General features: G+C 44.3%; 1 protein-coding gene across 1 annotated transcript; it reads left to right on the top strand.

Annotated features, from left to right (window-relative positions):
* Window positions 1-6,583: 6,583 nt before the first annotated feature.
* LOC141056098 (uncharacterized) lies at window positions 6,584-67,698 on the top strand. Its single transcript, XM_073552753.1, has 15 exons — window positions 6,584-7,588; window positions 8,530-8,709; window positions 8,794-8,914; window positions 8,998-9,053; window positions 11,307-11,403; window positions 23,334-24,171; window positions 24,604-24,622; window positions 24,938-24,977; window positions 40,816-40,850; window positions 62,505-62,627; window positions 64,650-64,829; window positions 64,907-65,030; window positions 65,114-65,178; window positions 65,263-65,383; window positions 66,613-67,698. The coding sequence occupies exons 1-15, from the start codon at window positions 7,511-7,513 to the stop codon at window positions 67,614-67,616; spliced, it is 3,081 nt and encodes a 1,026-aa protein (XP_073408854.1). The 5' UTR covers window positions 6,584-7,510; the 3' UTR covers window positions 67,617-67,698.
* The last annotated feature ends 54,198 nt before the right edge of the window (window positions 67,699-121,896 follow it).

The raw sequence follows: 121,896 nt of genomic DNA, 5'->3' as shown, positions 1-121,896 counted from the left end.
TATATGTAGTATGCATGTTGCATTCATGTAGTATATATGTAGTATGCATGTTGCATGTAGTATATATGTAGTATGTATGTTGCATGCATGTAGTATATATGTCGTATGCATGTTGCATGTAGTATACATGTTGTATGTATGTTGCATGTAGTATATATGTTGTATATATGTATGTTGCATGCATGTGGTATATATGTAGTATGGATGTTGCATGCATGTAGTATATATGTGGTATATATGTTGTATGTATGTTGCATGTAGTATATATGTTGCATATATGTATGTTGCATGCATGTGGTATATATGTAGTATGTATGTAGTATGTATGTAGCATGCATGTAGTATAAATGTAGTATGTATGTTGCATGAATGTGGTATATATGTAGTATATATGTATGTTGCATGCATGTAGTATATATGTAGTATGTATGTAGTATGTAGTATATATGTTGTATATATGTATGTTGCATGCATGTGGTATATATGTAGTATGCATGTAGTATATATGTATGTTGCATGCATGTAGTATATATGTAGTATGTATGTAGCATGCATGTAGTATATATGTAGTATGCATGTTGCATGTAGTATATATGTTGTATATATGTTGCATGCATGTAGTATATATGTTGTATATATGTTGCATGCATGTGGTATATATGTAGTATGCATGTAGTATATATGTATGTTGCATGCATGTAGTATATATGTAGTATATATGTAGTATGCATGTTGCATGTAGTATATATTTAGTATGCATGTTGCATGTAGTATATATGTATGTTGCATGCATGTAGTATACATGTTGTATGTATGTATGTTGCATGCATGTAGTATATATGTTGTATATATGTAGTATGTATGTTGCATGTAGTATATATGTAGTATATATGTTGCATGCATGTAGTATATATGTCGTATATATGTAGTATGTATGTTGCATGTAGTATATATGTAGTATGCATGTTGCATGTAGTATATATGTATGTTGCATGCATGTAGTATATATGTGGTATATATGTAGTATGCATGTTGCATGCATGTGGTATATATGTAGTATGTATATATGTTGCATGCATGTAGTATATATGTAGTATGTATGTTGCATGTAGTATATATGTTGTATATATGTATGTTGTATGCATGTAGTATATATGTTGTATACATGTAGTATGTATGTTGCATGTAATATATATGTATGTTGCATGCATGTAGTATATATGTAGTATGTATGTTGCATATATGTATGTTGCATGCATGTAGTAAATATGTTGTATACATGTAGTATGTATGTTGCATGTAGTATATATGTATGTTGCATGCATGTAGTATATATGTTGTATATATGTAGTATGCATGTTGCATTCATGTAGTATACATGTTGTATGTATGTATGTTGCATGCATGTAGTATATATGTAGTATGCATGTTGCATGTAGTATATATGTTGTATATATGTATGTTGCATGCATGTGGTATATATGTAGTATGGATGTTGCATGTAGTATATATGTAGTATATATGTAGTATGGATGTTGCATGCATGTAGTATATATGTGGTATATATGTAGTATGCATGTTGCATGCATGTAGTATATATGTATGTTGCATGCATGTAGTATATATGTTGTATATATGTAGTATGTATGTTGCATGTAGTATATATGTAGTATATATGTATGTTGCATGCATGTAGTATATATGTTGCATATATGTAGTATGTATGTTGCATGCATGTAGTATATATGTAGTATGCATGTTGCATGTAGTATATATGTATGTTGCATGCATGTAGTATATATGTGGTATATGTAGTATGCATGTTGCATGTAGTATATATGTAGTATATATGTAGTATGGATGTTGCATGCATGTAGTATATATGTGGTATATATGTAGTATGCATGTTGCATGTATGTAGTATATATGTATGTTGCATGCATGTAGTATATATGTTGTATATATGTAGTATGTATGTTGCATGTAGTATATATGTAGTATATATGTATGTTGCATGCATGTAGTATATATGTTGCATATATGTAGTATGTATGTTGCATGCATGTAGTATATATGTAGTATGCATGTTGCATGTAGTATATATGTATGTTGCATGCATGTAGTATATATGTGGTATATGTAGTATGCATGTTGCATGTAGTATATATGTTGTATATATGTATAATAACTAATAATATTAGAGTGCGCTTGGAACACTCAAAGAAGAGGGAAATCTAAATTGGGTGGTTATAGAAAAAAAAACCTCTTATAAGTGCTCTTTATGTAGCTGGATAATAGAGAGAAAATAGCAATTAGTAATAGTCAATTGTAAGACCTCAGAAGAAGTGCTTAAGGGAAAAAGAATATATATAGATGCTGGTGGCAATCTTAGTTCCAACCTGAACAATCACAAACTAAAAAGGCATGAGTGAGGGTAAAAACCTGAAATCACTGAGCAGGTTATATACTGCAGGGTAATTCTCCCTGATAGTAGCTTAAAAAAAAAAAAAAAAAAAAGTCAAAGTCAAATTGCAGCCTGTGAACGGCTGTGCAGAGTAGCCGCAATAGTAAATGCACAAGTCAGAGAGCGGTACCTGTAAAGATAATGCGATGCGAAGTCCTCACTCCAGTAAGCGGTGCAGGTTAAAATAGCGCTTTTTGCTCCAGCGCTTGGAAAAAGAGTGCTGACTCACATCACGAAGGTCCTGTATACCTGGAGCAGCTCACAGACGCCGGGAGCACGAGAGGCCGCTCACGTCTGCTCCACAGCTGGAGGTACACTGACAGGAGGCTGCCACCGGCCGGAGCAGGCCCTGTAACTCGTCTATACCCCAATGTACAAACCCCCCCCCCTCTTTTTCCAAGCGCTGGAGCAAAAAGCGCTATTTTAACCTGCACCGCTTACTGGAGTGAGGACTTCGCATCGCATTATCTTTACAGGTACCGCTCTCTGACTCGTGCATTTACTATTGCGGCTACTCTGCACAGCCGTTCACAGGCTGCAATTTGACTTTGACTTTTTCTTTTTTTTAAGCTACTATCGGGGAGAATTACCCTGCAGTATATAACCTGCTCAGTGATTTCAGGTTTTTACCCTCACTCATGCCTTTTTAGTTTGTGATTGTTCAGGTTGGAACTAAGATTGCCACCAGCATCTATATATATTCTTTTTCCCTTAAGCACTTCTTCTGAGGTCTTACAATTGACTATTACTAATTGCTATTTTCTCGCTATTATCCAGCTACATAAAGAGCACTTATAAGAGGTTTTTTTTTTTTTCTATAAGCACCCAATTTAGATTTCCCTCCTCTTTGAGTGTTCCAAGCGCACACTAATATTATTAGTTATTTTACCTTATTTCTTTGACACCCTTGTGACAGGTGTCTTAGTGTTTGCTGCTGGAATTACACTCATACACAAGCGCCACTGAATCTCCATTTGTATATATGTATGTTGCATGCATGTAGTATATATGTAGTATATATGTAGTATGCATGTAGTATATATGTAGTATATATGTTGCATGCATGTAGTATATATGTTGTATATATGTTGTATACATGTAGTATGTATGTTGCATGTAGTATATATGTTGTATATATGTAGTATACATGTATGTTGCATGCATGTAGTATATATGTTGTATATATGTAGTATATATGTAGTATATATGTATGTTGCATGCATGTAGTATATATGTTGTATATATGTTGTATACATGTAGTATGTATGTTGCATGTAGTATATATGTAGTATATATGTATGTTACATGCATGTAGTATATATGTTGTATATATGTAGTATGCATGTTGCATGCATGTAGTATACATGTTGTATGTATGTATGTTGCATGCATGTAGTATATATGTAATATGTATGTTGCATGTAGTATATATGTTGTATATATGTATGTTGCATGCATGTGGTATATATGTAGTATGTATGTTGCATGTAGTATATATGTATGTTGCATGCACGTAGTATATATGTAGTATGTATGTTGCATGTAGTATATATGTAGTATATATGTATGTTGCATGTATGTAGTATATATGTAGTATGTATGTTGCATGCATGTAGTATATATGTAGTATGCATGTTGCATGCATGTAGTATATATGTAGTATGTATGTTGCATGTAGTATATATGTAGTATATATGTATGTTGCATGTATGTAGTATATATGTAGTATGTATGTTGCATGTAGTATATATGTTGTATATATGTAGTATGTATGTTGCATGCATGTAGTATACATGTTGTATGTATGTATGTTGCATGCATGTAGTATATATGTTGTATATATGTAGTATGTATGTTGCATGCATGTAGTATATATGTAGTATGCATGTTGCATGTAGTATATATGTAGTATATATGTATGTTGCATGCATGTAGTATATATGTCGTATATATGTAGTATGTATGTTGCATGTAGTATATATGTAGTATGCATGTTGCATGTAGTATATATGTATGTTGCATGCATGTAGTATATATGTGGTATATATGTAGTATGCATGTTGCATGCATGTGGTATATATGTAGTATGCATGTAGTATATATGTAGTATGTATGTTGCATGTAGTATATATGTTGTATATATGTATGTTGCATGCATGTAGTATATATGTTGTATACATGTAGTATGTATGTTGCATGTAGTATATATGTATGTAGCATGCATGTAGTATATATGTAGTATATATGCATGTTGCATGCATGTAGTATATATGTTGTATATATGTTGTATACATGTAGTATGTATGTTGCATGTAGTATATATGTAGTATGTATGTATGTTGCATGCATGTAGTATATATGTTGTATATATGTAGTATGCATGTAGTATATATGTATGTTGCATGCATGTAGTATATATGTTGTATATATGTAGTATACATGTATGTTGCATGCATGTAGTATATATGTTGTATATATGTAGTATATATGTATGTTGCATGCATGTAGTATATATGTTGTATATATGTAGTATATATGTAGTATATATGTATGTTGCATGCATGTAGTATATATGTTGTATATATGTTGTATACATGTAGTATGTATGTTGCATGTAGTATATATGTAGTATATATGTATGTTGCATGCATGTAGTATATATGTTGTATATATGTAGTATGCATGTTGCATGCATGTAGTATACATGTTGTATGTATGTATGTTGCATGCATGTAGTATATATGTAATATGTATGTTGCATGTAGTATATATTGTATATATGTATGTTGCATGCATGTGGTATATATGTAGTATGCATGAATGTAGTATATATGTAGTATGCATGTTGCATGCATGTAGTATATATGTAGTATGTATGTTGCATGTAGTATATATGTAAGTTGCATGCACGTAGTATATATGTAGTATGTATGTTGCATGTAGTATATATGTAGTATATATGTATGTTGCATGTATGTAGTATGTATGTTGCATGTAGTATATATGTTGTATATATGTAGTATGTATGTTGCATGCATGTAGTATACATGTTGTATGTATGTATGTTGCATGCATGTAGTATATATGTTGTATATATGTAGTATGTATGTTGCATGCATGTAGTATATATGTAGTATGCATGTTGCATGTAGTATATATGTAGTATATATGTATGTTGCATGCATGTAGTATATATGTCGTATATATGTAGTATGTATGTTGCATGTAGTATATATGTAGTATGCATGTTGCATGTAGTATATATGTATGTTGCATGCATGTAGTATATATGTGGTATATATGTAGTATGCATGTTGCATGCATGTGGTATATATGTAGTATGTATGTATGTTGCATGCATGTAGTATATATGTAGTATGTATGTTGCATGTAGTATATATGTTGTATATATGTATGTTGCATGCATGTAGTATATATGTTGTATACATGTAGTATGTATGTTGCATGTAGTATATATGTATGTTGCATGCATGTAGTATATATGTAGTATGTATGTTGCATATATGTATGTTGCATGCATGTAGTAAATATGTTGTATACATGTAGTATGTATGTTGCATGTAGTATATATGTATGTTGCATGCATGTAGTATATATGTTGTATATATGTAGTATGCATGTTGCATTCATGTAGTATACATGTTGTATGTATGTTGCATGCATGTAGTATATATGTAGTATGCATGTTGCATGTAGTATATATGTATGTTGCATGCATGTAGTATACATGTTGTATGTATGTTGCATGTAGTATATATGTTGTATATATGTATGTTGCATGCATGTGGTATATATGTAGTATGGATGTTGCATGTAGTATATATGTAGTATGGATGTTGCATGCATGTAGTATATATGTGGTATATATGTAGTATGCATGTTGCATGCATGTAGTATGCATGTTGCATGTAGTATATATGTAGTATATATGTATGTTGCATGCATGTAGTATATATGTTGTATGTATGTTGCATGTAGTATATATGTTGCATATATGTATGTTGCATGCATGTGGTATATATGTAGTATGTATGTTGCATGCATGTGGTATATATGTAGTATATATGTATGTTGCATGCATGTAGTATATATGTAGTATGTATGTAGCATGCATGTAGTATATATGTAGTATGTAGTATATATGTATGTAGTATGTATGTAGCATGTAGTATGTTTTTTTTTTTTTTGTACATTCAACACATAGGCTGGATGATGGGACTACTACTGTCCCATCATTGGCTAATGTGTCAATCACCGTCATGGTAGCAGGCATCGCCCGATGGGACTTGTAGTCCCATCGGACGATCCTGCACAGACCCCCGCAGCCTGCACAGACCCCCGGACAGCCGGTACAGACCACCGGCAGGCCGGCACAGCTCCCCGGGCAGTCGGCACAGACCCCCGGACAGTCGGCACAGACCCCCGCAGCCTGCACAGACCCCCGGACAGTCGGCACAGACCCCCGGACAGTCGGCACAGACCCCCGCAGCCTGCACAGATCCCCGCACAGTCGGTACAGACCACCGGCAGGCCGGCACAGACCATCGGCAGGCCGGCACAGCCCCCGGCAGGCCGGTACAGACCCCCGGCAGTCCACACAGACCCCCGGGCAGTCGGCACAGACCCCCGGGCTGTCGGCACAGACCCCCGGAAGGTCCGTACACACCCCTGAGAGGCTGTACAAGGACAGAAAAGGGTTTTTCTTATTCCGATACCGGAAGTCCCATAGACTTGAATGGGACTTCCGGTATCGGAATCGGCTTTACCCGATACTTTTTTCATATCAGGCCGATACCATCCGATCTGATATTTTAGGGTATCGGATGGTATCGCTCAACACTACTCTTAAATAATTATTACTGGCAAAAGTTACTCATTTATTTGCACCATCTCCAGTATTTTTCCCCCCATGGGATTTTGATCCGTTTTGCACATTTTCATTTTCTATCCTTTCAGGCTCCTACAGATTAGTAACGTCTCCGCTGATTTCTACATACGAGAATATTTCTCGTTGACCCATCGAGGATGAATAAGAAACGGGACGATACGGCGGAGACGATATTAAACCTCACCCTAGAGATCCTCTTCTATCTTACTGGAGAGGTGAGAGATTCTGGTGACGTCACGTTACTAGAGATGAGGAAATTGGACAAAATTTGAATTCAGGCAACAAATTCAAATTTATTGTAGGTGAATCAAATGAGGCCTCTAGATTCTAAAGAATAAAAGGATGGATTGGGAACAAGTTAAAAAAAACAATAAGAAAATCATAGTCCCTCATCCCTGCTGCTTCCCGGTGTTCTTTCTCAAATGTCCTCACCCCAACTCCGCTCTGGTCTCTTCTTCACCATCGGCTAGGCCTTGATGCCCGCTTCTTCATCATGATGCGTGCTGCTCAAAGCTCCCGTGAAACAAAGCATGGTCTGACATCATGATGTAAGCCAAGGCCTAAAAGGAGAATGCAGACCAGAAGAGGAATTTTGGGATTCTACAGAAACAGGAGGGGAGAGGGATCATTTGTTTTTGTTTAACCTTTTCCAGAAAAAATGGCTGGTAGATGCAAATCAAATTCCCAATCTGGAAATGTCTGTAGGGATATTTATTACGGTTATCTCAATGAGAGAGTAAGCGGACGGCACTGCTGTTACCGTGTGTAGGCTGGCTGTGTATGGCAGGCAGAAGGAATTCACCGTGGTTCCCAGGTGCTTGACCTCGTAGTGCTCAAATCTTGAATTGCTTGAAGAAGAAAAAGGTCGCACTCATCGGGATAAATTATTTCTGCTTTATTGACACATGAATACCATGTCAAGTCGGGTAGTGACAACAAAGAGTGCGAATAGGCTGACAACGGCCGTTTCGCGCTGTTAGAAGCGCTCTAACAGCGCGAAACGGCCGTTGTCAGCCTATTCGCACTCTTTGTTGTCACTACCCGACTTGACATGGTATTCATGTGTCAATAAAGCAGAAATAATTTATCCCGACGAGTGCGACCTTTTTCTTCTTCAAGCAATTCAATATTTATTACTGTGCCGTCCCATAATCAGGCTTACACGGTGGTGAAGAAGACCTCTAGTGATCGCTGTCAGTTCACTTTGTCTGAAGGATGGGGAGGAACCTCGAGCCCAATCATAGAGTCTCCCCCGCACCCCGGAATAGACGAGGACATCAATGACCATAAGATCCTAGAACTCATCTACAAGATGATTGAGCTGCTGACTGGAGAGGTGACACTGCTGGAAATGCTGGGACATTATACAGTGACACTATGAAGGTGTCGGGGGGGATGACGGTATCATTGTATGTGTCAGGTTCCTATAAGGTGTCAGGACATCACCGTCTACTTCTCCATGGAGGAGTGGGAGTATCTAGAAGGACACAAGGATCGATACAAGGACTTAATGATGGAGGTTCCCCAGCCCCGCACACCAGGTAATAGACACGACTAAATCCACACGGCCTATAATTATCTGTATGTAAAGAATGAATTCTGTCACTGTATGTGTTTCCTCCAGATCTATCCAGTAAGAGGACAACACCGGAGAGATGGCTTCTCCCACAGAATGATCAGGTAGATGGAGATAGAGTTCATGAAATCTTCCTTTTGATGTATGATGTTTTCAGTCTTGTTCTATCTCAGTACTATGCATTTTTCCACAAACCAAACTCTAAAAATCCTGATGAATCTTCATTTCTAGGATTATAAATATGAGCTGAGCGTGTACTCGCTATACACCGTGTACAATTTCCACTGGTTCAGCCCATACTCGGTGAAAATCTCCTTCTGGTTAGTGGGCGCATAGAGGAAGCAATCGAGTACCGTAGTCTTGCCTAGTTCCGGAGTTCTGCTCTCAATCGTTGTACATGATTTCATGCGTAACTTCTTTAATTGCGCATGCGCAGAAATGTCCAACTGTTGCAGATTGGGGTGGGTACACTGCTCATTCACAACCATAGACAGAACGACGTTTCATGGTCCCATCCAAGGGCAACAATTGAACTACAAACAGGGGGCACATATTCTGAGAACTGAAAAAATGCAGCAATATTTCTAACGGCTTCTGAACCAGCCATATTTTAGTTTTTGTGGCTTAGTCTTAATTTTTGATGCCAAGATTAAGAATGCTCTGATGTTTGAAAAGCATGATAGAATCATAGAATCGTAGAGTTGAAAGGGACCTCCTGGGCCATCTGGTCCAACCCCCTGCTCAAAGCAGGATTTGCTAAATCATCCCAGTCAGATGTCTGTCCAGCCTCTGTCTGAAGACTTCCATTGAAGGAGAACTCACCACTTCTCGTGGCAGCCTGTTCCACTCATTGATCACTCTGTCAAAAAGTTTTTTCTAATATCTAATCTGTGTCTCCTCCCATTCAGCTTCATCCCATTGCTTCTAGTCTTTCCTTGTGCAAATGAGAATAAAGTTGATCCTTCTACAATGTGACAGCCCTTTAGATATTTGTAGACAGCTATTAAGTCTCCTCTCAGTCTTTTGCAAACTAAACATTCCCAAATCCTGCAACCTTTCCTCATAAGACAGGGTTTGTAGATTGTAGACCGGTCACCATTCTGGTCGCTCTTTTCTGAACTTGCTCCAGTTTGTTGATGTCTTTTTTAAAATGTGGTGCCCAAAACTGGACACAATATTCCAGATGAGGTCTGACCAAAGAGGAGTAGAGGGAAATAATGACTTCACGTGATCTAGACTGTATGCTTCTGTTAATACATCCTAGAATTGCATTTGCCTTTTTTGCTGCTGCATCACACTGTTGACTCATATTCAGTCTGTGATCTATTAGTATACCCAAGTCTTTTTCACATGATTTATTATATTATGCATTGTTTTTATCTTACCCATAAACTATGTATTTGAACTTTATTAATCTGAAATAGATCATTTGGCAACATTTTCCCCATAAGTTTTGATTGACACTGTTTATGTTGCCGTACAATCCACTGTAAAATGGGGAAAAAAAAATAGCAATTCTAGCAATGTTTCAGGTTTTGTTTTTAAGATATTCATTGTCCACTAAACCTGATTCTCCAGGTCCATACAATTATGGCAGTACCAGACTTGTACAGTTTTATTATATACTTTATTGGTAAAAAAATATTCCAGAACTTTGTAAAAAAAAAAATTGTCTTGTGTTACCATTTGCTAAAGTCTGTACCATTTACCGTATATTTTTCCCACGGTCGAGCTGTGTGAGGACTCATTTTTTGCTCAGCAACCTGACTTGTACCATAAATCTTACATTTTTTGGGCATTCAGTGCTCAGTTTAAATATTTTTTTATTTTGATAGATCTGACTTTTTCGGATATGCTATTATTATGTTTTATTATATATATAATCTTTTATTTTAAAAATGGAAATGAGGGCCTGATTTAAAATAACTTTTTAACATTTGTTTTTTTGGACTTTTTTTTACTTCTCTGAAAGGACTTGATTGCGTTAGTAAATGCTGTTCTCAGAGATTGCCAGCAGTATTTAAATAGTTAATCAGCCACAAAGAAGGCTTAGCTTGAATGGCTCTTGTGATATAATCAGATGCCGGCTGTTTGACACAGCTCCCATCTGCCAGGTATGGTGTAGGCCCAACACCTGAGCCTGCTCCACAGATGCGCGCCCTGTGACATACAGCTGCGTCAGGGTGCACGAAGGGGTAAGTTACTTATAATTGACAAAATATTTACCTTTGCTTGACTATACAATTCAATGGAGTGTGGCTCAAAGGAAAACCAATGTGTTTAAACTTTCCACAAGGCGCCTGCAATTGCCGTATCTCGTGACTTTTACAATATTTATTTCATACTTTTTCAATCAGGATGAAGATCTGAACCATGATAATTTCCTATCCGTAATAAAAATCGAAGAGGTGGATGTCTGCGGAGAGGAGCGATATACGGAGGAGATTCCTACAGGTGAGCAAAGAAGAGTCGCTTAGGCTACATATATATATTTTTTTGTTAGAGAACCCGTCGCTGGAGATTGTAAACCCCAAAATGTCAGAAAATTAGTATTTTAAAACACTTTAGTTTTCTGATTTAGCGAGAGAACAAAGAGCTACTGAGATAATAACCTTTATTTTTATATAGCGCTAACATATTCCGCAGCGCTTTACAGTTTGCACACATTATCATCACTATCCCCCATGGAGCTCACAATCTAAATTCCCTATCAGTATGTCTTTGGAATTTGGGAGGAAACCCACACAAACACGGGGAGAACGTCCTTGCATCCTTGCAGATGTTGTCATGGGTGGGATTTGAACCCAGGACCCCAGCGCTGCAAGGCTAACCACTGAGCCACCGTGCTGGGGTATAGGCTATACCCCTGACGAAGGAGACTTATTCCGAAACGCGTCGGGGCGCGTTACTGAGGCATTCCGCATTATTTACATACAGACGGCTTACAGGTAAATATGTCCCCTCTTCACACTTTTTTGCATTTTTTAACCATTTTACATTGATTTCACATGTTTATTTGTGGATATAATTTATGTTGCACAATTGCACTTTAAGGCTATGTGCCCACGTAGCGTGTTAAAACGCACACCAAAAACCGGACTCCTTCCCAGAAATCGCGCGTTTTTTCCCCGCGCGATTTCACCGCGATTATGTCCGCGATTTTGCAGCGATTTTCGCGTGCGATATTCAAGCACTTTCCAAGCGATTTGAAGCATCGCTTGGAAAGTGATTGACAGGTTGGTCACACTCGTCAAACATAGTGTTTGACAAGTGTGACCAGGTTTTTACTATTGAGGCCGCATATGCAGCATCAATAGTAAAAGATAGGATGTTAAAAATGATAAAAAAAAATAAAAAATCGGGGTATATTTACCTTCCGGCGTCCCGCGCTGCATTCCCGGGCCTCAGCGTTCCCAGTAATGCGTTGCGAGACCTGTGATGAGGTAGTCTCGCGTTGCTATAGCGATCTCGCGAGACCGCTAGAGTCACGCGAGACTACGTCATTACAGGACCTTGTCGCAAGGCATTACTGGGAACGCTTAGGCCAGGAATGCAGCGCGGGACGCCGGAAGGTAAATATACCCCGATTTTTTATTTTTTATTCTTTTTTTACAGGGGTATGGTACCCAGGGCCTGGAGGACAGTCTCCTCTCCTCCACACCGTGGGTACCAACCGCACATGAGACGCTTAACCTCGCGCATGGTGGGCATAGCCATATGCGGGAAGTCAGCGATTCTCATGCATTCCTATGGGTGCGGAATTGCGGCAATTCTTTGCGATTCCACTGCGGAAAAAAGCGCAGCATTAGCACAGCATGTGCGGAATGCCATAGGAATGCATGGGGGGCGTTCTGTGCACGATTTTTAAACGTTTTCGCGCCGAAAATCGCGGCAAAAACGCTTAAAAATCGCTACGTGGGCACACAGCCTAATTCATACTTTTCATGCAAAAAGGTTTTTTATGTTTTATTTTATTTAATATTCTTGTTTATTTCTGGCCATTTACCTGGTTATATTTAATTAAGCCTATATCTTATGGGCATCTAAGATTCATGTATTTTAATATTAAGCTAATTTTCTGCAAACATGATCCCATGTATATTCAACTGCGGTCGCATGCCTTTTTAAATAATGCACGTTTATTATGTATGTTTTTGTGCCACTTTTTAATAAAGGCTATTTTTCAAATTAGCATTATTATTATTATCCATTTTTTTATAATTGAATCCTGCTAGTTTCTGTCTCCACCAATCTCAGTAGTTCTTTGTTCTCACGGTCATACCGGATGGTTTGCCATCTATTTTTTCAGAGGGAGTAAATATCTAGTATATATTTATATATATACGTGTTTTATTATTTTGTTATAATGTTATTGATATTACGCCCTCTTGCTTAATTCTGATTTAACGAGTTGATTACCGGCGACATGATTTTTCAGATCTGTACAATCACAGCCTTTGATGCGGGATCACACACTGAGGCCGCATCTTTCCTTGCACTTGATGGTTAATTTAACAGCCCCGAGTGGATCTGACAGCAGCATTTTACACACACAGACAGGTGGCGCGTCATTGATCCTGCCCATCGGCACACCCGTCACTTTGATCATAGGGCATCGATGGAATGTCACGACAGCTGGAGTTCAGCTAAAGACCCCCCCGTGCCTATCATCACGATCTTCCTGTGAACGTCAGCTCATAGCCGGCATTCATAGGAGATTGTGATTTTTGCTATACATAACGGTGCTGAAGCCCTGCTTTGTATAGCGCAGGCGCAGCTTCAAGTCTTCTAAGGAGACTATTAAATAAGGTAAAAAGTAAAAACACAAATTTTAAAAAATATATAAAAAACACAAGTTCAAATCAAACCCTTTTACCCCATTAAAAATAAAATAATATATAAAAAAATACATATATTTGGTATTGCGGCGTTCAGAAATGTTTGATCTATCAAAATATTCAATAAGTTAATCTGATCCATAAACGGGGTAACGCAGGAAAAAAAAATAAAAAAAACAGAATGACCTTTTTTTGGTCACTGCAACATTGCAAAAAAAATAAAAATAAATAAAAGATCAAAACATTGCATCTACCCCAAAATGGTATCAGTAATAATATCAGCTCAAGGCACAAAAAATAGATCTGTACCCAACCCCAGATCTTGAAACATGGAGGCGCTATGAGTCGTAGAAAATGGCGACAAAAGCTACATTCTTTTGGACAAAATTCTGATTTTTTTTTTTTCACTACTTAAATAAAAAAAAAATAAACATGTTTGGTATCTGCGTACTCGTACTGACCTGGGGAATCATATTGCAGGTCAGTTTTACTATAAATTGAGCATGGTACCGTATTTTTCGGACTATAAGCGTGGTGGCAGCAGGAGTCAGGCGATTCTTCCCGTGGTCCTGGTCCGACGCTGCAGGGCGATGATGGTGGGGCTTGTGCGACGGTGCTCGGTGGTGCCGGGGGCTCCGGTGACATTTTCAGAAAGCCCGCACTTCAATTGCCTCGATGCCGTGGCCTTCGGTAAAATCGCTGCTGGAGGCTGCGCATGCACAGATTGAGTTTAGACTCCGAGATCTCGTCTCCCAAGATCTCGTTGCCGAGATCTCAATCTGCGCCTGGGGAGTCAATTTGGTCTCTGGGAAAATGGCCGCCAGAGGTGGCACATGCGCAGATTGAGATCGCTGCTCCGAGATCTCGTCTCCTGATAGAGGCGTGCCCTGCACAGACAGCATTGTCCCAAATGCTGATGCCCTCCGTTCTGGCTTATCTTAGTATGCGGGCCTAGCCTCTGCAGGTACACAGGCTGATCAGGGAGCAGGCAATGTCAGTGAGGAGCGCAGGCACTGGTAAGATGGCCTCTGCTCCTCCTTCCACCGCCCCCTGCACTCATCCACAGTTCGTCCGGTTTCTGGAAGAGGCACCTCTCTGCTTATCTTGGCGGCCGCCCCTTCTCCTTACATGGGCACCCAGAATGTGTGCTGATGCGGGCCCTCCAAAGTTCAGCACCTGAGCTGCTCTATGAGCCTGCAGGGCCATGGTCTGCAGGGGTGCTTCCAGGCCTCTCACCGGTGGTAAGCTCCACACCATCAGGACCGACTTCAGGGGCTTCCACGTCGGTCAGAGGGTTTACTGTTATGAATGAGTCACCGTAGGAGGCAAAAGCAGAAATACAAGCTAAGTCCAGAAAACCAGAGAAGTTGGCAACTATCAGATTGCAGAACCCTGAACCTATCAACACAACTAGCAGTAGCCGTGGGGGGTTCCTACGATGCCCTAGACCCCTCGATCACAGCCGGAGAAATACATAGGCCTAAAGAAAGAAAGGGGAAATCTAAACTGCCCCAGAGCAGACCCCAAAGCAATAGGCAGCCCCCAACGTATAATGACGGTGAAGCAAGATGAAAATACTAACACAGACAGAAAGATAGACTGAGCAAAGACGGGGCCCAAAACTACCTAGATAGGAAAGGACAGGAAGGCTGCTGTCTGCAATCTGCCAAAACCCTATCAAAGACATAAGCCAACCAGCTGATATGAAAAAGGCCCTGAAGCAGCTAGGCTTCAAAAACTGAATCAGCACTCAGGTATTTTCAGAAGACAGAGCTAAATGAATTCAGCACACCCCAGCAGGGAATGGCAGAAATCCAGAAAAACAAAGCAAAAACAAAGTCAAAGCACAAAAGCAAAAGGCCGAGCAGCAAACTTAGCTTTGGAGGAGCAGGAATTCAGACTGGTCTCCAAGGATCCCACAGAGAAATCACCCGCAGTGCAGAAGGGCGTCGGCAGCATTACATCCAGTCCGTAACTCCACTCAGCCTGTCACAATCATCAGCCTCAGGTGTTTGACAATCAGGCTCACTACCTTTCTTTACCAGAAGAGGGAGTTCCTCGGGCCTCAGTAATGAAGGGGAAAATGAACTCACAACAGTACCTCCCCCTTGAGGAGGGGTCACCGAACCCTCAACTATGCCACCAGGGCGATCAGGGTGAGCCCGATGAAAGGCACGCACCAATCGTTTGGCATGAATATCAGAGGCGGAGACCCAGGAATTATCCTCCTGACCATAACCCTTCCACTTAACCAAATACTGGAGTCTCCGTCTAGCCAGACGGGAATCCAGTACTTTCTCTACCTCATACTCCATGTTACCTTCAACCAATACAGGGTCTGGAGGTGCCACCCCCGGAACAACATGTTCAACAAACCTCTTCAACAAAGATTTATGGAACACATTATGAATTTTAAATGTGACAGGAAGAGCCAAACGAAAAGAGACCGGATTAATAATCTCCACAATCTTGTAAGGTCCAATAAATCTAGGCTTAAACTTAGGAGAAGCCACCTTCATAGCAATATTTTTTGATGATAACCACACCATATCACCAACCTTAAACTGGGGACCAATGGTCCTATGTCGGTTGGAAAACCGCTGGGCCTTCTCCTGGGAGAGAGATAACTTATCCACCACTTGGTCCCAGATCTGGTGCATTCTCTCCACCACAGTGTCAACACCTGGGCAGGCAGAGGGCTCCACCTGCCCTGAAGAAAATCGAGGATGAAACCCAAAGTTACAAAAAAAAGGTGACATCAAAGTGGCAGAACTAGCTCTATTATTCAAAGCAAATTCGGCCAAGGGCAAAAATGAAACCCAATCATCCTGATCAGCAGAAATAAAACATCTCAAATATGACTCCAAGGTCTGGTTTGTTCTCTCTGTCTGCCCATTGGTCTGAGGGTGAAAAGCAGAGGAGAAGGACAACTGAATTCCCAGCCTGGAAGAGAAAGTTCTCCAAAATCTAGACACAAACTGCACTCCTCTGTCAGATACAATGTTCTCAGGAATCCCGTGCAAACGAACCACCTGTTGTAAAAACAGGGGCACCAACTCAGAGGAAGACGGCAACTTAGGGAGTGGTACAAGATGAACCATCTTAGAGAACCTATCACAAATCACCCAAATAACAGTCATCCTCTGAGAGACAGGCATATCAGAGATGAAATCCATTGAAATATGGGTCCATGGCCTCTTGGGGACAGGCAAAGGCATCAACAACCCACTAGAGCGAGAACACGATTTAGACCGGGAGCACGTCCCTCAGGACTGCACAAAATTCCTGACATCACGAGACAAGGAGGGCCACCAAAAAAAACGACTCACCAGATCTCTAGTACCAAAAATACCTGGATGACCAGCCAAAGCAGAGCAATGAACTTCAGACATCACTCTCTTCTTCCACTGGTCAGGAACATACAACTTTCCACTGGGACAACGCTCAGGTTTGTCCTCCTGGAACTCTTCCAGAGCACGTCTCAAATCGGGCGAGATGGCAGAAAGAACTACCCCTTCGCCTAAGATGGTAGCAGGCTTGGTCACCACAGGAGAATCAGCAAGGAAGCTCCTAGAGAGGGCGTCTGCCTTGACATTCTTTGTTCCAGGAAGAAAAGAAACCACAAAATCAAAATGTGTAAAAAACAAGGCCCACCTAGCCTGTCTAGGGTTCAAGCGCTTAGCCGACTCTAGGTAAATCAAATTCTTGTGGTCAGTGAGGACCACGACTTGATGCTTAGCTCCCTCCAACCAATGTCTCCACTCCTCAAATGCCCATTTCATGGCCAACAGTTCCCTATTCCCCACATCATAGTTACGTTCAGGGATTCATTTTAGATGTTACAGGATCCTTTTGGGACAAAACAGCTCCTGCACCAATCTCAGAAGCATCCACCTCTACCTGGAATGGAAGTGAGACATCAGGTTGCCGCAAAACAGGGGCGGAGGTGAATCTTCGCTTCAACTCCTGAAAGGAAGAAACAGCCTCCGGAGACCAATTTAACACATCAGCACCCTTTTTAGTCAAATCAGTCAATGGCTTGGCAATACTAGAAAATTTTGCTATAAATTTCCGATAAAAATTAGCAAAACCCAAAAACTTCTGGAGGGCCTTCAAAGAAGTGGGCTGAACCCAATCGTGAATGGCCTGTACCTTGGCCGGGTCCATTTCAATAGTTGATGGGGACAAAATAAATCCCAAAAAAGAAATCCTCTGTACTCCAAAAAGGCATTTAGATCCCTTGACATACAGGGAATTCTCCCTCAAGATCCGGAACACAGTCCGAATATGTTCCACATGAGAATCCCAATCCTTGGAGAAGATCAAAATATCATCCAGATAGATAATCAAAAATTTATCGACAAAATCTCGGAAAATATCGTTCATGAAGCACTGGAAGACAGAAGGGGCAATAGTGAGCCCAAAAGGCATCAGCAGGTACTCAAAATGTCCCTCCGGAGTATTAAACGCCGTCTTCCATTCATCCCCATGCTTAATGCGAATAAGATTATACGCCCCCCTGAGGTCAAGCTTGGTAAACCAGCAAGCACCTTTAACTCTGGAGAATAGATCAGAAATCAGGGGTAACGGATACTGATATTTAACAGTAATTTTGGTGAGGGCACGATAATCAATACAAGGTCTTAATGATCCATCCTTTTTGGCTACAAAAAAAAAAACCGGCACCCAAGGGTGACGAGGATGGTCTAATATGACCCTTCTCCAACGCCTCCTTAATATAGGATCGCATAGCCTCGTGCTCGGGTACAGATAAATTGAAGAGCCGACCCTTGGGAAATTTACACCCCGGGCTCAGTTCAATTGCACAGTCATAACTCCTATGAGGAGGCAGAGACGCAGACTCATTCTCACTAAATACATCATAAAAGTCCGCCAAATAATCAGGAACATCATGCGACTGAGGAGAGGTGGAAAACACCGGAGCCTCACTAAAGGCACACCGACAACCCCAACTCACCACAGACACAGATTTCCAATCCAAAACTGGATTATGAATCTGTAACCAGGGAAACCCCAGAACAACAGTGTCATGCAGATTATGCAACACCAGAAATCTGCAATTTTCTTGATGGTCTGGGGAGACCCGCATTACCACCTGGGTCCAAAACTGGGGTTTATTTTTAGCCAAAGGAGTAGCATCAATTCCCCTCAAAGGGATAGGCGTCTGCAGAGGTGTCATCGGAAATCCACAACGTTTAGCAAAATCCAAGTCCATTAGGTTTAGGGCTGCTCCCGAATCCACAAACGCCTTGGCGGAAAATGTGGACAGGGAGCAGATCAGAGTAATAGCCAGAAGAAACTTAGGTTGAACACCCCCAACAGAAAACGTGTGTGCAAAGCGTTTCTCTCGTTTGGGACAGACAGAAATAATATGCGAGGCATCTCCACAGAAAAAACACAACTTATTACGCCTTCTGAACTCCTGACGCTGCTCTCTGGAAAAAACTCTATCACATTGCATAGGTTCAGACATTTGTTTAACAGGTGGCAACACCTCTCATGCAGCTTTGCGTTCGCGCAAACGCCGATCAACCTGAATGGCTAATGACATAGAATCGTCAAGACCAGAGGGAACAGGAAATCCCACCATAGTATCTTTTACGGCTTCTGACAACCCCTTCCGAAAGAGAGCAGCCAAGGCATTATCATTCCAGGTAGTAAGTACTGCCCACTTTCGGAATTTTTGACAGTACAATTCTGCAGAATCACGACCCTGGCTCAGTGCCAGCAGGGTCTTTTCAGCCTGATCAATGGCACTAGGTTCGTCATACAACAACCCCAAAGCTTGAAAGAATGCGTTCACATTAGTCAGAATAGGATCATCTGGTTTCAAAGAAAACGCCCAATCCTGGGGATCGCCACGCAGCAAAGAGATGACAATTTCAACCTGCTGCGCGGAGCTCCCCGACGAGTCAGGATTCAAGGCAAAAAAAAATTTACAATTATTTTTGAAATTCAAAAATTTAGACAGATCCCCAAAAAATACTTCAGGTGTAGGAATCTTTGGTTCAGCAGCATGTGAATGAGCAAGGTAGGCGGAAATTCCCCGCACTTCCGCAGCGAGCTGCTTCACACGATCAGACAATTGCTTTATCTCCATTGAGAGAAAAAAAAATTTCCCCCTACGGCCTCAGAGATATAGAGGAAAAAATATACACTTTTTTTTTTTTTTTTTTACAATTCTTTCCTGCTATTGAGTACCCTAGGATCTGCGGTATGGCTGGTGATTCTGTTATGAAAAAGTCACCGTAGGAGGCAAAAGCAGAAATACAAGCTAAGTCCAGAAAACCAGAGAAGTTGGCAACTATCAGATTGCAGAACCCTGAACCTATCAACCCAACTAGCAGTAGCCGTGGGGGGTTCCAACGATGCCCTAGACCCCTCGATCACAGCCGGAGAAATACATAGGCCTAAAGAAAGAAAGGGGAAATCTAAACTGCCCCAGAGCAGACCCCAAAGCAATAGGCAGCCCCCAACGTATAATGACGGTGAAGCAAGATGAAAATACTAACACAGACAGAAAGATAGACTGAGCAAAGACGGGGCCCCAAAACTACCTAGATAGGAAAGGACAGGAAGGCTGCTGTCTGCAATCTGCCAAAACCCTATCAAAGACATAAGCCAACCAGCTGATATGAAAAAGGCCCTGAAGCAGCTAGGCTTCAAAAACTGAAACAGCACTCAGGTATTTTCAGAAGACAGAGCTAAATGAATTCAGCACACCCCAGCAGGGAATGGCAGAAATCCAGAAAAACAAAGCAAAAACAAAGTCAAAGCACAAAAGCAAAAGGCCGAGCAGCAAACTTAGCTTTGGAGGAGCAGGAATTCAGACTGGTCTCCAAGGATCCCACAGAGAAATCACCCGCAGGGCAGAAGGGCGTCGGCAGCATTATATCCAGTCCGTAACTCCACTCAGCCAGTCACAATCATCAGCCTCAGGTGTTTGACAATCAGGCTCACTACCTTTCTTTACCAGAAATGGGAGTTCCTCGGGCCTCAGTAATGAAGGGGAAAATGAACTCACAACAGTTTACTGTAGCTAACAGATGTCCGCAGGTCTTCTTAGAGGGCTGGATGGAGCAGATATTCGGTGGATTGTAGGGGAGCTCTCCTCCGCGTGTCTGCTCCTGTCAGCTTCCATACACGCCCCGTTAAAGGGTCAATATTGGCTTTTAATCTATGTGCACACGTCCAGAATTCCTGTGTATTTTATGCGTTTTTGCCGCATTTTTTCGGCGCGCAAACATGGTGAAAATGCATAATATAAGCAACCCATTGTATTCAATGACATTCCGCACATGCTGTGCTAATGCTGCGTATTTTTCCACGGCAAAATCGCGTTGCGGAAAAATACGCAGCATGCTCATTCTTTGTGCGGAATCGCGGGAATTCCGCACACATAGGAATGCATTGTTCTGCTTACTTTCCGCATGTGGCTGTGCCCACCATGCGCAAAGTAAGTGGAAAATGTGCAGATAGTATCCACGGTGTGGAGGAGAGGAGATTCTCCTCTGGGCTCTGGGTACCATATCCCTGTAAAAAAAATGAATTAAAATAAATAAAAATTGTGTTATTCTCACCTTCCGGCGTCCCCCGCAGCGTTCCCAGGCCTCAGCGATGCTCCCGGCAACTCCCGTTCCCAGTGATGCCTTGCGACAATGACCTTAGATTACGTAGCGGTCTCGAGAGACCGCTACAGTTTCGCGAGACTGCTACGTCATCAAAGGTCATTGTTGCAAGGCATTACTGGGAACGGGACTTGGCGGGAGAATCGCTGAGGCCTGGGAACGCTGCGGGGGACGCCGGAAGGTGAGAATAACACGATTTTTAAATTTTTAAAATTTTTTTGACTTTATATCTTTTAACTACTGATGCTGCATAGGCGGCCTCAATAGTAACAAGTTGGTCACACTCGTCATACACTATGTTTGACGAGTGTGACCAACCTGGCAATCAGTTTTCCAAGCGTTGCTACAGATCACTTGGAAAACGCTAAAATTCTGCAAGATAATTACGCTTGCAAATCGCTAGTTAAAACACGGGAAATACGCGGGAATTACGCATGCGGATTTCTCGCGGCATAGAATTGCGGAATTCCCGTGGGAATTCTGGACGTGTGCACATAGCCTTAAGATTGCTGAATGAAAATGCTCACTATGAATGACTTAGGCTAGTTTCACATTAGCGTTTACGGGCGCAGCGTCGGGCTGCGCACGGCCGCGGCTAAGCCCCGCCCCTGCCACACCTCCGCCGATAGCTCCGCCTACGGACGCATGATGCTGCATGCGTCCTGCGTCCCCTATCTTTAGCACTGGGGACGCAGGCCGAGCACAGGTATGCGTTTGGCGGCGCATGCGTCCTTTTGATGCTGCGCCGACCAGTGCCTAATGCAGCATGTGCACTGCGGATTTTGTTTTACATAGCCTATAATGCTACTGTACATCACCTGCAGTTCTGCTGCGAATCTGCAGCAGAATCCGCACCGTGTGCACATAGCCTGACACCTGCAGTGTGAGGCTTCCTTCCCACAATGAGTGTTAGGTGAGTTTTTGATGTTGCAGCATTTCTGCATCAATTTTTTTCATTGTTTTATTACATTTTTGATCCCGCAGTTTTTGTCTCTTTTTTTGGTATGTCATGTTTTATATATAAAGCTGCTTTGTTTTTGATACTTCCTGCTATTTGGCTCTGACAAAACTTTGATTAAGTTTTCTCTACCTGCGGATTTTCCGAATCCAATGCGAGACTGTGGGGAAAATCTGCATATAAAACTCAATGTACTCACAAGAGAAATGATGTTGTGGATTACAAACACGCACCGAAGTTCAGCTTTTACAGCGGGAAAAAAAGGCACGGTGAGCATGAGAGATCCTGTCCACTTTGCTGCAAGTATAAAACATTGCCATATTTTGCTAAGCGAAACTACGCCTAGTCCAAAACACATCAAAACTCACCCTGAGAACTTAATCTTACAGGAAAAAAATCGACTTATTAAGGCGGGCTAGTTAAATGAGGTCGGTCCGGTCCGATGGGCAGTGTTTTGGATCTTTGCTGCCTCCCCATCCTTGGCCGCCTTCCGCAGTTTTTCATGAATAGGAGTAGGTGTCCGCCATCTTTCGCGTGTGCGCTAAGCATTCTTGGCTATGCTTTGCCCAAACCTTACTGTGCACGCGCCGGTTAACTAGGCCCCGGAACACAGCAAAATACTTCCAAGGCTTAGTTAACCGGCGCATGCGCAGTAAGGCTTTGCCCGCAGTAGGGCAAAGCATACTGCGCGAGCCAAGAATGCTTAGCGCACGCGCGAAAGATGGCGGACACCTACTCCTATTGATGAAAAAACTGCGGACGGCGGCCAAGGATGGTGAGGCGGCAAAGATCCGAAACACCGCCCATCGGACCGGACCGACCTCATTTAACTAGCCCGCCAAAACCAGGTGACAGATTCCCTTTAAGTCCAAAAAAAACACTTAAAATTATATAGTAATTTTATTTAAAAATGATAAAAATATTTTTTATTCTGTGCAGATGACATCACCAGGAGCTCAAAAGAACATCGAATATCTTCAAATTTTAAAGATGATGATTCTGGTATCACACGAGATGCACAAGAAGGATGTTCCATCAGTCCAGATAAAGCCTCAGCCCTTCACAGCCAATATCAATCATCTGATCCTTTCAAACAGTTTGTTTCCTCTCATCTACCGCAGATTATTGGGGAAAAAGAAATTTACAGAAGTGGTGTTGAACTTCAAATATGTCACAAAGAAGAAAAGCCGTTTATGTGCTTGGAATGTGGGAAATGTTATAGCTATAAATCAAGTCTTATTAAGCATAAGAGAGTTCACACAGGGGAGAAGCCATATTCATGTTCAAATTGTGGGAAATCTTTCCACCAGAAATCAAATTTTGAAATGCATCAGAGAATTCACACAGGGGCAAAGCCATATTCCTGTTCAGAATGCGAAAAATGTTTTTCAAATCAATCCAATCTTAGAAAACATCAAAGAAGTCACTTAGGGGAGAAGCCTTTTTCATGTTCAGAATGTGGGAAATGTTTCAGCCAGACATCAAATCTAGTTGTACATCAAAGGACTCACACAGGAGTGAAGCCATACTCTTGCTCAGAATGTAAGAAATCTTTTGCGTATCAGTCAAGTCTTGTGAAGCATAAAAGAATTCACACAGGGGAGAAGCCGTATTCATGCTTAGAATGTGGGAAATATTTTTCAAGGAAATCAAATCTTACTAAACATGAGAGAGGTCACACAGGAGTGAAGCCACACTTATGTTCAGAATGTGGGAAATGTTTTACAGATCAATCAAATCTTGTTAAACACGAAAAAAGTCACAAAGAGGAGAAGCTGTAATGATGAAAATTATGTTTTAACCAGAAATTTCATTTTTTATACATGAGAAAAGTCACCCAGAGTAAAAGACACTTTTTTTGTTTTCACAATGTGGGAAATGTTTTTCATTGTAAGCATCAAAAATTCCTAAAGGGATGTTGCCATTTTCTCTTTATTTTTGCATACAAGAAAAAGAGATTTAGAGAACAAAAGGATGATTGAAAAAAATGTAATTATCAATGAACCTCTATCTAAAAAGGAAATAGAATCCAGATAATACCGCTGTGTATAACATGGACATAAAACATCTGGCATTAATACATGGTATATAACTGTCTCATACCTTGTTACCAATCGATAGCAAAAGTCTTATTAAAACCTTTACTAGTATCAAAACGTATATTAATAAAACATGTCTTGTTTGGCTCTGTCTCCCTTTAATTTTTTAGGTGTCAGGTGATTGTCAAGGTGAGGGAGAGCTGGTAGAAATTTGTAGCCCATTTCCTTACTGCTTTCTTTTGGTCAAGTTTTTGGTGCCCATAGCAGTTTTTGATTTGCACCAAATTCTTCTTTTAATTTGTGTTTTTATTGAAGTCTATTTTATGTCTTCCCCTTTTTTTTATATGTTGTGGATGTGGTTTTGGATCCCCGAGACTTTTGTGGCCGATTCTTCAATTGCTACTTTTTAAAAAGTCACAACACTTTTGCCCAAACGCAGTCTAGGCCACCACTGGAGCAATTGGTGTACGCCTGAAATTATCACACGGCTTTGTGACATTTTAGCAGAAGATACGACTGTGTGCTCGTAAAAGATGCAAACAAGGTAAAACACAAAAATAAAGAGCATACTGTATTTTTTGGACTATAAGACGCAACCTAAATTTTCAGGATGAGAATAGGGATAAAAAATTGAATGGGTCAAATAGGGGTCCATCTTACAGTCTGAATTCAGCTCACCTTATGTAGGGGGGGCGCACCAGTGGTTAAGCGGGGTCCTAGGAGGTGTTCGTAGGTGCGACACTGCAGGGTGTTTGGTGCTGCTGGGGCTCCGCTGACATTTTGTGAAAGCCTGCACTTTCATGGTTTCAATGAGGTGAGGTTCGGGAAAATTGGCTGCCAGAGGCAGCGCATGCGCAGACTTCAATCTTGGAAGCAAAGATCTTAATCTGCTCATGCGCCGTCTCCAGCAGCCATTTTCTATGAGCCCACAGCATTGAAACCATGGAAGTGAAGGGGCTTTTACAGAATGTTGGCAAAGCCCTTGCACCGCCGTGCACACAGCCCACCCCCTCCTTCCAGCTCAGGGCCTGCAGCATCGTCCGCAGTATCGCCCGACTCCTGCCACTGCTGCCCCCCCGGTAAGGCCTCTTTCACACTTCAGTTTTTTGCCATCAGTCAAAATCCGCCAAAATTTGAAAATGGCGGATCCGCAAAAAATGGAAACAAAACGGATGCAAACTGATGGAACGGATCTGTTTTGTTGAGGATCCGCCATACCGATTTTACTGCGGATCCTCAACAAAACGGATCCGTTCCATCAGTTTGCATCCGTTGGATCCGTTTTCTTGCGGATCCGTTTTTCCACTCCTCCAAAATGGGATGCTCCCAAATATGATTGGCTCTTGGAAAATGCTCTCAAATGTGATTGGATGCTGGAAACTAGGGAGAAATATATCTAGGGTGTTGTGATACAATTTCTTTGAAAGGTTTTAGAGCTAGTGGCAGCGATAGAAGGAGTTAGTGCGAGTCTGGAAGGAGTTATTGCGAGTATTGACAGCTTCTGTGTGGAATTGGATCTTCACTTGAATCGGTTGGCAATTATTGCTATCGAGAGAGAAAAGAAGACTGCGAATCCTGCGTATGAGGAGACGGCGCCAGTGGATTCATCCCATTAATGCGCAGAGGTTCACCCGTGGCGTTTTTTCCACACTGTACCTGGAATTGAGGGAGAATCCGGACAAGTTCTTCAACTACGTGCGCATGCGGATGGAATTCTTTGAGATATTGGTGGATCGTGTTGGAGAACAAATCCGGAGAAGGGACACCTACATGCGGTTTTCTATATCACCGGCGGAGCGTTTGATGGTGACCCTTCGGTAAGTTATCTACCTTTTAAAATGTTTCAGATTCTGCAGGCTTTTATTGTTATGTTATGGCTTGTAGTTTGTATTAATTTTACTTTTTTTCCCTTTTTTTAAGATTCCTGGCAACTGGAGAATCCTTCACCTCCCTCCATTTCCAGTTCCGGATTGGGATTTCCACTATTGCTGGAATTGTACAACAGACCTGCCGGGCATTATGGGATTCTCTACAGGAGGAATACATCCCAGAGCCAACACAGGAGAGTTGGCTGGAGATTGCAGAGAAGTTTCAAGAAATCTGCCAGTTTCCAAACTGCATCGGTGCCGTGGATGGCAAGCATATCAGGATTGTGAAACCTATGGGATCTGGTTCACAGTTTTACAACTATAAAAAAAACTTTTCTATTGTGCTTATGGCCATTTCGGATGCAAACTGCAAATTCATTGCCGTGGACATTGGTGCATACGGTCGTTCTAATGACTCTCAGGTGTTCAAGATTTCCACCATGGGCCGTCGCTTGTATGGAGACAATTTTAACTTCCCACCTCCAAGACCACTCCCTGGAACAACAGGCCCACCAATGCCTTTTGGGTGCGTTGGCGACGATGCTTTTCAACTTTCAAAACACCTACTGAAGCCATATGGTAGTCGTGGATTAACACACCAGAAAAGAATCTATAACTATCGGTTAACCAGAGCGCGCAGAGTGGTGGAGTGCGCGTTTGGAATTTTAACTGCCAAATGGAGAGTCCTGTTAACGGCCATGAAAATGAAAACAGAGACTGTGGATGAGGTGGTAAAGGCCTGTGTAATCCTGCACAATTTTGTCCTTTCAAAGGAACCAGTTTCCATCGATAAAAATGTGTATGAAACCACCTTGTGGGATTATGAGCAGCAAACTTTTCGGAGTACTGGTTCAGTGGCAAGAATTAGGGATACCTTTGCAGATTATTTTGTTACACCAGAGGGACAAGTGGACTGGCAAGATGACATGATATAATTTTCTTCATACCAATTGTGAGTAATTTTTTTTTTTTTTTTATCTGAAATTTTACCAAGTGTTTGCTTTGCACAAGCATTGTGTTTTACCATGTGATTTGGTTAGTTTTACACTTTGCAGTGTTACCAATTGTTGGGTACCAAGCGTAAAGTTACCAAGTGTTGTGTACCAAGCGTTTTACACTTTGAAATGTTCACAAGTGTTGGTTATCAAATGTTGTGCTACCAAGTGTTTTTTGGTACCTTGTACACCACCGGTGTACTGTGAAATATTACCGTGTGTTGTGTTAACAAGTGTTGTGTTACCAAGTGTTGTGTTTACCTTTTACACCACTGGTGTAATTTGAATAAAGAAGCAAAAAATAAACATCACAATAAAGTTTTTTGAAAAAAAAACAGTTTATTTCTGACAATTTGTATTAACTGTATTTTTTTCTTAACTTTTTTTGTAACTTTTTTTGGTATATTACCTTTTTGGTAACTTTTTTTTGGTATAATACACTTTTTTTTAATTTTTTTTGGTATATTACCTTTTTTTAATTTTTTTTTTGGTATATTACAACAGAAAAATTACAAACTATGATAATGTTGGGTGGAGATAGTATTGGAGGGGGGGTTAACAGGGTTGACCACATCGAGGGGGGGGGGTAGGGGACTGGGGAGGGAGTTGGTGAGGACCAGAAGTGGAAGGGGGGTTTAACACATGTGGTTGGGACGGGAGTGGATGGACAGACGAGGTTTGTGGGTACATTGAAGGTGTATGTGGGGGTGGGTATGGCGAGGGCATTGGGGTATAATGCAATGGGGAAGGTAGGTACTGGGAAGAATGGAATGGGGAACTAGAGAAAGGAGAGGGAGTGGTAGGAGGAGGGACGGCTGTGTGATGGATGGTGGTGGAAGGATGGACGGGGGAAGGATGGACTGTGGAAGGATAGACGGGGAGGATGGACTGTGGAAGGATGGACAGGGGGAGGATGGACAGGGGGAGGAAGAGATGCTTCAGCAAGCACTTCCACTAGAGCATTCTGACAGGCTTGCGTCACACGCATCTGCTGGTGAGTACTTAAACCTTCCATTTGCCGGACAACAGATTGAAAAAGGTATGTCTCGGTGTCTGGTTTGATTCTAAACTCATCTGTTCCATGTATCTTCTGAGTTCCATGATACTTTGATTGATCATGGTCAACCCAGAAGATAACCGTTCTCCATAAGTTTGGAAACCGTGTTGAACAGTTGAGTTTAGACTCAAACAGTCAGACAAGGTCAGCCTTTCCTGACTCCTCAGACGCTGCCGGCCAGAACCAAAAGTTGGTCGAGATGTTGCGGCAGTGTCTGAGGGGTGGGGAACAGGGAACAAGTCGTCACCAGCAGCTTCATGTGATGAAGTCTGCCCTGCTGCTCCAGTGCTGGTGGAGGGGATAGAGGGATCAGACAAGAGGGTAGGTACAGAGGGGTCGGATACCTCGATGTGGTCACCGGGGGCGGTCTCACTAGGGATCACTCCAGAGGGACGCAACTCTGATGCAGACTCCTGAGTGCTGCAGATGGTGCTTAAAAAAAAAGAAGAAAAAAATGTATATTAAAAATATTGATATTTAATTTAAGTCTGCTGAAAAAAAAATTGGTTAAACATTTCTACTACAGGAATTGTTTGGGGAATATTTACCTTCTGCACGCCATTGTAGATCGCAGGAACGCCAGGGCTTTGTAGTTTTTGTACTGGGGTCCCCGGCGTCCTCCCGACGATCCACTCGGGGTCTGAATCTCTTTGTTGTAGTCCCTCTTGAAGCGATCCCGGAGTGACCGCCACCGTGTGATAACCCTGTCACCTGTAAAGCAAAAAAAAAAAAAGGTTTAGTATTCAACACACTTCACATGCTGGAAATATAAGTTACTGAAGTTGTAATACTTACGCACAAAATCCCTGGCCCTTGCATTGAGTTCCTCCCAGTTGTCAATAACTGAAGAACAGACTTCATCCCAGAGCCGTCGGGTGGTTGGTTGGTCGGCATGAAGACGGTTTGCCATGTTCCACAGCGGCTCCCGGATTTCCACCTCATGGATGAGGTCATCAGTATCAATAATGACACCCTCCTCCTGATGTCTGCGGGGAGCACGCTGTGAAACCTGTGAAGATAAAAAACAAGACAAAAAGCAAAAAATTACATTATATTCAAACACATGATGTTCATTTAAACAATTATCAAAATAGGGTTACTTACCGTTTGCCGACCACCAGAGGCATCACCTTGATGACCCTGGGATGTCCTGGGAGTCACTCTAGTGCGGGCACTGGATTCTGAAGACTGTGGGAGAAAAAAAAAAAATGTTTGGATGGATGCGTAGTTATGGTGTGTGCACTGTGATGAATGTTTGTGTTGGGTGTAGCATTATGTATCTGTGTATGTGCTAAACTTACAATCTGCGCACCCCCTCCGTGTGTCTCTCCACCCTGCACGTCTCCTCCTGGAAGCTCCTCTGAATCAGCTTCCTGTTAAAACATAATAGGATAGTGTTTTTAACCACAAAAAAATTATTTTAAATAAAAAAACACAGCTCGCTGATGATGTGAGGGGGAGCTTTCAGGAGAAGACATTACGGCTTGGGGCAGCTGCGTTGCTTCCTGAACTGATCTGCAAGTATAAACACACTTGTTAAGCTACTATACAAAGTATCATAATAAGCTTTCAGGCTTTTATACTTACAGGGAAAACAGTTTTTGGCTGGCAGTCTCTGCTTCGGCCTGGCTGGCAGTCTCTGTTGCGGTCTGGCTGGCCGTCTCTGCTGCAGCCTGGCTGGCCCTCTCTGCTGCTGCTCTCTCTGCTGCGACCCTTTCTGCTGCGGCATTGCCGTTAGTGCTTGAAGTGATCTGCAAGTATAAAGACACTTGTTAAGCTACTATACAAAGGATCATAATAATGTTTTCAGGTCTTTATACTTACAGGGAAACTAATGGTTGCCTGTACGCTGCGGTGTGGCTGTTCCTCTCTGCTGCGGTCAGGGTTGTTTCTGCTGCGGTCTGACCGGTCATGTTCGCTGCGTTGTTGATCCCTGCTGCGGTCTGAATCTCTGCTGCGGTTGGCCTGGCCGTGTCTACTTGTATGGTGGTGCTTCATTGTGTGAACTGAAAGAAAATGATATGAAAGTTTAAAAAAAAACAAAAAAAAAACATTTTGTATGTGAAATTCCCTGAAACTAATTATACGCAATTTTAAGTGTTTGCATGTCTACATTCCCTTATCTCAGAGTGTAACCAGTGATTGAAGGTGTGTAAAATTTTGTGTAAACCCACTTTCTTTGTGTTTTGTAACTGAGTGTAACCAGTAATTGAAGGTGTGTAATTGCTGTGTATACCAGTTTGCATTCCCTGAAACTCTCACCGAGAGTGTAACCAGTGATTGAAGGCGTGTAGTGTGTAATTGCTGTGTATACCAGTGTTTGCATTCCCTGAAACTCTCAACAGAGTATGTAACCAGTGATTGAAGGCGTGTAGTGTGTAATTGCTGTGTATACCAGTGTTTGCATTCCCTGAAACTCTCAACAGAGTATGTAACCAGTGATTGAAGGTGTTTAATTTCTGTGTATACCCACTGTGTTTGCATGGTTTTGAATTCCCTGAAACTCAGCTGTGTATACCCATTTTTTTCATGGTATGTTGCAATCTCACCTTTAACCACACTTGTATACCAAAAAATTTTAATTACCTTTATGGTAACTTAATTTTACCTTTTTTAAAATGATACAAAGGAGATTTTTTCAAAACAATTTATTTTTTTTTTTTATTTTTTTTTACAAAAAATAGGAGCTACTCTGCTCTTTATTTTAAATACCACAATACATGAAAAATAAAAAAACGCAAATTTACAACAGATACATTACAAAATTAAAATATTTAAAAAAAAAAAAAAACAGAAACACGCATAACACACAGCCAGGCTACACACTCCAGGTGTCTTGCAGGTGGAAGATTTGCAGCGGAGTTTGAAATTCTATCAGTCAGGCTGGTGTTTGATGTCTGGTTCGGTGTCTTCAGTGTGGCTGTTGCCAGATGTCTGGGCCCAAACCACATACAATACCATTTAGGCCGGTTTCACATTTGCACTTTATAGCGCAGCTATTTCCTGCACACATCCGCCACTAATCCCCACCTACTAGCGCACATGAACGCTTGCAATCTGCGCACCCCATACTAAAGATAGGGTGTGCAGATCGCAAGCGTCCATGTGTGCTAGTAGGCGGTGATGACCAGATGGGACGGGGATTAGTGGCGGACGTGTGCAGGTTATCACTGCGCTATAAAGTGCAAATATGAAACCGGCCTTACACCACACAATCACAGCAAGAAATACAATATTAAAGTTGTATGAAAATAACATGCAGTACACATGCAACAGAAAAAAAAGATGGAAAAAAAAAAAAAAATGCAACACACACACACGCACACACGCTCCAGGGGTCTTGCAGGTGGTAGACTTGCAGCTGTGCAGACAGGTTTTATAGCTCTAGTTCAATCTTCTATCAGGCTGCAGTCTGATATCTTGCTTGGCGTCTTCAGTGTTGCTGGTGCCGGATTGTCTGGGCCCAATTAAACCACATACCATACACCACTCAATCGCAGCAATCACAGCATAAAAAATACAATATAATTACAGTTGTATGAAAATAAAATGCAGTACACAAGCAACAGAAAAAAAAAATATAAAAAAAAACAGACATGCAACACTCGCAGACCACACACACACACACACACACACAGGCTACACACTAGCAGGCCATACACAGAAATGTCATAGGTATACTCACACTTGGTAAAGCTGGTACTGGCAGGCCTCTTGATAGCTGTGTGGCTGCAGGCTTGGTGGGTGGTCTGGCAGGCTGGGTGGGTGGTCTGGCAGGCTGGGTGGGTGGATGGCTTGCTTGGTGTCTGGCTGGCTTGCTGTCTGGCTGCTACTGCATGTCTGGGCCCAATTAGCCCATCTTATATAGTTTTGGGACTGTCTGGAAAAGTATCTTTTTTTCTGGGCATGCGCAGTCCGATTTTGCGGATCCTGCCGGCGGATTCCGCAAAATCACGGATCCCTGCGGATCCGCCGCCCATAGGAGCCCATTCTACCGCATGGCGGATGACGGCGGATCCGCCGTCATCCGCCATTTTGACGACGAAAAAAAACGTTACATGCTCCGTCCCCCTCAGACAGAATCCGCAAAGAATTTTGCGGATCCGCCGAATATCGGACGCAACGGACGACCATCCGTCAAAATCCGCCACTAATGTATCCCAATGGGGAAAATGGCGGATCCGCAACAAGAAAAAGCGGATCCGCCAATTTCAAATTTTGGCGGATTTTGACTGATGGCAAAAAACTGAAGTGTGAAAGAGGCCTAAGGCCTCTTTCACACTTCAGTTTTTTACCATCAGTCACAATCCGCCAGGTTTTGAAAAAAACGGATCCGCATTTTTTTTGAGGATCCGCTTTTTCTCCCATTGACTTCCATTATTGGCGGATTGTGACGGATTGCCGTCCGTTGCATCCGTTTTTTTTGCGGATCCGCCAAAAGTTGCTGTCCGTCACCATCCTCAAAGATTTCAAAACGGAGCTTGCAACGTTTTTTTCTCTGGCGGATCCTCCAGACACTGTTTTAACTCGAAATTCTTTCTAGGTGCCGGACAAAAAAAAATTCTCTCTCTCTCTCTCTCCTTTTCCAGGCTGCGATTCCTTTAAAAATCTTCATTTGTCGGATCCGTCAAAAAAAACGGACGGGTGGCATCCGTTGTCATCAGTTCTACAACGGATCCGCCATCCGTCCTTTTGGCGCATTATGACTGATGCAAAAAGCTGAAGTGTGAAAGAGGCCTAAGCTATATTCAGACTATAAGACACACCCCCATTTCCACCCCTAAATTTGGGTGAAAAAGTGTCTTACAGTCTGAAAAATATGGTAATTAATGAACCATGTGCAACGTTTTGAAGGTTGTTCAGCACAAAATGTTAATGAATACGGCAAGGCAAAAAAAAGGAAAACGCGAATGTCAATAGTGAAGGGAACATCACACCAAAGATTTGAGATATTCTGGAATTTCTGGTTTAGAAAAGGAAGTCTCCTGTCCATCCATTATAAGAAGAGCCTCATGTAGCAATATACAAGTATGGAAGATTCAACAGGAATCGGAGATCAACCACCCCACAATAAGGGCTGTGTATTTCAGTGGTGCAAACGTCAGGATAGGACGTTATTAGATGCAACGAATCGGGGGCCATATTCAGGAATCTACGACATTGGGAAGAAGGAAATCTACCCATTCTATAGAGCATTATGGATGTGCGGCTGAACACGTTAATCGTGAGTTGTAGAAGACACTGTTCACAGGATTCAACACAGTCTACTCTTCCATTGTAAGGGGTGATAGGAGGGTCGTCCCTCTATCTCCCAGCCAAATGAAAATCAGTGACTTAAGAGCAAAAAATGAGGCTATGAAAGCAAAATGTGGGCAGGTAATAGAATTGAAAAAAACAAATAAAACAAAATAAATTGAAAAAACAACAACATATGTGTCACGGTCATGTGTTTCTGGACGCAGCGAGTACCGCAAGGCGAACCCATATGACACATGTGACCCTGGATACACCGCCTCCAGTTGGGCGAATTTAAATAGGACGTGCAGCTGGATACACCGCCTCCAACTAGCGAATTTAGGTATTACACGTATATATAAAATAGTCTGGAAACCCCGCCTCCAGTAAGGCGACTTTAAATAATAAAGGGGAACCTGGGTAACATTAACAATGGTGGGCCCTGCAATAGGGAAGTGGAGACCTCCTGCACTCCCCTGAGCCAGTGACCCTGCACTCCTAACGTTCCCTATGCCGGTTCCGCACCAGGTGACGCACAGGACCCTAAACCCTCACTAGGGAATTGGCGGTGCGGAAACTAATCCCACCACTGCACTAAACACACGAGGGAAAATGACAATACAGGGGGAACACCACTTAGCTTTGCTCTGTTGCGTACGCTCCTAGCAACAGAGCCCACCACCTGCGTGCATCTTCTCCACCCAGATCCATCACCATAACTGGATCCTTCACCATAGTGCAGCCTTGGAGCAGAGTCCACCACCAAATGCAGAAGTCCAGTAACAGAGTCCCAAAGATGAGTTCAGCTCCCGCCCAAAAAGTCAAGCATGCTTGAGTCCAGCTCTCAGCAACCAAGTCCCGCATGCTGAGTGCAACTCTCTCCATAGTCGCCACTCCACCAAGCCATGCAAGCACTTCCTGCCGGCACCATAAACTGCAACTCCTCCACGCCATGCCAGCCCTTCCTGCAGACCACATAGCTGCCACTCGTCCCCTCTGGCTGGGCTGCACAGGACTCATATTCAGCTCCTTCATCACCCAGGCTTGCTTCCCAAATGACGAACACACAATATCACCAACAGTGATTGAACAAACCTGAACTCTTTTAAAGAGCCTCACACCTGATTTATAATTACGTGCACTAAACCAAAGAAACTAAAGTGCACTACCACTCACCACCACAACTTAGAATGAACGACACCACGTGTAATAATTCTAATGGCCACCGGGGGCAATCACATCACTTTGGCACCTAGCCAAAGGAAAAAAAAGTTCACTTATCCATTTAATCTGTCAGATCTACGCTGGATCATGACAATATGAATGATAGCACCGGAGTTCTTTTATTCGTTTGCGTAAACTTGCTTTACAATTGAAACAGAGGTGAGACTTTCTATGGTCAGAGCGTGCTTCTCATCAAGGTCTTTCTTCATACTCAAGATGTCTATATTTGTTAAAGGTGGCCTGTCACTTGCTTAAAAAATGAGTTAAATACCTTGTAAAAATCCCTGATTTTGCTTCTCTTTTCTGTTTTGCCCTGCTTCACTCCACTGCAATGATATTCACATATGTTGCTTTTTGAACGCAGTATGTGAAATCTCTGCTTGTAGACCAACTCAGTGTTTCTTAAGTGTCCTCTGGAATTGTGATCCTTAACCCCTCTCTCCAAGATGTTGCTCATCACAGCTCGGTAGTCGATCAATAGTTCTTATGGTGGAGGAACCTTGTCTTTGTGACGACGGTGGGCCGGGCTTACCCTGGGGAGCCATGACTAAGCTACTACCTGGTAATCACTAAAGCCTCTGGTGGTGAGGATAGGTTTGGCCACAGGTAGTCGCCAGGTGTCCCTCCAGGGTAGTCCATGGACCTGCAGCAGCTGAAACATGGGTCAGAGAAGGTATGCAAAGAACAGACAGGCGAGACAAAGGCATAGTCAGATCGTCCGAGGTCAGACAGAATGGGTAAATGAGCCGGGTCAGTAACAGGAAGGACCAGACTAGAAAACACACTGAACGCTGCAGTAGGACCGAACAAGCAGGGAACAGGAGGAGGAGTAGCCTAATATATCCCCTTGTGTTATTTATTCTTTGGATGTTATTTTATTGCATTTCACCTGTCCAGACGCAGAGGTTACAGCCTTGTGACTGGTAAAAGGAAATTACTACCATTCTCCTAAATTTGTACAGCCAATAATTTCCCTACTATATTTATTGAGGGCAGCGGAATTTATTGAGATAGCTATCTGAGAGTAAGGAGAAAAGTGTACCAGGAGAGGGAAAACTTGAGGGTCTTAAAGAGGATCTGTAACCAGGTCAGAAGTTTCCAGCTTTTGCTCTCATTTTATACCCGTTACTCCATTGAGTATTCCGTTTTTTCTTAACCCCTTAGTGACAGAGCCAATTTGGTATTTAATGACCGGGCCAATTTTTACGATTCTGACCACTGTCCCTTTATGAAGTAATAGGTCTAGAACGCTTCAACAAATCCCACTGATTCTGAGACTGTTTTTTCGTGACATATTGTACTTCATGTTAGTGGTAAACTTTCTTCGATATAACGTGCGTTTATTTATGAAGAAAACGGAAATTTGGCAAAAATTTTGGAAATGTTGCCATTTTCAAACTTGTAATTTTTGTGCCCTTAAATCAGAAAAACATGTCACACAAAATAGTTAGTAAATAACATTTCCCACACGTCAAATTTACATCAACACAATTTTGGAACATAATGTTTTTTTTGTTAGGAAGTTATAAGGGTTAAAAGTTGACCAGCGATTTCTCATTTTTACAACACCATCTTTTTAGGGACCACCTCACATTTGAAGTGAGTTTGGGGGGGTCAGTATAACAGAAAATACCCCAAAGTGACACCATTCGAAAAACTGTACCCCTCAAGGTGCGCAAAACCACATTCAAGAAGTTTATTAACCCTTCAGGTGCTTCACGAGAACTAAAGCTATGTGGAGGGAAAAAATGAACATTTTACTTTTTTCACAAAAAAATTTACTTCAGACCCAACTTTTTTATTTTGACAAGGGTATCAGGAGAAAATGGACCACAATATTTGTTGGGCAATTTCTCCTGAGTACAGCGATACCCCGTATGTGGGGGAAAACCACTGTGTGGGCGCATGGCAGGGCTCAGAAGGGAGGGAGCACCGTTTGACTTTTTGAACTCAAAATTGACTGGAATCAATGATGGCACCATGTCGCGTTTGGAGACCACCTGATGTACATAAATGGTGGAACTCCCCAATTCTAACTCCAACATACCCCTAACCCTAATCCCAACCCTAACCATAACCCTATCCACAATCCTAACCCCAACACACCCCTACCCCTAATCCCAACCTTAACCACAACCCTAACACTAATCCCAACCCTAACACACCCCTAACCCTAATCCCAACCCTAACCATAACCACAACCCTAACCCCAACACACCCCTACCACTAATCCCAACCTTAACCATAACCCTAACCACAACCCTAACACTAATCCCAACCCTAACTATAACACACCCCTAACCCTAATCCCAACCCTAACCATAACCACAACCCTAACCCCAACACACCCCTACCCCTAATCCCAACCTTAACCATAACCCTAACCACAACCCTAACACTAATCCCAACCCTAACCATAACACACCCCTAACCCCAACCATAACCCTAACCACAACCCTAACACTAATCCCAACCCTAACCATAGCACACCCCTAACCCTAATCCCAACCCTAACCCCAACACACCCCTACCCCTAATCCCAACCTTAACCATAACCCTAACCACAACCCTAACACTAATCCCAACCCTAACTATAACACACCCCTAACCCTAATCCCAACCCTAACCATAACCACAACCCTAACCCCAACACACCCCTACCCCTAATCCCAACCTTAACCATAACCCTAACCACAACCCTAACACTAATCCCAACCCTAACCATAACACACCCCTAACCCCAACCATAACCCTAACCACAACCCTAACACTAATCCCAACCCTAACCATAGCACACCCCTAACCCTAATCCCAACCCTAACCACAACCCTAACCCCAACACACCCCTACCCCTAATCCCAACCTTAACCATAACCCTAACCACAACCCTAACACTAATCCCAACCCTAACCATAACACACCCCTAACACTAATCCCAACCCTAACCATAACACTAACCACAAACCTAACCCTCACTCCAACACCACTGTAACCCCAACACCACAACCGTAACACCAACACAACCCTAATGGAAATACCTTTTTAATTATATTATTTTTACATAAGGGGATGATACAGGGGGTTTGATTTACAATTTTTTTTTATTTTGATCACTGTGATAGGGTCTATCACCGTGATCAACATGAACCAATAGGAAAAGTCTCCTACTGATTTTCTTCTCGGAAGACGATGCCGAGGGCCGTAGGTATGGGGTCTCGGGGGACCCCATTTCTCTCTCCTCTGGTATGCTAGATCATATCAGAGGAGACAGAAATAAAAGGGAAATTGGACTTTTTTTTGTGGTCGCTGTCTTTTGGTGAATAACGGGGACAGTAACACTGGGGACGGTAAAAACCGACGAGATTTTCCAACACTGGGGGGCACTATACGCTTATTTCTCAGCACCGTTAAAAAGCAGCGCTGAGGAATAAGAACCCTTAACTGCCGCCGTTAGAAGGCGTATGGGCGGTCGTTAAGGGGTTAAAGGGATTTTCTCACGAACAAAGTACATTTTAATCACTACCTTCTGTGTCCTCCCCTGCCCAGGAGATGTGGAAAGATCAGGCCATGTTCCTGTACGGTCAGGGACGCCATTACACAGCAGGGGCACAGTTATAAAATTATCTCAGCACAGGAACGTGTTTTTTTTTTAACACCCAATTGTGGAAATTACTTTTATTCCAAAACTTTGTTTATGGGACAAGCCTTTTACATATCCACCATCTGGTTCCAGAGATACGGGCCTTTTTAGTGCTAATTTTTCTGGGTTTTACCAAGGGGACGTCACTCACACTGTCCTCTCGGGGGCTCTGCATAGACACCGTGCGAGCAGCGTCCTCTTGGCTCATTCCTATGGTCTTTAATACGTAACGAGCCACATGGACAGTGGCGTAACTACCGGGGTAGTAGCTGAAGCGGTTGCTTTGGGGCCTGGCCTATATAGGGGCCCGGGTCACCGACTCCGATCAGCGCTACAATTAAGTACATACCTCTCCTGCATGTCTCTTGCAGCCCCCCCCGCTTATTCCATCTTCTCAGCACTGTTCTTCCTGCTTTCAGCGGCCGCTCATTACATATGCGCATATGTAATGAGTGGCACCACGTGGACACTGAAAGCAGGAAGAGCAGCGCTGAGATGGAATAAGCACGGGGGGGCTGCAAGAGACATGCTAGGAGAGGTGAGTATAACGGAAGGAGCCATATTCACCTGTCCCCCGTTTCACCGCTGCGAATCGCTCTGCTGTCTTGCTTCCTCTGGCAGTGACGATCAGGTCAGAGGGCGCCATGACCTAGTTAGCAGGCGCCCTCTGCCTGAACAGTCACTGTGCAGGGCCGGCAACGCTGAGGAGCAGCTGCGGCTGAGACGAGGTGAGTATATAGGTTTTTTTTTTCTTTGAGGCAGCAGCAGCATTACAAGGGGCCACTAATGACCGTGCAGCATTACAAGGGGCCACCAATCACTGCAGCATTATAAGGGGCCACCAATCACTGCAGCATTATAAGGGGCCACCAATCACTGTGCAGCATTATAAGGGGCCACCAATCACTGTGCAGCATTATAAGGGGCCACCAATCACTGCAGCATTATAAGGGGCCACCAATCACTGCAGCATTATAAGGGGCCACCAATCACTGCAGCATTATATGGGGCATATGTTATTATGGAGCATGTTATAGGGCCACCATTATTCACTGTGCAGCATTATTAGGCATATTTTTGTATGGAGCTTCTTATGGGGCCCATTTTATTTTTGAAATTTACCAGTAGCTTCAGCATTTTCCACCCTAGACTTATACGCGAGTCAGTAAGTTTTCCCAGTTTTTTGTGACAAAATTAGGGGGGGTCGGCTTATACACGAGTATATACGGTACATTACTGCGGCGCTCCGGCGGGTGCTGTGGCCAACGCTGTCTTGGGGGCCCGCCGGCCCGATGCGTGTAGTATAGGGGATCTGGGGCCCCGGTGGAAAAAAACGTACACTATGATTTCGCAGCATTTCTGTGCCTGCTGTGCGGAGCGGAGCACATAGTGGGCCCGCCGCCCTGCCTGCAGCCAGTGTATTGCTTCAGACTAGTCCCGCCCCTTCCCTGAGCCCTCGCTGTCTATTAGCTGTCTGCCGCGCTGCCTGCTGCATGGACCTCTGGGAAATGTAGTTCCTGGAGGTCGGTCTGCGCGGAGGAAGGCAGGAGGCCCTCACTGTCTCAGCTTAGTTAATGCCACTCAGCCAGCTCTAGTCTGCATTATCGGTCAGAGGGCGCGTCTTTTGTTTAAAAGTCTGCTATGGGGCCCAATCAGTTCTAGTTCCGCCCCTGCACATGGGTGAGTGACTGCGGAGCGTCACTTCTATACTGCGCAGGTTCTTCTCCTTCATAGGAGCAAAAGAAAGACATTAATGTCAGAGCTGAGATCCCGCCACACCAGAACGTCCTGGGAATGAGGCGGAGACTGTGGAGTTCAGCGTCTCCCTGATAACAGAGAGGAGGAAGGCCGCGCGGGTGTCGGTGCACTTTATAATGTCACCCAAGGAAACAGCCGGCGCCACACAAGAGCGGCCAACGGGCAGCTACAGAAGACCTGCCGGAAACAACGACCCGTCAGACAGCAGCGCACACCGCTCTGCTCCAGCCACAGCACACACCGCTCTGCTCCACAGCACACACCGCTCTGCAGCAGCCACAGCACACACCGCTCTGCTCCACAGCACACACCGCTCTGCTCCACAGCACACACCGCTCTGCAGCAGCCACAGCACACACCGCTCTGCTCCACAGCACACACCGCTCTGCTCCACAGCACACACCGCTCTGCTCCACAGCACACACCGCTCTGCTCCACAGCACACACCGCTCTGCTCCACAGCACACACAGGATTAACACTTTCTGATCCCACTAATAATCTTCAGCTCGTCCAGGGCACACCGCCGCTTCTATACCCTGAGCGCCCGGTCATGTGATCTCCTGACTCCGCCCACCCATGGCGACGTCACTGCAGGTCCTGTAAGCCATCACCCCGAGCGCGGCTCTGCAGGAGAAAGAGGTATGTGGTGGAGGTGTGAGGAGGAGGTAGGTGATGGCGGTGTGAGGAGGAGGAGGTATGTGGTGGAGGTATGAGGAGGAGGTATGTGGTGGAGGTGTGAAGAGGAGGTAGGTGATGGTGTGAGGAGGAGGTATGTGGTGGAGGTGTGAAGAGGAGGGGGTATGTGGTGGAGGTGTGAAGAGGAGGAGTTATGTGGTGGAGGTATGAGGAGGAGGTAGGTGATGGCGGTGTGAGGAGGGGGTATGTGGTGGAGGTATGAGGAGGGGGTATGTGGTGGAGGTGTGAAGAGGAGGGGGTATGTGGTGGAGGTGTGAGGAGGAGGTAGGTGATGGCGGTGTGAGGAGGGGGTATGTGGTGGAGGTGTGAAGAGGAGGTAGGTGATGGCGGTGTGAGGAGGAGGTATGTGGTGGAGGTGTGAGGAGGAGGTAGGTGATGGCGGTGTGAAGAGGAGGGGGTATGTGGTGGAGGTATGAGGAGGAGGTATGTGGTGGAGGTGTGAAGAGGAGGTAGGTGATGGTGTGAAGAGGAGGTAGGTGATGGAGGTATGAGGAGGAGGTATGTGGTGGAGGTGTGAAGAGGAGGTAGGTGATGGTGTGAGGAGGAGGTATGTGGTGGAGGTGTGAAGAGGAGGGGGTATGTGGTGGAGGTGTGAAGAGGAGGGGGTATGTGGTGGAGGTGTGAAGGGGAGGTATGTGGTGGAGGTGTGAAGAGGAGGTAGGTGATGGTGTGAGGAGGGGGTATGTGGTGGAGGTATGAGGAGCAGGAGGTATGTGGTGGAGGTATGAGGAAGAGGTAGGTGGTGGAGGTGTGAGGAGGGGGTATGTGGTGGAGGTGTGTGGAGGAGGGGGCATGTGGTGGAGGTATGAGGAGGAGGGGGCATGTGGTGGAGGTGTGAAGAGGAGGTATGTGGTGGAGGTGTGAGGAGGAGGGGGTATGTGGTGGAGGTAGGAGGAGGTAGGTGATGGTGTGAAGAGGAGGTAGGTGATGGCGGTGTGAGGAGGGGGTATGTGGTGGAGGTATGAGGAGGAGGTATGTGGTGGAGGTGTGAAGAGGAGGTAGGTGATGGTGTGAGGAGGAGGTATGTGGTGGAGGTGTGAAGAGGAGGGGGTATGTGGTGGAGGTGTGAAGAGGAGGGGGTATGTGGTGGAGGTGTGAAGGGGAGGTATGTGGTGGAGGTGTGAAGAGGAGGTAGGTGATGGTGTGAGGAGGGGGTATGTGGTGGAGGTATGAGGAGCAGGAGGTATGTGGTGGAGGTATGAGGAAGAGGTAGGTGGTGGAGGTGTGAGGAGGGGGTATGTGGTGGAGGTGTGTGGAGGAGGGGGCATGTGGTGGAGGTGTGAGGAGGAGGGGGTATGTGGTGGAGGTGTGAGGAGGAGGGGGTATGTGGTGGAGGTGTGAGGAGGAGGGGGTATGTGGTGGAGGTGTGAGGAGGAAGTATGTGGTGGAGGTGTGAAGAGGAGGTGGTATGTGGTGGAGGTGTGAGGAGGTATGTGGTGGAGGTATGAGGAGGAGGGGGTATGTGGTGGAGGTGTGAGGAGGAGGAGGTAAGTGGTGGAGGTGTGAGGAGGAGGAGGTTTGTGGTGGAGGTGTGAGGAGGAGGGGGTTTGTGGTGGAGGTGTGAGGAGGGGGTATGTGGTGGAGGTGTGAGGAGGGGGTATGTGGTGGAGGTATGAGGAGGAGGGGGTATGTGGTGGAGGTATGAGGAGGAGGGGGTATGTGGTGGAGGTGGGGAGGAGGAGGTGTGAGGTGGTGGAGGTGTGAGGAGGGGGTATGTGGTGGAGGTGGGGAGGTGGAGGTGTGAGCAGAGGGTATGTGGTGGAGGAGGTGTGAGGTGGAGGTGTGTGGTGGAGGTATGAGGAGGGGGTATGTGGTGGAGGTGTGAGGACGAGGTATGTGGTGGAGATGTGAGGAGGAGGTATGTGGTGGAGGTATGAGGAGGAGGTATGTGGTGGAGGTAGGAGGAGGTGTGAGGAGGAGGTATGTGGTGGAGGTGTGAGGAGGAGGTATGTGGTGGAGGTGTGAGGAGAAGGTATGTGGTGGAGGTGTGTGGTGGAGGTGTGAGGAGGAGGTATGTGGAGGAGGTATGAAGAGGAGGAGGTGTGAGGTGGAGGTGTGAGGAGAAGGTGTGAGGAGCGGGTATGTGGTGGAGGTGTGAGGAGGAATGTGGTGGAGGTGTGTGGTGGGGGTGTGTGGTGGAGGTGTGTGGTGGAGGTGTGTGGTGGAGGTGTGTGGTGGAGGTGTGTGGTGGAGGTATGAGGAGGGGGTATGTGGTGGAGGTGTGAGGAGGAGGTATGTGGAGGAGGTATGTGGTGGAGGTGTGAGGAGGAGGTGTGTGTTGGAGGTGTGTGGTGGAGGTATCGGTGGAGGTGTCAGGAGGAATGTGGTGGAGGTATGTGGTGGAGGAGGTGTGAGGAGGGGGTATGTGGTGGAGGTGTGAGGAGGAATGTGGTGGAGGGTGTATGTGGTGGAGGTGTGTGGTGGAGGTGTGAGGAGAAGGTATGTGGTGGAGGTGTGAGGAGGAGGTATGTGGTGGCGTGAGGAGGTATGAGGTGTGTGGTGGAGGTGTGTGGTGGAGGTGTGAGGAGGAGGTATGTGGTGGAAGTGGGAGGAGGAGGTATCGGTGGAGGAATGTGGAGGTGTGTGGTGGAGGTGTGTGGTGGAGGTGTGTGGTGGAGGTATGAGGAGATGTTGTGAGGAGGGGGTATGTGGTGGAGGTGTGAGTAGGATGTATCGGAGGTGTGAGGAGGAATGTGGTTGAGGTGTATGGTGGAGGTATGAAGAGGAGGTGTGTGGTGGAGGAGGTGTGAGGAGGGGGTATGTGGTGGAGGAATGTGGTGGACGTATGTGGTGGAGGTGTGAGGAGGAGGTATGTGGTGGAGGTGTGAGGAGAGGGTGGTATGTGGTGGAGGGAGGAGGTGTGTGGTGGAGGAGGGTCCCTGTTCCCAGGTGCTGGGGCCATGAACCCCTTCACACGCTCCTTAGTGGACACATTTTCCCCCCTTTGTCCCATTCCAGGAGGCAGACCTTCCTTTTTTTCCCTCGGTGTCGCTTTCTTTGCCGGCCGTGTTGGATCTCTCTATGACGTCATTCTGGGTTTCTTATAATGCACACAGTCACTTTTTTTTAAAGAGACATTGTGGGAATAGAAATATATATATATATTTTTTAAATTACTGCTGTTTACCACGTGGCGTAAAATAATGTGACTTTTATTGTCTGGGTCTTTCGATTACAGTGATGTAAAATGCAAATAGAATTTTATTTCTTATTGGTTTTTTTTACACATTATTTGTTCATTTTATAAAATAAACACATTCCCCCGTTTGCCTTCCGTAGCCTGTGTGGATCGAGAATGAGTCAACTGAGAATCTATCAGTGAGCTCATTCTGACAGGAAGGTTTCAACTCTTTTATCTCTTTTTCTGAGCTCCTCTAAGCTGATGTACAGCTCTGGCAAAAATTAAGAGACCACCACATCAAATCCCTGTCATGACCAGCCCGATCTCCAGACCTGAACCCCACTGAGAACCTCTGGAATATAATCAAGAGGAAGAAGGATAGTCACAAGCCATCAGACAAAGAAGAACTGCTGACATTGTTGTACCAGGAGTGGCATAAGGTCACCCAAAAGCAGTGTGACAGACTGGTGGAAAGCTGCCAAGACACAGGAAAGCCGTGATTAACAATCATGGTTATTCCACAAAATATTGATTTCTGAACTCTTCCTGAGGTAAAACATTAGTATTGTTGGTTCTAAATGATTCTGAACTTGTTTCTTAGCATTATTTGAGGTCTGAAAGCACTGGGTTTTTTTTTTTTTTTTAATTTTGACCATTTTTCTTTGTCAGAAAAAAAACAAAGTTTTTTGCTTGGAAATTCGGAGACATGTTGTCAGAAGTTTATAGAATAAAAGAGCAATTTACACTTTACTCAAAAATATAAAGAGAAAAATCAGAGAAACTGAACATTTTGCAGTGGTCTCTTAATTTTTGCCAGAGCTGTATGCCCACAGCAAAGCTGAAAGTGCAGTCACACAAAAAAGTCCTGCAACAGCAAAATGGTGCAAAATATGTAATGAAACCAAATGGCAAAAATGATTTATTCCCCTATGTAGGCATTTAAAGGGAACCTGTCACCCCCCCCCCCCCAGGTTGTTTTTCACTAAAAGAGCCGCCTTCATCAGCACTAAGGCCGCATTCTGTGAAGGTGGCTCTTCTGTTTCTGACCCTCAGTAATGCCAAAATATAGACTTTTATAAATAGCTCCTCATACCTGCATTCTGTCACAGAGGTATGGCGTGTCCCTCTGTTAAGCTGCCTCCCAGCTGTCCATCAACCCCCCTCTACTGCGTCCCTGCACCGCCTCCTTTTGTATTTGCCGTTACATGCCGGCGGGCGCCTGCGATGTAACAACAATTCTTAGGCATGCGCAGTGCGCGCTGCCCGGGAGCTGCCATCAAGCTTTGGCGCCTGCGTGGTTCTGCGTCCCCAGATCCCGCCCCGCGGTGTGTTATGAAGTATTCGCTGTGGGGCTGGGGCCTACGCAACATGCAGACGCGATAACCTGATGGCAGTTCCCGGACAGCGCGCACTGCTCATGCCCGAGAACTGTTGTCATAGTGCAATCGCCCAACAACATTTAACGGCAAATACAAAACTAGATGGGCATTTCCTGAAGGAAATACATGGTGCCTGAACAGCGCTGCCAGCTTTACAGCAGTGTGTCAGGTGTCGACTGTAAGAAAGTAAAGTTAGAATAAGAATGTTGCGTATAGCCACTTTGGAACATTCGGCACCTCAGTAGCCTCTTGGTAGCTACTTTGGCCACTTGGTAGCCACTTTGGCACATTCGGTACCTCGGTAGCCACTTTGGCCACTTGGTAGCTACTTTGGCCACTTGGTAGCTACTTTGGCCACTTGGTAGCCACTTTGGCACATTCGACACCTCGGTAGCCACTTGGTAGCCACTTTGGCCACTTAATAGCTACTTTGGCCACTTGGTAGCCACTTTGGCACATTCTGCACCTTGTAGCTACTTTGGCCATTTGGTAGCCACTTTGGCACCTCGGTAGCCACTTGGTAGCCACTTTGGCACATTCGGCACCTTAGTAGCCACTTTGGCCACTTGGTAGCTACTTTGGCACATTCGGCACCTTGGTAGCCACTTTGGCCACTTGGTAGCCACTTTGGCACATTCGGCACCTTGGTAGCCACTTTGGCCACTTGGTAGCCACTTTGGCACATTCGGCACCTCGGTAGCCACTTTGGCTACTTGGTCGCCACTTTGGCACATTCGGCACCTCAGTAGCCACTTTGGCCACTTGGTAGCTACCTTGGCCACTTGGTAGCCACTTTGGCACATTCGGCACCTCTGTAGCCACTTGGTAGCCACTTTGGCACATTCGGCACCTCGGTAGCCACTTTGGCCACTTGGTAGCCACTTTGGCACATTCGGCACCTTGGTAGCCACTTTGGCCACTTGGTAGCCACTTTGGCACATTTGGCACCTTGGTAGCCACTTGGCAGCCACTTTGGCACGTTCGGCACCTCGGTAGCCACTTTGGCACATTCTGCACCTTGTAGCTACTTTGGCCATTTGGTAGCCACTTTGGCACCTCGGTAGCCACTTGGTAGCCACTTTGGCACATTCGGCACCTTAGTAGCCACTTTGGCCACTTGGTAGCTACTTTGGCCACTTGGTAGCCACTTTGGCACATTTGGCACATCGGTAGCCACTTTGGCCACTTGGTAGCCACTTTGGCACATTCAGCACCTCGGTAGCTACTGTGGCCACTTGGTAGCCACTTTGGCACATTCGGCACCTCGGTGGCCACTTGGTAGCCACTTTGGCATATTCGGCACCTCGGTGGCCACTTGGTAGCCACTTTGGCACATTCGGCACCTCCGTAGCCACTTTGGCCACTTGGTAGCCACTTTGCCACATTCGGCACCTCCGTGGCCACTTGGTAGCCACTTAGGCACATTCGGCACCTCAGTAGCCACTTTAGCCATGTTGACACATGCTGCCACTTTGCCTTGGGGGCCACTTTGGCGCTCCGGCCCCTCAGGGGCCACTTTGGCACACTGGGCTTCTAAAGCCACTTTGGCGTCCAGCAGCAGTGATGGCTAACCTTGGCACTCCAGCTGTTGGAGAACTACAACTCCTAGCATGCCTCAACTGCTGCAGGTTGCAAGGGCATGCTGGGATTTGTAGTTTTACAACAGCTGGAGTGCCAAGGTTAGCCATCACTGGGTGGGGCTTTTCAGAAGCCTTAAGACCTTGAATCAGCGATCTGTCAGCTTCTATTAGCTAATACAGGTCATGTGTAGAAGCTGCATTTGCATAGCTGCCATCTTAAGGTCACTGCACCAGCGCTGTGGCTTCAATCCATGTCAGTTGGGGGTCATGGAAAGGTCGCCATTAGTTCCTATGGGAAAATTTTTGCTTAAAATGCGATTTTTTTTTTTTTTTTTTTTTTTTTTTTTTTTTTTTTTTTTTTTTTTTTTTTTCCCCCCCCCCCCCCCCTCAATTTTTTTCATTTTTTTTTAACTACAAATCGGATCGACTCCAAAAATACATAGCACACCTGTCCCCACTGAGGGCTTCGAAACGCTGCCTCAACAGGGTTCTGTGGCGCATTAATTGCAGAAAACACGGAGAAGAAGAAATGGAACTAGATGTGTATTTCCTGAAGGAAGTACAGATAGTGCTTTGAAATGGTGCCCGGGCTGCCCCTTTAAGAGAGACTTGCCTGCTGCCCCTACAAGACTTTCAACTCCGGATCCATTTTAACTGTGGGGGCCAGTCGGGGGCCGATTTCGTGGGCGGGGCGTTTTGACTTTTTCTTGCTACGCCGTTTAGCGATCAGATTAATCTTTTTTTTCTTGATCGGGCGATTTTGAACGCGACGATACCAAATGTGTATGTGTGATTTTATTTTTATTTTATTTTGAATGGGACAGAAGGGGGGGGTGATTTGAACATCATATATTTTTTATTTTTCTAATATTTTTAAAAACATTTTTTTTTTTAACTGTTGGCATGCCTCCATAGCCTCCATATGAGACTAGAAGCTGCCATAACGCAATCGGCTCTGCTACATAGAGGCAATTATCAGATCGCCTATATGTAGCAGAATTACTGATTTGCTATTACCGCCGATCACTGGGTGGCACTCACAGCAAGCCGGCGCTGACAATCATAGAGGTCTCCAGGAGACCACCGGTTGTCATGCCAACCCACCAGTGACCTGCAATCACGTGACGGGGGGGTCACTGGTAGGCGGATTTCCGGTCCAATGGCCAGAAGCACGCGTTAAATGCCACTGTCAGTGTTTGACAATGGCATTTAACGGGTTAATAGCTGAGGGTGGATCACAATTCCACCCGTGGCTATTGCAGGCACATGTCAGCTGTTCAAATCAAATATTTGCAGGAGATTTTTCTGCATAAAAAAAAAAAGAGTAAAATCCGCACCTTTTTTACTCGTTATTTCCTGCTTTTTTTGATACGTTTTTAGTTTTTTATTTGAATGGGTGAAAAACCCTGAAAGAATTGACAAACTGCAGATATGAGGGGAATGGAGTTCTGCATTGCCTCATTGCAAATACCCAAGCACAGCATAAGCTACTCACCTAATACAAGTGCCCTCCACTGGCTGCAAGTCACTTACCACACTATGTCTAATTGAAGCACAAAGGGGGCAGATTACCATTCTATCTGATCATACATGTCATTCCCTGAAGAAGAAATGGTTTACATTTCGAAACGCGTTGGGAAATGGATTAATCTTTCTCATAAACCGGACTAGTGAATTTATCTGGCAGCGCACAAAAGTCCAAGAATTTATTCCGAAATTTGATGTTTCAAGCGGTCGCAGAGCTGACCTTTGGACGTGCAGCAAGCAGATTACTGATCCCACATGCCTGAACCTCTCCTAAAAAGGGTGAGTAAATTTTAATTTATTTCTTCTGAAATAACCCGGATAAGACCCTATTGCGCTTTCTTGTTCCTTTAGTTTGAGTTTGAATACATTGGTCAGCGGCGAGCAGATGCTCCTGGGACTAAGTCCTGCTTTTCTCCTACTGAGCATGCCCGTGGGCAACCTCTCATAGGAGGGCGGAGGTCACATGCACAGGTCCTATTGCAGCTCAGATTGGACCATCAGGAAGGTCCTGGAAGGCTGCGTCTATAAAAGGATCGCACAGCCATGCGCTAGTATAGACTGCATGATCAGTCTATGTGGAGTGAGAGTTGGTTGTATGCACGTATGTATGTCTCAGGTGAATGACTCATTATGAAACCCCTACCCTTGGTACGCATGGTTGTGTAGCCTAGCTTGTTAAGCGCCCAGGCTGAGGTGCAGGTAGGAGGCAGAGTCGGAGACTGGCATCAGCGCCAACTCATGTCTTTGTCTGTACGCCACGGTGCTTGTGCTTGGCACTCCACAGTAGCCAGCGTCTATTAGAGGCGTCCGCAGGTGCGACGCCGCATGCTTAGCAGGTCTAGAGGGACTCTGACCCCGTGTCCTTGGGGCTGAGTTCTGTGACCGTTTACTGAGTGCTCCCTTTGCCGAGCTCTCTGAGGTTAAACAGGCTCCGGCATTTATGTTCTGCGGTAGTGCAGCTCTGTGAGGTAACGAGTCCGCTCCTGTACACACCGGGTGACGTTAACCCGCATGTGTTCTTCCTTTATACCGCCATATAGCGTCCACCATTACCAGGCAGCAGGTTACCATCTCTGCACGGTGGACCCCGGGCTGCGAACGCACCTTATTACCATCTTTAAATTATTTGGCGCGTTCCACCAGCCCTAACATTATACTAGCGCCAGGGTCTGGCTAGTAATGGCGGATGAACAGGGGCTGCAGCGGTACATCCAGCAGTTGGTGGGCAGGTTGTCAGCTGCCACCCCTGTTCCGACCTTATCCTGCCTCCCGCTGCCAGATAAGTTTTCTGGTGATAGCAAGTCGTGTAAGGGATTTGTGAGCCAGTGCGCAATTCATCTCGAGCTCCTGGCTGCACGTTTCCCCTCAGGGCGGGCCAAGTTGGGGTTCATAGTATCCCTCCTGCTGGACAGGGTGTTGGAGTGGGCCACGCCATTGCGGGAGCGCGACGATCATGTGGTGCAGAGTGCTCCACGGTTCCTGAGCACTCTGAAACAGGTCTTTTTGGGGCCTCGTGTCACCCATGATACGGCGCTCCAACTGTTGACATCGACACAGGGATCGTCCATGGTCAGCCATTTTGCTGTCCATTTCCGGACTCTGGCTTCCGAGCTGGAGTGGCCAGGTAAAGGCCTCATTCCCGTGTTATGGAGTGGGCTGGCTGACCATGTAAAGGACGCCCTGGCCACTAGGGAGATTCCCACAGCACTGGAGGAGCTAATAGCGGTTTCTACTCGCATCGACCTTCGTTTTAATCAGCGGAGGTTGGAGTGAGCCCAGTGTAGGCAGAGGTTTCGGCTGGCTCCCACCTTTGCCAAACCTCTGGAATCCCCGGCCCAGACGTCCAAGCCACATGAAGCCATGGAGGTGTCTCAAGCGGGATCTAAGTCCCGGACCGCTCATACACGCATGGTCTGTCGTATCTGCTGGCAGTCAGGACATCTCGCCTCTAGATTTCCTTAGCAAGCGAGGGAACTTCTGCGCTTAGTGTCCTTAGGAGCTGGTGCACTAGACGCAGCGATGCCGTCTTCTAAGCTCACCTTTAGGGGGACAATCAGTATTGGTCCATCCACCCATGTGGTAGAGCTTTGCGTGGATTCCGGGGCAGAGGGCAATTTTATGTCTTCTGCCTTCACCCGACGGCATGCAATTCCACTGGTGATGCTCGTTAAGCCAGTGACCGTACGGGTGATAAATGGGTCGACTGTTATGATTGAGTCACCGTAGGAGGCAAAAACAGAAATGCTAGCTAAGTCCTGAAAACCAGAGAAGTTGGCAACTATCAGATTGCAGACCCCTGAACCTATCAACACAACTAGCAGTAGCTGTGGGGGGTTCCTACGATGACCTAGACCCCTCGATCACAGCCGGAGAGATACATAGGCCTAAAGAAGGAAAGGGGAAATCTAACTGCCCCAGAGCAGACCCCAAAGCAATAGGCAGCCCCCCACATATAATGACGGTGAAGCAAGATGAAAACACTTACACAGACAGACAGGCTGAGCAAAGACGGGGCCCAAAAACTACCTAGATAGGAACGGATAGGAAGGCTGCTGTCTGCAATCTGCCAAAACCCTATCAGAGGCAAAAGCCAACAAGCTGATATAAAAATGGCCCTGAAGCAACTAAGCTTCAAAAACTAAATCAGCACTCAGGTACTTTCAGAAGACAGAGCTCAAGGAACACTGCACACTCCAGCAGGGAGTGGCAGAAACCAAAAAGCAAGAAAAACAAAAACAAATCTTAGATGCAAAAAGGCAAAACAGAAAACTTAGCTTTAGGAGAGCAGGAATCAGACTGGTGTCCAAGAGTCCACAGAGAAATCACCCGCAGGGCAGAAAGGGCGTAGGCTGCCTTAAATCCAGTCAGTGACTCCACTCAGCCAATCGTCTTCATTAGTCCCAGGTGCCTGATAATCAGGCTCACTACCTTCCTTCACTAGAATAGGGAGTTCACCAGGCCTCAGTGACGGAGGGGAAAATGAACTCACAACAGTACCCCCCCCTTGAGGAGGGGTCACCGAACCCTCAACAACGCTACCAGGGCGATCAGGGTGAGCCCGATGAAAGGCATGCACCAATCTTTTGGCATGAATATCAGAGGCAGAGACCCAGGAATTATCCTCTTGACCATAACCCTTCCACTTAACCAAATACTGGAGTCTCCGTCTAGCCAGACGGGAATCCAGAATTTTCTCTACCTCATATTCCAAGTTACCTTCAACCAATACAGGGTCCGGAGGTGCCACCTCAGGCACAACTGGCTCAACAAACCTCTTCAACAAGGACTTATGGAACACATTATGGATCTTAAATGTGACAGGAAGAGCCAAACGAAAAGAGACCGGATTAATAATCTCAAAAATCTTGTAAGGTCCAATAAATCTAGGCTTAAACTTAGGAGAAGCCACCTTCATAGCAATATTTTTTGATGATAACCACACCATATCACCAGTCTTAAACTGGGGACCAATGGTCCTATGTCGATTGGAAAACCGCTGGGCCTTTTCCTGGGAGAGAGAGAACTTATCCACCACTTGGTCCCAGATCTGGTGCATTCTCTCCACCACAGTGTCAACACCTGGGCAGGCAGAGGGCTCCACCTGCCCTGTAGAAAATCGAGGATGAAACCCAAAGTTACAAAAAAAAGGTGACATCAAAGTGGCAGAACTAGCTCTATTATTTAAAGCAAATTCGGCCAAGGGCAAAAATAAAACCCAGTCATCCTGATCAGCGGAAATAAAACATCTCAAATACGACTCCAAGGTCTGGTTTGTTCTCTCTGTCTGCCCATTGGTCTGAGGGTGAAAAGCAGAGGAGAAGGACAACTGAATTCCCAACTTGGAACAGAACGTCCTCCAAAATTTAGACACAAATTGAACTCCTCTGTCAGATACAATGTTCTCAGGAATCCCGTGCAAGCGAACCACCTGTTGCAAAAACAGGGGAACCAACTCAGAGGAAGATGGCAACTTAGGGAGTGGTACAAGATGAACCATCTTAGAGAACCTATCACAAATCACCCAAATAACAGTCATTCTTTGAGAGACCGGCATATCAGAGATGAAATCCATTGAAATATGGGTCCATGGCCTCCTGGAGACCGGCAAAGGCATCAACAACCCACTAGAGCGAGAACAAGATTTAGACCGGGAGCAAGTCCCACAGGACTGCACAAAATTCCTGACATCATGAGACAAGGTGGGCCACCAAAAAGAGCGACTCACCAGATCTCTAGTACCAAAAATACCTGGATGACCAGCCAATGCAGAGCAATGAACTTCAGACATCACTCTCTTCTTCCACTGGTCAGGAACATACAACTTTCCACTGGGGCAACGCTCAGGTTTGTCCTCCTGGAACTCTTGCAGAGCAAGTCTCAAATCGGGCGAGATGGCAGAAAGAACTACCCCCTCACCTAAGATAGTGGCAGGCTTGGTCACCACAGGAGAATCCGCAAAGAAACTCCTAGAGAGGGCGTCTGCCTTGACATTCTTAGTTCCAGGAAGGAAAGAGACCACAAAATCAAAACGTGTAAAAAACAAGGCCCACCTAGCCTGTCTAGGGTTAAAGCGTTTAGCCGACTCTAGGTAAATCAAATTTTTGTGGTCAGTGAGGACCACAACTTGATGTTTGGCTCCCTCCAACCAATGTCTCCACTCCTCAAATGCCCATTTCATGGCCAACAGTTCCCGATTCCCCACATCATAGTTACGTTCAGATGAAGAGAACTTACGGGAAAAGAAAGCACAGGGATTCATTTTAGATGTTACCGGATCCTTTTGGGAGAACACCGCTCCTGCACCAATCTCAGAAGCATCCACCTCTACCTGGAACGGGAGTGAGACATCAGGTTGCCGCAGAACCGGGGCGGAGGTAAATCTACGCTTCAGCTCCTGAAAGGAAGCAACCGCCTCCGGAGACCAATTCAACACATCCGCACCCTTCCTGGTCAGGTCAGTCAATGGTTTGGCAATACTAGAAAATTTTGCTATAAATTTCCGATAAAAATTAGCAAAACCCAAAAACTTCTGGAGGGCCTTCAAAGAAGTGGGCTGAACCCAATCATAAATGGCCTGTACCTTGGCCGGGTCCATTTCAATAGTTGACGGAGACAAAATAAATCCCAAAAAAGAAATTCTCTGTACTCCAAAAAGGCATTTTGATCCTTTGACATACAGAGAATTCTCTCTCAAGATCCGGAACACAGTCCGAATATGTTCCACATGAGAATCCCAATCCTTGGAGAAGATCAAAATATCATCCAGATAGATAATCAAAAATTTATCGACAAAGTCTCGGAAAATATCGTTCATGAAGCACTGGAAGACAGAAGGGGCATTAGTGAGCCCAAAAGGCATCACCAGGTACTCAAAATGTCCCTCCGGAGTATTAAACGCCGTCTTCCATTCATCCCCCTGCTTAATGCGGATAAGATTATACGCCCCCCTGAGGTCAAGCTTGGTAAACCAGCAAGCACCTCTGACTCTAGAGAATAGATCCGAAATCAGGGGTAACGGATACTGATATTTAATAGTAATTTTATTGAGGGCACGATAATCAATACAAGGCCTTAAAGAACCATCCTTCTTGGCCACAAAAAAAAAACAGGCACCTAAGGGTGAAGAGGATGGTCTAATATGACCCTTCTCCAACGCCTCCTTAATATAGGACCGCATAGCCTCGTGCTCAGGTACAGATAAATTGAAGAGCCGACCCTTAGGAAATTTACACCCCGGGTTTAGTTCAATTGCACAGTCATAACTCCTATGAGGAGGCAAGGACGCAGACTCATTCTCACTAAATACATCATAGTAGTCCGCCAAATAGTCAGGAACCTCATGCGACTGAGGAGAGGTGGAAAAAACCGGAGCCTCACTAAAGGTACACCGGCAACCCCAACTCACCACAGACACAGACTTCCAATCCAAAACTGGATTATGAATCTGCAACCAGGGAAACCCCAGGACAACGGCATCATGCAGACCATGCAACACCAAAAATCTGCAATTTTCTTGGTGGTCTGGGGCGACCCGCATGACCAACTGGGTCCAAAACTGAGGTTTATTTTTAGCCAGAGGGGTAGCATCAATCCCCCTCAAAGGGATAGGCGTCTGCAGAGGTGTCAACGGAAATCCACAACGTTTAGCAAAATCCAAGTCCATTAGGTTTAGCTCTGCTCCCGAATCCACAAAAGCCTTGGCGGAAAATGTGGACAGGGAACAGATCAGAGTAATCGCCAAAAGAAACTTAGGCTGAACCCCACCAACAGAAAACGTGTGTGCAAAGCGTTTCTCACGTTTAGGACAAACAGAAATAACATGTGAGGCATCTCCACAGAAAAAACACAGCTTATTACGCCTTCTGAATTCCTGACGTTGCGCCTTAGACAAAACTCTATCACATTGCATAGGTTCAGACGTCTGTTCAACCGGTGGCAACACCTCTCGTGTAATCCTGCGTTCACGTAAACGCCGATCAACCTGAATGGCTAAAGACATAGAATCGTCCAGACCAGAGGGAACAGGAAATCCCACCATAGTATCTTTTACGGCTTCTGACAAACCCTTCCGAAAGAGCAGCCAAGGCACTATCATTCCAGGTAGTAAGGACCGCCCACTTTCGGAACTTTTGACAGTACAACTCTGCAGATTCTCGACCCTGGTTCAATGCTAACAGGGTCTTTTCAGCCTAATCAATAGCATTAGGTTCGTCGTACAGCAACCCCAAGGCTTGAAAAAATGCGTTCACATTAGTCAGAATAGGGTCATCTGGTTTCAAAGAAAACGCCCAATCCTGGGGATCGCCGCGCAGCAAAGAGATGACAATTTTAACCTGCTGCGTGGGGCTCCCTGACGAGTTAGGCTTCAAAGCAAAAAATAATTTACAATTATTTTTGAAACTCAAAAATTTAGATCGATCCCCAAAATATACATCAGGTGTGGGGATCTTTGGTTCAACAGCATGTGAACGAGCAAGATAGGCAGAAATTCCTCGCACTTCAGCAGCGAGCTGCTCCACACGATCAGACACTTGCTTTATCTCCATTGAGAGAAAAAAAAAAATTCCCCCTACGGCCTCAGAGATATAGAGGAAAGAATATACACACTCCTTTTTTTTTTTTTTTTAAAACACAATTCTTTCCTGCTATTGAGTACCCCAGGATCTGCGGTTTGGGCGGGTGATTCTGTTATGATTGAGTCACCGTAGGAGGCAAAAACAGAAATGCTTGCTAAGTCCTGAAAACCAGAGAAGTTGGCAACTATCAGATTGCAGACCCCTGAACCTATCAACACAACTAGCAGTAGCCGTGGGGGTTCCTACGATGACCTAGACCCCTCGATCACAGCCGGAGAGATACATAGGCCTAAAGAAGGAAAGGGGAAATCTAACTGCCCCAGAGCAGACCCCAAAGCAATAGGCAGCCCCCCACATATAATGATGGTGAAGCAAGATGAAAACACTTACACAGACAGAAAGACAGGCTGTGCAAAGACGGGGCCCAAAAACTACCTAGATAGGAACGGATAGGAAGGCTGCTGTCTGCAATCTGCCAAAACCCTATCAGAGACAAAACCCAACAAGCTGATATAAAAATGGCCCTGAAGCAACTAAGCTTCAAAAACTAAATCAGCACTCAGGTACTTTCAGAAGACAGAGCTCAAGGAACACTGCACACTCCAGCAGGGAGTGGCAGAATCCAAAAAGCAAGAAAAACAAAACAAATCTTAGATGCAAAAAGGCAAAACAGAAAACTTAGCTTTAGGAGAGCAGGAATCAGACTGGTGTCCAAGAGTCCACAGAAAAATCACCCGCAGGGCAGAAAGGGCGTAGGCTGCCTTAAATCCAGTCAGTGACTCCACTCAGCCAATCGTCTTCATTAGTCCCAGGTGCCTGATAATCAGGCTCACTACCTTCCTTCACTAGAATAGGGAGTTCACCAGGCCTCAGTGACGGAGGGGAAAATGAACTCACAACAGTCGACACTACCCTCACAGATAACACATCAGACCATCCCATTTTCTTTATCCATGTCTCCATCCCTTCAGGAGATCATCTCCCTGCTAATCATTCCCAGGGGAATTGATGAGGTTCTCTTAGGGATGCCATGGCTATGCTACCACTCCCCTCATATAGAGTGGTCTTCAGTGAGAATTCTGGGATGGAGTAAATCTTGTGAGGGTAGATGTCAGAGGGAGTGCCTTCAGGTTGCTACTACAGAGGTACCCGCAGATCTTTCCTCTCTCCCCAAGCACTATTGGCCCTATGTGGACGTGTTCTCCAAGAAGGATGCGGAGACCCTATGTCTGTCCTATTGACCTCTTGCCTGGTGCTGGGCCTCCCTGGGGTCGAGTTTATCCTCTCTCTCTCCCGGAGACGGAGGCAATGTCTCAGTACATCCAGGAGAATCTGGCAAGAGGATTCATTAGGAAGTCAGTGTCACCTGCAGGGGCAGGGTTTTTCTTCGTACAGAAGAACGGAGAGCTACGTCCATGCATAGACTACAGGGGTCTTAATGCCATCACCGTTAAGAACAAGTACCCTCTTCCCCTGATATTGGAGCTTTTCGCTAGGTTGCAAGGAGCGAGGGTTTTTACTAAGCTTGATCTGCGGGGTGCCTGCAACCTGATTCGCATCCGTGAGGGGGATGAATGGAAGATGACATTTAACACCAGGGATGGGCACTATGAATACCTGGTGATGCCCTTCGGGCTTTGTAATGCTCCGGCCGTCTTCCAAGACTTTGTGAACGACATCTTCCGGGATATGCTCACCACCTCAGTTGTAGTCTATCTGGATGATATTCTCATCTACTCTCCAGATATAGACTCCCACCGGAGAGATGTTTGCAAAGTCTTTGACCTCCTACGGGCAAACTCCCTCTACGCCAAGTTGGAGAAGTGTGTGTTTGAGCAGGAGTCCTTGCCTTTCCTGGGCTATGTTATCTCCGCCCAGGGATTGGCCATGGATCCTGCCAAGCTACAGGTGGTGATGGATTGGCAGGAGCCTCATTCCCTTAAAGCGGTGCAGCGCTTTATGGGATTTATTAACTACTACCGCCAATTCATTCCCCACTTCTCAACTTTGGTAGCTCCCTTGGTTGCCCTCACCAAGAAGGGAGCAAATCCTAAATTGTGGTCGGAGGAGGTCTCTATGGCCTTCCTCTCTATCAAGACCCACTTCACTAGCGCTCCCATTTTACATCGCCACGATGTGGATAAACCATTTATTTTGGAGGTGGATGCCTCATCCGTCGGTGCTGGAGCAGTGCTGTTCCAAAAGAATGCTCAAGGTCGGAAGCACCCTTGCTTCTTCTTTTCTAAGACCTTCTCACCGGCGGAGAGGAACTATTCCATCGGGGACAGGGAGTTGCTAGCCATGAAGTTGGCCTTTTCAGAATGGAGACACCTCCTGGAGGGGGCTCGCTATCCCTTCCAAGTCTACACCGACCACAAAAATCTGGTGTACCTACGAACCGTCCAGCAGTTAAATTCTCGCCAAGCTAGATTGTCCTTGTTCTTCTCCTGGTTCCACTTCACCCTTCACTTTCTTTCCGGGGAGAAGAACATTCGTGCCAACACTCTCTCCCACTCCGTAGTGTCATCAGAGGAGGAGCCTTGGTTAATCGTCCCTTCAGAGAGCCTGAGAACTCTGACCCCGGTTTCGCTAGACTCGGTGCCCCCGGGCAAGACTTTTGTTCCACCTAATTTACGACCGGAGGTTCTCTCTTGGACTCACTCGTCCAGGGTGGGTGAACATTTTGAGACCAAGAGGACATCGGAGCTCCTGGCGAGGACGTACTGGTGGCCACATATGGCCCGTGACGTCAGAGACTATATTCGGGCGTGTCTCCTGTGCCAAGATTCGGTCTCCTTGGCAACGGCCTGCTGGGTTACTTTACCCTCTGCCGGTGGCAGACAGGCCCTGGGAGATGGTCTGGATGGACTTTGTGGTGGGTTTACCCAAGTCTCATGGCTGCACCGTTATTTGGGTAGTCACCGACCATTTCTCCAAAATGGTGCCCTTGCTGCCTTTGTTCATCAGGCACGTTTTTCGCCTACACGGCATGCCTGACAAAATCATCAGTGATCGGGGTCCCCAGTATGCATCTCGGTTCTGGAGAGAGCTTTGTCGTCTGCTCAGCATTGAGCTGAATCTCTCTTCAGCTTACCATCCCGAGATGAATGGGTTGGTAGAGAGGGCCAACCAGACCCTAGTCACGTATCTGCAACACTTTGTTTCGGCCAGGCAGGAGGCCGTGGGCAGAGTTTGCGCTAAACAATGCCGTAGCCGATACCACTGGACAAACCCCGTTCCTCCTTAACTATGGCCAGCATCTGCGGGTTCCTGTGCCGATGCCTGTGTCTTCCAGCGACTCTAGGGTGGCAGACTGGGCGGTGGAGGCACGCGACATTTGGGACTGCACACAGGATGCTATCCGGGCCTCCAAGGAAAGAATGAGGGTTTCTGCCGATGCTCACCAGCGCCCTGCTCCGACCTTTGCTCCTGGCAACATAGTGTGGCTCTCTGCCCGTAATATCAGGCGTCGAGTCCACTAAGTTTGCGCCTCACTTTATAGGTCCCTTCAAGGTCAACCGTCTGGCTCTTCCACCATGCCTCGGTATCACCGACACCTTTGATATGCCCCTCCTAAAACCCGTTCACGTGTCCCGGTTTTCCGAGTCATGTGCCAGGGCATCGGGCTCGTCTACGGACGATTATGAGGTGAACGCCATTGTTGGGTACAAGCTGGTACGAGGTGTAAAGTTCTATCTGGTGGATTGGAAGGGTTATGGCCCAGAGGACAGGACCTGAGAACTTGTTGAACACATTCGTGCTCCTCAGCTCATTGCAGCTTTTGAGCAAAGCGAGGCCCAAGGAGGGGGGTAATGTTAGGCGCCGAGGTTCTCCCCCTGCACAAGGGGAATCTCAAGCCATGTCCTCTGCAGTCTCCCATTCTTCTGCAGCCGCAGAGGTTCCTGCTCAGCAGAGACGTCAGTCCCAGCGTCTTGCCCAGGCTAATGCTATGCGTCTGGTTGCTACTGCTGCTCCAGGCTCATCTATAGCATCAGACATTAGTCAGCGGCGAGCAGACGCTCCTGGGACTAAGTCCTGCTTTTCTCCTACTGAGCATGTCCGTGTGACGACCTCGTAGGAGGTCACATGCACAGGTCCTATTGCAGCTCGGATTGGGCCATCAGGAAGGTCCCGAAAGGCTGCGTCTATAAAAGGATCGCACGGCTGTGCGCTAGTATAGACTGCATTATCAGACTATGTGGAGTGAGTGTTGTGTGCACGTATGAATGTCTCTGGTGAATGACTCATTTTTAACCCCTACCCTTGGTATGCATGGTTGTGTAGCCTATCCTGTTAAACGCTGAGGTGCAGGTAGGAGGCAGAGTCGGAGACTGGCATCAGCGCCAACTGGTGGCTTTGTCTGTACGCCACGGTGCTCGTGCTTGGCACTCCACAGTAGCCAGTGTCTATTAGAGGCGTCCTCAGGTGCGACGCCGCACGCTTAGCAAGTCTAGAGGGACTCTGACCCCGTGTCCTTGGGGCCTGAGTTCTGTGACCATTTACTGAGAGCTCCCTTTTCCGAGCTCTCGGCTTAAACAGGCTCCGGCATTTATGTTCTGCGCTAGTGCGGCTCTGTGAGGTAACAGAGTCCGCTCCTGTACACACCGGGTGACGTTAACCTGCGTGTGTTCTTCCTTTATACCGCCATATAGCGTCCGCCATTACCGGGCAGCAGTTTACCATCTCTGCACGGTGGACCCCGGGCTGCGAACGCACCTTATTACCATCCTTTTATTATTTGGTGTGTTCCACCAGCCCTAACACGGTGTAGTAACAAGAAAAAAAAAACTACTGAAACTCCACAATTACTTTTTTTTCTGTCGCTGCAACATTGCTGTTACAGGCTGTCTACCCCAAAACATCAGCTCATGGCTCAAAAAGTAAGCCTTCACCCAGCCCCAGATCCCAAAAAGTGACAAAATTACAGGTCTCAGAAAATGGCAGCAAAACCCAAAAGTTTTTTTCATACAATTTTTTTTTCTTTTTTTTTTAACACTTAAACTGTTTCCGACATTGGACATAATAGTACGCCCATGTCGGACTCCTCTTGTTTGGTGCGGGCTTTGGTGCTGAGCCCGCACCTTTCCGGATACATGACAGTTGATCTATACAGCTGACATATGCCCGCAACAGCCGCGGGTGGAATCGCAATCCACCCACGGTTGTTAACTAATTAAATGCTGCTGTCAATCTCTGACATCGATATTTTAACTCCCGCTTACCGGAAGCGCGTCGCTAATCCCGCCCCTTGGTGACCCCGTCACATGATCACGAGTCACCGATGGGTTGGTATGACAACCAGCAACCTATGGTTGTCATTGCCGTGGATGGCGCTCATAGAAAGTGAGCATTTTTGCTACATATAGGCGATCTGATCATCAACTCTGAATAGCAGAAGCGATCGAAGTAGTGCAGCGTTTAGTCTCCCATGGAGAGTATTAAAGCATGCAAAAAGTTAAAAAAAAAAAAAATGTTAAAATCATCCCCCTTTCACCCCCATTCAAAATTAAACCATAAAAAAAATCAAACCTACACATATTCGGTATCGCCGCTTTCAGAATCGCCCGATCTATCAATAAAAAAAAAGGATTAACCCAATCGCTAAAAGGCGTAACGAGAAAAAAAAAAAAACTTCAGAATTGCGTTTTTTTTTGGGTGGCCGCTACATTGGAATAAAAATGCAATAACGGGCATCAAAAGAACGTATCTGCACCAAAATGGCAACATTAAAAATGTCAGCTCTGGGCACAAAAAATAAGCCCTCACCCAGCCCGAGATCACAAAACATGGAGACGCTACGGGTATCAGAAAACGGTGCAAATTTTTTTTTTTTTCAAACAAATTTTTTTAATTTTTTTTTCACTACGTAGATAACAAAGAACCTAGACATGTTTGGTGTCTATGAACTCGTAATGACCTGGAGAATCATAATGGCAGGGCGGTTTTAGCATTTGGTGAACATGGTGTAAATAAACTGAAATAATACCCTTGTTCGCTAAGGGGTTAAATAAGAACCTATACATGTTTGGAATCTGAACACTTGTACTGACCTGGGGATTAATATTTTCAGGTCAGTTTTACCATATAGTGAACATGGTAAAGTAGAACTTGTCCCGCAAAAAGCAATCCCTTATATAGCCATATTGGTGATAAAGTAAAACAGTTATGGCTCTTGGAAGAAGGGAAGGAAAAAATGAAAAGGGGAAAATCACATTTTTTTTTTTTGCTGTGTTGATTTGTTACAAAACCTAAATGTTGTCCTGATGCAGCAAAGTAAATGGGAATTCTGAAGTCTTGTGCACACGCTGCTTATTCTTTCCCTTGCAGATTTGGTGCAGAATTAAATGAGGATCATGTCAATTCTTTCAGCGTTTTGCTAAAGATTTCACCTTGCACTAATAAGTAGGGAAAATCTGCACCAAAAATTGGGCAAAAACGCTCGTTTTAGCCACTGTTTTTTTTTTCCTGCCAAGAGACACAGAAATGATGCAGGAATTTCGGCACCAAATACTTAACATGTGAACATAGCCCAAGCGCTTGGTAACTAGTAAAAGAAGTGACGTGCACATTCTTGAAAGTATGGAGCAAAGACAAAAAAACGACCGAAAACGACCACGGTGAAGGCGTTACAGGAAAATGACCGCCGTCTTTCCCCCACAGCGGTTTTACCTTGGAAAACTTGGTTCGGTTGGCAAAATAAACTTGTACACATACACGCTCCCATTTTTGCTGCTCTTCAGGTCTCTGTGATCGGAGGGTTTCATGTCGTCACAATACTATAATCTTCAAAAATCTGCCGTTCTGGCTGAATTTCATTTTTTTTTTTTTTTTTACACTTTGTTTTTCCAGTGCTTTTTTTCCCTTATATGGGATTTTGTACAAAGTCACATTTTCTCATCTTCTCCATCATTCAGGTTGCTACAAAATCCGATTCTTGGGTGATTGACACATCGAGGATGGATAGAAACAGAGACAGAAAGATGGCGGAGAAGATTGTGCACCTCACCCTAGAGATCCTCTTCCGGCTTACAGGAGAGGTGAGAGGTTCTGGTGACGTCACGATACATCATTATCTGTGATACAGATCAGTGAATCGTTTATAAAAGAATTGATTTTGCTCTGATTTTAATACAGGAAAGATGTATATCTTTGTACCGTGTTAGCCAGTAGATAGAAAAATATTCAGGATTGAGAGTCCTCAATAGTTGATACCTTTTAATGGCTAACTGAAAAGATGGTAATACATTGCAAGCTTTCGAGACTACTCAGGTCTCTTCATCAGGCTAGACTAATACAAAATCTGAAGTCACATATTTATGCACAATACAGCCTAGAAAAAATGCAATAGATAAGACAAGTGACGTGAAGCAGAACTATCAATATGGGAGAGGGAGAAACATATGTTTCTCCCTCTCCCATATTGATAGTTCTGCTTCACGTCACTTGTCTTATCTATTGCATTTTTTCTAGGCTGTATTGTGCATAAATATGTGACTTCAGATTTTGTATTAGTCTAGCCTGATGAAGAGACCTGAGTAGTCTCGAAAGCTTGCAATGTATTACCATCTTTTCAGTTAGCCATTAAAAGGTATCAACTACTGAGGACTCTCAATCCTGAATATTGCTCTGATTTTAAGAAATTTGCCAAGGTAAAGTGATTTTTGAACTCTTCATAATTTTTTTTTTTTTGGTTGAATCGCCTAAAATTACAGCTCTTGTATGCTAGATAAGAGAGAAAAGTTTGATAATCAACTTCACATGACCTCGGACAGGCTTCCCCATAATGCTTTGCAGTTATAGCACAGCAGCCAATCAGGTGGGACTATATGTAGCTGCCACTATAAAAGCCCAAGCAAGAGACAGCTAATTTGTGAATACGGAATGACGTCACTGAGCTCAAGACATATAGAGAGATAGTCACTGGCGGGACGGTCTATGGAGGGATAGGAGAGTCGCTGGCGGGACGGTCTATGGAGGGATGGGAGGGTCGCTGGCGGGACGGTCTATGGAGGGATGGGAGGGTCGCTGGCGGGACGGTCTATGGAGGGATGGGAGGGTCGCTGGCGGGACGGTCTATGGAGGGATGGGAGGGTCGCTGGCGGGACGGTCTATGGAGGGATGGGAGGGTCGCTGGCGGGACGGTCTATGGAGGGATGGGAGAGTCGCTGGCGGGACGGTCTATGGAGGGATGGGAGAGTCGCTGGCGGGACGGTCTATGGAGGGATGGGAGAGTCGCTGGCGGGACGGTCTATGGAGGGATGGGAGAGTCCCTGGCGGGACGGTCTATGGAGGGATGGGAGAGTCGCTGGCGGGACGGTCTATGGAGGGATGGGAGGGTCGCTGGCGGGACGGTCTATGGAGGGATGGGAGGGTCGCTGGCGGGACGGTCTATGGAGGGATGGGAGAGTCGCTGGCGGGACGGTCTATGGAGGGATGGGAGAGTCGCTGGCGGGACGGTCTATGGACGGATGGGAGAGTCGCTGGCGGGACGGTCTATGGACGGATGGGAGAGTCGCTGGCGGGACGGTCTATGGACGGATGGGAGAGTCGCTGGCGGGACGGGCTATGGAGGGATGGGAAAGTCACTGACTAGAGTGAGATTTTTGGCATTGCGCATGTCTTGTCAGACGCTCCAAATTCACAAAGAGGTGTGCCCCTTTCATTATTCAGGACCGTCTGATTCCAGCACATCCCCCTTATCAAGATTGGTGAGAACAATGCCAAATGATGAATTGGGCCAAAAAGTTTAATTGCAATTTACTTCCATTGTCACAATCCATTTACGCACAGCCTTAAATGTTCCGGTCACTTTGGCATTATTATGGCAGTCTCTTTCTTAAAGAGCTTGAAAGGGGTTAGATATTGTTTTAGGAGACCTCAGATTATCACAGATGTCTTTTCAGGGCAAGTAGAGGTTTTGGATCACTTTTCATTGATGGCAAACTCATTTGATTCTAAATAAATTTTGGGGCGAATCAAATGTCTGGAAATTCATACATCTCTATGGACTCTGGAAATGTCTGTAGTGATATCTATTACTGTGTCTCCCCCATACACAGGATTACACTGTGGTGAAGAAGACCTCTAGTGATCGCTGTCAGGCCCCTGTGTCTGAGGAATGGGAAGGAAACACAAGCCCAATCCCGGGCTCTCCACCGCACCCCCGAATACATGAGGACATCAATGACCCGAAGATCCTAGAACTCACCTACAAGATGATTGAGCTGCTGACTGGAGAGGTGACACTGCTGGGAATGCTGGGACATTATACATTCTAAAGGGATCGGGGGTATGACGGTATCATTGTATGTGGCAGGTTCCTATAAGGTGTCAGGACGTCACCGTCTACTTCTCCATGGAGGAGTGGGAGTATCTAGAAGGACACAAGGATCAGTACAAGGGCGTCATGATGGAGGACCACCAGCCCCGAGTATCACCAGGTAATAGACAGAACTAAACACACACGGCCTGTACTTATCTGCATGTGAATAATGAATTCAGTTACTGTATGGATTTCCTCCAGATCTATCCAGTAAGAGGACAACACCGGAGAGATGTCCCCGTCCTTTTCTTCCTCTGGATCATCAGGTAGATGGCGATACGGTTTCTCTCTTCCGATCATCCAACAGATTCCACGCCATGCCTCCAAATATTTGTCGACTTATTTCTCAGCTTTTCAATCAGGATGAAGATCTGGATCACAGCGATTTTCCAGATATAATAAAAATTGAAGAGCTGGATGTCTGGGAAGATGAGTGGTGTAAAGAGGAGATTCCTACAGATAACTGCTCCGGTGAGTAGTAAATGCAACTAAGAATAATAAATTCTAATAATTAATTCACAGTATAGATCTGTATTTTTTTTTTTTTTTTAATTTTTTAGAAGATTTTTGAATTCCTTTCCTTGTAGTAATGGAGTTTTTGACGAGTAATTTCAGGCATATACCATTTTTTTTCTGACGACTCAATTGATTAGTTTTTATTCGGCAAAATTTACATTTTTTGGTTTCAATTCCAATTTGCTCTAATTCCCGATAAACACTTAAAGGATTCACTAAAAAAAACAAACAAATGAATCATGGTGATTCTAGCATATAGCACACTTCAGAACTAAATTGGCCACTAAAGTATGTTTTTGAAAATTTTGTAAAATTGCTAATTTTAAAAACCTAAACCTAAAAATGCCTAAACAAAGATGACACAAGCAATTATTTATTTACTTATTGCTGTGTTAGGCTGGTTTCACATTAGCGCATTTTCAGCGCGCGTACGGCCGGGGGTAGCTCCGCCCCCGATCCGGCTCTCTGCCCGGCGTGCCCGCCCCTTCCTTGTAGCGCCGCCTCCTAGCGGACAGCGGCGCCTGCGATCGGCGCACCCTATCTTTAGCATAGGGTGCGCCGATCGTGCGCAGGCCGTGCGCTAGTTGCGCTTTGACCTGCGCTGCGCACTTTTGACGGTGCGCCGTGCGCGCCAAAATCAAACTTTTCGGATTTTGGCGCGCACGGCGCACCGTCAAAAGTGCGCAGCGCAGGTCAAAGCGCAACTAGCGCACGGCCTGCGCACGATCGGCGCACCCTATGCTAAAGATAGGGTGCGCCGATCGCAGGCGCCGCTGTCCGCTAGGAGGCGGCGCTACAAGGAAGGGGCGGGCACGCCGGGCAGAGAGCCGGCTCGGGGGCGGAGCTACCCCCGGCCGTGCGCGCGCTGAAAATGCGCTAATGTGAAACCAGCCTAATTATCCATTTTAAGACCAAATGATTTAATATTTTGAAACTGTAGATTTTTGCAAATTTCCTGTAAAATTATTATTTGGGGGCACAAAACAAATGGACCCAAACTTACCATCAAAATAAAATATGATGAGTTACAAAAGAACTGCCTTTGGAATCACTTGAATAAGCAAAAGCATTCCAAAGTTATTACCGCTTAAAATAAGGGCATAAATCTAAAAAAAAAGGCAAATCGATAAAGAGAATATTATAAAATTAAAAAAGAAAAAATGAATTTGTTTTGTTCTTGGCAGATGACCGTACCATGAACTTGGAGGAACAGTTTATAAATTCAGATTTTATAGCAGCTGATCCTGGTATTGCACAAAATAGATATGACGAACATGCTAATATCCCACATATATCCTCTCCACTTCTCAATGAAGAACTATCATCTGAGCCTTATGAACGGGTCCTTACTGCTCCTCCATCGCAGACTGTTAAAGAAAATGAAATTCACCATATTGGTGATGAATATCACAGATCTCACAATAGAGAGAAGTCATTTATATGTCGAGAATGTGGAAAATGTTTTAGCCATAAATCGGATCTCGCTAAGCATTTGAGAATTCATACAGGGGAGAAGCCGTTCTCATGCTCAGCATGTGGGAAAAGTTTTAGGCAGAGAGCACATCTTGTTAAACATCAGAGAAGTCACACGTTGGAGAGGTCGTACTTGTGTTCAAAATGTGGAAAATGTTTTAACCAGAAATCCGATCTTGTTGGACATCAGAGAATTCACACCGGGGAGAAGCCATTCTCATGTTCAGAATGTGGGAAATGTTTTACTATTAAATCCAATCTTATGAAACATGAGCGGTGTCACACCGGGGAGAAGCCATTCGCGTGTACAGTATGTGGGAAAGCTTTTACGGAGCACTCAAGTCTTGTGGAACATCTGAGAATTCACACAGGGGAGAAGCCGTATTTATGTTCAGAATGTGGGAAATATTTCAACCAGAGATCACATCTTCGTACACATCGGAGAATTCACACAGGGGAGAGGCCGTATTTATGTTCAGAATGTGGGAGATGTTTTAGACGGAAATCGCATCTTTATGATCATCAAAAGACTCACACAGGAGAGAAGCCATATTCCTGTTCTGAATGTGGGAAAGGTTTTTCCCGGAAATCGCATCTTCTCAAGCATCAAGTAATTCACTCAGTGGTGAAAGTGTATTCATGTTCTGAATGTGGGAAAAATTATACCCGCAAACCAAATTTTCTAAAACATCAAAAAACTCATGAAATGAATTAAAAAATATTCTTTATTTTCTTTTATTGCTTTGACGTATTGTACAAGACAGAATATTGTAGCATAAAAGTACAGTCAAATGTCATATGCTTTTTATTTTAGTCTTTTGCCCTTTTTAGAGCTATACATAGTCTATTCTGCTAACAAAATTTTAAATCTAATCTAGATGACAATGCATGGTGTCAATGATACCAGACACCTATGCCCTTTTATAGGGGATCAGAATTAAAGCGTTCAATGCATGGAAATATATCAACCATATAAAGAAAAAATGCACATGAAAGAATAAAAAATATCAATAAAAAGGTATTGCTTTATTAAAGAAAAACATAAAAAAGTAACGTATATGATATAATTAGTACAAAGGGGATGGTAGGATGAATGAAAAAATCAAAACTGATGGACCGCACATCAATTAAGGAATTTGCTCCTAAGACCCTGTGGGGGCATCACAACACATTAGGAGACCCCAATCAGAGGACAATAAAACATCTGGACTCCTTGAACTATGAATCTATGAACTTGTCCAATATTTATGTTTCTCCCTCTCCCATAATCATTTCTGCTTCACGTCACTTGTCTCATCTATTGCGTTATTTCTGTGCTGTATTGTGTATAAATATGTGACTCTTCAGATTTTGTATTGGTCTTTGCCTGATGAAGAGACCTGAGTAGTCTCGAAAGCTTGCAAAGTGTCACCATCTTTTCAGTTAGCCATTAAAAGGTATCAACCACTGAGGACTCTCAATCCTGAATATTTTTCTTTTGAAAGCTGAAACCCTCTGAAATGTGATTTAGCTTAAGAAAATAAATTGGCATCAATGCAGAAATATTGATCATTTAATGGACACAGAATGGTCAGATGTTGGCAAGACAAAAGTTTTTGTCGCCTGGTCATATAATGCACTCAGTCCTAGTTTACATCCTCACCTGTGCTCAATAAATGATCGGTTAATTAGACGGGTGTGTATAAAAAGAAATCCAGCACCCCAGACCTTCATTTGAGCTCTGACAACATGCCAAAAATCCACCCTGCGACCAAAGCCTGGATTATCAAGAGGCTGAAGACCAGATCCACTGCAGAGGTGGCTGGCACCTTTAATGTGTCTCAGCGTCAAGTACAAAGAATTAAAAAAAAGATTCGAAGAGACTGGAGATGTGTTTGACAAGCCCAGGTCCGGCAGACCCCGCAAGACAACTGCTCAGGAGGAACGTTTGTTGGTTAGAAAATCCAAAGCAAGCCCCTCTTCCATTGCAGCAGAGCTCCTACAGGCCTGGTCACCTCACGTCCCTGTGTCAACTAGAACAGTTAGAATCATAGAATCATAGAATGGTAGAGTTGGAAGGGACCTCCTGGGCCGTCTGGTCCAACCCCCTGCTCAAAGCAGGATTCGCTAAATCATCCCAGTTAGATGTCTGTCCAGCCTCTGTTTGAAGACTTCCATTGAAGGAGAACTCACCACTTCTCGTGGCAGCCTGTTCCACTCATTGATCACTCTAACTGTCAAAAAGTTTTTTCTAATATCTAATCTGTGTCTCCTCCCATTCAGCTTCATCCCATTGCTTCTAGTCTTTCCTTGTGCAAATGAGAATAAAGTTGATCCTTCTACAATGTGACAGCCCTTTAGATATTTGTAGACAGCTATTAAGTCTCCTCTCAGTCTTCTCTTTTGCAAACTAAACATTCCCAAATCCTGCAACCTTTCCTCATAAGACAGGGTTTGCAGACCGGTCACCATTCTGGTCGCTCTTTTCTGAACTTGCTCCAGTTTGTTGATGTCTTTTTTAAAATGTGGTGCCCAAAATTGGACACAATATTCCAGATGAGGTCTGACCAAAGAGGAGTAGAGGGAAATAATTACTTCACGTGATCTAGACTGTATGCTTCTGTTAATACATCCTAGAATTGCATTTGCCTTTTTTGCTGCTGCATCACACTGTTGACTCATATTCAGTCTGTGATCTATTAGTATACCCAAGTCTTTTTCACATGTGCTGTCACTTAGCCCTATTCCTCCCATTCTATATATGCTTTTTTCATTTTTATTGCCCAGATGTAGTACTTTGCATTTCTCCCTGTTAAAAACCATTCTGTTAGTTGCTGTCCACTTCTCCAGTTTATTTAAATCTTTTTGAATCCTCTCTCTCTCTTCTCTAGTATTAGCTATCCCTCCTAGCTTTGTGTCATCAGCAAATTTAATCAGTTTACCCTCAATTCCTTCATCTAAATCGTTGATAAAGATGTTGAACAATACAGGGCCCAGGACAGAGCCCTGTGGTACCCCACTTGAGACATTCTTCCAACTGGATGTGCAGCCATTTACGACCACTCTTTGGGTCCGATCACTAAGCCAGTTATGAATCCACCTAACAGTTGCCTTGTCCATTCCATACATAGTCATTTTTTCAATAAGGATTGTATGAGAGACTTTGCCAAATGCTTTGCTGAAGTCAAGATATACTATATCTACAGCATTTCCTTGATCCACCCAATCAGTAATACCGTCATAGAAGGAAATTAAATTAGTCTGACATGACTTATTAGTTACAAACCCATGCTGACTCTGTTTAATCACTTCATTCTTATCCAGGTATTGACATACATGTTGTTTAATAATTTGTTCAAAGATCTTTCCTGGTATAGAAGTCAGACTCACCGGCCTATAGTTGCCTGGGTCCACCTTCTTCCCCTTTTTGAAGATAGGAACAACATTTGCTCTTCTCCAGTCTTCTGGCACTTCTCCTGTTTGTAGGATTCTGTCTTGAAATGGCCTCCATGGTCGAATCAGTGCCCAGAAGCCAGCACTAAACAAAAGGCAAATAAAAAACCGTGTGGCATTTGCAAAGTCCCACAGCCTGCTAAACAGATGGACGCTGGAAAGGTGGCAGAAGGTGGATTTCTCTGATGAATCTTCAGTAGAATTACACCACAGCCGCCGCAAATACTGCAGGAGACCTACTGGAGCCCGTATGGATCCAAAATACACCCAGAAAACAGTTAAATTTGGTGGTGGAAAGATCATGGTCTGGGGTTACATTCAGTATGGGGGTGTGCAAAGCATTTGCAAGGTGGAAGGCAATATCCATAGCCTAAAATATGAAGAAGTATTAGCTTCCTCTTATATTCCAAATCATAAAAGGGGTCAAATTCTTCAGCAGGATGGTGCTCCATCTCATACATCCATCTTTACAGCAAAGTTCCTCCAGGCAAAAAAGATCAAGGTGCTCAAGGACTGGCCAGCCCGGTCACCAGGCATGAACATCATTGAGCATGTTTGGGGTAGGATGAAAGAGGAAGCTTGGAAGACAAAACCAAAGAATCTAGAGGAACTCTGGGAAGCATGTAAGACTGCAATCTGTGCTATTCCTGATGACTTCATTAATAAATTGTATGAATCATTGTTGAACCGTATGGATGCCGTCCTTCAAGCTCATGGAAGTCACACAAAATATTAAATATGACTCTAATAGCACCAGAACTTAATTCACCAATGTTATGCAACATATATTTGTATTTTAAGTTAATTATTTGTTTGAATATCACGTTACTTTGTGTGTCCGACAAAACTTTTTTCTTGCCAAAATCTGACCATTCTGTGTCCATTAAATGATCAATATTTCTGCATTGATGCCAATTTATTTTCTTAACCTAAACCACATTTTGGAGGCTTTCAGCTTTCAAAAGAATAATTTATACAAATAATGGATAAATTTAACGTCCGATTATAAGCTTTTATTTACATAACATGGATAAGCGACAAAACTTCTGTCAGGGAGTGTATAAAGACGTAATTATACTGGTTTGTACTAGGTAAAAACAGTAGTCAATCCATGAAAAGCTGTTACTCAAAGGTAAAGAGAAGGTACATAGGCATAGAGAACATATTGATGGTGTTTGTTTACCTCAGACCTGCGGTGCCACGGCCCCTACGCGCGTTTCGGCTTAAGTGCCGTCTTTGTTTTTTCATTCATCCTACCATCTTTTTGTACTAATTATATCATATATGTTACTTTTTTATGTTTTTATTTAACAAAGCAATACCTTTTTATTGATATTTTTTGTTCTTTCATGTGCATTTTTTCTTTATATTCTTTGCTAACAAAATTTGCAGAGGAGGGCGAGGTGGAAGTAATTTCAGGTAATTCCAGAGGAGGACTGAAGTACATTTGCACCAAATTTTGCAACTTTTTGGAAAGTTGCAATTGTTGACCAAAAATATCTAGCCATACTGTACATAGACATATATACTGTGAGGCAATGAGGGGGAATCATTTATATACGAGGTTCGTTATGTGTCCCCCAGAATGTGCATAGAAACATACTGAACCCGCTCCGCTGGAGAGCATTGTAATTACAGCCACGGCTGTGGTTACAAAGCAAAATAAAAGTGTGGATTTGGTCAAACTATTTGACCAAGTCAGATTTAGGAAAACCTGGCATGGGCTTTTAGTTTTGGAGAGATCTGTAAGAAGGTAGTGGGACAGATCTCCCTCCCACTCCGAGTCTTGGGAGTAGCTCATGTCCACGAAAGCCATTTAAATTTTCAGTTAAATTGTGAGATTGTCAGTAATAGTTTGCAAACATCAGAGCAGTAGGCCCTGTGTTTTAGAACAGGTCTGTGTGAGACTGAACACAGGCCAGAGAAAGCACTCATGAGTGATACGGTGGTGCAGTCGCCCACGGCAATTGATTGAGATGGACTGTTATGGACTATTCAGCTGCGAACCGGAGGATGTTTGTCTTATTTTTGTAAGCTGCCAAAATAAACACATTTAAGTTGAACTGTCCTGGGTCACTGTCTCATTACCTCACTGTCATGAAAGCTGCTGCCTTATGGTAGAGAATGCAGGCAGTGTGAACTAAGGCATACCCCAAAGAAAGCTGCATGTCTGTGATTAAGTCTGCAACGTTACAAACCAACCCCGTCGACAACATGGAGGAGCTGCTGAAGCAGTTGGTCCTCATCAATAAGCAGCTGCAGAAGTTTCAGCAGCAACAACAGCTGTAGCAGATTAACAACCTGATTTTGTGACAGATTGCGGCCCTGCGAGAGACGTCCCCACCACCGACCTCGATCAGTTCCGATACCCAGGACAAAGTCACGTCCGCATTAAGGAAGATGAGGACAACATGGAAGCTTTCGTCATAGTATTTGAACCCGCAGCGGAGCGGTAGAGATTTCCTTGAGCCAAGCCCAGATGTAGAGAAGGTAGTAATAATAATAATATTAATTTTTATTTATATAGCGCCAACATATTCCGCAGCACTTTACAATTAAGCGGGGACATGTGCAGACAATAAATTCAATACAAGTTAAGACAATTCAAACAGTGACATTAGGAGTGAGGTCCCTGCTCGCAAGCTTACAATCTACAAGGAAATGGGGGGGGGACACAGTAGGTGAGAAGTGCTTGTTAATTCAGGTCTGGCAATTATAATAAATAGGGATTTTCATATAAAGCTGCATGATCCGGTCATCAGCCCGTGTGTTTAAGTGCAATAGACAAGTATCAAGTGCAGTTATCGTGTGCATGGAGGATGTGGAGACAGATGAATAGTAGGGTGCAGATTTAGAATAATATTTGGAAGGAGGGAACAGGGCAAAGTTAGTTTGCTGAGTAGTTGATGTGGTAGGCTTGTATGAAGAGATGAGTTTTCAAAGTGCGCTTGAATAGGTCAGGGCTAGGTATCAGTCTGATCATCTGGGGAAGTGCATTCCAGAGAGCTGGAGCAGCACGAGAGAAGTCTTGGAGACGGAGGTGCGAGGTTCGGATTACGGGGGATGTTAGTCTTAGGTCATTTGTAGAACGGAGGGCACGTGTAGGGCGATAGACAGAGATGAGAGAGGAGATATAAGGCGGTGCAGAACAGTGGAGAGCTTTGTGGGTGAGAGAGATGAGTTTATACTGGACCCTGTAGCGAATAGGTAGCCAGTGTAATGACTGGCACAAGATGGAGGCATCGGTGAAGCTGCTGGACAGAAATATGACCCTGGCTGCCGCATTCAAGATGGATTGGAGAGGAGAAAGTTTGGTAAGAGGGAGACCGATCAGAAGAGAGTTGCAGTAGTCCAGACGAGAATGAATAAGAGCGACAGTAAGAGTCTTAGCAGTTTCAAAGGTGAGAAAAGGTCGGATTCTGGAGATGTTTTTAAGATGCAGGTGACAAGAGCGACTGAGTGATCGGATGTAGGGAGTAAAGGAAAGTTCAGTGTCGAATATGACCCCAAGACAGCGGGCATGCTGCTTGGGAGTTATGGTTGAACCCTCCAGGGTTATTTCGATGTTAGGTAGAGTGAGGTTAGTAGAGGGGAGAAACACAAGAAGTTCAGTTTTGGAGAGATTTAGTTTCAGATAGAGGGAGGACATGATGTTAGAGACAGCAGACAGACAATCCTTGGTATTTTGAATGAGGGTAGGGGTGATGTCAGGGGAAGAAGTGTATAATTGGGTGTCATCAGCATAGAGATGATACTGGAACCCAAATCTGCTGATTGTTTGTCCAATAGGGGCAGTGTATAAAGAGAAGAGGATGGGGCCTAGGACTGAGCCCTGCGGGACGCCGATAGTAAGGGGACGAGGAGAGGAAGAGGAGCCGGAAAAAGATACAGTGAAGGAGCGGTCAGAGAGGTAGGAGGAGAACCAGGACAGGGCTGTGTCCTTGAGGCCTATAGAGCGGAGCATAGTGAGGAGGAGCTGGTGATCCACAGTGTCAAATGCGGCCGAGAGATCCAGGAGAATCAGCAGGGAGCAATGACCTTTTGATTTAGCTGTTATTAGATCATTAGAGACTTTAGTGAGGGCAGTTTCAGTAGAGTGTAAAGAGCGGAAACCAGATTGTAAGGGGTCGAGAAGAGAGTTATCCGAGAGATAGCGGATTAGACGGGAGTGGACCAAGCGTTCCAGGAGTTTAGAGATGAAGGAAAGGTTAGAGACAGGTCTGTAGTTAGCAGTGCAGTTCTGGTCCAGGGATGGCTTTTTAAGTAAAGGGGTTATGATGGCATGTTTAAATGAGGAGGGAAATATACCTGAAGAAAGAGAGAGGTTAAATATTTTAGTCAGGTGAGTGGTGACCACTGGTGAGAGAGACTGCAGGAGCTGTGAAGGAATGGGGTCACTGTTGCAGGTTGTAGGCCGAGCAGAAGCGAGGAGCTTGGAAACTTCTTCTTCTGAAACAGGCTCAAAGATGTCTAGTGAGCTTGAGGTGCGGCAGGGAAGGGGATCCAGACACTGAGGAGATTGGGCTGAGATATCCTGATGGATGTGGTTGATTTTTTCTAGGAAATAAGTGGCCAGATCCTCACCGCTGAGGTTGGTGATGGGGGCCTGTACTTTAGGTTTCAGTAGGGAGTTTAAGGTTTCAAAAAGTCGTCTTGGGTTGTTGGATAGTGAGGTGATGAGGGTGGTGAAGTAGGATTGTTTGGCCAGATGAAGGGCAGAGTTATAGGTTTTGAGCATGAACTTATAGTGGGTGAAGTCTTCTGCTAAGAGAGATTTTCTCCACTGCCGCTCTGCACACCTTGAGCAGCGCTGAAGAAAGCGTGTTTGCATTGTGTGCCAGGGCTGCCGTTGTCTGTGTCGGGTCTTTCTGCGTATAGAAGGTGCTGCTTCATCTAGGGCATTCTTCAGTGTATTATTGAAGTGTGACAACGCTATGTCTGGACAGGAGAGGGTGGAGATGGGGGCTAAAGATGTGTGGAGATTGTCCATAAGCTGTTGGGTATTAATGGTACGTGTATTCCGATAAGTGTGGTAAGTGGGGGTGTCCCGGGTGAGGAGACAATTCTTGACTGAGAAGGAAAGAAGGTTGTGGTCCGAGAGCGGGAGAGGTGAGTTAGTAAAGTCGTGCAGTGAGCCAGGACAGGAGAAAACCAGGTCCAGAGTATTCCCGTCCTCATGTGTAGGAGAATTAGTAAACTGTGAGAGGCAGAATGAAGAAGTTAGAGAAGGAAGATGAGAGGCAGACTGGGAGAGCGGATCATTGATGGGGATGTTAAAGTCTCCCATGATCAGGGTGGGGATGTCACAGGATAGAAAGTGAGTAAGCCAGGTGGCGAAGTGGTCTAGAAACTGGCGGGAGGAGCCTGGAGGGCGATAAACAACCGCCACTCGTAAGGAGAAGGGCTTAAAGAGTCTGACAGCATGGACTTCAAAGGAAGGAAATGTAAGTGAGGGAACCGGGGGGATGACCTGGAAAGCACATTGTGATGAAAGGAGCAAACCAACACCTCCACCCTGTCTGTTCTCAGGTCTGGTGGTATGTGAAAATTTCAGCCCACCAAACGAGAGAGCGGCAGCAGCGGTGGTGTCTGAATGCTGGATCCAGGTTTCTGTAATAGACAGAAGGTTAAGGGAATTAGAGAGAAAAAGATCGTGAATGTAAGTCAGTTTGTTACACACAGACCGTGCATTCCAGAGAGCACATTGGAAAGTGATAGGAGAAGGCCTGCACTGAATGTTAATAAGATTAGCAGGGTTTCTATATGCAGCTGGAGGAGAGTAACATATGCTGGTGGAGGGAGGCCCAGGGTTGGGGAAGATGTCACCTGCAACTAGTAAAAGGAGAAAAAACAGAAAAAGCAGGTGGTGGGATGATTTGTATGAACGTTTTGAGTGCTGCATGGAGGTTTTGGATGGTTTGGTGTGGGTAAGAAATGTCAATAGAGCCTCAGAGTTAAACATGGGAGAGGGGAAAAGGGAGGGGTGGATATGCAGAGAGTGCACAGAATGTGTAAAAGGGCAGGCGAGTTGTTAAAAAGCAGAAGTGAAGACAAATAAGCAGCAGGTTGATATGATCAATGCATATGTAGTACGACTGACCAAGAAGCAAGCGTGCATGAAAAACTTATGCACCTTACCTGTCTCCTGCCCTGTCCAACTGCATTGTCTAACTGCAAAACACTTGATCCTGTAGTAGTAGCAGACCAGTTGGTGCGGAGTTGTTTTGGGAAGAGACTTGCACCTGTTCTGGTCTCTGTGGGTAACCCTCCCAGGGTAAAGGTCTGTCCGGGCATGGAACCCAAAGATCTCTAGTCAGGGATACCTGCCGTAGGGGTCACCCTCATAGGTAAAGAGTAAACTCGGAAGTTTTCCCGTAGAGGTGTTGGTCGGAGAGTTTGAGGAGACTTCGATCCCAGAGTTGGAAGTATCTTGGGGGACTTTTGGGATAGTTCAGCTACAGGATCCCACTTTGACCCGAGTATGGGAAAGGCTGATGGAGGTCAATGGAGTAGTTTAGTAACCGGGGGGCAGAACGTTCAACCAGGAGTTGGTATATTGGGTTGACAAAATCCGGGACGAAGTAGTGGAACAGATGGTAGCACCCTAATTGTACTGCAAGAAGGTGCTTGAGATGGCCCGCAAACACATGCTGGTTGGTCGCCTAGGGGTTTAAAAGAAGCAAGAGCATATTCTTCAATGATTCCTTTGGCCCTGAATTTATGCCGAGGTTCAGAGGATTTTGTGAGTCATGCCCAGAGTGTCAGCTGACTACATCCACCTCAATTTTCCATAGTCCATTGGTTCCTCTACCTATCATAGAGGTACCTTTTTGAACGGATTGCTATGGATCTGGTAGGGCCTATAGTAAAGTCAGCCCATGGCCACCAACACATATTAGTGGTAGTAGAGGCAATTACTCTTCATCACACCTCGGCTACACTTCAAGCTCAGGAGCTGTTTTACTTGTTCTGTCACCTTGGGCTACCAAAGGAGATCCTCACAGATCAGGGGACTCCTTTTATGTCTAAGGTTGAAAAAGAAATTGTGTAAACTGCTCCAGATAAAACAATTGTGCACATCAGTGTACCCTCCACAGACAGATGGTCTAGTGGAAAGGTTTTGCAGAACCTTTAAATCTATGCTAAAGAAAGTGGTCTCCAAAGATGGAGATGGTTTGCCATCCACGAGCTACAATAGTCCTCAACGGGGTTCTCTCCATTCAAACTATTATACAGTAGACATCCCAGGGGCCTGCTAGACGTAGCCAAAGAGACTTGGGAACAGGAAATTACATCTCATAAATGCTTAATGGAGCATGCGGTGACTATGCAACACCGGATTGCGGCGGTGATGCCTATTGTAAAGGAACATCTAGTGGCTGCCCAGGCAACTCAGATCCAAACATACAATAGAAAGACCACAGTCGGGTCCTTTAACAACGGGTAATACCCCGTAGGGTATTTAGTTTTGGTGCCCACCGCAGAAAGGGAACTCATGGCCTTGTGGCAAATGCCATTTGAAATCTGGAGAAAGGTTGAGGACGTGAATTACAGGGTATATCGGCCCGGGAAGAGGAAACCTGAGCAACTATATCATGTCGATATGCTAAAGGTGTGGAAAGACGAATGTATGATTATCAACTGTGGATCCTCCCCCACCGGCCCAAGAGGAGGCCAGAAACAAGGTAAAGATAAGCGGCGCACTCTCTAAACAGCAGTGAAGAAAGGCTCTGAAGTTACTGCAGCAGAATACGGGCGTATTCTCAGAACTGCCCGGCTGTACATCTGTGATCCAACATGACATTGTTTCCGAGCCTCAGGTAAGGGTGAGATTGAAGCCGTACTGTGTACTAGAGGCCCGGAGGCAAGCCATCGCTGCTGAGGTGAAACATGCTCCAGCTAGGAGTTATTGTGGAGTCCAGGAGTGAGTGGGCTAGCCTCATTGTACTGATTTCAAAGCCGGATGGATCGTTACGATTTTGTAACGATTTATGGAAATTTGAATAAAGTGTCAAATTTGACCTTTTATCTAATGTCCAGGTAGATGAGCTGATTGGGCCTGTACTAGTGTCTCATTTTTCACGACGATTGATCTGACCAAGGGTTACTGACAGGTACCCCCAAAAAATGTGCAGTAGGTCTTGAGGAAAGCCTGGTACTTGATTGGCCATGTGGTTATCAAACCCCAAGTAAACAAAATTGAGGGCATTCAAAACTAGCCCCGGCCTCTTACTCCAAAACAGGAGAGAGCATTCCTCGGCATCATTGGGTATTACCGGCAATTTATACCTAATTTTGCCAAGCCAAGAGATTGTCACCCTTGACTGATCTGTTAAAGGGAAGGATATCGGTGGAACCCTCAGGCGGAGTAAGCAATCCAAATTGTGAGGTTGGTGTTGTGCAGACAGCATATCCTCACCAGCCCCAACTTCAAGAAAAGCTTTATTGTGCAAACTGATTCCTCTGCAGTAGGCCTAGGAGCATTTCTGTCACAGGAGGTGAATGGAGAAGAACATTCGGTCCCCTACTTGAGTAGGAAACTTACCTTGGCAGAAAAACATATATAACATAGTGGAGGAGTGCTTGGCCATTAAGTGAACCTTGGAGTCCCTACGTTATTTGTTCGAGTGACGGTTTCACTTGGTTACGAACAATTCACCCTTGGTCTGGATGAGAAAAGCCATGGAGAGGAATGTTCGGGTCACCAGATGGTTTCTGACATTGCAAAACTAGTTTCTCGGTGGAACATCGAGCGGGGAAGGTGCATGGAAATGTGGATAATCGTAAAGACAAATCCTAACGCTCGGCCAGCTGGTCTTGTACCCATTAATCATCGCCATGGTTTTGTGTGCTAGGAAAGAGTCTTCTGCACCAAGATACTGTTGATGATGTTGACCCTTCTCATCAGCAAGAAAATCCAACAGGACTTCATCAGGGGTAGGTGATATGGGAAGATGACTACCTCAGAAAGAAGGTCGGCTATTAGGTGGAGAAAATCCGCATCTGTCTCTAAGCATCAATGACATTGTGATTGAATGAACTAACTAACCGCCAAGATCAAGCGACACTACTCTGTCCTCCTTCTCCTGGACCTGTCTTCTGCCTTCGACACCATGGACCATTCCCTCCTGCTACAGTTGCTCTCATCTCTTGGCATCACAGACTTGGCCCTATCCTGGATCTCATCATACCTAACAGACCGGACATTTAGTGTCACACACTACCTCCTCACCTCGCCCCCTGTCTGTCAGTGTTCCTCAAGGCCCCGTCCTAGGACCCCTACTCTTCTCCATCTACACCTTCGGCTTGGGACAGCTCATAGAATCCCACGATTTGCAGTATCACCTCTATGCCGACGACACGCAGATCTACCTATCTGGACCTGACCTCACCTCACCTCCTTACTGACCAAAATCCCACAATGTCTGTCTGCTATCTCAGCCTTCTTCTCTGCTCGCTTTCTCAAACTGAACATGGACAAAACAGAATTCATCATCTTTCCCCCATCTCACTCTACCCCTCCACCAGTCCTATCCATCAATGTCAACGGCTGCTCTCCACAGTCCCGCACACTCGGTGCCTTGGGGTGATCCTCGACTCTGCACTCTCTTTCAAACCACATATCCAAGCCCTCGCCTCCTCCTGCCTCAAACTGAAAAAATATTTCCCGGATCCATACATTCCTCAACCATGAAAACACAAAAACACTAGTGCATGCTCTTATCTCCCGCCTCGACTACTGCAACCTCCTACTCTCTGGCCTCCCCTCTAGCACTCTGGCACCACTCCAGTCCATCCTACACTCTGCTGCCCGACTAATCCACCTGTCTCCCCGCTATTCCCCAGCCTCCCCCCTATGCCAGGCCCTTCACTGGCTTCCTATTGTCCAGAGGCTCCAGTTCAAAACCCTAACCATGACATACAAAGCCATCCACAACCTGTCTCCCCCATACATCTGTGACATGGTCTCCTGGTACCTAGCCACACGCAACCTTCGATCCTGCCAAGATCTCCTTCTCTACTCCCCCCTTATCTCTTCTTCCCACAACCGCATACAAGACTTCTCCCGTGCTTCCCCCATACTCTGGAACTCCCTGCCGCAACACATCAGACTCTCACCATCAACGGAAACCTTCAAGAAGAACCTGAAGACCCACCTCTTCCGACAAGCCTACAGCCTGCAATGATCCTCGGTCTACTGAACCACCGCACGACCTGCTCTACCCTCTCCTACTGTATCCTCACCCATCCCTGTAGACTGTGAGCCCTCGCGGGCAGGGTCCCCTCTCCTTCTGTACTTGTGTCCTTTGTCTTTTACGTTCATTATACTTGTATTTCCCCTTTTCACATGTAAAGCGCCATGGAATAAATGATGCTATATAAATGTATAATAATAATGAATTTTCAGTGGCTTGAGCTAGTATAAATTGTACCTTCTGGTCACTGTAATTTTTACTAAAATAGACTTTATTATAGTTTTCAAGTTAATTTTGTACATTTGTGTGTAATTCAATGTACACTGCATTTATTGGCTATAGAAGTCTGGGGAGGGGGACAAGCTTAGAGGAAAATCAAATACAATCGAACTGTAATATACTGTTTTGTCCACAAGGGGGAGCAATAGTTTTGGGCTCCAATTGAGGAGTCTTTGGATTTGAAATGCACATTCTTTATTTGGCCACATGAGGGCGCAGGAGCGCTTTACTTATGCATGTGCTCACTTTCAGTGAATGATATCGGATTTCCACCACTAAATGACACACACATTTAGAGAACGCGGATGTTTTCTGAGCATGGTTACTAAAATTTCACTTGCGGATAATAAGCCCACTTCATCCTTTGCGTTTTTTTTGCAAGTCGCTTATCTATTTTATGTGACTTGTGGTATTTGCTGATGCTTTTGGCATCAAAATCCATTACATGGAGAGCACGTGGTTCAGGAATTTTGGATAAAATCAAAAATGCTTTTTTTTTTTTTTTTTTTTTACCTGCAGATTTTCTGCATCTAATGCAAGTCTATAGTTAAAATCCGCACATAAAACTCTGTTTACCCCTAAGAGAAATTGACAAGTTGCAGATTTGAAGCACACACCGCAGCTCAGTTTCTATAAATCCAGTATACTTTTGCTGGAACTTTTAAGATGCTGCGTTTTTAGCCGGAGCAAAAAATACGCAGCGTAAAAAAAAATGCATCAAAAACTCATAATGGGCACACAGGCTAAAAGTCACAAATAATACATCGGGACAGTGAAAACCTCGCGCATAATGCCGAACAAAAAAACCAAACAGAATCCAGTAAATTTATCCTAAAAAAAAGGTGCAAATGAAATAATAAGGTGCAAATAAAAGTCACTTTTAGAACCATTTTTTATTAGTAAAGAAAACCGGCACAAAGACGACGATAAATGTTCCCCTATAATGTTAAAACGAAGATGTAAAGTAGTAATACGGGAATGAGAAAAACAATATAATACAAAATGTAAGAATGGAAAAAGGGAGCGACAAAATATAAATAGGCAAATATTAAAATGGCTGCTATTTAAAAACAGGACATCATGGAAAAATGCGGCAATGCCCGACGCGTTTCGATCCAGCATATCGGTGCGGTTCTTACACACAGCATTCAGAACACGAAATAAAAAAAAAAACATTGTTAGACGTTCTATAAACGGCGCGCGTGCGCAGTGATTATTGTTAATCTGGCGGCTGCACATTTGCTCGGTGTTTGCTTTCATATGTGTAAGAATTCCTGGGTGTTTGCTAATCGAGTAACTTGGGCGTGCTCGAATAATATGTCCGATTCCGTGAGACATGCAGCCGCGGGGACTCCGAACATTCTATTCGAGAACGCTGAAGATACTCTGATAGCACCCGAGCATCTGAGAACGTTCCCCCTCCATACTTGCTGTATTGATCTTGTCTCCTCCATCCCCCACCCTAAAGGTGACATGACCAGCAGTGTCTCCTCACACGTCCACCAGGGTGGCGTGATATCTGACCATCCGCAGACAATCAGCTCCGCACATGTCTGATGACAAGCTGCAGTTTAGCCTTGGGCCCGACTTGAGCTGCGCATAGAAAGAGCTTAAGATGCTGTAAGGATGCATTGTCATCATTGAAAGGCGCTCTTCCAGTTCTTCCAGTGATGACCTTTTTCCTTCCTCACATTCCAGCACTTTTTGCTCGAAGCTATACGCTCTCAGCATGATAGAGCTAAAAAAACTCAGCCGATAGGTAGAATTAGTGTGTCGCGCACGCTGCTCCCGATGGCTGGACGGTTTGGTTTCCAGTTGCCGCCATTGGGCCGGTTTTGATGCGCGTGCGATCATCCCATGTTTTTTGGGTTTGTTGATCTTCATTAATATTTAGCTGTAACTGCTTCCTTTCCACAATGCATTCCTGCCGCCCTGCACATAACAGGTTAATGAATTCATGGAACTGTGCCTCATTATAAAATGCAACGTTCCCAACCTTACAGCACTACAACTCCCAGCATGGTTTTGACAGCTGCATGATGATAAAAGATGGCAAAGAAAGAAATATGACTAAGGGGGTTCACTTCTTTCCCTGCTTTCTTCACATAAGCGATATACAGTCACACAATCCACGTAACAATACGAGCCCTATATACTGTGTGTTTTACATTAACGTTTGTTCAAGTAATGATAAAAAGAAAAACCCAGGCGGGAACATAAATCCCTTCTAGGATCTACAATATGTGATGCTACTGTATAATCTAGAAGCCGTGATCGGCATACGATCAATGACTATATATACCTTGGCATGGCCAAGATCTTGCTTCACCTTTGCTCCCCTGCACCTGATTGACAGCTCTCACTTTCCAGAGTAATCACTGTCTGAACTGTGTGTGTGTGCGCATGCGCGTGCACTGACACTGCCTAAGCTTGGCCTTGTGTCTGCACAACATCATTATAGGAGTATCCTCCTGTCAGCCCCAAGGATTTCCTATCCTGTCTCACAGCACTACCGAGATCCGCTACGTTTCCCTGACGTGGTTCCCCGCCCAGCTTCCTCTGTATGGAAGGGATTATGGCACAATCCTCAGTGCCTAATTCGGGCCCTAGGCTTTACAGGAAGGTTCACACGAAATTTGGTTCGACCTCATGCTGTTAGAACGATATGTACTTCCACGTGCCTCCAGCCCACTGCACACTGAACCTGAACGTCACGGGAACATCTCACTAAGGCAGAGTTCCCATTAGCGTATGACTTCCGATGATTCTTTTATGTACGATATGCTAATGACTCTTGCACTACTGCGAGCGGGAGCCGAGTGTCAGTGCTCTGTGCTCCAATCCTCTCGCATGAGAAAATCGGAACACAGCTGCGGAGAACATTGAGAAAGGAATTTCTCCATCTCCTCTTCTTCTGGCGTCGGCAGGAATTGCACTGCACTCGGGTGATATCCGAGTGCAGTTCGATGTTTCACACGCACCCCATAGACTTTCATATGGGTTTGTGCAATCCAATTCTCAGGTGCAATTACAGCATGCTGCGATTTTGTTTTCGCATGCCGAATCGGAATGAGAAAATAATTGCAGATGTGAACTGCCTCATAGAGAAACATTGGGGTGAATGTAATGGTTTTTTTTTTTTTAGTCCGAATGGATCGCAAGTGGGAATGAACCCTTACTCAGACCGTCTAAATCAGGAAATGATCCCCCTTCTTGCTTCACCTAACACCCTCCCGTGCTGGGCTAGACTAAACATTAACTCTCTTTACTCCGTCTTCCCCTGCAGTCTGTTGCTGGGCAGCTTAACCTTTCACCTACATTCTAACATCACTACTTAACTCCAGTCACTATCTTTTAACAGTATGCGCTAAGCATATTACACTTACAATGCCTGTCACACTGCATCTTATGTCCTCTTGAACCTAAAGTCACTAGCTACCTCTAACTTAAGCATTAAACTGTATCCTATACTATTCTTATTCCTTATAGGCCCACCACTGCCTATCTCTCCTAATGTTCTGATCAATCACCAGCTAGACATTAAACTATGATCTATACTTTCCCTACCCTTGAGCTGAGTGTGCAAGGTTACTTTAGGCATTACCAGTACAGCACCCACACAGCAGCAGCAATGCTTGAATGATTTCTAGAATGTTAGAGTTGGAAGGGACCTCCAGGGTCCTCGTGTCCAACCCCCTGCTCAATGCAGGAGTCACTACACCATCTCAGACAGATGTCTGTCCAGCCTGTTTGACCACTTCCATTGAAGGAGAACTCACCACCTCTCGTGGCCGCCTGTTCCACTCATTGATCACCCTCACTTTCAAAATGTTTTTTCTAATATCTAATCGGTATCTTCTCTCTTTCAGTTTCATCCCATTACTTCTCGTGTTTCTATCTGCAAATGAGAATAATGATGATCCCTCTACACTGTGACAGCCCTTCAGATATTTGTAGACAGCTATTAAGTCTCCTCTTAGCCTTCTTTTTTGCAAGCTAAACATTCCCAGATCCTTTAACCATTCCTCGTAGGACATACTTTGCAGTCCGCTCACCATCCTGGTAGCTCTTCTCTGTACTTGCTCCTGTATTTTTTAAAGCATGGTGCCCAGAACTGGACACAGTATTCCAGATGAGGCCTGACCAAGCAGGAGTAGAGGGGGTAATGACTTCACATGTTCTAGACTCTGTTTCTCTTACTACATCCTAGAGCTGTGTTTGCCTTTTTGCTGCTGCATCACGCTGCTGACTCATGTGCAGTCTGTGATCTATTAGTATACACAAGTCTTTTTCACACTTGCTGTTGCTTAGTTCTGTTCCTCCCATTCTGTAGATGTAATTTTCATTTTTATTGCCCAGATATAGAATCATGCATTTCTATCTGCTAAATACCATTCTATCAGTCATTGGCCATTGTTCAAGCTTAACTAGATATTTCTGAATCCTTTCTCTGTCTTCTCTAGTGTTAGCTTTCCCTCCTAGCTTTGCATTGTCTGCAAATTTGATTAGTTTACATTCAGTTCCCTTATCTAGATCATTTATAAAAATGTTGAACAACACTGGGGCCAGGACAGAGCCTTGCGATACTTCACTTGAAAAACTTTTCCAATTGGATGTGCAACAATTTATTACCACTCTTTGGGTATAATCACTGAGCCAGTTATGAATTCACCTAACCATAGTCTTGTCAATCCCATACTTGGTATTTTTTTCAATAAGGATAGTGTGAGATACTTTATCAAATGCTTTGCTGAAGTTGAGATATACTATATCTACCGCATTTCCCTGATCCACCCAGTCAGTGATTCCATCATAGAAGGAAATTAGATTAGTCTGGCATGACTTGTTTGGTTCAGACCCATGCTGGCTCTGGTTAATTACTGTATTCTTATCCAAGTACTTACATATATGCTGTTTAATAACTTGTTTAAAGATCTTTCCTGGTATAGAAGTAAGGCTCACTGGCCTGTAATTTCCTGGCTCCATCTTTCCTTTTTGAAGATAGGGACATTTTCTTCTGTTCTCCAGGATTTTCCAAAGATTCTGGCAAGTAGTTCTGCAATTTCCTCTTCTAACTCTTTCAGTACCGTAGGATCTAATTCATCTAGACCAGGAGATTTAAATTTATTTAAATTAGCTAAGTGTTCCTTCACCATCTCTGTGTTTATATATAGTATGGATTCTTTTATTCCTTCGATGGCACCGTGAAGATCAGCTGATGTTACAATTGCTTTCTTAGAGACCACACATGCAAAATAGAAATTTAAAAGTTTAGGCTTCTCAACATAATTTTTGACCACTTCACTTTTTTCACCTTTTCATCCAGTAAAAGTTCTATAGCCTCTTTTGACTTTTCTTTTGACATACCCTCAAAATTCTTTTTTACTGCTTTTGGTCTCCCCTGCAAGCCTTACGTCATTACTGGCTTTAACGCCTCTAACTCTTGCCCTTCATTCCCTGCAAACAGTATTATATTCTTCTTTCGACATGCCACCTCTTTCCATTTAATATACATTTATTTTTTCCTTTTCAAAAAGTACTTAAGTTCTGTGTTGATCCACCCTGGTCTCTTGAAATGCTTCCAATTCTTCCTTCTTTTCAGGATTGTTACTGATTGTGCAGTGAGAATTTCATTTAGGAAAACCTCCCATCCTTCTTGGACATTTCTGCCCTTTTAAAACATTCCACAATTGGACCTTTCCTATCCGCTTTCATTAAAATCTGCCTTTCAGAAGTTCAGCCTTAAAGTCTGAGTCCTCGCTGGTCTTCCTCCTTTTGGAATCCAAAATTCAAGGATAGCACGATCGCTGCCTCCTAAATTCCTGACCAACTTTACTTCCTTAGCCATTTCCTTTTTGTTGGTAAGAATTAGGTCCAAGATTGCCGATCCTCTTGTATCTTTTGAAAGATAAAGCTGTCAGTGAAAGAAGATAAGAATTTTCTGGACCCAGTACATTTTCCTGAGAGAGATTCCCAACAAATATCTGGTTAGTTAAAATCTCCCATGATCACTATGTCGTACTTTTTTTTTAGAACAGGGACATCTGATGTAAAAAGTTAATCTATATCATCAGTCTGTCCTGTAGGTGGCCTATAGTAAACACCTACAATAGTGTCCTTTCTGTTCTTCTCTCCTTGTCTTCTTACCCAAACAGTTTCTGCAGAGCTACCATTGTCTGAAGCTTGGATGTCTGTGGAGATATATACGTTTTCCTAACATACAAGGTAATACCTCCTCCCCTCTTGTTAATCCTGTTTCTAATAAATAAGTTGTAACGGAGTCCATCATACATAGTCAAGAAACCAAAATCTTGCTCACGGCACCATTGACATAGCCAGCTGTTCACCTGTAGAATCCTGTTAAATCTCCTTAGCCCATATCCATCTACTGGGAAGATGGATGAGAAGACAACCTGTGCTCCCAGTTCCTTCACTTTCCGGCCTAGCTCTTCAAAGTCTCTGTATATAGTTTCCAGGTCCTTTTTTGCTGTGTCATTTGTTCCTACGTGTAGTGTTAGACGTGGGTGGTCGTCTGAAGCACTGAAGAGTCTTGATACCCTATCCGACACATCTTTGATTTGGGCACCTGGAAGACCGCACACTTCTTGTGAGGTAACACTATAACATTCTATGCATTCTACACATTTCACATCATACAATAAAACCCAAGTCAATATTCACACTACAATTGTCTCCAGGGACAGGAATAGGGCAGTCACTGTATCACCCTTACAGAATGACACAGCGTGCACACATGGTCGGGTTCAGGCAGTGCTCACTTTTGGAATCGAGTGCTGTCAATCAGGGCAAAATCTTCAATATGCCAAATAAGAGGGCATAACGATGCTTGGAGCTCTTAGCTATGCCAAGGGTGCACTGAAGCCCTCCCACTTGCATTTGAATTAGAAGTTACTTTCTTAGGTACTGTACTACTGGCAGGTGCAGCTCCGGTATGATTTTATAGAGTCTAAGTCCTCTATATATCACGGACTACAATTTTTATTGAAACACATACAATATATTATTGTGACATACTAGCACAACCCTCGAAAGGCCACAATTCGCATTACAACCACTGGGTGGCCATGTATAGTATATTCATATTGTGGCAGCGAGTCATGAAATTATTATTTTTCAGAGAGGCTGCAGTACATATTTGTACGACTAGATGGGGCTTCAGCACATGGTATAAATGGGATGATTAATGCTTCCAGGGCGACAGAATGAGAAACATTACAGGATTTATGGGATTTTGTCACAAGCGCCAACTACTGAACCAGGGAATTCCCATTTGAACAACACTTGTAAAGCAGTGCCCTACTTTCTGAGGAGGAGCCTCCCTTAAAGTACAACTAGGAACCAGTAATAACCTGGCGGCGGGCAGTGCCAGCTGATAACTTTCATTGGTCCACAGAGGGTCAACGTTGGCACCTGATATCAAACATACTACACCCCACTATCCTAAGGATGGTAAGGTTTTGCTATTTATTTCCTGCAGGGTATTTGCTCATTTTAATTTTATCTTGGGTTATATCTGTTTAGTGGCCATTGTGAACATGCGTCTAAACGTTGCATGTATACCAACATATATTCCAGTTTATTTCGTTAGGTTTTTGTTTAAGGTTTTTGCACTCCTTGCCTCCCTTTTCTTTGAGCTGGGCATTACGTTTATATAGCTCTTCGCGGCTGGGTGTTCACTAGTCTGGGTCTCTGTCCTTCTCAGCCATTAGTCACATTTACGTCATTAGACACTTAGTAAGATTTTAATACTAGAGGTTAGGACTGTCCCGAATAGGGTCACCTTGATGTGGTAGGATGGCTTTTACATTTTTTCATCAAAATTATGTTAACCAAATACCCTCTTATTTTTATGCACTATTGCTATTTATTTACTGCAGGGTATTTGCTCATTTTTACCATAGCAACCAGATTTTAGCTTCCATTTTATCGTAGCAACCAGAGCTCAGCTTCCATTTTACCAGAACAATCCGTCAGAGCTCAGGTTCTATGTCACCAGAACAATCCGTCAGCTCAGGTTCTATGTCACCAGAACAATCCGTCAGAGCTCAGATTCTATGTCACCAGAACAATCCGTCAGAGCTCAGGTTCTATGTCACCAGAACAATCTGTCAGAGCTCAGGTTCTATGTCACCAGAACAATCTGTCAGAGCTCAGGTTCTATGTCACCAGAACAATCCGTCAGAGCTCAGATTCTATGTCACCAGAACAATCCGTCAGAGCTCAGGTTCTATGTCACCAGAACAATCTGTCAGAGCTCAGGTTCTATGTCACCAGAACAATCTGTCAGAGCTCAGGTTCTATGTCACCAGAACAATCCATCAGAGCTCAGATTCTATGTCACCAGAACAATCCGTCAGAGCTCAGGTTCTATGTCACCAGAACAATCCGTCAGAGCTCAGGTTCTATGTCACCAGAACAATCCGTCAGAGCTCAGGTTCTATGTCACCAGAACAATCCGTCAGAGCTCAGATTCTATGTCACCAGAACAATCCGTCGGCGCTCAGCTTCCATTTTACCAGAACAATCCGTCAGCGCTCAGCTTCCATTTTACCAGAACAATCCGTCAGAGCTTAGGTTCTATGTTACCAGAACAATCCGTCAGAGCTCAGGTTCTATGTCACCAGAACAATCCGTCAGAGCTCAGCTTCCATTTTACCAGAACAATCCATTGGAGCTCAGCTTCCATTTTACCAGAACAATCCATTGGAGCTCAGCTTCCATTTTACCAGAACAATCCATTGGAGCTCAGCTTCCATTTTACCAGAACAATCCATTGGAGCTCAGCTTCCATTTTACCAGAACAATCCGTCAGCGCTCAGCTTCCATTTTACCAGAACAATCCGTCAGAGCTCAGGTTCTATGTCACCAGAACAATCCGTCAGAGCTCAGGTTCTATGTCACCAGAACAATCCGTCAGCGCTCAGCTTCCATTTTACCAGAACAATCAGTCAGAGCTTAGGTTCTATGTTACCAGAACAATCCGTCAGAGCTCAGGTTCTATGTCACCAGAACAATCCGTCAGAGCTCAGCTTCCATTTTACCAGAACAATCCATTGGAGCTCAGCTTCCATTTTACCAGAACAATCCATTGGAGCTCAGCTTCCATTTTACCAGAACAATCCATTGGAGCTCAGCTTCCATTTTACCAGAACAATCCGTCAGCGCTCAGCTTCCATTTTACCAGAACAATCCGTCAGAGCTCAGGTTCTATGTCACCAGAACAATCCGTCAGAGCTCAGGTTCTATGTCACCAGAACAATCCGTCAGAGCTCAGGTTCTATGTCACCAGAACAATCCGTCAGAGCTCAGGTTCTATGTCACCAGAACAATCCGTCAGAGCTCAGATTCTATGTCACCAGAACAATCCGTCGGCGCTCAGCTTCCATTTTACCAGAACAATCCGTCAGCGCTCAGCTTCCATTTTACCAGAACAATCCGTCAGAGCTTAGGTTCTATGTTACCAGAACAATCCGTCAGAGCTCAGGTTCTATGTCACCAGAACAATCCGTCAGAGCTCAGCTTCCATTTTACCAGAACAATCCATTGGAGCTCAGCTTCCATTTTACCAGAACAATCCGTCGGCGCTCAGCTTCCATTTTACCAGAATAATCCAGTGGAGCTCAGCTTAAAAGTTCAGGGTTCGTACCGGACAGTTGGTATCCTATGCCAAATGCTGAGCATGGACTTCTGGAAAAAGAGAATGAGAGAGGGGAAGAGAGAGAGAGAATATTCGGGGGCCCATTGTGTTCAATGAGGGTTCAAGTTCGGGGACAGTTCTGATGCCCGAAACAAATTTTGGAATAAAGTTCAGGTTGGCTCCCAGAACCCGAACTTCCAGCTCATCCTAAAATGGGAACGATGTATTTGTACACTTAGCAATGTCCAAACATCCAGGAGAGGCTTATGGGAACCCGAGGAAATTGGCACAAAAATGATCCCAGCAGAATGATGTGTCGCCATGTACTGCAAAGGTTTCTCCTGAAACTACTGAGTGTCAGTCATGTGGGATAACGAAGGGGGATAAAAGGAAGTGTGCAGTGTGTTGTCATTGTCTATGGATATGATGGTAGACTGCCATTGGACCCCTTGCATTGGGGTATGTACAGTTAACTTCACAGGACAAAATGGACTGGCACAAATAAAATTAAAAAAAGCACACAATCTGCACCAATAGCGACTACATGGTATAAAAACAACTTTTGGTTCACAAAAATTGGTGTGCAGATTGGAGGTCCAATGTCCTTTCCTAAAATGTGACCACAGCCAAATACAGGGGCGTCCTTCTCTAATTCTTGGTAAATGAAACTGATGAAAAGGATTACTTCCTACGGCAATAAACGGGATTCTGCTTGTTTTTCATGGCTTGCTCTGTACAATCATTAAAGAAGCGCTCCTCCTCCTCTTCCTCCTCCTCCTCCTCCACATCTTCCTCCTACTCCTCCTCTTCCTCCTTCTCTTCCTCCTCCTCCTCCACATCTTCCTCCTACTCCTCTTCCTCCTCCCATCAAAGTTTTTATCCTCCTTAATATATTGCAGTCATCATATTACAAAGTACTGTGCACTTACAATTGCTCATTTTTATCTTTCTACTCACCTAATTCTTCTCTTTTGTGTAGAAACAGGAAGCCTCTAGTCCCTGCAGAAATCATTCCCCTCTTCACCTCCTGACCCAGCTGCTCCCCCCAGGGATTTTTGCAGTGACTGATGACTCATACAGGGAAAATTGACCTCCTGTTTCTAGTAGACATGGAGCCTAGGATTCAGGTAGTCTGTTTATAATCATGTGATGTCATAGACCTAATGGAAAAGAGAAAAAATAGCTGGGTTGAAAGGCAACATGAGCAATTGTAAGTACATATCAGATATCGGATGCATGTCACCATGCAAAATCTTTTTGGCATAATTAGAGTACCAGCCTCCCCAATAAGGGGAAGGGCCCATTTGAGCTCCTTAAGGCTCCAGCTGTCCTCTTCTCCTTACACCACGATGTGCAGTCAGTATCTCTCTTTTGCATGTAACCAACTCTGATGCGTTACTTTTCCACGTGGTGTAAGGGATAACATTTTTCCTTTTGGAGAGTGACAAGCCAGGCCTGGGAGGAGACATCGTGTCTACAAATTGAGATTCTGGTTTGGCTTTTATCCCAAGTCATGTGACAAGGCTCGATAAAGGGTGGATATTGACTTTTAGGATTGGTACTTCCAATAGGTGGCGCTAGAGTTCATGTCCTCTTCCTCTCTGAAGAGGAAATTTGCATATTTATTCTCCATGTGATACATGGTAAATGGTTCAATCAGTGTGACATATAAGTGCTTTATTACCTCAGACTTAAAGTTCATTAGTAGGGCGGTCATCGTGTGGTCATGGGTGAAAAATGGGGGAAAATTACCTTGATAGACAGCGCCTCATTTCATATTGGAATAACCAACTGATGAAGAAAATCTCTATCATGTCTTCCAAATTGTTGCTTAATTCCCTGGATATTTACACTTTATAGATCATAGCATATATAGGAAATCATGCCCATGAAAACCAAGTAAATAGGATAAAAGGTAATCTTTATTATGACAAAAATAAGTTAAAAATAGAACTTAGTGCATACAGGGTGATGACAGAGATTGGTTAGAAAACAAGGAGCACTACAGCTACAAACAGGTAATACTTAGAGCAAACATTATACAGATTTTTAAAAAGGGACAGCTGAAAGTAAGGTGTAACTGAATATTTTGAATACTAGTAAGCTAGTAAGGAAGTCTCGAGGAGTCTAAAGGAAACAACACACCTGACAGTGAGAGTTGCTAGAAAATCCTAAATAAAACATGTGCAGAGCATAGTTTTACCTGGAACTGTGGTGCCACCACCCCGACGCGCGTTTCGACAGCAGTTCCTTTTTCTCGTGGAGTTGTGACAAATCTGCTCACTCTCATTAGCATGTAATATTGTTACATGTTGCAAAATCTGTTGTCATGACACCCACATGTCACAATGGCAGCAATAATCATGAATACTATATAATGTAGTAGGTACGTAGCTGAAATGGAATAATACTATCTCACAACAGCACATCGCTGGCGCTAGGCAGTAGACAACATAACCTTTGTTACATCTGAATTATGTTATCATGACCAGTAACACACGATCTCGATAACTTGTCACATTAAAGGGGTTGCCTCACCTTTTAAATGGGTATAATGTGCCCCATCCTGGTACAATGTGCCCTATCCTCATATATACTGTATATATATGTGCCCCATCCTGGTATAATGTGTTCCATCCCTGTATATATGTCCCCTATTCTTGTATATATGTCCCCCATTCTGGTATAATGTGCCCCATCCTCATATAAATGTCCCCCATCCTGGTGTAATGTGCCACTTCCTCATATATATGTCCACCATCTGGGTATAATGTGCCCCATCCAGATGTGCCATCTACTCATATATGTGTCCCCCAAACTGGTATAATGTGCCCTGTTTCCTAATATATTAAAAACAAAACATGCTACTCACCTTCCCCCATGCTGTCATGCCACAAAGGGTCCTCTTCTACAGGTGGCGCTGTTGCCGGAAGCTGACTTTGGCGTCGCCGTCATGACATCACTGCCATGTGCCCCCAGTCACAGGCACGCGGACGTCAGCTGTAGGTCTTTGGTTATTCCAGTTCAGGGAGCCGGTGTGTTCTTTGCGCCGCAATACACTTCAACTGAATGTACGTCCTCGGACGCACATCCAGCTGAAGTAGTCCCTGGTGATGGCGGCCCCCTCCACTGCGGCATCGGCTGCTTTGGCGATATGTCCAACCGTGAATCTGTATCACATAGCGCAGCATAAAATAACTTTATATTGGCATTTGCATAGCAAAAAAGCAACATAGGTATCTAGAATAGATAGTACAGTTAGGTCCATATATATTTGGACAGAGACAACATTTTTCTAATTTTGGTTCTAGACATTGCCACAATGAATTTTAAACAAAACAATTCAGATGCAGTTGAAGATCAGACTTTCAGCTTTCATTTGAGGGTATCCACATTAAAATTGGATGAAGGGTTTAGGAGTTTCAGCTCCTTAACATGTGCCACCCTGTTTTTAAAGGGACCAAAAGTAATTGGACAGATTAAATAATTGTAAATAAAACGTTCATTTCTAGTACTTGGTTGAAAACCCTTTGTTGGCAATGACTGTCTGAAGTCTTGAACTCATGGACATCACCAGACGCTGTGCTTCCTCCTTTTTGATGCTCTGCCAGGCCTTCACTGCGGTGGTTTTCAGTTGCTGTTTGTTTGTGGCCTTTCTGTCTGAAGTTTAGTCTTTAACAAGTGAAATGCATGCTCAATTGGGCTGATATCAGGTGACTGACATGGCCATTCAAGAATATTCCACTTTTTTGCTTTAATAAACTCCTGGGCTGCTTTGGCTTTATGTTTTGGGTCATTGTCCATCTGTAGTATGAAGCGACAACCAATCAGTTTGGCTGCATTTGGCTGGATCTGAGCGCACAGTATGGCTCTGAATACCTCAGAATTCATTCGGCTGCTTCTGTCCTGTGTCCCATCATCAATAAACACTAGTGACCCAGTGCCACTGGCAGCCATGCATGTCCAGGCCATCACACTGCCTCCGCCGTGCTTTACAGATGATGTGGTATACTTTGGATCATGAGCTGTACCACGCCTTCACCATACTTTTCTCTTTCCATCATTCTGGTAGAGGTTGATCTTGGTTTCATCTGTCCAAAGAATGTTCTTCCAGATCTGTGCTGGCTTTTTTAGATGTTTTTTAGCAAAGTCCAGTCTATCCTTTTGATTCTTGATGCTTATGAGTGGCTTGCACCGTGCAGTGACCCCTCTGTATTTACTTTCATGCAGTCTTCTCTTTATGGTAGATTTGGATATTGATACGCCTGCCTCCTGGAGAGTGTTGGTCACTTGGTTGGCTGTTGTGTTTCTCTTCACCATGGATGGAGACTATTCTGCGATCATCCACCACTGTTGTCTTCCGTGGGCGCCCAGGTCTTTTTGCTTTGATGAGTTCACCAGTGCTTTCTTTCTTTCTCAGGATGTACCAAACTGTAGATTTTGCCACTCCTAATGTTGTAGCAATTTCTCGGATGGTTTTTTTTCTGTTTTTGCAGCTTAAGGATGGCTTGTTTCACCTGCATGGAGAGCGCCTTTGACCGCATGTTTCCTTTACAGCAAAACCTTCCAAATGCAAGCAGCACACCTCAAATCAACTCCAGGCCTTTTATCTGCTTAATTGAGAATGACATAACGAAGGGATTGCCCACACCTGTCCATGAAATAGCCTTGGAGTCAATTGTCCAATTACTTTTGGTCCCTTTAAATACAGGGAGGCACATGTTAAGGAGCTGAAACTCCTAAACCCTTCATCCAATGTTAATGTGGAAACCCTCAAATGAAAGCTGAAAGTCTGAACTTCAACTGCATCTGAATTGTTTTGTTTAAAATTCATTGTGGTAATGTCTAGAACCAAAATTAGAAAAATGTTGTCTCTGTCCAAATATATATGGACCTAACTGTATCTTCCCTGCAACAGGATCTACAGTGATCCACAACAACCAGGAAAAACAATGGGGTGCAGGTGGCGTGAGTCCCTAATTTTAGTAAGAGGGAGGAGGAGGACCCATTTATTTTCCCTCCTCTTACACAGATCTTGATGGAACCAGAATTGTTATTAATGGACATGTGGAAATATCATCCACAAGTGATTATAAACAGGGCGAGACGGGAACAAAGCGTCCTGCCGCTGCCGTAAGGGAGATCTCCATCCACATTTCTGAGAATTTATATAGTCACCTCCTGGCACTCCCTGCTGGTGTAACCGGAGGGTGAGCGGAGACCATGTGCTTATTACTCTACTGGGCGTTATGTCTGCTCTTAAATAAGCTTTATATGGCGGTGTTTCTTTTCATCTTGCCGTCTTTTTTTTTTTTTCTAAACTTGGAAGACATCAAGCCCCAAATGCTGGAATTGTCTTTTCATTTGTTTTCTGGAGAACAAAAGCAATCTATGCATCCCTGCCGAAACGTCACGTCCCTCGTTACTGAGGCATAGTCATTTCATTCTGTTACTTGTGAGACGCATGACTGCCCCTCATGTACGATCAAGGAATGTCGCTCAGTGAGTTCACAGCAGAACCAGACCTACAAGGTGATGAAAGTCAATGACAGATGTACACAGGTGCAGTGATTGATGATTGCTCCGAATCACACACATCAGTGCATCTAATACCTTTCATCACGTTACACGTTTTAATTTTCCGTCATGCCATAAAAACAGAGTTACAGATTATTGTACATAGGGGCAGTATTATAGTAGTTATATTCTTGTACATAGGGGCAGTATTATAGTAGTTATATTCTTGTATATAGGAGCAGTATTATAGTAGTTATATTCTTGTACATAGGGGAAGTATTATAGTAGTTATATTCTTGTACATAGGGGGCAGTATTATAGTAGTCATATTCTTGTACATAGGAGCAGTATTATAGTAGTTATATTCTTGTACATAGGGGCAATACTATAGTAGTTATATTCTTGTACATAGGGGAAGTATTATAGTAGTTATATTCTTGTACATAGTGGCAGTATTATAGTAGTTATATTCTTGTACATAGGGGAAGTATTATAGTAGTTATATTCTTGTACATAGGGGCAGTATTATAGTAGTTATATTCTTGTATATAGGAGCAGTATTATAGTAGTTATATTCTTGTACATAGGGGAAGTATTATAGTAGTTATATTCTTGTACATAGGGGGCAGTATTATAGTAGTCATATTCTTGTACATAGGAGCAGTATTATAGTAGTTATATTCTTGTACATAGGGGCAATACTATAGTAGTTATATTCTTGTACATAGGGGAAGTATTATAGTAGTTATATTCTTGTACATAGTGGCAGTATTATAGTAGTTATATTCTTGTACATAGGGGAAGTATTATAGTAGTTATATTCTTGTACATAGGAGCAGTATTATAGTAGTTATATTCTTGTACATAGGGGCAATACTATAGTAGTTATATTCTTGTACATAGGGGAAGTATTATAGTAGTTATATTTTTGTACATAGGGGCAGTATTATAGTAGTTATATTCTTGTACATAGGAGCAGTATTATAGTAGTTATATTCTTGTACATAGGGGAAGTATTATAGTAGTTATATTCTTGTACATAGGAGCAGTATTATAGTAGTTATATTCTTGTACATAGGAGCAGTATTATAGTAGTTATATTCTTGTACATAGGGGGCAGTATTATAGTAGTCATATTCTTGTACATAGGAGCAGTATTATAGTAGTTATATTCTTGTACATAGGGGCAATACTATAGTAGTTATATTCTTGTACATAGGGGAAGTATTATAGTAGTTATATTCTTGTACATAGGGGCAGTATTATAGTAGTTATATTCTTGTACATAGGAGCAATTATAGTAGTTATATTCTTGTATATAGGAGCAGTATTATAGTAGTTATATTCTTGTACATAGGAGCAGTATTATAGTAGTTATATTCTTGTACATAGGGGCAGTATTATAGTAGTTAGATTCTTGTACATAGGGGCAGTATTATAGTAGTTATATTCTTGTACATAGGGGCAGTATTATAGTAGTTATATTCTTGTACATAGGGGCAGTATTATAGTAGTTATATTCTTGTACATAGGAGCAGTATTATAGTAGTTATATTCTTGTACATAGGAGCAGTATTATAGTAGTTATATTCTTGTACATAGGAGCAGTATTATAGTAGTTAGATTCTTGTACATAGGGGCAGTATTATAGTAGTTATATTCTTGTACATAGGGGCAGTATTATAGTAGTTATATTCTTGTACATAGGAGCAGTATTATAGTAGTTATATTCTTGTACATAGGAGCAGTATTATAGTAGTTATATTCTTGTACATAGGGGCAGTATTATAGTAGTTATATTCTTGTACATAGGGGCAGTATTATAGTAGTTATATTCTTGTACATAGGGGCAGTATTATAGTAGTTATATTCTTGTACATAGGAGGCAGTATCATAGTAGTTATGTTCTTGTACATAGGGGCAGTATTATAGTAGTTATATTCTTGTACATAGGAGCAGTATTATAGTAGTTATATTCTTGTACATAGGAGGCAGTATTATAGTAGTTATATTCTTGTACATAGGGGCAGTATTATAGTAGTTATATTCTTGTACATAGAGGCAGTATTATAGTAGTTATATTCTTGTACATAGGGGCAGTATTATAGTAGTTATATTCTTGTACATCGGGGCAGTATTATAGTAGTTATATTCTTGTGCATAGGAGCAGTATTATAGTAGTTATATTCTTGTACATAGGAGCAATTATAGTAGTTATATTCTTGTACATAGGGGCAGTATTATAGTAGATATATTTTTGTACATTAAGGCAGTATTATAGTAGTTTTATTCCTGTTCGTAGGGGGCAATATTATAGTGGATATTCCTGTACAGTTAATGATTAGTGAATTAATAGTAATGGTCTATTAATATGACTACATATCACAACCTACTCTCAGTGATCTTGACCACTGGGTTCTAGATAGATTGTTTGAAAAGATTTCTGAAATGCATTGTCAGAATGGAGCTATTGGAGCACATTCGCATCATGATCTATGGGACTAATGGAGAAAGCCAAGCACTGTGCTCAGCTATTCTCAGCCACAGCTTTATTCCATTTGTAGGGAAGTGGACTGACCTGTGGACCTGTCTGAAGCAGGAAAAGTGAATGTGAGATGTTCCATAAATATACCCGACGTGAACTGGTGTATACATGTGGGGAGACAGCTAGAAAGACTGGAAGATGGTGAAGTACTGGGCTTTGGCCACTAGGGGGAGACAAAGAACAGCAGGAAAAGGAGACGGCGCAGTACTAACATTTGGCCACAAGATGGAGCCAGAGAGCAGTGAGGAAAGGGTTTAACAGCAGCTTAAGGCTAGGAAACCGCATAGTCATGGTGGGCGGAGTTACGGGAACTCGAGAGGGGAATTCCCAAGGAGGGGAATAAAAAGATAGAGAGAGTTCCAGAAGGAAGCCAGTCCAGGGGGAGGAGCTGAGCAGAGGAAGAGACTGAAGGAGGAAAAGACAGAAAGAGGAAGAGCTCCAGAGGGGACTGGAAGGAGAGACTGTCAGGGGGGTGGCCCTTACAGGATAGCCGCAGGACAGATGAAGCCCGGGGGGTACCAGATGGACGGACTCGGACAGGCGAAGCACTGTGGTGGTAGGCCTAGGGCAGCCACAACGAAAGAACCGCGAAGGACGTCACTACAAAGGAAAGAAGGAAGGTGAAAGGTACCCGGGCCTGTGTGTACAGAGGCTGTCGAGTTGCTGTTGAGTTGCAATAAAGAAGACCTGTTGAACGTACATCGGTTTCTGTCTCCAGTCTGTTAGCGGCGCAAAAGAACCACCCCCAGTTGGCGCACGTACCTACACTTGGCATAGTTGGCAGGATCATCACCGCCTAATCCACCAACGGCAGCGGTGAGACCGTGGCAAAGATTGATAGGATCCGCAAGGAGCGGGTTGAAGATTGTGATCTGTGGACTTTACTTGAGATTATCGGATTGGATTATAAGTACCCTGAAAGTTACTTTGGCGAACCAGTGAAATGGCGGCTGTCAAAGTGGAGGACTACAGCACCAAAAGAGACTGCCGGGGTGAGCTAAGCCGGGCCCGCCGCTGGAACACTGTTGGAAAAGCTGGGTGCCACTGCTTGAAAGCTGGGTACCCTCCTACGTTAAAGGACTACAGTGAGAGCTGGGAGCCATTGCAAAAGCAGCAAGCCCTCACCCGTCCTGAAGACCTGCCGCAGATGGAGTCCTCGATATCTGAGCCTTCAGCTCCGGAGCCAAATCACATAGCGGGGGTGCGCCCGCTCTCCAATGTCCACGCCGGAGTCGGAGATGCGGGGCCTGCTATTCAGCCATTGGAGCAGCTGTCGCTGACGTGTCCTTCGGAACCATCGGGCATGGATGCTGGTCCTGCCGGACGGCGGGATGAAGAACATCAGCGCACTCAAGACAAGACTGGAAGCAGAAGAGGAATGTCGGTGACGTCCTGGAGGCTCTGGGCGCTCAGGTGTCCGGGTCGCCGGAGGATCTGCGGAGCAGCCGGAAGGGAGCCGCGGCGCCGGGGAAGGTGAGCGTTCCCCCGGCCCAGCCGGCGGCACCGCAGGCAGTTCCCGTCACCACGCCCCGTACGAGCGCTAGGCCCAATGCACCCAATATCGGTCCCGTCCAACGGCCCCGGCTCCCGACAGATCCGCGGCCGCCTCTACTCCACTCTCGGCCCCGGCTGTGGCCTACTCACCGGTGCCCACGGCCGCCTCTGCCCCGTCCTTGGCTTCGGTTGCGGCCTACTCACCGGTACCTGTGGCCGCCTCTGCCGCACTCCATACCGCGGCTGCAGCCTATCCATCTCGGCTGCGGCCAGGTCGCCGAGCTCCGCAGCCTTTGTGGGGTCGTCTGCCATCCGCGCTATCAGACCCCTGCTTGCCAGCTCCGCTTCTCACTGGTCATCGTCCCCGGCCCACCGCTTGCGGCTGGACCTGCAGGAGCTGGGGGCCGGATGGAGGGGAGCCACCACGTCGCAGGAGATGAGTTTGCCCCCGCTGCCGCCGGTGGTGGACTGCTGGGCCCTGACGCTGTCCACGGCGGGGACGCAAGGTCTGGGGCCCCTGACGATGGACGCCGCGCCCTCGCCGGGCATTTCCTGGGGTCACCGGGCCCTGCGGAGAAGGTGCCGATCCATGCTCAGGGGTGGCTGAGGCCTCCTCTGCCCCTGAGACTTTTCCGCTGTTTAAAGATGCTGCGGCGGCGGCGTTCTCCCTGGTTCTCAAGTGAAGATACGGCGCAGGATGCGCGCTGTGGAACTATCCTTGGTCCCTTTTTCCCTTTTAAATGCACGCTGTGCCTCTCAGGGGTGCCAGCCATGAAGGACACCCGTGGCCCTGGAACTGCCCAGACATCCCGCCAGCTCCACGGCTGTGGAGTTCCCTTAGCCGGTGAAGAGCAGCCGCCATCAGGAGACGGCCCGGAGCACCGCTGATGCAAACGGACTACCGGGACTGCTGCGCGCCGTTGCGTGGCATGGGGGACTGTTCCATGCCCCCTTGGGTAAGAAACCCCATCTCTTGACATGGTGGGGATGTGTGGGGGTGCTTCCCACAAAGGATGGGGGCGCACCACTGTTTAAAAATTGTTGTTGATGCAGATTTGAAACGTTTCATAATGAAAAGTTTGGTAGGTGAAAAAATAATGGAGAATATGTAGCGGAGATAGTTAACATATCTGTTGAAGAAAAAGTGAATAGTTTATGCGTTGTACATATCAAAAGTAGACTTTTAGTAAATAGATGACGGAACTAGTGAGTAGTTTAAATGTAGTGTATTAGGATGATTATCAATGTAGAGTGTTGCAGGAAATAGGGTAAGAGTTTCAATGGGTAGAACAATGTATAGTTAGCTTAAAATGTTATATGAAGATGTTCAAAAGGTCTCGAGTACTAAATTGGAGAAAAATGCTTGCCATGACTGCTCATAACTGAAGGTACAAGATAGTTTATAGAATTGGAACAGACAGCGGTCCATAGATCAGGTCCTAAGTAGCACAAACACCCCAAAGTGAAAGAGGGGAGGACACGGTGACCTGGTAGGCCAGAGCCTCGGTCATTTTGCCCCAAATTTTGAAAATGGTTCTGAAGGTGAGAAAAGTGGGGGAGAGCAGTCTCCAGATTGTTAGCGGCGCAAAAGGACCACCCCCAGTCGGCACACGTACCTACACATTCTCAGGATCTTAGGGGTCTCAGTGGAAGCACCCATGAATGATTAGCAAATGATCATCTTTCCTGTGATGGGATTAACCCTTTAATTTTTCCTTATTTCATTTATGGATTTTTAAGACTATATAATGAGATCATATGTAACATGACTCTAGGGAATCTATCACATTGTCCATGCCTTGCCGGCCTTTTTCAGAAATGAAAAATATTCACATTGCAATGTTAAAAATGTGAAACATTAAGCGACTGCGTGACATCTGTTGTATTACCTGAAAATAATAAAATTCTTCTTTTTTACTTTGTAACCTGAAATAGAACATGTTAAACACTAGCGTCATGCCAAATAATAATCGGAATGTACTGTAACTGCGTAGAGAAACGAGGACATTAATCGTGAATCCAAAACATGATGAATTTAATGCTGATTTTCCACGGACTTTCTGTACATGCTGAGAAACCTCCTAAGAAAAAAATACAATGCGTTTAGGCCAATAAATGCTGTAGAGAGAGGCAGGGCTGTGGAGTCGGTAAGCCAAACCTGCAACTCCGACTCCTCAATTTCCCTTACACCGACTCCAACTCCGACTCCTCAATTTCCCTTACACCGACTTCAACTCTGACTCCGACTCCCACATACATTGCTTATATTTAAGTGAAAAATGTATTGTGGTACAATGTGAACATCAGACATTTAAACGTTTTTATGATACAATAATCAAGATATTTAGATAGAACATAATATCTATTTATTGGAATACAACTTTAGGACACAAAAAACTGTAATAAATTGTAAATATGTAATAGACTATGTAATATTGATTACATGTATAAGTGCAGACCAGAAGTTTGGACACACCTTCTCATTCAAAGAGTTTTCTTTATTTTCATGACTATGAAAATTGTAGATTCACTCTGAAGGCATCACAACTATGAATTACCACATGTGGAATTATAGAATTAACAAAAAAGTGTGAAACAACTGAAAATATGTCTGCAAGATGCTGTGGTAGCCATGCTGGTTCAGTATGCCTTCAATTTTGAATAAATCCCCAACAGTGTCGCCAGCAAAGCCCTCCCACACCATCACACCTCCTCCTCCATGCTTCACGGTGGGAACCAGGCATGTAGAGTCCATCCGTTCACCTTTTCTGCGTCACACAAAGACATGGTGGTTGGAACCAAAGATCTCAAATTTGGACTCATCAGACCAAAGCACAGATTTCCACTGGTCTCATGTCCATTCCTTGTGTTCTTTAGCCCAAACAAGTCTCTTCTGCTTGTTGCCTGTCCTTAGCAGTGGTTTCCTAGCAGCTATTTTACCATGAAGGCCTGCTGCACAGTCTCCTCTTAACAGTTGTTGTAGAGATGTGTCTGCTGCTAGAACTCTGTGTGGCATTGACCTGGTCTCTAATCTGAGCTGCTGTTAACATGCGATTTCTGAGGCTGGTGACTCTGATGAACTTATCCTCCACAGCAGAGGTGACTCTAGGTCTTCCTTTCCTGTGGCGGTCCTCATGTGAGCCAGTTTCTTTGTAGCGCTTGATGGTTTTTGCCACTGCACTTGGGGACACTGTCAAAGTTTTCCCAATTTTTCGGACTGACTGACCTTCATTTCTTAAAGTAATAATGGCCACTCGTTTTTCTCTACTTAGCTGCTTTTTTCTTGCCATAATACAAATTCTAACAGTCTATTCAGTAGGACTATCAGCTGTGTATCCACCAGACTTCTGCACAACACAACTGATGGTCCCAACCTCATTTATAAGGCAAAAAATCCCACTTATTAAACCTGACAGGGGACACCTGTGAAGTGAAAACCATTTCCGGTGACTACCTCTTGAAGCTCATCAAGAGAATGCCAAGAGTGTGCAAAGCAGAAATCAAAGCAAAAGGTGGCTACTTTGAAGAACCTAGAATATAAGACATATTTTTGGTTGTTTCTCACTTTTTTGTTAATTATATAATTCCACATGTATTAATTCATAGTCTTGATGCCTTCAGAGTGAATCTACAATATTCATAGTCATGAAAATAAAGAAAACTCTTTGAATGAGAAGATGTGTCCAAACTTTTGGTCTGTACTGTGTGTGTGTGTATATATATATATATATATATATATATATATATATATATATATAGTTTAAATATATATATATACATATATTGTATGTATTTGTATATATACATATATATATACACATACATACACACTATGACTTATCTTAGCTAAGACAAACCCTAGCTCCTCAGGCTACATTCACACCATGGGCGTAGCCAGGATCAAACCTAAGGGGGGCAGAACCTCATACTGTTCCGCAGAACCTCATACTGCACACCTCAGCTGCTGCAGAACCTCATACTGCGCACCCCTACACTTGAAAATAAAGCCTGAACCTTAAGAAGATGTGGTGATGAATGCAGTCTATTTATTCCAACTATCAGTTGATGTTGATGTGTTACTGAAGACGAGCAATGCCTGTCCTGGGCGTCCTTTTGGGCAGCTATGAGGGGTACCTGACTGGTGCTTAAAAAAAAAAAAAGGAGTGTTAGGGCCCTGTCACACATAGCGATCTCGCAAGTGAGATCGCTGCTGAGTCACAAGTTTTGTGACACAACAGCGATCTCACCAGCGAGATCGCTGTGTGTGACAGCGATCAGCGACCGGCCCCCCTGCCGGTATTGCTGATCGCTGTAGGAAACCGCTGGACATTTCTTTTGTCGCTGGTCTCCCGCTGGCCAGCACGCATCGCTGCGTGTGACAGGAGGGAGACCAGTGATCTGCTGGTAACTAACGTACACATCGGATATCCAAGGGACGCACGTCCCTTGGATATCCGATGTGTACATTAGTTACCAGCTCCCTGCATCAGCGCGCTGGTAACTAACGAACACAGCAATGCCGCGTGCTCGGCGTCGCTGTGCTGATCGCTGGTGAAGCTGTCTGTGTGACAGCTCACCAGCGATCACATAGCGACTTACCAGCGATCCTGACACGTTGATATCATTGTCGGGATCGCTGGTGGGTCACTTTCCCAAATTCCTATGAAAAAATATTCAGCACATTGTGCATTGAACTACTGTACCCAATATATTATATATTCTAGGAGTCGGAGTCGGTCCATTTTATACCGACTCCAACTCCGACTCCACCAAAATGAGCACCGACACCCTGGAGAGAGGTGGAGGAGGAGGGGGATGCAGCTGCAGAGTTTTCAGTTTAGAGTGTTTGTGAGACTACAAGCCATTAAAGGGTTATTTGTAAATCACAGTTTATCCTCTATGCAAACAATAAGGGGAAATTTACTGATCTCTGAGTGTATGACCACTGGGACCCCCAGCAATCCCGAGAGATGACCTCTGCCGACCTGTCTTGTATGGAGCATATAGGCGCACATGTGACTGCCGGAAATATCCGAGTACAGCATCTTGGCAGTCCGATATACAGAGAAGGGAGCAGAAGTCGAGTGTGCACACCTCCGCTATATTGATGACGGCGCTCTAGAGCCCCATTCTTCCAGTTCCAGTTCTCTTTTTCTTGAGAACGGAATTTTCCCACTCTTATCATTTTTCCATCGTACGTCGCTCCAGCTTTTACTATCCTGGTTGTCATAACCTTATGAGGAAATAAAATCATAGCTGCCGGATCTCGTGATCTCGGAATTTTTGAAATTGTTCTGGTGCAAAGTGGGAAAATAGCAGGAAGTGAGCGGAGGAGTATAATCTGGAGCTTGGTGCAGGATTGTGAAACGAGTCATTGATCGTGGACTTTGGTACGTTCCCGTACATGCAGCATGACATGGCATACGGCACATCGTCGCTTCTGAGAGCTTGGAAGCAGCCAAGCAGGATGTAATTGTGAATGAATTCTGCGTCCCCGGCACGAACACTCCCAGTATAACTATACAAATTACACAATACTCAGCCATTGCACCTAAGAGATCATAACTCTAGACAGCGTAACTGTCACACATGCACCGAAAGGATATAGAAACCAACAAAGCAAAAAAGTGTGCTGGCACGGAGGTCAATGCAAGTAGTATAAATCTTTGTTAATGAAATTATGTAAAAAAAAAAAGGGAAATGGGGGAGATTAAAAATCCAACATAACAAACAAAGGTATATAAACTTGGAGGTGAGCACCAAAGAAAAACAACCCAAGAAGTTATGATTAAACATAGTGGAAAGGCAAGAAATGGGTACAAAGACATCTTGGTATCTAACTCCAGTATGTATGTGTCAAAAGTAGTAGCAAATACTGAAAGTCACTATGGCACCTATTGTGACGAACAACAGCACGCCGCCGCTGCCACCAAATTGTGACTAAAGCAGCGCAAAGCACGCCCTGTGCCACCAATATGTCACGATCCCACCACTGACACGGATATGTCAGCGGACGGAGGGATGCGACGCACTGCCGGCACACGGCTATCACAGGCACAGTGGGGGCTTATCTTAGTTATCCTGCCACTGGTACCATGTGACAAAATATACAGCAAGCTAATCTTGCGCTAACAATTTATCGCAGGGGGGTTATTTTGGATGCCCCACCACTGCTAACAACCTTCCAAGAACTGCGGGGATTTATGTATATCCCACTTTCTCAGTTCGACTTTGGAACTCGCAGCTCTCCGGCGCCCCCCTTACCCTCAGGTCAGTCAGGGAACTGCACCTAGGATAAATAGTTGCCGGATGGGCTGCTTGTTGTGCACGGGCAATTAGTAGACTACTGCAGTAAGGGAATTATCAATGCTGTGGCCGCAGCCCCTCTTATTCAGCACTAGCTGAAGAGCCCGGCGCTGCCCGGGCATAGTAACTAACTGTGGTTAGTTATAGGAAATTATAATTATCCTCCATCCCATAGTCCCGTGCCCATATACCCATCATACCTTCAAGAAGAAACCTTCAAGAAGAACCTGAAGACCCACCTGTTCCGACAAGCCTACAGCCTGCAATGATCCTCGGTCTACTGAACCACCGCACGACCTGCTCTACCCTCTCCTACTGTATCCTCACCCATCCCTGTAGACTGTGAGCCTCGTGGGCAGGGTCCTCTCTCCTTCTGTACTTGTGTGTCCCTTGTCTTACACATGTTTATTATACTTGTCTATATTTCCCCTTTTCACATGTAAAGCGCCATGGAATAAATGACGCTATATAAATGCATAATAATAATAATCATACATATCCACGATCCCATAGGCCTGTGCCCATATACCCATCATACATATCCTCCATCCCATAGTCCAGTGCCCATATACCCATCACACATCCTCCATCCCATAGACCCGTGCCCATATACCCATCATACATATCCTTCATCCCATAGTCCAGTGCCCATATACCCATCACACATCCTCCATCCCATAGTCGAGTGCCCATATACCATCACACATACATCCTCCATCCCATAGTCCCATGCCCATATACCCATCATACATATCCGCAATCCCATAGTCCCGTGCCCATATACCCGTCATACATATCCTCCATCCCATAGTCCAGTGCCCATATACCCATCACACATCCTCCATCCCATAGTCAACCATTATGACATCATAATGTGCGGCGGGGCTTGCAACCTATGATGACATCAGCGTCGCCATGGCAACCATTATGACATCACAATGAGGGGCGGGGTTTGATACACACACTTTTTCCCCATTATGTAGATAGGGGCAAAATTGTTTGGTGAATTGGAACGCGCGGGGTTAAAATTTCGCCTCACAACATAGCCTAGGACACTCTCGCGGTCCAGACGTGTGACTGTGCCAAATTTTGTGGCTGTAGCTGCGACGGTGCGGATGCCAATCCCGGACATACACACATACATTCATACATACACACACTTGAGCTTTATATATTAGATATAAGACCCTTCCAGACTGCCAACCAGCCTAACCAACCGCACACACCATGCTGCCACCAGCTCCTGGTTTCTCCACTTAAGTTATAGACTTAATGGAGGAGTTTGAAGCTAACCCAGACAGTAGCGTAATTATCTAAAAAAGGTGCATAGTTAATTTCTTAGAGAATGGAGACAAACTGATAATTTTATCATTTATTCCCAAAATGTGGGCAGTGATTACATCGATAAAAGTTGTTATAAATTGAGACATTAAATATGTACAATGCGAATATTAAAACAGCAAGGATTAAAACGAAGAGTAACACTTACATGTGCTTAGCTGGTATTAGGCAGACCATGTAGCTGGGGGATGGGCCGCTTAGCCAGACATCCCAAGACATCTGCACGTCTTTTCAGCATCAAAACTCCAGCTCAACTGAAGCACTGTAAGGGAGGGGCACCTTATAGCCTAGGGTCGGTTACATCACGAAAGGGGCAGTCTGCAGAAGTTCAGCCCCCCTTTCTCCAAGTTGCCAATTAACTAAAAAACATATGATAACCATATCTTAGCGAGGGAAGCTCGTATCAACACACTGATTGCCTCACTGGTTGTAGTTTATCGAATACAATAAAACAACATCACACATGCCATAATTAAGACACTCCATTTGGGAGCAATCCATATCTCAGTTTCTGAAGGGATGAGAGCCGTGAAAATTAGAGGTTAGACAAGCTGGTATCGTGCCATTCACGGAAATGTGATTATTATATCTCTGTGGTGTATGGTTTTTGCAATATGACTTGTTTTAATACTTCCCATATACTTGCATCCTGCCTCGTGGCCAGAACAAAGGAATCCTTTCCCTTAACTAATTAACATTCTTTTCTGTGGAGAGGGGCCAAATGCTTGAAGCAGGAAGTGTCCTATTACCAATGTGGACACAGAGCTGTTAAGGAGGGGGGATGCAGCAAGCTATGTGACAAGATTTTCTCCTAGAATGGAGGACTCTGGAAGGTTCCAACAGAATCATGCCTTACAGTACATTTTACATTACAGGAAGATTCTAGAAGTCATACCTTACAGACATTTTACATTACACCTATATATCAAAGTGTTACTTTGTGCTAATACATCACATACAATCCCAATATAATACATTTATGTTTGTAGATGTAGCGTGTGAAAATTTAGAAAAGTTGACGGGTATGAATACTTTTTTCAACTATAACTAATATAATAATGGTGCTATATACAAAAATATAACTACTATAATACTGCCCCTATGTGCAAGAATATAACTACTATAATACTGCCACCTATGTACAAGAATATAACTACTATAATACTGCCCCTATGTACAAGAATATAACTACTATAATACTGCTCCTATGTACAAGAATATAACTACTATAATACTGCTCCTATGTACAAGAATATAACTACATAATACCGTTCCTATGTACAAGAATATAACTACTATAATACTGCCCCCTATGTACAAGAATATAACTACTATAATACTGCCCCTATGTACAAGAATATAACTACTATAATACTGCCCCTATGTACAAGAATATAACTACTATAATACTGCTCCTATGTACAAGAATATAACTACTATAATACTGCTCCTATGTACAAGAATATAACTACTATAATACTGCTCCCTATGTACAAGAATATAACTACTATAATACTGCTCCTATTTACAGGAATATAACTACTATAATACCGCTCCCTATGTACAAGAATATAACTACTATAATACTGCTCCTATGTACAAGAATATAACTACTATAATAATGCCCCCTATGTACAAGAATATAACTACTATAATACTGTCCCTATGTACAGGAATATAACTACTATAATACTGCCCCTATGTGCAAGAATATAACTGCTATAATACTGCTCCTATGTACAAGAATATAACTACTATAATACTGCCCCTATGTACAAGAATATAACTACTATAATACTGTCCCTATGTACAGGAATATAACTACTATAATACTGTCTCTATGTACAAGAATATAATTACTATAATACTGCTCCTATGTACAAGAATATAACTACTATAATACTGCCCCTATGTACAATAATATAACTACTATAATACTGCTCCCTATGTACAAGAATATAACTACTATAATACTGCCCTTATGTACAAGAATATAACTACTATAATACTGTCCCTATGTACAGGAATATAACTACTATAATACTGTCTCTATGTAAAAGAATATAATTACTATAATACTGCTCCTATGTACAAGAATATAACTACTATAATACTGCCCCTATGTACAATAATATAACTACTATAATACTGCTCCCTATGTACAAGAATATAACTACTATAATACTGTCCCTATGTACAGGAATATAATTACTATAATACTGCTCCCTATGTATAAGAATATAAGTACTATAATACTGTCCCCTATGTACAAGAATATAACTACTATAATACCGTCCCTATGTACAGGAATATAATTACTATAATACTGCTCCCTATGTACAAGAATATAAGTACTATAATACTGTCCCCTATGTACAAGTATATAACTGACACCCCTGCAATTCTGTCAGATAATACTCAGTTTCTTCCTGAAAATGATTGCAAACACAAATTCTTTGGTATTATTATCTTCATTTAATTTGTCTTAAATGAATAAACACAAAAAGAATTGTCCTAAAGCCAAATTGGATGTAATTCCACACAAAACATAAAAAAGAGGGTGGACAAAAGTATTGTCACTGTTTGAAAAATCATGTGATGCTTCTCTAATTTGTGTAATTAACATCACCTGTAACTTACCTGTGGCACCTAACAGGTGTTGGCAATAACTAAATCACACTTGCAGCCAGTTGACATGGATTAAAGTTGACTCAACCTCTGTCCTGTGTCCTTGTGTGTACCACATTGAGCATGGAGAAAAGAAAGAAGACCAAAGAACTGTCTGAGGACTTGAGAAACCAAATTGTGAGGAAGCATGAGCAATCTCAAGGCTGCAAGTCCATCTCCAAAGACCTGAATGTTCCTGTGTCTACCGTGCGCAGTGTCATCAAGAAGTTTAAAGCCCATGGCACTGTGGCTAACCTCCCTAGATGTGGACGGAAAAGAAAAATTGACAAGAGATTTCAACTCAAGATTGTGCGGATGTTGGATAAAGAACCTCGACTAACATCCAAACAAGTTCAAGCTGCCCTGCAGTCCGAGGGTACAACAGTGTCAACCCGTACTATCCGTCGGCCTCTGAATGAAAAGGGACTGTATGGTAGGAGACCCAGGAAGACCCCACTTCTTACCCCAAGACATAAAAAAGCCAGGCTGGAGTTTGCCAAAACTTACCTGAAAAAGCCTAAAACGTTTTGGAAGAATGTTCTCTGGTCAGATGAGACAAAAGTAGAGCTTTTTGGGCAAAGGCATCAACATAGAGTTTACAGGAGAAAAAAAGAGGCATTCAAAGAAAAAAACACGGTCCCTACAGTCAAACCTGGTGGAGGTTCCCTGATGTTTTGGGGTTGCTTTACTACCTGTGGCACTGGACTGCTTGACCGTGTGCATGGCATTATGATGTCTGAAGACTACCAACAAATTTTGCAGCATAATGTAGGGCCCAGTGTGAGAAAGCTGGGTCTCCCTCAGAGGTCATGGGTCTTCCAGCAGGACAATGACCCAAAACACACTTCAAAAAGCACTAGAAAATGGTTTGATAGAAAGCACTGGAGACTTCTAAGGTGGCCAGCAATGAGTCCAGACCTGAATCCCATAGAACACCTGTGGAGAGATCTAAAAATGGCAGTTTGGAGAAGGCACCCTTCTAATATCAGGGACCTGGAGTAGTTTGCCAAAGAAGAATGGTCTAAAATTCCAGCAGAGCATTGTAAGAAACTCATTGATGGTTACCGGAAGCAGTTGGTCGCAGTTATTTTGGCTAAAGGTTGTGCAACCAAGTATTAGGCTGAGGGTGCCAATACTTTTGTCTGGCCCATTTTTGGAGTTTTGTGTGAAATCATCAATGTTTTGCTTTTTGCTTCATTCTCTTTTGTGTTTTTCATTTAAGACAAATTAAATGAAGATAATAATACCAAAGAATTTGTGTTTGCAATCATTTTCAGGAAGAAACTGAGTATTATCTGACAGAATTGCAGGGGTGTCAATATTTTTGGCCACAACTGTATAACTACTGTAATACTGCTCCTATCTACAAGAATATAGAATTAATGTCCAACACATCCAAGTGACAGAGACATAAAGATTAGCCAGATATATTGGGGTAATTAGTACATAGGGAATGGAAAAGGCAATTTATTACCAGTTTGACCTGCGTTAATGGAAAATGCTATCTGTGGAGACGGGCTAAAGTTTCCATCGACACTAAGTCACGTTGTTAGAATTTTGACGGAAGAGTTATGCAATTACAATAAAACAATGCACAATTTACGACCTACAGGAGATGTCTCTGAAAGTTATCAGGACCTATATACACTCACTGGCCACTTTATTAGGTACACCTGTCCAACTGTGTGTTAAGACTTAATTTCTAATCAGCCAATCACATGGCGGCAACTCAGTGCATTTAAGCATGTAGACATGGTCAAGACAATCTCCTGCAGTTCAAACCGAGCATCAGTATGGGGAAGAAAGGTGATTTGAGTGCCTTTGAACGTGGCATGATTGTTGGTGCCAGAAGGGCTGGTCTGAGAATTTCAGAAACTGCTGATCTACTGGGATTTTCACGCACAACCATCTCTAGGGTTTACAGAGAATGGTCCGAAAAAGAAAAAAAATCCAGTGAGCGACAGTTCTGTGGCCGGAAATGCCTTGTTGATGCCAGAGGTCAGAGGAGAATGGGCAGACTGGTTCGAGCTGATAGAAAGGCAACAGTGACTCAAATTGCCACCCGTTACAACCAAGGTAGGCAGAAGAGCATCTCTGAACGCACAGTGCGTCGAACTTTGAGGCAGATGGGCTACAGCAGCAGAAGACCACACTGGGTACCACTCCTCTCAGCTAAGAACAGGCATCTGATGGCTACTTTCAGCAGGATAATGCGCCATGTCATAAAGCTCGAATCATCTCAGATTGGTTTCTTGAACATGACAATGAGTTCACTGTACTCAAATGGCCTCCTCAGTCACCAGATCTCAATCCAATAGAGCATCTTTGGGATGTGGTGGAACGGGAGATTCGCATCAGGGATGTGCAGCCGACAAATCTGCGCCAACTGTGTGATGCCATCATGTCAATATGGTCCAAAATCTCTGAGGAATGCTTCCAGCACCTTGTTGAATCTCTGCCACGAAGAATTGAGGCAGTTCTGAAGGCAAAAGGGGGTCCAACCCGTTACTAGCATGGTGTACCTAATAAAGTGGCCAGTGAGTGTATAAGGCCTATAGTTATATATTTATAATAGTGGTAAAGATCTTTGGCATTCTATACACAATGAATGGTGATTTTTTGGTAAAACTAGACAACTATCGAATACGCACTATATGGACAAAAATATTTGTACACCTCTAGGATCTTCTCTGACCTCCCATCTTACATCCAAAAGCATCAATATGGAGTCGGCCGCTCTGCAGTAATAATGGCTCCCGCTCTCCTGGGAAGAAATTCTACAAGATTTTAGACGTGTTAAGGGCCTGTCACACTAAGCGATATCGCTATGTCTGATACTTGCCTCCGACCGCTCCTCCGCTGGTTATCGCTGATTGCGCGAGAACGTCCAGGACTGTTTCTCATCGGCTGCTTCCTGCTGTGGAGACGAGCGACGCGTGGACGCGGGCGGGAGGAAGTCAGGATCGCCTGGTGTGACAGGTAAGTAACGACTCCCGACCCCAGCGATGTCGCTAGTGAGATCTGCCTGTGTGGCAGCTCACTATCGACCACTTAGCGATGTACCAGCGATCCTGACCGCGTCATATCGCTGGTCGGGATCGCTGGTACATCGCTAAGTGTGACAGTACCTTTAGTGGGATTTTTTTTCCCCTTCATCTTGTGCATTTGTGAGGTCAGACCCTGATTTTGGGGAGAGACAGAGCTCACAGTCTCCAGCGAAGGTCATCCCTGTAGTGTTGGATCGGGCTGAGGCGTGATCTTTGTGCAGCCGGTCATATTCTTCCACAAAACTCCCCTCCATCTCTGTATGAAGCTTTTTGCAACCTAAAACCAAATTTTCTTTTCAGGCCTGCGTATATTCTATTCCTTATTAATTCTGCTGTTAGCTGCATTCAGTGTATTGATCGGTGCTGGAGGAGGGATAATTTTTGATTAGAGGCATATAGGAAGGGTTTATTGCTTTACAGTCCTTCTATAGGTATACTGCTGCTGCAGCCTAACTGCGTTGTTAAGGGCAGGGGTGATGTTATGGGACACCTGCTAGTGTAAGACGGTGACGACATACCTTGAAAAATAGTGGCGGCTGGGAACTGAGTACCATGGAATGGCCGCCGCCATGAAGTTGTGGAAAACCTCAGTGTCCACACACCTAAATGGCAACAGTTCCAGGGCAAGCAGTCAGGATATGCAAACACATAACACTCTGGGTACTTTCTTCAGTTTTTATGTGTGGAGGCTGACCAGAATACCAACAGGCATGTTGTGGCTGGTATTCAACTACTGCTCTCTGTTATTCACAAAAGCCTTGCACAGTACATTTGTGACATGGAGTTCCAGTGCGTTGTCACATCACGTACCAGTCGGTGAGCTGGCACTCGCAAGCTTCTGCAGCACTGCCAAACTGGTGGCAGCTGTGGCTGATGTGTGGAAATAGTAGCACACGCAGCGTACCTTAACAATTAGCTGAAGCAAATCTGGGTAGGAGTTCATCCAGTATTTTAAATTAGGTATATGATCCTGGAAACTTTCGGGTATTAATAAGGAAAAGAAAATTTGTAGCCATTTGTAGGACTTTTAGGTTTTTTAGATTGCAGCAGTAGACCTTTCGAAGGAGTGTGTGGCAATCAACCCTGCTAATATACCTCTAATCCCAAATTATCCCTCCTAGATTAATTCTCCCTACACTGAATGCACGTAACAGCGGTACTATTAAAGATCATATTATAAAAGAAAAGCTGCATTTATGAAAAGATGGATGAAAGGCCCAAAATAAATCTCTTGTACCAAAGGATGAGTTCAAGAAGATTCCCCCACATGGTTCAAGACTTTTTTTTCACAAATGTCTCCCAGGAGATGAATCTATATATATTTCAACCCCTCCTTCAGTCTATTTCAAGTCTCAGGGTGACCTCATGCCCTGAGGCTGCACAGGAAGAACTGACACCCAACATAGCAGGAAAATTTGTAAAAAAAATTCCAATCTGTCTACGTTGGCAATGTAGTAGGGGCCCAGATTGGGTCCTGACGACCGTAGCCATACACCGCAGCACCTTTACAGTTCTCCGTCTCCTGGCCCGGGTACCTTCACCTTTCCTTCAGTCGTAGTGACGTTCCTCACGGATCTTTAGCTGGGGCTGTTCTAGACCAATCTACCGCCAGCGCTTCACCTGCCCGAGGTCGTTGTCCAATCGGTACCCCCGGGGCCTCGTCTGTCCTGCAGTTCGTTGTGTAAGGGCCACCCCCCTGACTGTCTCTTCCTGTCAGTCCCCCTGGTCGAGCTCTCCACCATTGTCAGTCTTCTGCTCCTGAGCTCCTCCCGGGACTAGAACTCTCTGGAACCCACTCCTGTTCTATTTATCTCCCTCCTTGGGAAATCCCCTCCTGGGTTCCTATCTCCCTGCCCCCCCCATGACTAAGCGGTTTCTATAGCCTTAAGCTGCTGTCAAGTCCTAAACTACGCTCCCCCCTGCCATCTTGTGGTCAAATCCAGGTATTGCACTCCCTTTTCTATCTTCCCCAGTTGTTACCCTTCTGTCATTGCCAATCTCCGTCTATAGTGCACAAACCGTCCCCTCCTACTTCCAGTCAAGTCAGTCCGTCAAGTCACCTTCCCCACAGCAGCAGCGGTTCTAGTTCCTTGGACAACCAAGGAGGAGAGACAAGGAAGACATACACCAGGTCCAACAGAGGCAGGGGAAGATTATCAATGATCTGGGACAGTTTTATTAGACCTTCCCAGTGTCCAGGTCCTGATGTGTGGGATACTGTGACAATGAGGGCAAAGTTTTGGAAGTTGGCAAAGGAGTACCTAGCCGACTGTACCAGCATCCTCTGTGATTCATCTGTGCCTTACATCTATTGAGTATCCAAGATGGATATGTGGCATGAACTGTCCCTCTGCTCTTTGGTGGTGCTGGCCATCCTTGCTGTTAGTGTTTTTTCAGAACGGGCTTTTAGTTCCACTGGGGACATAATAACTGACGCATCAGCCTGTCAACTGAAAATGCTGACAGGCTGACTCCTATCAAAATGAACTAGGCCTGGATTTGTCCAGACTTTTCAACCCCATCGGATGACAGCAGCAATTCCTAAACCAACTCTGTTCCTTATTTACGGGTAAATTCCCGTCCCACCCAAACAAGGGTATACGGTTCTTGCTTTCTACTTTTCAGTGTCCTCCTCCTCCATCATATCTACAGTGTCATGATGCGACCCAAGCTCTTAATTATTACAGAGTTTGCATGATGCCCTACTACATCACTTTTTTACAGGGTGTGTATGAGGCCTACATCTTCAATTCTCTTAAATATATATGCATACCCCCAGGAGTAAATGTTTTTCAGTCCTTGCACTTAGTGCAAAGGCTTCACTAGTCTAGGAGTCCCATTCCTTCCAAATGTAAAAATGTTTTCTGAGGCCCTTCTCTGCCCCTTCCTTGGGGTATTGGAGTACCTCCTTCTTATATTTGGAAGCCCTTGCACATAGTGCATATGCTTTACTTTCGAGGTAGAAATGGCCACCTTACCTCCTTACCTATTGGGACCCCGTGCTGCTACACAGGTTGCACCAATGATATGTCCACCCCTGAGCGGTATTAAAGCCTATATAAGTAAAGCTGCATTTATCGAATGGATGAAAGGCCTCAAAATGAATCTTGTGCCCCAGGATGGGTTGGAGAAGTTTCCTAAAAAATGGTTCAGGACTTTTCATTTTCAAATGTCTCTCATTAGATAAATTAAAAGATATTTAAACCCCTCCTGCAGTGTATTCGAAGCCTCAGGGTGACCTCAGGAGGAACTGACACCCATCTTGGCTGGAAAAGTGGTAAAAAAAAATTCCCATCTGCAAATGCTGGCGGCACAGGTCATAGTTCCTTGGACAACCAAGGAGGAGAGACGAGGAAGAAACAAACCAGGTCCAACAGAGGCAGGGGAAGACGATTAAAGGTCTGGGACAGTTTCGTTAGACTCTCCCATCACCCAGCACCTTATGTGCAGGGTATTCTGACAAGAAGTGAAAAGTACAACTGTTGGGTATCCAAGTGTGACATATGACATGAACTGTCCCTCTACGCTTTGGAGGTCCTAGCCTGCCCTGCCTCGAACTTTTTGTCACAGCAGGTTTTTAGTGTCACTGAGGGCATAATAACTAATGGGTGCATCCGCCTGTCAAATTAAAATGCTCATATCCTGACTCTTATCAAAATAACAAGGCCTGGATTGGCCCAGTCTTCTCAACCCTTCTGGATCACAGCAGCGGAACATAAAGCCAATTAAAATGTTCCTTTTTATGTATTCCCATGCACCCCTTTCCACCCAAACAATAGTATATGGTTCATTGTTTCTTTTTCATGTCCTCCTCCTCATCCACCATATCAACAGGGTGATCATGAGACACTAGCTCTTTTTACAGGGTGTGTATAATGCCTTACTTCAACACTATTAGAGGCCTACCTCAAAAATCTCTTACAAATATATATGTACTAGGTTATGGCCCGATGCTATCGCATCGGGAGGATGCGATAGCATCACACCTCTTGCCATGTTAACCCTCAACACACACACTCCTCAACACACACTCCTCTCACCTTTCACCATCTCCACTCACTCTTTCACTCCACATACGACCCCTTCTCTCACTCCGTCTCTCATACTCACGCCGTCATCGCCGCTGCTCCACGATCCCCGACATCTTCTTCCGCCGGCGCCATCCTGGATCCAGACGTTGTCCACGCCGGCGACATGTTCTTGCGGCGACGCCATCTTGAGTATCATGAAATCCCGCGATAGTCAAGATAGCGTCACCGGAAGAACATGTCGCCGGCGTGGACGACATCGGGATCCAAAATGGCGTCGGCGTAATCTCGCGAGATTTCGCCGACGCCATCTTTTTGGATCCCGAGTCGTCCACGCCAGCGACATGTTCTTGCGGCGACGCCATCTTGAATCTCGCGGGATTTCACGAAATCCAAGATGGCGTCGCCGCAAGAACATGTCGGCGGCCTGGAGAACGTCTGGATCCAGGATCGCGGCGGCGGAGGAAGATGTCGGGGCAGCGACGATGACGGTGTGAGTATGAGAAACGGAGTGAGAGAAAGGAACGTATGTGGAGTGAAAGAGTGAGTGGACGTGAGTGGAGGTGAAAGGTGAGAGGAGTGTGTGTTGAGGCGGTGTGGTGTGTTGAGGGTTAACATGTGCGTGTGTGTGGTGACGTCACCGGTTACAACTGGACGGAAGTTGTTACAACCGGAAGCCGCTTATTGCATTTATTATTATAGATACCCCGCAGGGGTAAGTGTTTTTCCGCTCTTGCACTTAATACATAGGCTTGACCAGTCTAGGAGTCCCACTCATTCCAAATGGGAAAAAGATGTTTTTCTGAGGTCCTCTGCTACGTCTCTTTCAGGGGGTATTGAAGACCCTCCTAATTTTTGCATTTACTGTATAGGCTTTATGAGTCTAGGAGTCCCACTACTTAACAATTTTAACAGAATATGTATGAGGCCGTCCTTTATGTCTAATACAGGGTGTATCAGAGTCCTTCTTCCTTCTATTTTTGTCAGTTCTTAATAGGGAAAAGAAAATATGTAACCCTGAAAAGGACTTCTGTTTTTACGTTGCAGCAGCTGTACTTGGTAGGCTTTACCAGTCTATGAGTCCCACTCCTTACAAATGAGATTTTTTTCTAGTAATCTCATGCACGTGGTTCCTTTTTTTCCTGACTGAAATGGAAAACTGCTAATTTTTTTAAGGAGGCAGCATGTCAATTCTTTCAGCGTCTTTTCATCGTTTTTTTTTCACTATTGAAAGCAATGAGAGTGCAAAAACGCAGCAAAAGCGCTAGGTGTGATCATAGCCTAAGGGGTGGAGGAGTCGTTTCTTTTATTTTCTTTAATTTTGCTTTCTATACAAGTCATTATACTGGAAATAATGTTTCCTAACATTTTTTTCCTGTAAAATACAATTTATCTTTGGTTTTGTTTGTTTTATTGTCAGTCCGTAAAATTGGCGTATTACGCTGACAACATTGTTCCCAGCAGCGACCTGGGAGTCAGAGATGTGTCCAGGCGTTTTCCCCGTGCTGTTCCCATTCCATTTGAGAGCTGTTTCCATCCTTTTTAGACGTTTTGCTGCCCTCCAGTCCTCCTGTTAGGGTCTCCCAGATAAATGCTTGAGTTTCCCATTGACTTCCATTATACTTGTTACTCGAATCGAGGCCATTCGAGCGTCCAACCTGCTCGATTCGAGTACCGAGTACTCGAGCATTTTAGTGCTCGTGCATCACTAAGACGTGCGGCTCATTACTTTTGTTTATACTGTGCATATTGCATTGTTCTGGTGTTAGATGTCAAGGGAAATTAGGATCATGCGGGGAAAGTCGTGAGTCTTCAGATGTAGACATGGATCTCTTGGTGGTGCACTTGGTCACCTTTCTGTTAGCTACTGTCAGAAGAGCTTATTGCTGGATTTTATTGTTGTCAATACAATACTTGTAGGAAAAGTGTTGCTACCTTTTTTTTAAGGACTTAATTATTGATGTCCTCATGGTATACCATAAATATTTGGGTTCTGGTAAACCCTACTTCCTTTGAAGATCATATGAATGTATGAATGTCCTCCTGAGACTGATTTCCAGCCTGTGGCACTCGAGAAGTTCCAGAGATGTAACTTTGGAGTTGTAATTTTCCACCTGCTGAGGAACACTAGGTTATAAATCTTTGTCTTATGACATCAAAGTCAACCAAAATAACCATTATAATCAGTGTTTTACTGCTAAGCAATATTATTAAATGAATAGTCTGTTTAAACCAAAAATAGATCTGTGGGTGGTGCTGGCAGCTCCTAACACTTCCTCCTTGGCAATGCCGACAGCTCATGTGATTTCATAGTAACATGGCAACTTTAAGTGTTCACACTGCTTGATGTGGCACTGCTCGAGGGAGTAGTGATGATAGTCGCACGTGAACCCTTATGCCTGAGGGGTTACATAGGCCCTGGTAAAACATAAGAACATAACATATTTCAGGTGGGAATCTGGTGTAAACTTTTGCATAGAGGCTTACTTAAAGTGGTCTGAGATGACTATAGTTATGAGGGAATTTGGGGCCCATGTATGGTGCAATTACGAAGTGGACAATGCTGAGTAGTGCCAGTGGGCGCTGCCCAGGGACTGGTGGTAAAGGCCTAGTGTGGAGATGCGGGGTCATCCGTTGGACCAAGACCAGGGATCATCGCACTGAACGCCCGCTCTCCTTTTCCCGTGGGAATAATACTACTCAGACAAAGCAGGGTGAAGGTAAAACAGTGTGGGAATACTTTATCGAACCATCAGACAGTAACATATTGAACAGTCCCAGCAAAGTACACAAGATGGTGCACATTACCGAGTTCCATCCTTCTGCTGGCTCGCCGGGATAAGAGCAGCTGCAACTTAGGGGCTTCAGGGTCGACTACCCCCAACAGTGGCACCCCGCTTTTGGCGGGCACCCACCGAGAGGCGGTAACAACAAGCTTAGGAAACTGGTGGTACAAGGCCAGGTGACCTGATTGTCCCAACTTGGATTACTGAATTTACGTCTGGATAAATAAGACTAAAATTATATATCGTCACATGCTCCCTCATCTTAATTAGCCAGACGTGATTGGCTTTAGTGATGAGCGAGTATAGTCGTTACTATTCGCCCAGATCGTTCAGTATTTGGATTACTTGTTACATTGCAAGTATTTTGCATACATTGCATGTACAAGCATAGGGAGAGATCACTCAGTTGCTAGGGAGAGTCTTTAGGCCTTTTGATAGCACAAAAGCTCTTTTCAGGGCTACCTGCAGTGTATACTAATCAGAGAGAGATACTCGAGCAGGGACAGTTTAAAGGAACCGGTCGCCAGCTCCATAATACCCTCAAACCATAGCTCTTTTCAGAGCTGAAGACACGTAACCAAGTCAGAGTACAGGGAGGGAGAGCAAGTGTGTATTAGGTAGGGAGAGGATAAAGTGTTTTTCCAGTGTCCATCTTAAATAGCTCGTTAGAGGCAAAGCAATATATTTCCAGCACACGGGAGTACTAGCATTAAGTACCTGCTGTTTTTATGGTCAGATCCTGGCTTCTGCTGTCCACATTAGTGGACTTAAAAAGGTGTTGTGTGCCCTACGCAAAGCAGTAGTCTAAGCATTTCCTACTGAAGTCCCTACAAAAGAAAATAGAATGCGGCACAGCCCCTGAGTACTCCGTGATAACAAGTACCGCACAAACGTGACTACTGACAGACACCTATCTCAAATAGACCGGGTGCACGTCCACAAAAAGTCGATAGTTTTGCAGCATACATATGTGAAAAAAAGAGAGTAGCTGGCACTCACCATCTTAAAATTCTAATGCTTTATTCGGACATGTTAAAATAGCAGAGGCAGGAGAGTTATTGCGCTGGATACAAAATCAGGACGACAGCTGTTTCGCGCAAGTGTGCGCTTCTACAGGGAAGCATTAGAATTTTAAGACGGTGAGTGCCATCTACTCTCTTAATCTCCCATATGTTTGCTGCAAACATTTCCTACTGCCTGCTACCAAGCACGCACCAGGCCATTTTCCCCACTGTTTTTGTGGTCACAGCCTACCTTCTGCTGTTCACATTAGTCCACTTAAAACGGCGGTTAGTGCCCTACGCAAAGCAGTCCTAACATTTCCTACTGTCCAAACTTCTGTGAAATCAAGCTGTCCACTTAGGAAGCAACACTGATTGACAATCAATTTCACATGCTGTTGTGCAAATGGAATAGACAACAGATGGAAATTATTGGCAATTATCAAGACACCGTCAATAAAGGAGTGGTTCTGCAGGTGGGGACCACAGACCACATCTCAGTACCAATGCTTTCTGGCTGATGTTTTGGCCACTTTTGAATGTTGGTTGTGCTTTCACACTCGTGTTAGTATGAGACAGACTCTACAACCTACACAAGTGTCTCAGGTAGTGCAGCTCATCCAGGATGGCACATCAATGCGAGCTGTGGCAAGAAGGTTTGCTGTGTCTGACAGCGTAGTGTCCAGAGGCTGGAGGCG

The sequence above is a fragment of the Dendrobates tinctorius genome, unplaced genomic scaffold (assembly GCF_039654945.1).
Source record: "Dendrobates tinctorius isolate UK_male_01 unplaced genomic scaffold, ASM3965494v1 ptg000196l, whole genome shotgun sequence".
NCBI lineage: Eukaryota > Metazoa > Chordata > Amphibia > Anura > Dendrobatidae > Dendrobates > Dendrobates tinctorius.
Note: the sequence above shows the minus strand (reverse complement) of the source record. Positions and strands in the feature narration are given on the sequence as shown.

Coding starts and splice junctions, on each gene's coding strand:
- LOC141056098 (XM_073552753.1), top strand. CDS start 7,511: ATGAATAAGAAACGGGACGATACGGCGGAGACGATATTAAACCTCACC. Junction 7,589..8,529: donor TCTTCTATCTTACTGGAGAG/GTGAGAGATTCT, acceptor TCCCATAATCAG/GCTTACACGGTGGTGAAGAA. Junction 65,179..65,262: donor TTCTTCCTCTGGATCATCAG/GTAGATGGCGAT, acceptor CTTATTTCTCAG/CTTTTCAATCAGGATGAAGA.